Source organism: Anser anser (assembly GCF_964211835.1).
Source record: "Anser anser genome assembly, chromosome: 1".
Lineage (NCBI taxonomy): Eukaryota > Metazoa > Chordata > Aves > Anseriformes > Anatidae > Anser > Anser anser.
Window position 1 is genome coordinate 126,158,480 of NC_139720.1, and position 121,896 is coordinate 126,280,375.

A 121,896-nucleotide genomic window follows, 5' to 3' on the forward strand; every position below is an offset into this window, starting at 1 on the left:
ACACAGTTCACATAAAATTACCAGCCAGCTAGAATAAAAGAGAGAAGTATTAGAATAATGGACACTTTGCTATACTATTAGTAAATTAATACAACAACACAGAACACAATCTACAAAAAAATAAACGAAATAAGTGTCAGTTATATTTTGCTACTTTCAGTGAGTCATCAAAAGCAGGAATCCAAGCCTATGCCCTTCAAATCCGTTGTCTTTCTAGTCCTTGTTTCTTTAGCACAATCCACCACAACTCACTGGGCAATCTGTTTGTTTTCAAGCACTCTAACCTTGTTCTTTTGTTAATTGCCACAAGGTAGACTGAATTCTTGTCAGTCTGCCAAATGCAATAATTCCAGAATGGTACATTTCATACATGAAATCACTGTAAATGCCCATAATGCCAACTCCAAATTTTAACTACCACTCCCACCCTCCCTGGCCTTTTTTTTTTAAAAAAAATAAAAAAATAATGCAAGATGCCTTTACTTTTTCTCCACATGTATTTCAGTAAGATTTTCCTTTAGAATCTCTAACACCCAAGCATTGATAGAACACATTTCCATGGTAACAAATTCGTTAGCATAGTCTGAATATAAAAAAATAGAGGAAAATAATTATTAATCCTCAAGCTAATGATTTCTATAATGTATCTTTTCAAGAAGATAAATAGAATTTTATATTTCTTTCCAGGAAAGTACTAGAGTAGAGAAAAATCAGGGTTAATTAAAATAGGAATTACAGATATGACAGAGTAGCAGCTTGTTGTGACACCTTCACAGTTACTTTTGGTATTTCATAAGCCCTGACCTTATCCGTTGGCTTTATCATAACTATTTTCTCCACATCACGTTAGTGATCATGTCCTTTATTAGGCAGTTCTGCCACACTCCATACTCTGCATATTCTATCTAAATTTTAGATACAGTGTCCTCTCAAAGCTGACCTAAAAAAAGGCCCTCTTCTTTAGTAGCGGGAAGTTGGCCATTAATTTTGAATAACTAAAATAAGCTGCTGATCCCTACCATGCTGCTTGTTGATTTGTTATTTGGAATGACTCCACTTTGCAGCCAAAACACATTAAAAGCATTATCATTATTTTCATTCATTTTCTTCCTTCTCTTGCTAATTCATGCAAAACATATGTGCACGCAAAGTTATAAATTCTAACTGGGACTGGGATAATGCTTTAGCTTTGTGCAGATTGAAATTCAAAACTGTTTGTTTGTTCATAATTCACCGTGTGGGTAATGCCAGCTTGATTTGAAAATGAGTAGCCAAATAGAACAAAGGAAGGACAGCTGTCTTGCTTATCCTCATTGCCACATACATCAGCCTAAGAAATCCAGAAAGGAGAAAGACAGACTGCACTTTTCCTGAGAGCAATCAAGCAATCAGTTGTAAAACTCCTGTTACACAGTGCAGACAAGGAGTGTGGTACAGGAAGCAAAGTGCCTACAGCAGGACCATGAAAATGGATTAGAAGACCGAAAGAACAGGGCTTGCCTGCAGCAGAGAGCGTATTCTCAGTAGTGTCAGGTTGAGACTGCTTCCCGAGGGACCTGTAAGAGACTGAAATTCATGCAATCCCGAATGTTACTGACTGGCTGGATAGAAGATTGACAAGAAAGAATCCATGCTGTACAGTAGGTGGGGCTAATTTATTTTCTTACTCCATCAAACCTAAATTCCATCTATAGCCACCTTACGCTAGTTTAAAAGAATAATAAAACGTACTACAAGGATTAGGAGCCTTTTGAATTATTTGGCAGGCCGACGTTAAGGAATACACTGGAAACTTGCATTTTAAAGCTCCAGCTAATTTGGTGTCTTGTCATAAACACATTAAAACCATAAGGCTCTATTGTAATTGTGATTTATTTATACTACCACATTACATTGGTGACTGGAAAGAAAACTATCAGCCTACAGCTGAGATATTGCATATCACTGTCACGCAAAAGGTATGATTTAGACAAGTATATTACAGTCATATATTCCAAAAAGCTCCAGATTTATTTAATTAAGCCCTATCTACTTACAAGAAATCAGCAATTAAACAGATTACAGTGAATAATGTATTACAAAATGTATTTGCTTACTTGTGGCAAACATACCTTTTTTTTTGGCTTGCATATTAACAAACAGTCAAGCTTTCTAAACCTACGACATACTAAAAATAAAGGATTGTAAAATCTGATCTGAAGAAGTCTAAATACAAAATAAGTGCATCAAGAGGAGATTTCTCAATTTTAGAAGTTCACAAAGCAGCTGAACAGCTGAATTCATATTTTACATAAGATTCAGCGATCTCTCTCTAGGTGTGTCTAAGGCTTAGGTTAAAACGTATGTTTCAAAACTGCCTAATATTTTTGGTCACTCAAACCTAAGCTTAGTTTATTTATTTTTTAAGACCTAACTTATAGATTATATTTTGCCCAAGATTCCTAACTGGTATATTAACAGGCCTTTTAATCTACAGGTAAACATTAAAAAAATCTAAACTCCAAGCAGAAAAATAGGAAATAAACTCTTCAAAGTCCACATCTACAATCAGAAAAACAACATTCTACAATTACCTTAGTAATTCTGATATCAAATCCCTAATATACTCTCACATAATCCTAACGAAGATATTCCTTTCCACAAAAGCTGTTATTTAACTGAGGATCAAAATCAGAGGAACACACTGAGTCAGATATCTATTTGAAGCTGTTCATCACATTAACTCTACTGATTGTCTTTTGGCCCATTTAACAGAAAACTATCACTCTACAGCTGAGCTATTGTGCATCATTGTCACACAAAAGGTATGATTTAGACCATCATGTATTCCAAAGAGCTCCAGATTTAATTAAGCCCTACCTACTGTAGCCATAATCTTACCTGAAGTCCTCAAGGAACTAACCAAAAATTCTGAAGTGTTCACCCACTCTAAGCACCTATTCAATTTCTTTGCCAGACCTGCACGAGCAGGGTGGAAGCATATGCCATAGAACATATTTTTGGACTAGAAGAATTATACTCTATAGTCAAAGAAAAATTGTTTCCTTTTCTGTGTTCATCTGTCTGGATTCCACTAAGACAGCTTCACAAGTAATCTAGATCAGAAAAGCCTGAAAGGCCCAGATATTATCCATTCTGTTCTACTTAGTATAACAGCTTCTGGTAGTATCGAATAGATACAAACCTTCAGTCCCTGCAAGCTGTCACTTAGCCACAAAGTAATTGCTACTGTGGGGCTCCACAGCATTTACATTTATTTGAAGCACTTAATCGTTATGTTTGAAGTAGTCATCAAGACAGCTAATGTTACCTCTCGCAGACAAACACATTTAAATCAAATTATACAATAACACATATCCCACTTTACACTTCCTAAGTCTGAAGTTCGGTAAATATGAGACCAAGCCCAGCAGTCAATATACAGTCAATGCAGAGTTTCTTGGCTCAAGGGCTATGACTGAAACTCACAAAATCCAACATGAATTGCAACTCGTGTACCTAGTAGATAAGCTGCTATTCGCAAAGGGAAGTTTGTTGTATTTTTACAGTTATTTTTACAGAAATTCTTCAAGTATTTGTAGGGAAAGAAACAATCAATACCCTATGAACAACATTTTTTTAGCGCTTAATACATACAAGGCAGTAGTCTCCAAAATACACCGAATGTGCAAGTAGACTAGAAATGAATTACTGTGGAGAAGATGGCAGCATTTAGCATCAGTCCGGTTAAAAACTACTTAAGTATAATGCACAACTATTAATAAGAGAATGTTACTTATTGGATAACAACAGAATTTTATCCTGTTCCATAATTTCCACTGAACACCAGTTTTTATTGTTAAAAACTTATTAATGAGAAGAACATGCAAAGTTTAATTTTGTTTTCAGTATTTTCGACAAAAGAAAATTAACAGGAAAGAACAAGCTATTTTAAGTCTTGGGTGTAACACAGTAAGGAGCTTTTTAAAAGATAGCTTTTTAGAGTTATCAATTGATTCTAATTACCTGGGAGACAACTGTATGTTTTTATTCAAAATACTAACTTGCAAATTCTTATCTCCAAGACCCATACTAGAGTACTTAACATATGACAGAAGGAAAAAAATCACAAGTAAAGCACCACATATAGTATCAGTTTTACACTAATTTCTCAATCTACTTTAAAAAAAACAACTTACCAACTCTGCACTAGCCCAACTGAAGGCCTGTTAAGTAAGTTATCAGGCAACAAATTGACTTCTCTCATGGTGTTAGCTAGCCGCACAGGAAGTTCTTTCCGCAGAAACATGTATGAAGTCTTCTCACATGCATTGTCACGACCTGTTACAGGGAACAAAAAACAAACATACAGATGTCACAGCAAATTTTAGACTTGATAGTGCCAGAAGATTAAAAAGTCACTTGGTAAAAAAACGTTTAAAATCAACTTTTTTTTCAGTACCCACCTTCCCTTCCCCTCTCACTCCCAACATATATTTTTGTGTGCTTATTTCTTTGGTACAATGGAAGGCACTTTTACCTTCCTAGAGCTTACCCCCTTTTATCTGCCAAAGACATTCTTATTTTAAATGCTCAGTTTCTGACTGCCTCAATCTGATTTTTGTTCATTCATGTGCTTAGACTTCATCCTCACCAGCACCTCGCACACGTATCAAAGTACAGATAACTTTCTGAGAAAAATAGAAAGGTCTGTTACTGCCCCCGATTGAGTTTGATCCCCTTAGATTGCTTTTTATGTCCTCTCTGGTTCACATCTACAATATCAGCCACCTCCCAACACTCTCACATGAAAAACTTCAGATTTGAGTTTCTCCTTATTCTTTCAGAGGTCTGAGAAACGCATTGGTTTTGCAAGAAATGGTTTTATGGATGATTGGCATCAAGAGATTGCTCTTCATTCCATTTACTAGCTTTTTCTTTGTGTCTACTCTGAAGTTTAGAGAGACAGAAAATAACAGCAAGACAAAACTTGAGCAGCTGAAAGCATCCCAGTTAAAAATGACTTACAGATACTCATTTATTATTCTATACAGGACTCCTTGGACCTCAGAATTTTCATGTATACTGCTACAGCAAATTCCAGCATAACACAAACCTTTCTAATCCCTTTCACAGAAAAATTACAGTACTTCTACGTTTATTATTTTTTAAAAAAAAAGAAGCACTTGCCTTTTAGACTGCTTAAATATACTAACTTCTGCAGTTCTGAGCCCTGAAAGAGCATTAAATATCTAAGCTCTGAAAAAACATTAAATAATGATAAACATGAGTCAGCACACTGTGTTCTGGCAGCCAAAAGGGCCAACCATACCCCAGATGCATCAGGCACTGCATGGCTAGCTGGTCATGGGAAGTGATCATTTCTGCTCTGTGCTGGTGCGGCCTCACCTTGAGCACTGTGTGCAGTTTGGGGCACCACAGTATAAAAAGGACATAAAACTATCAGAGTGCCCAAAGGAAGGACACAAAGATGGTGAAGGGTCTGGAGGGGAAGCTGTATGAGGAGTGTCCTTGAGCTAGACGGAGCTCAAGGAGCGTTTGGACAACGCTCTCAAACATAGGGTTTAATTTTTGGGTGGTGTGGTGTGGAACCAGGAGTTGGGTTCCACGATCCTTGTGGGTCCATTTCTACTCAGGATATTCTGCGGCTCTATGATCTTAAGAGCATTAGATACAATAGTTACAGCATTAGAGCAACATTACTAAACTACGCACACTACAAGCTATATCAGACAGCAAAATGCTATACATTTTTATCAGTGCCTTACAGCATAAAGGGTAATAGCATCATCCTAGCTCTCGTCCTATAAATAAGGATCATCTAATACCGAATACGTGATATTAGTTGGAAATAAGACTGTAAAAATACTAGCTTTTATCAGTATGACCTCAGTAGAAAAGTGAGCTTTTAAGAAACACATGCATATATAATGGAGGGCAAGGAATAAAAACAAAGCACCAAAAGAGAATGGCAACAGCTGGCTGGTATTTCACATCACAAGCTTCTCAGACCTGCTAAGTACTTCAACATTTCAGCAGCACATGGGAAGACCAACAAAATGGTCATCCCTCCTAGGACTAGGCTACAAGGAGCTCACCAGACAGCTGCAAGTAAAGTGCCCTGCTCATAGTCTTGAAAAGCTGCAGCTGAGAATCTTTGACTTTCATTTTTAAGAGATTATTATCCAGCACAATGCATTGAAAATAAGAAAAAAACCCATCAGAAATCAAACAAAGGGGAACCAAAATATACTACAACTATGCTGTGGACCGACTTGGAACAATGGTAATTCTCTGGAGCTACCCTACAGAAACCAGAAGACTGACACGACTGACAGTATTCTTCTGCTAAATCAGTCACTGGAGGTAACTATAAACCTTTAACCACAAGTATTTGAAAACATGAGATGTTAAGGTTCTTGCCCAGATAGTTCAGATGGAAGATTAGGCCTGACTTGACACACTTCTTGTACCTTGTAGCTTTTCACAAGATAGGGAAAAGGTTTCTCACCAAAACCAATTTCCAAAGAGTCCAGGTAAATTAAAAAACAAGCAACAAAACAACAACAACAAGGAAGTTTTACTTGTAATGAACAGCCAATATTCTGCTTTCATCCACAAAGACAGTAAATGTCTTTTGTGATCATAACCAGTGCAACCACCTGCAAAATTTATGAGTGAAGACATAATACAAGAGCTATAAATTATGTTCAAGCAAACCAGAAAGTGTTAAAAGCACTGCAAGGCACATAATCACTAAGACTTGCAATTTGGAAGACTCGAGTACAATGAAACTGGCACAATCAATGCGATACTTTTTAAGACAGTCCCATTATAATCAGCTGAACAGCAGAGATTTCTTCGCATAGGTAACATGCATTGATGGATTAGTTCCCAATCAAACCACGTAACACAAGCTTGGGGGAAAAAGCAGGCAGGGTTAGGGTTTCCCTTTTTTCTTGCTCATCTACGTATCCCCGATCAGTGGATCATTACATTCTGTTGGTATCAGCAGTTCTGCTAACTGGTCTTCCAGCAAACATTTGCTCCTGGTTTACTTATTTTGTAACTGAAGAGGTGAAAATGCAAAACACATCCTAACAAAATTAGAAGAAATGCAACATCACATCGCTGCTTTCTTGAGGCACTGTAATGAATTCAGAGTTCACACCTTCACTGACATTTGACACTGCACCACCCACAACAGAGGAGGCAGCCACTTGTTTGTTCACAACTCGTCTGATGTTGCAAGTCTTCAGGAAGACTGGCCAGACAACAGGAGAGACATCTTTGACTAGCTCACCCTACACCTTCTGGGCTGCAAAAAAACTCGAACAAAGACAATGACTGTTCTGCTTCTTTCCAAGAGCGTCTGACAAGAAAGTTTGGTTGTTTTATAGGCAAGAAAAAGCAAAAGGAGTGAAATGCAGCCCTGAGAATGAGGAAAAAGTGAACAAGAACGCATAGCCTGTGGCAGCCTGCGAAAGGGCACGGAGGCCCTCCAAGGACACAGTCCCTGAGTTTGTGCAAGGAAGGCAACAAAAGCTGCTGGACTGGAAAGCAGGACAGGCAGAAAAGACCAATGTCCTGTTCTCCTATAAGCAAGGGCACATTTCTATTTCATCCGTCCCACCCCAGCAGTTCTAAACGGTCTCTTTGCAGAGAGTTGCCTTGCTGTGTTCAAGTGCAGAGCATTTTGGGGTCCCTCTGCATGGTCACTTCAGGTAAAGGAAAGGAAGTGCTATTTGCAGCCTAACTTGAAGCCTTGTTTCACCATAGCCTCAGTACATTGTTTTGTGATACGTGGTCAGAATAATGTCTGCTTAGCTGCACGTGCTTTATCTGATAGCCTCCATGGCATTGCTTCAGCTTCTAGCATAAGGTCAGTTATCTGCTTGCCAAACAGCACGTGCATGGCAGAGAGAATGACTATCTGCTCAGATCAGCAATAACTGGATACCCTTCAGCTTTTGAAACAGAAAACATACTGTGTCCTAATGGTTGCTCCTTGGCTGCTGTTCCTTACAGCAGTTCCTGTAATACTACGTTTTCCTGTAATAGTAGATGTGTCAAAAAGAGGGACAATCTATTAAGTGCAAAAAAAATAAATCTGAGTCTATATTATTTCCTTAATATAATTTATCATATGCAAGTTCTAAAGAGTTTTCCTAGAAACAGTGTTCAAGCAAGTTGTAAACCCATTTCTACAGGCTTTAACTACAATCATATATATATATATATATATTCATAAGCTGGCTTTACTTTTGCTTTGTTAGATCCTTTTTCAAAACATACAGTATTCTTTCTTGATTTTGTTATCATTCCAGCTAGGTCTGCACGTTGCCAGAAACAAGCTTTCAGCTTAAACGCCACAGCCTGCATCCAGTTTCAATCCATTAGTTTCAGTTCAACACAATTTGAAGCCACGCTCAAGGTTACGGGCAAAATAGAACTTGTGAATAACTTCACCTTGATTTATACACCACAGCCCCCAACAAGTTACTCAATGATAGACAGATATCACTAAGTCATGACCTGCTTACCTCTGTATGAATTCACACATAAGAAAGAATACAGTAATCCTATGCCCTAGTGCACTAGGGACTAGGCATCAAGGACTGCAATTAGCTTTATTTCCAAAACAAGGGGTGCTGTGGCAGAGAGCTGTTTAATTATGGTGCACTAAGGAGCAATGGTAGCAGCAGACTCCAAGACAGAATGTAATGATATGGAAGCACAGTGCTAGCGTGGCAGTATAATATGCTATGAATACAGCTTTCGTTATCACCTACTAATAGAAGGCCTGCTGCTTTTATTTTGTAAAGCAATATGGTGCAAATACAGCTTTTCGCTATCTTGTTAAATTATATGAAATTACCATTCATTTCTAACTCTGAGGAGTCATGGATTTTTGCCCATAGATCACCAAATCACTGAACTGTAGGAAATAAAAATGCAGAAGAGTAAGAACTGAGATGCTCTGTATTTAAGTCCTAGTGATTGAGGTTCTTTTTTGTCTTGCTCCCTTCATGTTTTTCACCCACATTTGTCTGAGTAAAATGAGTATGTTTAAATTAAAAACAGCTTACCTACCAAAGACTTGTTTAAAGTTTTAGACTGAACATTCTCTGAATGATAGATTGGCTTCCATTAAAATATTATACCTTAATTATGGATTTCTGTGCAACTTTTATGTTCACAGCAAGTTTGAGTAGTTTGAATTAAGGCCAGGTTAACATTTCATCCTTAAGAATGTTTCAATATCAACGCATATTAACCTTCTTTAAACGAAGATTCAGTAATGACAGTTCTATATGCTTCTGCTTGGTAGTCAAATAATTGAATTCTAGATTTCAAGCTCTAGTAGCAAAGGAGCACAACAAAAATTTGTTTGTTCAACTTGTAGTTTTAATGCCTAAAAGTAAAACATTGGAGAGGATTTGAAAGCACTTCCCCCCCCCCCTTTTTTTAAAGACTTTAAAGCAGAATTTTAAAGAAAACGTGTTGGAGTGGTATTTCAAGAAAATGAAAATTCTCTGCAAGTCAGGCATTATGGAAGATACTAATTTCAAGACTAAAAGCTAAGAAGTTATTTCCTTAAATTGAGAGCAGCATAAGTTTCCAATATTAGCACCTAATTTGTGGTTCAGCCCCCACACTGTGATACACCCGTGAATTAAAGCAAGAACTTGAATTTCCCAATGATACATATGGGATATTAGAAACACTGGAAAAGAGAGAAAACCCAAGATGTCACAGCACCTGGAAGTCTTGGATCCTCTACAGCTAAACAGAAAGTTTGAATCCAGTTTATTTAATCAACTTTTTCTAGCTACACTTATACTAGCAATGTTTCAGTAAAGCATTCGACCTATCACCCTCTGGTGTCTAGTTACTTGTGAGAATACAGAAGCCCAGACAAAGTCACCAGAACCTTTCTTTGAATATTTTTGATGGTCCTGAACATATTAATGGAAAAAATAAAAATGAAGGATAAAAACTTTTGCGAGTATAGAAATCCATCAGCAATAACTGTTTCTCCTCTCAAACTGTTGAGCAGGCAAAGATTATAATGCCACTTCTAACATACCTAAGCTGTCAGATAGCTAAGATTCTGCATTAGAAAAATAAAAATCTTTCAGAATAGTGCATCGGAATTGCAATTATTTCAGTTTTTACAAGTTCTACGTTGATTTTTGTGAAGACAAGAACTCTGCCAAGTTTCCACTGAAGAATTAAGCAATATTCTGCTTTGTTAAGGCTCTTGTGAACAATGAAGGACAGATATATTCGAAGTATTGCAAATTTGAATCATTCATTAGTAAGTATGCAAGTGATTTCTGGAATCCATTATACTTCATCAAAACTCCTTCTGACTTGAAGGAATTAGCTTGAACTTGATAATCGATGCTCAACACAAGCAAAACAGCAAAAAAGGACATTAAAGTGTACAGCATCAGTTTTATTTCATACATATACATTTATACACCCAGACACACAAAGCAAACTAGATTTCTCTACCTTCTTGATAATGCACACCACACATAAAACCGAAATTATTTACAAGTGTGCTTTTTGAAAAATAAAGATAGAAGTATTATAAGCCTCTAGTCAAAGTAAAACAGTTCTGCACAGAGGCATGATGAAAGGGCAAGATGACATCACTTGATATATGGGATTCACAATTTCATGCACGTGCTCAACGTTTATTTTCCACTGTTTGTGAATACAGCGATACTTCATTTCAATTGAATAATACTTCAGCCTCGGTGCTCTAATTGGGAAAAAATGTGCAGGTCAAGTTCTTAAAGCAGGCACTGAAAGAGGTTTCCTTCAATGAGAAGTATCTCAAGAACTTATATGTTTATTAACATAAAATATAACTCTACAGAATACCTCTTGCTATAGGTCTATGCTGCTGTAGGGAACATCGCAGCCCAGCTCAGCTCTTCATGGTAGAAAAACACTTACTAGGGATTATTTTCTAAGGGGCAGACTTTAGTTCAAATTCAGGAGTCTAGATTATCTCTAGATTTTTACTATTCTTCATGAAAGTTACACTTTCAATCTGATTAAGAAACTCCCAGATCATGCCTACGGTGCTTACAGCTTAGCTGAGAATTTGACCAAAGAGGGCGAAGGAAAAGCACACACAAAAATAACCCACTCTGTTCAACACTGGTAATACTAAACTGGAAGATTACACATAAAAAGAAGGTAGAAACAGGTAGAAAATGAGAACTCTGAAGCATGCCAGAGTTAGTAAAAATGAAGTAGAGACTGCGTAGATTAAGCTACATATTAGAAGTTACTCTGACAGAAAAGATAGCATTAAACATTTAGTTGTGGAAGAAGTTATCTTCAAAGGATTACTTTTACATGCACAGAGAGTGCAAAAAACTAAAAGCTATGCCAAGTGTCACCAAGGGAGGCCTTTAAAAAGATGTTTAATTAAAAAAAAAGGCTGTTTAATAAGGGCTGCATCATCCTGAATGTTCTGAACCTCTCACCTGTCTGGACTAGTCAGCCACACTATATACTAAAGCCATACAGGAAAGCATGCTCCCCTCTGACACCTTCAAATCTGCAATGAACTGATTGTGATGCGAGCCCTGAGGCTCTTGTACTAGTTGGTGTAACTGAAAACAGATACAGCCTTCAGCATAGGGCAAAAGAGAAGATACATCATCCGAACAGGGAGGTAAGCAGTGTCCAGATCTCCTGGACTTGACGTGAAACTACGGTCAGTGAACAACATTCAATGAACATCCTTCCACGGTAGAAGCAAGCCAGGCGTGCTTTATAACAATGCAGAGGGAATGGTACCTCCACAAGGCTGCATTTGGAGCAGTCAGCAACCACTACAGACAGAAAGAGATGGTAAAAATGATGGTACATTTGATTTTGCAATGAAGTATGACACATCTGAAGAACTGGTTTGATTACCCTTGCAACTTCAGATTCAGTTGAGAATACAGGTAAACTTGCCTAAATAAAACAGTAAGACATTAACATTTCATGAGGAGGTCACCCAAAAGGTGGCATCTAACATTAAAATCCTTTTTCTTATATGTGAAAAAGTGTTCCACCAAAACATTTCCACCAAAAACGAACCACACCATTAATGAATGAGATGGGTATCAGAGGGGGCAAAAAAAAAAAAGAAAAGAAAACATGAAGAAAACACACTATCAGCATCAGAGTTACACAGGCCATAACAGCAGGCTTGAATGCATTAAAGTCTTCCAAATGCAATACCATCAGATGGATAAAGATTTAAAGTGGAACATTTGAGGGGGTATATGTCAACATTATCACCAGGAAACCTTCAATCTGAGGGAAATTCAGGAAGCAGAGTTGTGTTTCCAGAGAGGTTTCTCTACTAATCTTTCTATTTAACCCTCACTGGGATTTAACTCTACTTTGAACATTCACTATTCTCTTTCCTGTCTTCTCCTCATCTTTTTTTCACCCGTAGTGCTAAGAAATGGGAACAAATACAGCATTGATAACAAGCACCACTCAGGCTCTAGGGATCGTATGTCTGTAGTGGGTAGGGAAGAAAATGTATACATCTTTTTCAATTGGAAGGAATGAACTTTCATGACAGTGCTCTCTCTGAAGCAGGGTCTTTTCAGTTCCTTCCATTGTACAGATGGAATTAGACAACTGTTGCAAAGCTGGATCTAGAAAAAAAAACAAACATTTGTTCCAGATCCTGCAACAGGAGGCACAAACAACACAGAGACTATTCACACACATGCAGCAGATGCAAATTCAATTCTGACAAATTCTACAAACTGCCAACAAAATACCGTGCTGACCAAGATTCAGATCACAAAAGGATTAGTTACATATAGAAAGCTACAGAAGAGGGTGCATACACATCTTGATTTCACCCCAGAAGAAGGCAGAAACTCAGCAAGAGACCATGAAGTCATGTCCCCCCAGAACATTACCAAATGCTCAGTTCAGCTGCCAGATTCCCCCATTCATGACACACCCACGTGAGAGCAAACTACAGGAGCACGGATGGTGATCAAAGTCACCTGCTTCATAAACCTAACATGGCTGCCACGTCCCTACCAGGTACTGGACTGCCCGGCTCATACCATAAAAGTAGCAGTAGTTTCTGAGTATTGGCACTTACCTGACACAGAGGAGACAGGAGCAGGATAAATAAAGTGCTTTTTCATCTTTTCACTGCACCTAGAGGTCTAGTTATCTCCGCTGGCTGTTTGACACTGAGCTGAAACATCAGACACCACACCACAGTAAGGCTCTAAAGCAGGAAAGTCCCACCCGCTGTATGTCAGGGAGGACAGGCTCCATTCAAAAGCCATAAAACAAGATCAGAAGCCTTTCACCTCCTATCCCTGTGAAACTACTTTTGGGTCTTTCCTAAGGCAAAACTAAAGGAAAACAGGAACGAAAGTGATCAACCACATCTATCCTCTTCTGTTAGGCTTTCAGAGTATTTTTAGCTCCTGTAATAGACAAACAAAACAAGTGAAAGGGAGGGACAGAGAAATCTTCAAAAGAAGATGCAGTAAGATCAAGGCATCAGAGCAGAATGAGCATAGGCTAAAATTAAGATCTTGCTGCTGAAACTAGTAAAATAGAGCTAAACAAGGATCTATGATTTCCACTGATTATACACCGTTTCAGAAGCATAGACTATATATTAAAGATAAATAAAGTATGCTTGCATAGCACTAACAGATGTGGCTAAAAAAATAAAAACACCACCACCCAGTACTTCAAAATCATTCCTATTCCCAAACAGGAATAGAGACTTTCAGCACCGTCTCTAGGGATTTATCTCACCAACCACTAAAAACATCAATCCCACAAAAAGCACACAGGGTTTGTTTGCTTGGGTTAAGAGAGGGCTTTGCAAGATGTAATAAGGATGATGAAGCAAGAGGAAAAGGCGCACACACCGTAATCGGAAATGCTGACTCTTGCTGACACTCACTCCCTACCACAGGCTGCCCCTAAGAAAGCTGTTTGTTTGAACTGGATTCCCTATTTCCTAAAATATTTACGTTCGCAGATGAGAGGTTAGCTGTTAACGCCGTATGACCACTGAATTGTGCCCTGTGGCATTTCAGTGCTAAGCACGCTCACTGCGCCCAACCTAACAAGCACACATGCCGGTTAGCTTTTGAGCTAAGCTTTCTAGCAGTCATGCGTCACATCATATGGACAATTTACCAGAGCTGGCGTACAGAAATAGCCGAGTTTAATAACGCATTTCTGATTTAGGCAATCTGACTAACAACAGATTCAAGCACTCTGACTGCCAGGCCAGCTGTAGCACTTTCCATTCCAAAGGAAGATTTCAGGGAGCTGCTCACTAATGAGAACACATTAGACTTTATTTCTCTATCTAGATGATCATCCCAAATCCTCTTCATGAGTCAGAGGTCTAGACTTCAACTTAAGGAGTTTAAAATTAAATATCATAACTACTGTTCAATTTGTACACAGAAAAAAATATACTCGTCTCCACTTACTTAAAAAAATCTCTGAAGCATCAGCTTGTTTACCCGTATGTGTATTGATTACTATGGTCATACAGATGAGTACCACGGGTGCTAAGTCAGTTCAGATTTTCACTTTAACACGAGTTAAGTACAAAATATTTAACCTCACATGGTTGTCATCAGTGTGTCTGAACAGCTCAACACAGAAGAAGCCACCGGATCCATTATGCCATTAGCTGCATGCTAGGACGTGCCCCTTGCTAACCCCAGCAAGCAGGCTGCAAGTGAACGGTCCTTCACGTGGAATTGGTTTTGTTGGAAAGAAGCTTAATTCGCTGCTGAGCAGGAACAGATGACAGAATGAAGGGTCAGGTGAACAATACATCGCCGATCTGTCAAAGTCTTCACCAAACTGCACTTAGAGCCACAGCCTTCACTTCACAGGAGGGATTTGAGGGAAGATGTTTGTCTCTCAGGAGGAAGAGATCATCAGGAAACCACTCATAACAGCTGTAAGCCAGCACCAGTTATTACATAAAACACCACAAATTAACAGAGATACATACATGTTTTAAAATAAACTTCCCTGATCTAAAAATATGTAGCTGCTCACCGTTCAGTTCTAATGAAATAAGTATTTTCAAGCACTTGCCAAGAGAGAAAAGAGTAGTCAAGCAATCCATAAGGTTTATTGCAAAGGTGCTCAAACAATTACCCACAGGCTGCTGGGGTTTTTTTGTGTGTGTTTTTTTTTTGTTTTTTTTTTTTTTTTTGTTTTGTTTTGTTTTTTTTTTAGAAGAATTCACATACACCCAAGGCTGTCTGTCCTCAGGGCAATTTGGGAGTAGGCTGGAAGTCAGGTGAACCATTTAACAGACACGCTCTCTTGCCTATTTCACAGGCACTACCCACAATATACGAGAGGCAAAGAACCAAAATGGTCTTAGGAGAAACCATGGTCCCTGCCTGATTCCTGAGCCTTGAGCTACCCACACAACCCGAAGACTCCCTAACCAGCAGCCTCCTAGAGAAAGTGCCTTTTCAGAGAGCATCCGCTCCTCTTCCAGTAACACCCCTAAGACACGAACAGAGAGTAGCCCCGGAGAAAGACAGAGGTGCAGCACAACTTGCGTCTACACTGGGAAGAGGCTCCACAGCTTTTAAATAGGAGACACTGGACAAGACAAACGCTGCATTGTGTTCCGGCGAGACCCACAATTTTCACAGAATCACTGGGGTTGGAAAAGACCTCTAAGATCACCTAGTCCAACCTTTAATGTAGCACTGCCAAGTCCACCATTAAACCACGTCACCGAGCTCTACATCTACATGTTTGAATACCTCCAGGGATGGTGACTCAACCACTTCCCTGGGCAGCCTGTTCCAATGACGCACAACCTTGTCAGTGAAGAAATGTCTCCTAATACCCAACCTAAACCTCCCCTGGAGCAGCTTGAGGCCATTTCCCCTCCTCTTATTACTTGGTGCTTGGGAGAAGAGCCCACTCCCCATCTCGCTAATGCTTCCTTTAAGGTAATTGGTTTTTTAAAGCTTTTAATGTAGAGGAGGCTTAAAACACCAAGCCAAAGATACTTTATTCTGTTTTTTGCTCTTCCATTATATTTGATTACAATAAACTGACTATGGAGAGGACTGATTTTGTACCATTGAGCTTATAATCACTTCTGCCTCCCACAGAAATGTATTTCACACTGTAGGCCATAGCTGGGTATTCCACAGTTTTAACAGCCTCCCTTCGCTCTCAGTTTTGAGAGCTTACTCCCAAACCCTTAGGGGAAATGTCCATAATTCCCATTAACTGTTTCAGAAAAATATTAAATGTTTCAGAAAAATACAAATCTCTGCATTATTCTTTAGTCCCAGTCAAGATGCCAAAGGGAAAGTTACTCTAAATCACCAGCATAAATAAAATTATAGTTTATGAGCAAAGACACACAGTTAACGCCAATTACATAAAAATACCACTGATAACACATGGTGTAATTTCCCTTCGGTCTCAGCGAGGTTAACAAAGCTGTTATCCACCTTGTTACAAAATGCTCTCAATGCTCTACAAAACATGTTACAAAAAGATTAGAAGACTCATCCTTGCCACCACTAGTTACCAAATCAATGTATTTACCCAGTCTACACTTTTTTTTTAAATGCTTGAGAAAGGAATAGAACAAAGTAGCAGCAGTTAGCAGGTAAAAGAAAAATAACAAAACATTATTCTATATTTTTTAACCTTTCCTCTTTCTCTATTTGCACAGTCTTACGCCTAATTTTGGAAAATAAAAACCACAAAAATTTGCACAAGTGTATGACATCAAAGAATTAAATCAGTGAAGGTATTTACAATACTGTGTTATTTATTTTACACTGACTGCAAACTAACATGCTAGAGTTATACGTGTACACGGTAAGCGTGGCCTCCACCCAGGGAAAAGAATAATTTAAACAGGTCAAAGCAACATGTTAGAGAATGTCACGTTTACATTCAGAAGTTCAGAGAACAGACGGATCAATATAATAGCTTCTTACAACACACAAAGAGCATTAGAAAAATATTTCAGAGTCACAGTTCAGCGCTTTAATAAAATAACCCTCCCTTTCAGCCTACTATTCCAACAAGAAAAATTAGACCCTTAAGTGACTCCAGGAACACGCACAAAAACATCAACATGCTGTAAGAAGGGTAGGTAGTAGTCTACAAAACACTTTTGCAATTTTGGGAAAATGGTAGCTTTAAAAAAAACATTAGTATATTAAGGATAACTGGCACCAAGAGAAGCTGCTTTAATGTGGCAGGTATTGAATTAGATAAAACGATTCTTAAATTCAAAGCCAAATCCTATAACTGATTACATTGTTTTGGACCACAGAAATACTGCTCTCTATCCACAGAAGAGTACTGTGAAAACTAGTTGCTGCTGGTGAAATGTTGACTATACGTGGAATATTTTGATAAAGATTTTGTACTGGTCTGACTGGGACGGAGTCAGCTTTCTTCACAACAGCCCATACGGTGCTGTGCTTCAGATTTGTGACCAAAGACCAAAACAAGAGATGATGACACAGCAGTGCTTTTGCTACTGCCCAGCAGCTTCGAGGCTCTCTCTTTCCCAGTGAGTGGGCTGGGGTGGGCAAGAAGCCAGGAGGGAACACAGCCAGGACTGGGTGGCTGACCCCAGCTGGCCAAAGGGATGTCCCATACTACAAAACGTCACCGTCAGCAAGAAAAAGCCTAGGGGGGCTGTCTTCCAAGACAACCACCACTTGGGGCATCAGCCTACTGGTGGGAGGAGATGAGTGCCTTAACACCACTTGTTTCTCTTCCTCTTTCCCTCTCTTACTAAACTGTCTCTCTTAGCTCATGAGTTTTCTCACATTTGCTCTTCCTATTTTCTCCCCCTGCCCCACTGGGGAAGAGGGAGGGGATGCAAGCGGCTGTGTGTGTGCTGAGCTCCTGGCTGGGCCAACGCAGCAGGACGCTGTACACCTGATGCACGTCTCGAAGTTACTCCACGCGCACTGACTGTTTACCGCCCCGCTATCTCCTGCTGTTCATCTGGGCATTACGTCACGACCACTTCGTTCAGTTTTTCAGCTATTTAAGTCAACATGACTCGACTAATTTTTGGCTTATCCTAACGTCCTTCTCCGCGAGAGGCAAGCACTGTGCTTGTCCAATCCCAGAGCCCTGGGACCATCACCACTGGTTACTGCCACGAGCCCCCCAAGCAACAGCTGGGCTGCACCAGGCCTCCCGCATTTACAAAAGAAAGCGGGCAGCTCCCCACAAACACTGCCTTTGCATGTTGCTGCTGCCATCCTCTGAGCCAAGAGGATCCAAGCAGACTTCAGCTTATCCAAAACTTGTATCGGCAGTGGGAGGGGTTGTGATTTCCTTCTTTTTCCTTAGCTGCCTGGATACTATTTTGTCTTTTCCTGAAGATCAAACCAAAGATGAACTCAGCAGTCTTTATCATTACGTACTTCACTGAGGTAAATGCTGTATTTCGATGTTCTCCTTAACTACTGCAAAATATCTTTTTCTCTGCTTTTCTCTCCCTTGCGTTTTCACCTTTACTGTTATTTGTACTGCAATCCATTATATATATATATATACACACACGAGAACTGGAAACAAGGACATAGATTTCTTAATGAATAGCATTTCAGTTCCTAACGCTGCTCTACTGTTCTCTTACCTTTTGTCTGCATCAGCATTTTGCTTTCAGAAATTGACACATCTGATATTCCTCACATCTTAGGAATTAGCTTTAAATATAACTGGATATGACAGCTCGGCTGTCCACAGCAATTTAAGGAATCTGTATTCCAAGTACACTAAAACATTGGATTCAGAATACATGGAGTTTAAATTACTGATTAAAAAAATGAAGTCATTTATTGCATAATCAAAATCATTAAAAATTTAAACCAACACTAGCATTTTTTGAGAACTCTGCAGAACTCAACTAGTGAAAAATGTAACTAGCAGCATAAGATTAATGAAAGCAAACCATTTCTGAAAAAAGTCACTATCAAACAAGCATACTTCACTCCCCAAACAGCCTCCAAAAGTGACTGATACAGACAGTTCTGTAATTGATCTAATTCTGCACCGTGAGCTAATACTACAGAGTACAACCCCAAAGGAAAAAGAAAAAAAAAAAAACCCAACCTTTCTCTCCCATACCACAGGTCAATAGTGACTGTTGAACCAAATTATTTAACTGGGACAACTCTTATGAACCTTCAGAACAATCGATACCAGGCCTTATAAAAAGCTTTGGTATTACAGACAGTGTGGGACTACCGCTGCATGCCAGAGAGGGGCAGAGCTGTAAATAGTAACAGGTTGTAAATAACAACAGTTGCATCACACAAAGGCTTCCAGCTACTTGCTGTGCTACAGCCCACTCAAAGACGACCCCTTTTTGTACTACGGGGTGCAGACGGAATCCATGCCCACAAAACCAAAAAGCAATACTCCCAAAACAATCCAAGCACAAGTGTACACAGACAATTCAGCATGCCCATCCAGCTTGCACTGGATCAAAAGGCTAGTCTGTCCATACAAAAACAAAGCCAAAGAAAGTTATTCTATTCCAACGCTAGGCAAAACTCAGAGCAGGATTCTATTTAAAGCTCTGACAAATATATCTAAAGAATAATACTGAAAACCCTGGAAAAGCCAAAGAAGTTAATGCCATGGTATTTTCGTGAGGCCAGAAAGATCTCATGTAAAGAATATATTTATCTTTACAAAAATGAGACACAATGTATAAATACCTCAGAGAAAAAAATCTGGGCATCAAAAGGATCCTAACCTACCAACGAAAGCTGTAACAAAATTGCTGGTCAGGAGTGAAGCCAGTAAGATTTAAAAAAAAGGCAATGTCTGACTAGCATTCATCTTTTGATCTGATTCAGCGGTTAGCATACCACTGGCTAGCGTTCAGGTTAAGACTTTTTTTTGGAAGATACACTTAAATCAAACAAGGCCTTAGAGTACACAGATAGCAGTAGAGCAATGCAGCTGTGTGCAATAAGCAGTAGGTAATTACTTTATAGCTCCTTTTAGCACTAAACTTTGTGAAAGTCTTAGCCAATCTCTCCACTAAAATTGCATTAAAAAAGCCTTTTGTGTGTAAAAGAATCTTATAATAGCCATCTTCTAAAAGAAGATCAATAATTAAGCTCAGAGACATAAGGCTGCTTTCGATCTCTACTTTCCAACCCCCATTATCTTGTTCAAATTTTGTCTGCTCGTTACCTTGTCAGTTTTTTGTTTTTAAGCATGTTTTCAGTTTCAGCGCTGATGCCTTCCCGCTGCCAACAGGGCAACATGAAGTGTAAACACTCCTGCAGGAATCTGAACTAGCACTGCACACACAAGTGACGACACCTGACAGCAACACCGGTACCTGGCCTGCTCTTCCTGCCAGGTTTGGAACAGGCCTACACGTTTCCTCAAGACAGGTAAGTTTAATGGGGACCACAAGCTAACCAATTTCATACCAGAGATTGCATTTAAAAATGAGGAGGATCCATTGCTCGTCTTTTCCTCCAGACAGGCTCCAGAACACGTCGGCACCCAAACGGCATGTACTCACTGTGATTATCTGCTGCACGCTCCAGTTGTTCACAGTACAGCACGACTGCAAAATTACTGCCTTTGTGATACTCCTCAATGCCAGGCTTTGCAGCAGTTGCCACAGACACTTTGTTTATAACCAATGAAATCAGGACTTCCTAAACCACGTTCCACAACAAGAGCTCATTCAGCCCGTGATTCGCTGTCTTCTTCCTTAAGTATATACTTGACATTTTTGTCCAAAGTCACGAGAACTATGCGGTCTGTGATCACTAACGTACGACAAACAGCCGGGAGTGCGTGCCACTCTGTTAAGCTTTACCTATACACATAAAGAGCTAACCAAAAGCACGTTTAACCTCAGCTACAAAATCCATCCAAAACGTTTGATCTGAGACTTCAAGCAAAAAAGGCTGCAGCTCCAACCGGCCAAGACAGCTATAGTACTAAACAAGCCCCAAAAGCACGGAGTACCTGATAAACCGCAGGTACTTCATCACCTGAGCAGCAGCAGTGAGGCTTTTGCGTTAGTATAGTTTACCAGTGTACATTCACAGAACAGCAATAGCAAACCAAAGTGAATCTTTCATGCATAATCAAAGGATTGCATGTAATTTACATCACTTCTCTTTACTCGTGCTCGATTATTTTGTAAATAACCTTTTCAGTACAAGTGCTCTGGTCAAGAAGCATTCATTAGTAGCCCTACTGCCAGTTGTTTACTGTCAACAGCGTGACCCAAACTACGCAGTCGCACAGAACTTGCTAGCTCGGGCACAGCCCCGTGACAGTTTGGCTGTAAGGCTCGTGGCTCGAAGCTAGCCCTTAGCAAGCCAGGTGGAGTGAGCGCAAGACTCTCCGGGTGCTTTTTCAGACGCTCGGGCACTGCTGAATACAGAAACTTCACTCTCTCCAGCAGAGACTCCCAACTGGTTATTTGCTTTCCCCAGACGTGCTTGACTGCCCGGTTACCCTCGTAAGTAGCTGCTGTGGCAGAACACTGGCTCTTCCAAATCAACCTGCAGTCCTATAAGGCTTGCTCTGCACAGATGGAGCGAATTTAAATTAGGATGTTCTATCAACGCTGACATAAAATACGGATCTCCAGTACTGGTATCCCACACCCCCAAACCAGTCCAACCCCAAAAGCATACAAAGCCTCACGCACCTGAATGTCTCTATTCAGAAGCTTGTTTCAGAAAAGCTATTTTAGCAATCGCAACTGTGCCATTTAGGAATGCCTGCACTTGGAAGCCTACCAAAATAACTTCCAGGGTAACTACCAAGTTTAGAAGTACACGTGTGAATCCAGGTTTTGGGGGGGCTGTTGGGGAGAGGGGGGGTTAGACCAGAATAATTATAGAGGCCTGTATAAACCGTGTGCTCAGTTTGTGACGCAGAGGTCCCAAGCCCATGACACTGCCACCCCTTACAAAGCTGTGGCCGCTACAAGGACAGTTGCACGCCTGACAGAAAGTAAATCACGTGGGGCAGAACATGGTATGGGGACACAAATAGGACTCGGCTAGAAAAAAGAACAGAAAGCCACTGCTTTAAGTATTGCTTTCTGTTTTGTTTCACTTTTTTTTTTTCATGTTAATGAGTTAGTTTAAGTAGCTAAACTGTTTTTTGTAGTAGTTGCACTGAGTTAAGCTTTTAAATGCAGTTAAGTTTAAGTTGCACTGCGTTAAGTTTTTAAATGCACGATGTAGTCAGTTTATGGTAGCTGCCTAAGACCAGAATTTCTTCTTCCCATCGAGCAGTCAGGCCACGTAAACATAGCTGAACTGCACCCTTAGTGTCACACTCTGGGAGCCTGGCCTATTTGCTCTCTTGAGAGCTTGTCCCCTGTGCCACCAATAAATTCTTTTTCAGGTAGCTCAGGCGGAAGTAATGTAGCTACCTGACATACTGAGTCTTGTCCAAGCTTTCCATGCCTACAGCACCAGAGTTCTTGCCCCAGCATCCACCACCTTGGCATTTTGTTGCCAATTTCTCCCAGAGGCCTCTGAAGTCTCCAGTCAAACTTGAAAACATCCAAAACCCTGAACAAGTTAAGTAACTGTGTGGTTTTTAACCTATTTGATTAAGCCACTGTAATCTTCCTACTCAGGTTTCCTCAGTAAACATGCACGCTAAAGAGAAAGTCGGTGGAGATGTAAGCAGCCCACACGGCTTGCTAAGTTTAAGCTGATAGTTTTAGCAAGACGCAGCGTAAGCTGCTAATCTTGTAAACTCCTGAAAACATCCCGTGGTGATCTCTGGAGCCTAAGCTGCAGGTATTTCTTTCTTTTCTGCAGAGGTTTTAAATGATAAAGATTACAGTTTTCTCTCAGTCTTCAGACATGACCGCACTAAACTATTTACCATAAGAACACACCAGATTTCACAACCACATCCAGTGACAGCAGCTGGGAGCGGACCCAGAGAACAGCACTGGCCAGGCTGTAACATACTTGCCTTACTCTGGTCATATCAACTAACTGAAATCAGGCTTAAAATGAAGAAATAGGACTACTTCCTCCTGGAGGAGATGGAGACATTTTTTAAACCATGAAGTAATACAAATACTATGAGGTTAAAAAAAACTAGCATTACTAAAAGGTTGCCACAGCAGAGATATCCAACAGCAAGTAGTACCGCAGGGACAACTTGGGATGGTGGAAATCCTCACCAAAACATTACGTTTTCCCAGAATACCAAAGACATTAAAATAAAAACTGAAGTCTTTACAGCCCTCTAGTCACAACTCAAGAGCCTCACAAATATCAGTGCTTTCCCAGCAACAACTCACAAACTGAACGTTCAATTAGACAATGGTGAAATGAATTATTTAGTGCCAGGACTAAAATAGAGATACTCTGGTTTTAGGCTGCTGCAGAGACATGGCACAAGCAGCATAAATGTTGGGTAGGGAAAACACAGCAGCAAAGGAATGCGTGGGGAAGGCCAAGACAGACTCGTGAACAGAGACGAGAGGAGGAAAGCACGGGTGCTAGTCATGTTCCCTTTTTGAAGTAACCCAGGACGAGGCGTGCTGTCGGTTTTTGTTTTGTTTTAATGATAAAAGCCCTGCGTCACTAAGACACCATAGCAAGAACACTCCCAGTGCAGGCTCTTTAAACTCGCAGCCTTCTTTTGCTAATGCCATTGCCATGAACATGCAACCGCTTCCACTTTTAATCGCTTTGTGGCTTAACACCACGGCCTCGTTTCTGTCTTCTCCTGCCTTCAACGTGCTACTGGAATGGAGGAGCACCATATTAAGCTTCACGGCGCTACGCGTGACCTTTATGTTTACTTCACAGGCAACATTCATGGGATAACAACATGTAGGCAGCCCTGGTGGCAGATGACGGCAGCCAAGCAACCTCTGACCCAGATATGAGAAACTTATTGTGAACTCGAGCAACACGCCAGCTCCCCAACAGCCACACCAGCCATTCCCAGACCTGGGTCCCGTGCTCCCGACGAGAAATACCTATTTATTCACCGGGAAAGCTGCCTAAAGCGCACAAAATCCCCACGAGCAGGTGGGGATTACACCCCAGCTGTAAGCACGGGCACGGGGGGGACAAACGTCTCCGGTCCCTCCTGCGGCCTCGGGGGAGGCCCGGCCTCGGGGGCAGCCCCCTGTGTCCCCCCGGGGAGGCGAGGCGCGGCCGGGCGGGGCCCCCAGCGGCCTCGCAGGGGAGGACGCGAGGCCTAAGGCGGCCTCGGAGGCCGGGGCCGGGGCCATCCCGGCGGGGGCCGCTCCCCCTCGGTCCCCCCCTGCCGTCACTCACCGAAGTCGAGGAACTGCTTGATGGAGAGCGGCGAGGGGGAGAAGCGCGAGTAGTACTCGATCTGCTTGGGGATCGGGCTCTTCAGCAGCGCCCCGCACAGCCGCATGGCGCCTCCCCGCCGCCGCCCCTAGCGCGCTGCGGCGCCGCGGCCACCCGCGCTCATGCCCGGGGGCAGCTCACGCCCGGCCCGGCCCGGCCCGGCCCCAGCGCACCGCCCGCTGCAGCCCGGCACCACACGGCCCGACCCTGCCCTGCCCTGCCCTGCCCGGCCCGGCACGGCACGGCCCGGCCCGGCACGGCACGGCGGGAGGGGCGAGCGCAGGAGGCCCGCCCCCCGCCCCCGCGCAGGCGCGTGCGGCGACGGTTGGAGCCCCCCTGCCGCCTTCGCCAACGGTTGGGACGCTGAGGCGGGGGCCCCGTACGTGTTTCCGAGACCCCCCTCGTAACGCAGCAGCTGCCGTGGTTGTGCGTGCTGCCCCACCGCATCTCCCACAGCCCTGTGTTCCTTGTGAAAACAACCCATACCCGGTGTCTGTCAGGCTTCAGCTCTCCGGTGCTGCTCACGATTTCCTGGAAAGTCAATTTTCTATCTGAGAAAGCGCCTCAATAAAGTTAAGATAATTCTGATCGCTAAAATCTAAAGTCTGGTGTTTGAGAGCAATGGTGTACCGCCAAATGAAATTACCATTTCTCCTGCTTTCACACAATCACAGAATCCTCTAGGTTGGAAGAGACCTCCAAGATCACCCAGTCCAACCTCTGACCTAACACTAACGAGTCCTCCACTAAACCATATCACTAAGGGCTACATCTAAACGTCTTTTAAAGACCTCCAGGGATGGCGACTCAACCACTTCCCCGGGCAGCCCATTCCAAAGCCTAACAACCCTTTCGGTAAAGAAGTTTTTCCTAATATCCAACCTAAACCTCCCCTGGCACAACTTCGCAGTCCTGTGTTTTAGATACATCTATAGCAAATGAACTTAATGACAAGCTGTCACAAATTCCTTTATCTTTTCTCCAATGAATTCAATACAAACTTCAGCACATTCAAGGTATTGCTATAATTTTGTAACCCAATCACAAGAGAAAGAGGTACTCTTCAGTTCCGAACGTCTCTCTCCATCCTTCCTAACGTGATTGCCCTTACAGAATTGGAGACTGAGAAATCCTGACCTAATGCACAAAATAACTTCTAATAGCTGGAAAATGTTTTAAAATCACTTCAATTGCAGGTTACAGAAATAACTGTCCTGAAGAGACATGTCATGTAATCAAGGCTGACAAAATGAAACATCTCCTGTAATTCTGAAGCTTTTTTGGCAGACGACGAAAAGTGTTTTTAAACTTTTGCTATACACTCTTCAGGGTTTGATTGCGGTTTATCTACAGCGTAACTTTGAAATGAGTTGGAGAATTATGTGGCAGCAAGTATTATCTTTTTCCATTACAGACAGAATTATCTTTTCCCATATTAACACGAACATTAGCAGGTACAAAGGATGATACATTGTCAAAATTTAAGCCACATGGTTATGTATGCCTTTTACATTTTCAACTAATCCTAATGTGATTTCACTTCTGCCTCGAACATAGCAAGACCACAATTACTTACAGAGATGCCTTTCTAAACACAAAATATTTTTTGCAATATAAACAATGTTATAGCATCACTTTGTTGGGATTTTTTTTTTTAAACCTACATTCACCAGACCAGGTAAAAATTGGAATTGCTTTTGTCTGTTCTGACACAGACTGAAAAACGTAATGAAGGTACAGGCAAAGTCACTGGAGAGCAGAGCTGTGCTGTTCTCATCAAATGGACGTTCAACAGCTCCTCTCTGCACTGGAGAATCCGGTCACATAACCAACAGATAGAGCCCTGAAAACTCTTCTTACACACGGTCAAGACAAATACAGATGACAAACTCACCCAACAACACTGCCTAACCTTGTACATATGAAGACTACAAGACTTGGATGAGTGAATATAAATTGCACATAGATAAATCTACAATTGTCTTACCAATTGAAGAGTAATCCTAGTTCTTAAATAATCTGCCTGAACAAAGAGAAATTAGTGACATAAACCCTGTTAAGTAGAAAATGTCACTGGGATCAATAGATGTAAACTATAAGCTCACGATTTTATCTCCTCAGGAAAATTTGCACATGTAATGAAATGGCTGAGAACTGTGTGGTGACCATGCAAGACACTGCAGTGAACTGGAAGGGGAGGAAAGAGATTTGGTTTGGCAACTGGATTGTTGTTTTGCTTCCCAGAATCACCAGCATCCATGCTCAAACTGAGATATCCCTCACAGAACATAACAGAGTAATCAGAAGTCTCTAGGATCATTTAAAAATTAACGATGTAACATAACAACTAGAAATTAAACTTTGATTTAATTGGCGTCATACTGTGTGGAAAGAAGTGGATTACCTAGAGGAAAATTCATACAGAACTGATAACAAACCATTCACACCACTGGCTTTCACCTATGCTTTGATTTTAAAAAATCAAGGAAGTAATGGAAGCCATGCAAATATGCTTTAAGCAGACAGGAGAAGCAAGAGCTCATCTTCAAGATGAGGATATTGCAGTTTATATTTCACCGTAGGTATTTATTAAAACATTCATATTGTGTTTGTCAAAGTAAACTCTTGGATTTCTCTTACTTGGAGCTTTGTTTCCTGAACAGTCGCTGAAGTCAGTATCTATGTTCACAAGGAGGGGTAGGATCTTGCTGTAAAAATCATGATGGGTCAAAAATCATTTTCAAGGTAGTATCTTCAAATATATCTTTATTCTTTGGTAATAAATAAATAAATAAATAAAGGCTTCTTTAACCATTTCTCTATTTTGCATTTTTGATAGTTCTTACTCCTAATTTTCTAGTTTATTTCCTAGCTCAAACTCACGTATGTATTTTCTGCATAGAAAAAAGTTCCTTGTCATAAACTGTGCTCAGAATGCGGCCTGGCAACACACCCAGACGTGGGAAGTGCCCCCAGGCCCAGCAGCACAGAGAAATCCTGAGAACCTGAGCACAACGGTCAGACGGACAGACATCCAGCAGAGCCAGCTTCACCACAGCTCCTTCCCTTAAACTCCTAGAGGCTGGTTTTCATTACTCCTCTATCACTTCCACACTGGTCCTGGAGGGGAAGAGGGCCAGAAATACTCTCTGATATTCTTTGCTCTGCTTCCCCCTGCCCCTGCCCGGCCTCCTGGAGGTTCCCACCGTCTCCGGTGAGCACACAGGCAGACCAGCCCATGTTTGGGGGTTCATTGCTTTTGGCTCCCTTCATGCAGAGCGTACGCTTTCCTCCTTAACACCTATGTGTGTGAGCAGTCTCGATATGGGAACTCAGTGGAGCCACAGGGATGAAGAAGGAACACTTGTAGTAGTCAGAAAAATTCGGTTACTAGAAATGAAAGGCCTTGACCAAATTAGTTTTCTTAGTGCTAGCTTACAGTTAGAAATTACTCCTATAGAAAATTACTCCCATAGAAATTTGTAGCAAAAGTTCATCTGGGAAGTTCAGAAGTCACATTTTTGTTAACTTTTCAGATCATCTTCTTCCAGGACCTGTATATTACAGGTGTTTCTGTTTTCAGGGAGCAACAAAAGCCTTTAAAGTTTAGTCCAATTAAGATTTATTCTCAATGAACATTTCAGATTGTTAAAACACCAGAGCCATAATCTCCTTAACAAAGCTTGTCTTTCTTCACTGCAGAATACTTGGTAACTGCAGGGGATTCAGCATAATGAACTTCTTTGTATATGTGTCAGAGGAGGGGAAAAGGAATGTTAAACTGTAAACCAAGAAAACATGGTTATTAGTGTTTTCTGGACACAATGCCTCTGTGGAATTCACAGTAATTTTTTAACAGCAACAAAAAAAAAGCTATATTGAAGTTATTGTACCCCTATATCTTAAAGTTCAGAAGCACTCATTGAGAATGGGTATAATACAATTGAAACACTAACAATAACAGTAACCAATAACAGTTATTTTGGGGAAATTCACACAGAGAATTAGAGTCCCAAAGTACATTTTACAAAGCGACAGAAAAAAAAAAAACAGCACAGAACAGGATAAACTGGTATAGTAGTGAGACGTTTCATACAAATTACTTCTGCTCATAGTACTAATTTTTCTCAGTAAGATTGCTGTATTTTCACACCTGCCATTATGTGCTTTCAAGGGGAAATTAAAGTAACGGATCATGCAAAGCCACATCGGGAATACACGGAGTTAGAAGGGAATAAGGGTTCTTGATGAAGCTTTCTTAAACTTCAAAAAAGACTTGTTTTCATTTTGAATACTTTATGTCTTCCTAACATTTATGCAAGCAGATGGGTAAGTTTGGATGGGCTACTACCCATAATGGTCAGAAGATAGGTAGCACTCAGGCATGACTTTAAAGTAAGCATAGTCACTAACTACATGTGGGATCACATGAGTAGTATTAGATTGTGTCACTGTCATAGTCTACCTTTTCAGTCATTCTTGTCTGTTACCCAAGAAAACAAAGTTTCTTTACTAAGTTTTTTTTTTTGCCAGCAAAAGCTGGTTTTCATTATATTTAGTATTCCTCATCCCAGTTATCTAACCAGCAAAGTTCAGAGATCTTACCAAAACAAACATCAGGGGCTATCAAAAATTATATTCAGTAAATCTAAGAGTTTGGAATTAAATATATATAAGTACATGGCTTTGTAAATAATAACAGTTACTATATAAAAATGCTTGTGAAAGCATTTGCAATTAGTTGGCTCAAAAGTACTAGTTTTTTTAGAGTATGAACTCCACATGTCTCCTAATTATGTAGCTATCCTCAGTAATTTGCTTTAGAAGAAGTAGAGCTGGCTGCCACTATGGTGGCACTGTCAGCTGTCTGTCAGATGACACCATCTGTTTGTCCAATATTAACAGACAGAGCTACATTATTCTTTAACAGCCCATAAAAATTTCATCTCTGGGGAAAAAACAAATATGTGATTTTCTTTTGCAATTGTTCGGGAGGTGCAGGAGAGAAAATACTTGCCACTAAATTACTAACAGTAAACACATATAAAAAGAGTGTAACTACTTCTCTCAGTCAGTGAGGAAAGCTCACTTTATGAGTTTACCTACTCTTACCTTACTCTTTTCCTAACACTACACAATTAGCCACACTTTTTCCTTTTGCTTCGTGGGTGTTTCTCTCTATTCCCTTCCCCGTCAGAGTTTACACCTGCCCTTTTCTCAAATGCATTTCGGGGGAAGAAGAGCAGGGAGACCAGCAGAAGCCAGGCATTGTGGTTGTCCAAGTGCCCTGCCAGTTCCACATGGTGTGATCAGAGCCCTGAACCCCACTGGGGGTACAGTCCTGTTGAAGGGGGTTTGCTCTTCCAGCCGGCAGGTAGAACATCAGTGGGATGGGAAGTCCCATTTTAACCAAACAGATGGTTGACAGAAAGGAACAGTGCTTTAATCCTGGAAACTGCCTAGGAGAAGGATTCTTGCTGCCACAGTATTTTGTTCTACCTGTACCATAAGAGCAACTGTTGGAACAAGTGAGTTAGAACTATGACCAGGTGGAAGAGAACCATACCAAAACAACCTCTTCCCCATAAGAGTATGTCTTGGCACTACTTTTACTATTCAAATGTTCAAAAATGACACAGCCAGATCCTAACTTGCATTTAAAACTTGTGCAAAACTGAACCTAACCAGCAAACTTGTGCCAAGGATTTATATTTAAACTTATCTTCCAGAAACAGCTTGTAAAAACACCAGCTGAGGAAGAGGCACTAGATACACATGAGAAATACACTTGTGGGTTTTGTACTAATATCCTAGATCCATTAAAATAGGATCACCAACCTTCTCCAAGGAGGAGGACAGCACCAGTTTGGCATTAAAAAAAGGGCAGAGTCCCTAAAAGAAATTCTTTTTTTTTTTTTTTTAATATTTTTTTTTCTTCCCTCACAGTCATTCACGACCTTGCCAGGGAATCTCCTAGAGGAAATTCAAATATTTATTTCAGTTTGAGCTGATGTAACCATACCCTGGCACACCTTACCTCAGTGCCTTTCTGTTTGCAGAAATTGAACCCTGTAGGAGTCTCAAGAGGAAAAAAATGAAAAGGAGCTAGATCTTGCTACATGGGATTTACCATGCTCAGCAACAGCAGAAGTTCTTGTATTCTCAGGTAGATGTAATAAAATCTGCAATTTAGGAGAGTAGATTTGAGTTGTCTTGGCTGTGAATGTTCTCAGCTGGAAAGCAATTCCTTTTCATTCATTTTCGTTAGAACATTTGTTTTCCACACACTCAGTTCTTCAAAAGAAAGTCAGTTTTGTCTGAAAATTGCCATAATCTCACAGGAAGTTGTTCCCATCTGTGCTGGTACTCCCACTGCTTGACACCCTATAAAGTGGGCTTCTGGAGCACTGGAGAAGCAAGTTTCCCAAGGTTTTTATGCCCCAGTCTCCACAGTGCTGCCATATGGACTGTCCTGAAACTGGGGCTTTTTGGTTTCTGTGCAGTCCATGAGTTGAGAATTAAAGATGCCAGGAAACAACATGTTTTTTGTAGAAATATCAAAACATTCTTGTTTGAGAAACCACCCATTTTATGGGATTCTTTAAACAAAATAGTGTGGAAGTTCAGCTCCAGAAACAACTGGGAAGAAGAGCTGCTCTGCTTGTCATAGCAGAACTTTCTGAATGTTAAAAAGTCTTCCAAAGTATAATTCCCGTTCCTGAGCTGCACTTTCCAGAGGTAGCTCTGTGCCAAGAGGCAAACAAATTAATATAAATTATAAATCTAAATACATTTGTAATGAATTGTCAGCCATTTTCCTCTAAAAGAAATAATAATTAAAAAAAAAAAAAAGTGACAGAAACAGAATTTTAGGGAAGGACAAATGCATTTTACGATTACCCTTTCTTCCAGATCTTGGCAGTAGAAAGTGGGATGAGAGAAGAGTCTCAGTTCCAGCAGCAGCTCTGCCCACTGAGGATGCAGTGATACAACACTTTGTTCCTCCGCATTGATCAGTCTCCTTTTCACCCCATTATGATATCTCCCTGTATTTCACACACCAAATGATAAAAGATTTATAATTCAGTATCGTATCAAGTGCTTTTCTGCAATCAATAAGCATTACTTCTACCAGAATGCCTCTGTATAACAAACATGCAATTACAGTGATTTTAAGTATCAGGTTTGTCTGACCTAATATGTTTTATTAACCTGTGGTTTTTAGTGTTCATCAGGCTTTTTCACTCTATATATTTACTCATTATTTTTATTTTTTTTTATCTTAACGTAAGCTCATGGAAAATTTAAACTAATGACTGTAGTTTCTTCAGTTTCTCTGGGAAAAGCACTTTTCAGCCTTTATTCAACCAATAAATTTTTATTGTTCCTGTTTTCATATATTTATTCTGTTTATTTATTACAGTGCAAGTGCACAGTAAAGAAGCTGAGCTGGCTTATGTAACACAAGTTAAATATTATCTTTGGCCTTTTTGTGACATCCTGAACTTCAAATATACTTTTGCACCTTTTGCTGATACTGCCTTTTGCCAGATTCTGGAGTTCCTCTTCACTGCAGAGTAAACAGCAAGATACGTTTTGTTTGTTTTTCTGTAGTGGTTTCCGAACTGTAGCTTGTAGATGAGTTTAGATGAGAAAACAGGCAAACACAATCGTTATGTCTGTTTACAGTGACTTTAGAAATTAGCCCTAAACATAACTTTCAGCAAATGAAGCTCTGCAAGGAGAAAGAAAAGAACCATTAAAGGAAGATTGCCTCCCCTCACTGACACAAGAAACTTCTGTCTGGTTTAGAACAGCACAGGAGTTTTTGTTAGAGAGAAGCTTTTCTTGTACACATTGTACAGCTGCTCCTGCACCATAACACCCGTTTCCCTTCTGACAGTGGGGAAAGTCTGACATCTGAAAGTCAGTGTGGCTGCTCAGATCAGCACCTGTAGTGGGACACAAGACCAATGCCAGGTAAGAATCCCACTACATTTTCAGTCAGCTTTGTGTTCCTAGTCCAAGAAAGAAGTAAACACATCCCGTTCTTCTGTCGTGTCCATGCACCTGATCTTGGTAAAAGGAGCAGGCCTCAATTCAGGCCCGAAGGCCCGCTGTCAACAGCTGATGGCTTTTCCATCAGTACCACTTGGCAAATTGCCTGGGTCTCTGTGCAGTTTCCTTGAAGAAGATGACTGAAAAATACTGTAATTTAACAAAAGAAACAAACATGTATGTATATATTTTAACTTCTACCTATGAAGCATATTATACAGCTTGTTTTGCAAACTATTCTGACGGTCAGCAGGGAAGCATAGCCTGAGAGTTTCATGGGTAGGGAGAAAACTTCTGTTTCAGTGCTTGCTGGTAGATGTTTGCTTTAAGATAACAGGAGTGATAAACTGCTGTCATTTAGGTGAGAAACGGATCCTGTGCAGAAATCCGACTACATGGAAGTCTTACTTTCTCCACATTGCACCATAACACAGGTCTCCACGTTTGTTGTAGAATGGATTAGCTTTGAAAGATTAGATAGGGATATGGATAAGAACAGAAACGCTGCTGGCCCAAGGTCATATTTACACTTCATTAAACAACCAAATAAAAAGCATGAGGTTCTCACACTCAAATCATTAGCAATGTTTTCACATCTATGTAATTTTAATGCTTTTCTGCTGTACTTCACGCACACTGAAAATCAAAATAAAGAACAGAGGCCATTTTCTCTTATTAAGGTTGCTGAATGCTTGCTTATTTTCAGTTCTGCTCGGTAGACCTTCAAAAGCCCCTAACCACTTCACCAGCATTGACTTCTGGTAGTTTGGTGTCACAAATGCCTAATGAGTGTGATACAAATGCAACGTGGCCTTTCTAAGTCAGTGAAAAGGGGAAGAAATGTTCATCAGGTGCACTTACGACAGTGAAACTGCAGCATTAGCAGGCCTAGATAACTGTAACCTGTAGCTCAAAATGCCTGTCTCGTATATATAACAGCTATTACTGTTGGATGACCACAACTAGTAAACCCCACGTTTCCAGATAAGATACCACATCAAACGTGAGCTGAACTTCTCAGCAGAAAGTGGGGATGAAGAAACACTTGAGAAAAAGCAGCACAGAACGAGTTGCTCTAAGAAATTTTCTTTTGCTCTATACTTTCAAAACACTCTCAGAAGAACACAGGGGGACTAGTGTCACTCCTCACTATCCTTTAATAATGTGTCAAAGGGAAAGTTGGATTCCAGTTCCACTAACAGGAAAATAACCTTTCTGAGCCAGGCTTAGTCAAGGAAACGGTAGTTTCAAGGTAGTTGCAAGGGTGCATTTTTAGGTGTTTTGCTTTTGTCTCCTGACTCATTGTTTATAATGGAATGATATTTACCATCTTGTTTGTCATATTTATCCCTGTTATATAATTTTTCACCCATTAAGATCAGACTTTGATTATTTTATTGTAGCTTGCATGTTTTACATGAAAAATATTCTCATTGCTATTCAGTGACAGCTGGAAAATTAATGTCATATGAATATTGAATATTGTTCCTCCCAAATAAAAGACCCTCTCCTTCTCACAGAAATGGTTCGAGTGACACAAACTGATTACATGACTACTGTGTGGTTGAAATGTTTTAGATGTGCTGCAGGGACGGTTACCAAGGTATTAGATTATGACTGTAGAAACATTATGCAATGCATACCATTTCTAGGGTACTTACCTGTCCTTCTTCATCCAGACTAGATCTCCCTTCAAAATCACTTCTTATTTATTCATGAGTGTCATAGCTGGCAATTCTGGTTTAATGCTTAAGTTCACAGAAAAAATAAATGTCAAATGCTTTTCATCCAAAAAATCATTTCATATCATCCTTCTAAATAACTTTATTTGTGAAAATAAATGAAGAATTTCAATTGTTACAATTATTACCAGCATTACCAGCAGGTGGAGGGAGGTGATCACCTCTACTCGGCACTGGAGTGCTGTGTCCAGTTCTGGGCTCCCCAGCACAGGAGAGACATGGACATACCAGGGAGAGTCCAATGAAGGGCCACGAAGGTGCTCAGGGGACTGGAGCACCTCTCCTGTGAGGAAAGGAGGAGAGGGCTGGGACTGTTCATCCTGAAGAAGAGGAGGCTCAGGGGGATCTCATCAGTGTCTGTAAATGCCTGAAGGGAGGGTGCAAAGAGGACGGAGCCAGGCTCTTCTCAGTGGTGCCCAGTGCCAGGACAAGAGGCACTGGGCACAAACTGGAGCCCAGGAGGCTCCCTCTGAGCACCAGGCAGCCCTTCTGTGCTGTGCGGGTGAGGAGCCCTGGCACAGGCTGCCCAGAGAGGTTGTGCAATCTCCTCCTTGGAGATCTTCAGAAGCCGCCTGGGCATGGCCCTGAGTAGCCTGCTCTGGGTGTCCCTGCTTGGGCAGGGCTTGGAGCAGGTGGCCTCCAGGGGTCCCTGCCAGCCTCAGCCATACTGTGATTACAGAACAGGAATTATGAAGTATATTTTCTTATTTATTGTTACTCATCATTAGCATTCAGAGAAAAGTTTGAAATGTTCCCATACTTATTTGTTGTCTCAACTCTTTCTCCCACCAAAGAATATGTTTAAAGTACATAAATTTCTTTCAATGTCTTGATTTTTGACAAACACATTGAAATGTTTTGACAAAAATTCTCCCAAGCATATATACTGATACACAGAGGCTTTTTAAAAATATATATATATATATACACACACACATTCTATTTCATCTTTATGATTTAATGTAGGCTCATGGAGAGACAAAGACAAATGTGAAGCACTTCAGTATAAGCATGTGTGATTGCAGGATGTGGGAGAATAGTGCATTAAAAATGGTCAGCTCAGTACAGCACACTATTCTGCCTTGCCACACTGAGCAGATCAAAAGGAGCTCCAAAGAACAACATTCATGATCCAGAAAAATTGCTTAAGGCATGTCTTGGTAAACAATTTCAGGGAAGGTAAGAAGCTGAGACAGCTCTGAGGAAGAATCTCCAGCCTGGCCCCAGCTGAAGTTGCCCAGTTGGCTTGCTAACGCTCCAGCTTCAGAATCAAAGGGCACTCCTTGGCTAACAGCTCTAGATAAGCCAGTGCTGAGTTGTCATGGAGTGCTGCTCACAAAAGGCTGGACTTTGCAATTCCATCCCATTTTGATCCTCTCGGTCTGAGCGTACAGCCGGCACCTGCGGCTGTATCAGGCTCGCGCCGTGCCACAAACATGCAGCACACAGCGGGTGGCTTTCCCACCCCCCCTCCTGTCCTTCCCCGGGGCTGCCTCTGTGCCCTGCTGTGGGCACGAGCCCAAACTCAGGGTGTGCTCGTGTAGGGAGCTCAACCCGCAGAAGCAGAGAACTGCTCCCACGTCCCCACTCCTCACCAGACCAGGGAAGAGAGGAGGTTACAGGTCCTCTCCAGGGCTGTGAGAGAACCAGAGTGACAGTAGAGCCTCTCCTTCCAGCACGGGGTTTGCTCAGCGGTAGTGCAGCGCCTCTTCTTTAAGCACAGCCTGACTCTAAGCGTGGCGGCAGCTTTCTGATTCTCTGATTCAGACATCAGGTGGGAGCTCATTTAAATCAAGCCATATGTAAAGCAGATGTAGGAATGCGACACCACTTCCTGCCTTCAGACAAAGGTCAAAGCGAATTGAACTGGAAAATGGCATGTTCTTTCCCACCAGTTACCACTTAAATTGCCTTCTCTTGAGAAGATTATAGATGTCTCATAATAAACCCTTTTGGGAGATGCTACGTCTCATTACAAAGAAGCAACTACAGCAGTCCTGTACCAATCAAGATTTTCACTGAACTGATTAGAGAACTTTTATCGCCCAGTAGGGCAATCAAGACAAGTACACATCTCATCCATTCAAAAAACATACAAAAACAAACAACATTTGTAATCTTATAACTGTAAACACTTGTTTTATTGAGTGACTTACATTTCCCGTTAGGAGCAAAGCAGCTATTCCATCAAGAAGTCAGTCATTTAGTCAGAAAGGCAAATATTGTCATTGCCAGGAGGAAGAAGAGCTTTATAACCTTTAAAGCAGCATAATCTAACTGTACCTCCTGCCATCTTTCCAAACGGCAGCGCAGCAGAAGTGGATTTTAGCCACTGAAGTTGGAGCATCCCATTGCTATGGAGCTCAAATCAGTTCTACATCATTAAAAGCGAAACCTACCATAATTACCCCCAACAAGTCAGAGGACTACGACTGAAAAATCTCTGTGTTACAAGCAAAATCTTGTTCCCAACACAACGTGAACGGACTTGCAGACCAAAGCGTCCCCAGCAGGGCCTGCAGTGCGTTCACAGGACTCAGCCCTGGAGCGGGGCCGTACTCTGTACGTCCCGGGTGGTGCTGGCAGCAGCAGTAGGAGTCGTGCCACCAGAGCAGGCTTACTGCAGGTTCTCCTCCCTGCTGAAGGAGGCACTTAAAAACAGCCACAATGGTTTTGTTTTAATCATTAATCAAAGGCAAATAAAATGCATTGAAGGAAAGCAAACACACACACCGTAGCACAAACGCAAACAGGCGTTTCAAATGCAGGGCAGGTTTCCATGGCTAATTCCAGGGATGGAGGTGAGGGAGAGGGAGAGGAGGAACTTGGAAGGAGAAAGCTTGCTTTCATTACAGTTACATCACATCAGAGATTCCTGACCTTTTACCTCACGTGAGCAAAGAAAGTCATAGTGTGTGCTGCGGGTGGCTTGACGTATTACAGTGTGTGACTAGGAGGTTCAACCTGTGTGTATTCAGACACACGGATACCTGCTTGTGCTGGAAACATTCCTGAAACTGTCTTCACAGGTCCTCTCCCTTCAGTAGGCACTAATTCTCCTGTGTCATTGCAATCTGGCTTATTCAGCAACGTGCTGCTGCCAGCTCCTTTTGTTCGTGAGGAATATATCCCCATCAAACGCAGCCTCTCTGGCGAGGCTGGCAGCACCGTCCTTTGAGAGGCTTTGACAAGAGGAGGGAAGGAGTCTAGGCTGGTCTCCCACTCAAATTCTTACTTTGTGTTTTTATAATTATCAGTCCTGGAAACGGAAACTGAGATCCAAAAGAAGTTAGGAAGGGGCAGAGAAAACAGGCTGTTTCACTGGTGGTTAGGTTTGTAGATTATTGCTATTAATTAAAATTACAGGACCAGTAGCCCAGTGGAATACAGGCTCAAAGGCTGTTACTGCACTACAAGTAACATGATTTAGGGGTATGAAAAGAGAAAAATCAGTGTGTCATTTAAATCCCAGTGTCTATTTTGAAAGCTGCCTTTACAAGAGGGAGAAGCCCCAAACTCCCCATTCACATGCTAATTCCCTTGTTTCAACAAAACGGTATTCTCCTTCACCTATTTACATTAGCATAAAATCAGGATCCTGAATCTGCATTTTCCATAGGTTTCAAAAGACAGCCAGCTTTCAAAATTTCCAAAATGCATCTACTCAGGGATAGTTCAGACATGCAAAATGCCAATGTATTGTAAATGCAATAGTCATTTACCTCCTGCATCCAGAATGTAATTTCCATTTTTATTTTAACCACTAGCGATCCATTGTTCCAAATTTCTTTCAATAAATGTCCCCCACTGCTGCCCATAGCTTCTGCAGAAACAATTTTGAATATTTTGCAGGCAAAAATAGCAGAAGTGCTGAAAATCATACCGTTCCTTTCCAGAGTAGATGATTGATGAAATGCACATTTCAAAGCCTGTGAAAATACGAGCCAGAAATAAGTAGCAAATGAGATTATCCTCGTATTGATTTCTCTGCAGTACATTCTGATTAACTGGCATATCAAAGCGGTTGTTTCCAGCTGCCCCACCAAGATCACATCCTTCATCCTCGGTATGTGTGGCTTCTGATAAGTAAGTGGTTCCTTTAGTTATCAGATACCTGGGGGCTTTTCTGCTCAGCTATCCAAAAACCTTGGTCTTTTTCCAATATGTCTGAACTGTAAAAAGGTAGATTCTAGTCTTCTATTTGTTCTCTACAAAAGAATCCACCACAAAATATCATGCTGAATTTTTTTACAGTCTATTTCAAAACCATCACATCTTGCTGAAAACATTCTGGTACACTTGGTCCTTTCCTGAGCTGTTAAAGCAACCCCTGGGACAATCTACCTAAGTCTCTGGGAAACTTCCGACCATTAGAAGATTTTTTTCAGAAATCAAAATCAGCGTGTTAATCTGAAAGTCTTTCTGCATTATAATCAATGGTTGGTTCAGAAACTCTGCTGCTGGTGTTCTTATGAGCTGTCTAGCCTGAACTTCTTCATGACAGTACCACAATACCTGAAGAGCTAGTAGTCTAACCGGCCCTAATCATAGCAAAAAAATGTTAATGATCAGTCTAGGTGTCATGACACAGGGTAATATTATGTCTTTAGCTTTATTCTGTTGGGAATATGCATCTAACTTTCAAACACCAAACTGCAGCCCGGATGTTCAGCTGTCCGTGACCCAAGGTTTGCTTTCGCTGTGGACAGTGATTAAAAACTGGCTGAACTTTGCTTACAGAGTTGTTGTCCAGCTGTAAGAAAGAGTGTAAATTAAAGCCATGTGAAATTAAGTATGCAGGCAGAAGTGAAATTATCAATACAGTAATAGCTAGCAGGTCAGGGATTCAAAAGGAAAAATACCATGGTAAATTATTATTATTAATAATAATAAATAAATAATAAAAATGCAACATAAAGAAAAAAGGCAGAGACTCAGCAGATAGCAATTCACTTAGCTGAGGGACCACAACATGGTCCAAAGAGCCAACTCAGCAAAAACGCATGAGGCTTCTTGCCAGGGTAGTGAGCATCATTGATACTTAGCTGAGCAGCCTGTAAGTCTATGTACTGTATGCATTAACCAACAAATAGTTGCCAATTTTTTAAAAGTTGCAACCTTTTGGCACAATACAAGGTGCCCAAGCAGAAAAAAATGACCCTCTGAGAAAAGGTTGCAGGTGTGAGTGCTAGTCCTGGGTCTCCTGTCCTTCTCCTTCTGCCGCTGTTTCATTTCTTCTTGCCATGCAGGAAGACTTCAAGGTCTAAATACCACCAACGAAAATGGGGATGCATAAAATGACTGCAGCACAAGGTAGTGCGGATGCTCTTTGCTCTCAGAAGGGGGTGCTGTGAAGTGGTGAAGCATTTTTTTTCCACTAGTAAGTGGTATCTACAGGCCCTCTCTAGCCTTCTTTCAAGGAAGGAAGAACAAACTAGGACACTAAATAATTTCTGACAGTGCCTCTTTAACCAAGCATTTGGGAAGGACGAGGCTCTCACTAGAGGGCACATGAGCCTGGATTTTTATACATCCTATCCCAAACATAAGTGATAAGGTGAAAAACAGCAAGGCTGAAAAGAGCCACAGTGTATGACTGAATCCTCTTAGATCCAGGCACAGTGACAGGCACTTAGGGGAGCAAAGAGAAGGAAGGGAAGAAAAATACTGCACAGTAGGCACGTTCTCGCTAATTGATGGCAAAATTCTCAAAAAGCTTTTATATGAAAGAAACAACATACAGTACAGAAATCAGTGAGGTATAGATTGAAGGACTGCTACTGGAAAAAAATAAAAGAAAAAAAAAAGACTGGGATAAATTTTACATTGAGCCCCAGTAACAGTGACTCTATGGACATTTGGCAAGCAGTGTGGCACAACAGGAGTAAATCTGTACAGTGCAGTATAGATTTACTGTACAGTAGATCTGTACAGATGCAGTATTTGAAGTCTTAATACCTCCTTTACTTACATATTGACCTAACTCTGGGCTGGTCCCGTGGGCTGAAAGCCTGCTAGGTGCCTAGGCTACCTATCTAGGGTGCCTAAGGCTACCTAAGGGCTAGGTGCCTAAGGGCATCTGCCTAAGGACGCCTAAGGGCATCCCACTGGAGAGCTCAGAGATGAGGCCCACGGTGCAGTCCAAAGCATCATTAGAAACAAGATCTGCTTCGCAAATGCCAATCCCATTTAAAACAGTAGTGTAGACACACACAGTCTGACCAGAAGTAAAAATGCATCCCAGAGGAGTTGCTTGCTTTGCGACAGGCTGGGGTGGGCTTCAGCCCAAGGTGAAGAACCCAGGCCAAGGTGGAAACCCCAGGCCAAGGTGGAGAACCAGCCAGCCCAAGGTTCAAGCACCAGTGCCTCTCCTGGAAGACCGGGTTGAAGAAGCATATGTATATATAGCTTCAGATCCCATAAGTGGTCTTGTGCTAGCAAGGCTGAAAGTCAGAGCCAAACTACAGCAGTAATTCACTGCCTTGGTGATTTTGGCGACACAAAGGCCTGCTGTACGATAGAGGAAGTTTGGTCCCCACCTGGCAGGGTTGACACGGTAGGATCTGAGCACAAACAACTGACGCTGCTGCCCTTTGCGTGCTTTTATTTACATTTTTCCTCTGAGGTAACTGCAGAAGCACTGAATGGCCAGCAGACAAGCAAGTGTTGATTCTTGCGGTTCGTGCTACCCGTTGCAGCGACGGGGACTCCTAGCAAATATCTGGGGGAGTGTAGACAAAGGGACGGCAGGGACTCTACAAAAACCCTCCTCCTTCAGCACAGCACCCGCGGGCAAACCCCCAGAGGGCCCAAAGCCCCCGGCCCCCCGACCCCCGGCGAGGGTGGCAGTGAGCAGTCGGCGCCTGCCATCTAGCGGCCCTCGGGCGCCCCGGGCCCCACCAGAGACCCCCGGCCCCTGGGGGCTTCTGCTGGGCCCCCCGGCCCGGCTGGGGAAGGGGAGGCAAGAGGAGGGGGTCTGGGGCAAGTATTTAGCCCTGTTTCGTTCCCTGGGGCGGTTGGGTTTGACTTCCTAGCCCGGCTGGTGCATTGTCTCGGGGGCGGTGATTTGGGCCTTGTGAGAAGGGCCAAAAATAGTTGAGGTTTGTTTGTAAGGTGCAGTGATAAAGCCACTGCAGAATATAAATAAGTTGAATGAGTTAAATCCCCAAACTGGACTGCCGAGGAACTGCTGCCGAGCCCCACCGCGATTGACCCTCCTTCACAGGGGGCTTGTTCGTGGTGCCCCTCTCTGCTCCAAGGCCACTTCTGCACACACAAACATGAAAGCCACACGTACTAGCTGCAGAAATAACTGAGTTAACTCGTCTCCTACTGACGTATGGAGATGCCGAAGGCTTGACCAAACAGCCTTGCTCACAGACATGCGCAACGAGAATAGTGTGGGTGCTGCGTATTGGGGAAAACATGAGGTGTTCTGGGCATTGAAAGAATCGTGGCAGGTGCTCTAAAATATTTCTCAGGGAAAAAAAGTGCCCTTTTCCAATAATTGCTTTCAAAATTTAGAGTTTTATGCTGCATCTGGCATAGCGTGTCCTTTAGCTATCCTAGAAAACTAAAAGGTTATCAGTTCTCTGCTAAAAAAAAAAATGAAGACGGAAAGCGTAGAACACAGAGCCTGTAACACAGGACAACTAGAAAGGATGCAAGAGGCAGGGAGAACACCTGCACATGCTTGCAGTTTCAACTATTGCCAATGGCTGGAAAAGACAGAAAATCCCTCATGGGCTCAGGGTTGGGAAGGGCTGTTGCTGTTGGGAAGGGCACATTGCTGAACGGTCAGCCTGCAGCTTTCCCTGAACACGGGAATTTGTACGGTGTGGGGGAAAAGGTGGTCAAGCTCTACTAAGTGTCTCTCACTGCAGATTTTGCACCCAGGTTCAAGTGGCAGAAAAGCACAGACAGAAGAAAATAGTAATAAAAACATGTAAGTAATATAGGTGACAATCCCTTCGCTTCTCCTTAAAGGAGGTTTCAACAGCCACTGCATAGCAGCAAGGAGGGAAAGCATCAGTAGCTAATCTGGTCTCAGGCAGCTACAACTGTTTACAGAGAGGAATTTGCTTAGTGTCAGGGAAATCTGTTGAGACTATCAGTGGAAGTCCAGTCTAAGGATGGGATAAGGTCAGTAATCTTAGCTAAATCCTATTAAACCAATAAAGGATTCAGACTGCTTCCTCAAACAGAGCCATTCAAAGGGTGGTTTTAAGATTAGAAAATTAAGGAAGATAAATCCAAATTAAATCCTTTTAATCTCCCTCCATTTATCAGCATTATTTTTTTGAGAGTGTGACAGGCTAAGGGTGTTGACAGGGCTATAGACACAATACTAGCATTGCCTTCGGTTTAAAATTACAGAAAGAATTCAAAATCCCGCTGAAATCATTACAAGAAAAAGAAGGGAGTTAATTCCTTGGCAGGGATCTGCTAAGGCAGTTTTACTCAAGAAGCCACAGTCGAGGGCAGCATAAGACAACCTGGGGTTGCTCCCTGGCCAGGCAGACAGGACGAGCTGCACTGTGTGCATGGGACCGAAGGAGCTGAGCAAAGCATCCGGGCCAAAGGGATGTGGCATGCTGGGCCAATGCTTAACAACAGGTCAGTTTGGACCACAAATAGAGAGTGGCTTGACAGCCCAGACAGCTGTTTGTAAATACTGTTGGGAAAAGTGTAGTCAGATAGCTTTTATGTTGGATTGTATATAAACAGCTCCCAAAAAATCATCCTTTGTCTCTCTCAGCCTAGCATACACAGGTTTTTCTTCATACAGCACTGATACTAGCTTTGCATGCCACTCAGTTAAATCTTTGCAAATGGCTGAAAATAAAGAATTTGTAGGACAGAAGTTGGTGCATTTGTGTGTGTGCATGCATTGGAAGAATCACCAAAAGCTGATCATTATTTATTTATTTATTTATTTTTACTTTGCTACCAAACAGTACTAAAAACCTTACAATTGGCATGCACAATTTTCTGGTAAGAGACCAACTAGCGTTTGACTCTTTATGATTTTTAAGAGACAAATCTTAGCTTCCAGAAGCTGGTAGATTTTCTGATGCAGAGCTGTATGGACAGCAAATACTGATCATAACCTCACAGTCAGCCACCTGAGGGCTCAGAGCTGCCTTAGGTCCTCAGCAGACAGCAAAGCACAAGCTAGGAAGGTATCAGCTCACCAGAGGATTTTGCCACGTAACTCTCACTGCAATGCTTGAGAACCCTATCCCCAGCCTATTTTTGGGTCAGCCCATGAGAAGTTCACTGCGAGCGTGCAGCTACGCCGGTGCTAGAGTCCGTGAAGGCCAGTGGAGCACCTCCCTTCAGGAGAGGCTGGTGAAAGCAGAAGCCCCAGCCAGGTGAGGAGAGGAAGAACCAGGCACATGAACAGGATTTAAACAGCAGATGTTGGCCTGTCACGTGTGTCTTGGAGGTGTCCAGGCTATTTTGAAACTCAAGTCTGAAGGATGTTGAAGACCTCCAGGCCTCAAAGAAGAGAATTTCAAAGGGAGGAAGGAGCATGAAAGATGAGGTTGCCTAGTAGCCAAAGGGTAAGAGAGGAAGAAAGAAACAAACAGAGGGAGCTGGTTGAGCTTTACCTCCTTAACATTATCCGCAGGCAGGCAACAGGCAGCACTGTGTCTGACAGATGACCTAGTGGCTTTGTTCTTCCTTGCTCCAGCAGTGTAGGTTCCTCACCAGCTCCCAAGGCAGCTGGCACTACAGAAAACATTTTCTCTGAGTTACCAGGTGTGTCATTTGTAACACAATAGCTGCTTAGGAAGAACCAGAGTGAAAAGAGCAGCGTTCTTTCCTTATAAAATACGAGTTACTTGACCAGAACTTGATCCTCCGTGGAAGTAAAAGATAGCGCACACAGGGATAATACATAGATTCAGAAAAATAAAGATGCATCTCCAATCAAAACCATGAATTTTAATGTATTAGCCCCTCAGGCTCACTTGCTCATGCTCTCTTTCACATTACATATGAGCAGCAGAGGGGGGGATGTTCCATACAAGAGAGAGAAGGCAAAATGCTCTGGGGATGTGACACACAAAACATTGCCTCTAACCAAAGCAACCAATTCATATGTGAACGGTTTCTATTGAAGCACAGAAATAGCAGCTGATGTCATTAACAAAAGTAGGCAGGTGAATAGAAACAGAGCAACAGGAAAAAAAAATGGAAATGAACTGGAGTCCACAATTGCAGAAGAGACAGTGATTCATAAGCAAAGAGCTATAAAAAGTAAAATTGACTGAGAAAGGGAATCATGGTCAGCTTGCATGAGAATGCAAATATGTACCACCTGCATGGAGCTTTTCCAGTAGCACGAATGCTGCTTGATAAACCTGCATGCAACACACAAATGCTGCTTCTGTGAAGGAAGAAACCCAAGCTCTGTTTACAGCCATCCAAAAATGCAGTAAGAAGAAAAAGCTCCAAACTATTAACATGCTGGAAGTGTTCAAAACAGGTTACCTAAGCCAGACAGATTAATCGAGCAACAGAATTCACATGTGCTGAGTCACGTACACCTGAAACACAACTGGTATCTTGGTGAGAACTGTTGCCATAGATATCTGTGGACACAAAAGGAGACAGGGCAATGCAGAAAGAGCTGTTCCCAGGCCACATTTCCCTCCCCATGCTTTGCAGGGCAGCATTTCTACTTTAAGGATGCTGGTTGACACCACAAAGCATCGGTAGATCAGATGCCACTTAAAACCACCCTACCCTGGTTTTCTTTTTTGCGAGAGATTTTGGGGGTTTAAAGGCAAGGAAAAGCACCATATGCTAACAGTGAGCAACCAGAGCTCATATACACGATCTGGGTGACTGCATCTGTAGCCCAAACTGGACTGCTCGTAGACTAGGCATTAGTAGGGGTAGCATGTCTGTGCTCTGCAGCAAGCTGCCTGCTCGCAGGGCATGGGCTCTTCATGTTTGCAGGTGGCAAGTCACACCCTTCTTGTCAACGGGCTGCAGTGTACTCACACCAGCAGGGCTGACAACACCCTCGGGTGGAGCTGACTTGGCCACCAGAGACCAAATCCTTCCTCTCCCTTGCAAGCTTGGTAGTGAGAGATGACTAATGCACCAAGCTGTACTGGTGCAGAGCTCTGAGGTGTAAGGGTAGCATCATTTGCCAGAAACGATCTCTGGTTATGCTAGCCAATATTGTCTGATAATGCATCAAGGTGGTGATGATGTGGTTTATATCAGCAGCTGAAACTTCAAGGTAGAAACTCAGTTTGTATTTTGCAACTGCATTTATTTCTCCCACCTACAAATCTGCTCTCCCAATTAATGGTCCCACCTGAACACCCTTTTCTAAATGCTGCAGTGCCTTCACATTCCAGGAACGCTTTTAAGGATCAGAACGTGGTTCTTCAGGGAACGTGCATTTAAACTTTGCAAAACTCAGACTAAAGTCACAGTCTGAAATGACAGTTTATGATCTCTTTCTAGAGATAATTGAAGCTAGTTATTCTGGAAAAATCTGTGTTGACAGGAGAAGGAGAAATAAAAATAGCTCCCTTCAAAATAAAGCAAACAAATAAAATACCCCAAGCCTTAAAAAAAAAAAAAGTTTGATTTTTCAAAATTAACACTAAAGTGTACAACTCTCTCGAGAATCAAGCTAAATAAATAACAGAACACCTTCTGTAATAGATACCTGTACTGAAAGGATAGTAATAGACCTCTGGGGAAACCAAGCACACCACTTTCATGCCAAGGAAATTAGTCCTTCTACCATTAGCCTTTACGTTGGTTTTGATGTTATACCATGTGTTAATTATTTCCAAATCACAAGTGCAAACACTCACCCTGATTGGAAAATTAGCATATTTCAAACTCAAGTAATTTTCCCCTAATGAGGAACTTGTTGAACTGAATTTAACAATTAGCTCACACCCTTTGCTGGCTGGGTATGGCTATGAGGAGGCACGGAAACACATCTTTTCCAGTAATTTGCTGTAAAGGAGGAATGTAAATTCAGAAGTTGTTTTTGTGCTGTTTCCAACTCTTCCTCTAGCCCTTAGAGCCACGACTCTCAAAGGGTGATGCAGGAGGAGGTGCTGCCCATACTGTACAGTTCTCCCTTATTTTGTAGTCTTCCCTCTGTGCGTCAGTTCGTTTTGATGGCTTTTGCCACATGCCAAGATTATGCAAGAAGGATCTCCTAGCTTAGAAGAGTAAGACTTGTGATTTATTGGTCAATATACAGCATCCATAGGTAGAACAAGCTACTGGGCTCACTGCCCCTGACAGAGCACCCAAGGAGCCGCTGCTGGCCAGGCAGCCCCCAGTCAAGTGGGGAAGGGTCTGATCATTGCCAAACTGACATCCTCAGGCTACCCGATGCTTTTCTGGAGGATTTTGTATGCTTTTCGTGTTGCTTTTTCTCCTCAGGAAGCCTTGGGCTGCTAATTATCTCTGTGTCAACACCCTCACCTTTGGCAGCAGGGTTACCTTTCTTGTCATGGCTGTACTCTGGAGAACGCCTTGCGGCGCTTCCTCACAGCTTGGCGTTCTTCTTAGATGTCTGAGCCCGGTGCAGCCTGTAAAAACTACGCCACAGACCCCAGGAGGTATCTGTGATCTGACGCCTGAATCTCTAGAGGGGAAACTGATGATTTTCAGCTGCTCAGTTGCATTAAACTAGACTGAAGTCCTTTTATCCTGCCATTAATTTTCTCCGTACAGCACGACCCTATCTGCATAACGCGTGCTGGGCAGTCAGGTCTTAAAGATGGTGGCCTCTCCGCAGTCACAAAGGGAGATTGCCTTGGACAATTTTCTCTCTCCGTGGAACTGACCAAGAATGTCCAAAATATTTCCATGATTTTAAGCCTAATTTCTACCATTAAAAAAAATGTAAAAATGTCTTAAATTCTTCAAAGCTTCTTCCTGTTTTTCAGTGCATATTCTTCAGTAGTTTTTTTTGTTTTTTTTTTTTTTCTAATTTGAAGAACAAGAATGAATTTTTGGAGAGTTCAAGCTGCTTTCGGTACGTCTCTAAGCATCTGTGCCATCAAGTGCTGTGCTGGCACACCTGCTGCTTTATTATGTGGCTGTGAGTGGCATCAGTGTAAGCCTCACAAGTCTTGTTGAACAGAGAGAATAGGTTACAATAATTGAGGGGGGAAAGAAAAGAATATTCTGGGAAAAAGAAAAAAAAAAAGAGTTCTGAGCTATTTAAATCTGCTGCCTTGACTGTGTTCATGTAAAGGCATTTTAACAGAAACTGGGATTTTGAGAAGTGAAGAATGCGATGAGTCTGTGGAAGGAGACACTACATCTACTACTGAGGCTGCTGTACAGCCCTTCAGCTGGATGCTAAGGCATGGCTTAGCAAGGAAAATAGCCTGAGACTGTTCTGCTTACTTTCTCTTGCAGCTCAGCAACATAAGAGCCTTTCTTCCCACCAGTTCCACAAGCTGCAAAGAGGTGCTCTCACCTGGAGCTCTTACTCAGATGAGGTTCTGAATGCTGAGAGCAACTCGTGTTGTTGGGGTGGCCGCAGCTAAACATCATCTGACCATTGTTTAACTCAGACACCCATAGCTTAATTTGTGATCTTACCATGTTTAAGAGGCAGTTATTCTGAGAGCAGGGAGGTGAGACTGATAACTTTCAGAGCCTGATCCTAGCTGATACAAAACTTTCCTGCGTTCCTTGCCTCTTTGGGCAAGTTCACTAGATTTTCCTGCCTTGATTCCTCTTGGCTAAAACAAAGATGATCAAGCTCTCAAGTTCACCTCTTTCCCCACAAATCGTCTTAGAAACAGCAGTCCGTTTTACCTGGGAGCTATGGAGGTGCAAGCAGATTAATCAATTGTCCTGAAGGATCGCCCTGACAGAATGGCTGTCAGTAAAAGGATTAGCATTCAAACAGTTAGCAGCTGTCAGACTTTGTTTAAAAGACTAAGGAAGCCAAATGTCAATGTATCCAATAGGTGCAGTTGTTAAAACAGACCTATTATTCTAGTGTTTTCATCAGCTGTGCAGCAAATGGCTACTGTCTTCCTTGCTCAGTTATCCATAGTCTTCTTTTGGGATTCCCTACTGCTTACTCTAAACCAACCTATCCCCCAACTTGTTCAATTTAACATTGTGTGCATCTTTGTCGTATTGTTTAAATTCTTTTTACCCTGCTCCAGCTCAGGGAACCATGAGATCACAATTCAGCTCTTGTATTGTTTTATTTTTATTTTTATTTTTATTTTTATTTTTATTTTTATTTTTATTTTTATTTTTATTTTTATTTTTATTTTTTCTTCCTTCGTCCCTCTTTACAAGCAAACTCTTCATAGAGGGCAGGCTTCATAGTCTGTCTGCCCCGGGAGCCTACACCCTGCCAGCCCCAGGAGCACTCCGTTTCTTTCTCTAGAGCAGCGAGAACAAGGCAGGGGCATGGGTGAGGGTCCAGGAACAGACAGAACAGTTTGCAGAGGGTTGGAGGGACAAAAAGGTCTATAATCAGCAGAGCAGCCTCTTAACACCTGAAACAACCCCCTTGGGCATTAAGTCATGTCGCCTTTGCTGCTGAGACCCTCAAAACACAAAGGAATGCCTTTAAATATACGTATAAAAAAATAAAAGTAGCTTGAGTGGTTGATGAAAAAGAAGAGCACTGAGCAGCTCTTGTTTGCCAAGCAACTCCTGCAAAATTACTGGTTGCTGGCATTAGTTGTGACCTTTTGTGCATGTGCTGCTCCCGTTGCATAACCATACGCCGTACCCAGGTAAGCTTCGTGTCAATGTTCACCTCCACACTTGTATTTTTAGTGCACGGCCACCCAAAACGTGCAACTCATCTTTTCCTCTGTGTCATCATAGATTGCTTTCCACTGCCTATACTCTCAACCTTTGATCACCTCTCTCTCTTCCTATTTAATAATGTTAGTGCCTTTTATCATCGCAAAAGACACCAATAAAATTACCTTTACCCTTCCTGACAAGATAATCTCAAGCGAAGTTAGCAGAAAGATAAGGTGCTCACCTTACACTTATTACATTACAGCAGCAGTATAAAATGAGTTGTGAAATCTGTTATCTTCTAACTTTTGTTAAATGTTTTCATGTGCTTTAATCACAACTCATAATTGAAAACCAATTTTTTCACTGACCTTAAAGAGGCCCTTATCAGAGCTGAGAATGGAGGAATTTCCTGCTTTCTACTTTGTTTTTTTCCATACTCGGACTGCCTGCGGTAAAACCTGAAGGTTGGTGATTTGTAATATTGTGATTTCAAGAGCACCTGAATGAATGTACTGCAGTGCAGGCCACCTGCTGCCCCGGATGCTTCCCTTGCTAGGTAGGGGCACCTACGTTACAGGGGTATTGGTCTGAGACAGAGGTGGGGCTCAGAAAAGGAAATAAATTTGTAACAATAAACCCCATACATTCTACTGCCTTTGCATAAGCTGTAAGTCAGGAAAGCTCTTAGGCACATCTTTAGGAATGCCCAGTTCTGCTCTGAAGAGGGTTCTATGTAAGCAAGTGATTTCTGGATTGAGACCTCCACAACTGTACACAGTAAAAAGGAAAGTCTTTGCTGCTAAATCTGATGTCTGCTTGACGATCACCACCTGACGGTACATTTTATCGCACAAATATCACAATAAATATTAAGTACCCGTCCAAAAGCATACCAGCTAGTGAAACTTGAAGCTAAATCAGGCCTACACTGATGTTTGCAAGATATATTTAGTAGACATTTCAGAGACATGGCAGACCCCAGACCAAGAGCGATGGCAGAAAAGGCCCCTGTCTGGTGAACAAGTGCTCCCAAGGAAGGGTGGATGAAGACTCTCGCTGCAGCCTGCCAGCTGGACATACAAAGACCACCATTTGTCCATCTGCTCCACCTGTTTTCAAATGTGTTGTCCATGCTTTTGGCACATGGATCTGCTCTTCGTGCGACAGATCTCACTCACCAAGACATCACCTTTACAGAGCCGCTACAGAAAACATTTTCCCGCAGGGTTCATTTGCTCTAGTAATTAAAATCTTTTCCACAGCAATTGACAAAGATACCTTACCAACTCAAAATATTTTATTTTCCAGTTTTGAAGCTTCTTCGACTCACAGCCAACCATTCCCAGTGCTGTTATGAAATTAAGTCTGTAAGAGCAACATTACAAACATATCTGCAGCCTAGAATACACTGATATAAGGCAAGATTAGGAATATGCTAATAGCCATAATGTTAAATTACATTAAGAAGATTTCTCATGTTAAGAAGATATTAGTTGATCCCAGTTAATTCTCCTGTCACACTCTAGAGCAGAGTGAAAAATTATCACCTAAATTATTTTTCAAAGAAAAATGCAGATTCACTCACATTAATGGAGTTCAGAAATCTGTATTAACTTCTCTGATTGTCTGCTTAGTAAAAAGCTAGGTATAAAAATTGTTACAACCACTTCAAACCAAAAATAATTCAATTTTTTATAGTACAATGGAATCCTATTGTTAAAGAAAATAATATTTTTTACCTCAATCAGTAAGAAAATATTTTGTTTAATTCAACCCCCTTTTCTCCTCCCAGCTTGTTGACTAGACGAGGTTTTCAGAATATTTCATTTTCCACAGCCAACTCCCAAACTGAAAGTATTTCTGGAATTCCTTATAAAATACAAATAAAGCCCCACTATCTGCCTAGCTTCGCTCTGATGTAATGTTGTATTTGATACCTTATAGGTAAAGGACGTTATTAACATCTTTTCCAACATGAAGCATTTTCCCAGTCTACCATTCTTGCTATACAGATGAAGCATTTACTTCTCGGGGTCAGATTAGATGAGGAGAGACAAGTGCTAGCATATGGTGCTGCACCTCCTTTCCCAATAAACAGCATATCCAAATGCTTACTAAACATGGTATCATATTATAAATTACAGTGAGCTAAACCAAAGCAATTGGGTTCATCCAAGAACATCAGGATCGTTTGGAAAAAATAAAACTAAAACCTGTTTTCAGCAGAATGGAGCAATGGGTGTGAATTCAAAAAATCTAGTAGTACTTTAAGTCTAACTGAACACCTGGGCAGGTCAGATTTAGGGTGAAGATGTTGGGGAAATAATGTTTTGAAAGAGAGTCCTGTCAACAGTGTTCATCCCCACAGGCACATTGAATGCAAGGATCCTGAGTATCATAGTTCCCATTTTCCACACAGAGAACCAAAGTACAACGTAACATCCCAGAGCAGTTGCAGAACGCATCTCAGACCGGCTCCTACTTTCTTTTTCCAGACCAGTGACAGAGATCTCCCTTCTCTAAGAGGAGCATCAGCTAATGACATATTTAAAAACAGCAACTGTGTATTTACCAAGTTAGGAGGTGAATTTACAGGGAATGTAAAAAGTCTTCCCATAAATAAAAATTTCCATTTATGTAGTGGAGAGCTCAGGGAGGTTTTGGGATTTAAGAACAAATTTGCAAATGTATTTACTGATCAGAATTAGCTACGGTGACCTTGTGACAGAGTGAGAGCTGATAAATTTTAATGGAGGAAGGATAGGAAAATGTGGTTTGGGACATATGACAGCAATCCAGGCTACCTGAAAGAGGATTAAAAGAATTCAAAATAGATGATACAAGAATGGCTCTGGGTTAACTCTAAATCACAGCAATTCTAATAGATAAAAAAAAAAATAAAAATCACATTATGAGACAGTTTGGCTACCATCCAGTACTCAATCACAGAATAAAAGAACATGGTGTGAAAACATTCACACCATGTATGTATCACTGGAGAATAAATAGGGTTATCATTCCACTCATTGGTCCTTTCAGTGTAGCACACATGCATTTATGTCAGAAGTTGTTCTGACATGGACAGTGGCTATTTGTTGTGAAAGAAGCTCCTGAAGCTGAGCTTCCAGCTCCTGCAGAACAGGAGCACTGGGGGCTTCTAAAAGCCTGGCAATCCATCTTCACTAACTGCACCATTCAGGATAATCTTAGGAGTCTGCTTGCTGTCCCCATCTTCTTCACAGGCACACTCTGGAGGCTCTAGTTCATCGTATCTTCTCCGATAGACCACCCTTGACATTAGGGTTATCAGAAACATTTCCATGACGAGGAGCTGGTGGGTTATATCTGAAGAAAAAAAGAAAAAAGACCATCGGACAAGAAATAAATACCTATCTTATTCACCACGGTCTGTGCAAAAGGAACAAATGTAACCATTCTGCCTCCATAACAGATTGTCTCTCACACTGGGCAATAAAATCAGTTACAGAGTTACAGTACTGCCCATCAATAAGCACGCAGCTAATTAGGCATCCAAAACCCAAGAGATTTAACAGTGATCATGCATGTTGATTTCTTTTTCTTCAATTTCTGATCCCAACTAATGTTTTTCTCTGCAACTACGATGGCTATAAAAGTTGTCATTGTTTTTTAAATAAAAGCTGAGATTCTCCAAAAGCTACGTAATCCCAGGAAACACATATTTTGGGAAAACATCAGATATTGCAGTTAGCAACACTGTACTGACACCTTTATAAGTCAATGAAGAGCGTCCTTCCTGACAGAACTTACATGCTCCTCTTGCTGAAGAGGAGAGTGGTGGAGCACAGGGGATAATTCTTTGCATGGCCAAGATGTTGATAATAGCTGCTTGCAGGTGGTTCAGAATCAGGACAAACTGTGCCAGAAAGAGAAAGCAGATGCCTTAGCTACCAGGAAAAGGATTATTGTTCACACAAAGATTTTGCTTTCATCATAGACCCTCTTTCACCTCATTCCTCCTTTCTTGCCCTCCCTCTCCTCCATCTACCACCAGGCCACTTGCCATTCTGCAAAATTCATCTGTAGGTCAGGAAGATATTGCTCTGAATGTGGGCATTAAATTAAACCTCTGTTCTAAAAGTGTTTTCTCAACCCTTTATTTGGGAGAGAGCTCCCAGCTGGGATTTTAAGCAATACTGAGCTCTGAGTAGTAAGCAACAATGTCTTAAAAGCTTCCTGTTAATCTAACTATGAGCTATGCTGTCCCTTAGTGGGAGGAAGCATTCAAAGAATGTTTTTTTGGGGTTGTCTCATCTTTTTGCTGCAACAGGGAGGTGCGGTGCTCCCCAAAACATACACAAGTGCCTTCTTTGCCAAAGGGGCTGGAGGATCCTGCAGCTTGGGTTCAGCAATAACCACACATCACAGTGCCTGCTATTCACTGAGCTAGGCCTTCGGTGTCTCAGAGATATCAGAGTGTCTCTCTGGTGCAACTGCCCGAGTATAAACCCTCACCTGCACAGAGTTTGCCACCTTAAACCCGGATTCACCTTGATGCAGCTTTGCATGTTCGACTATCCTGCTGATTGCTTTTATAAGGGTTTAATGATCTACTTATCAGAGCTCTTAGTGCAGCAGCTGTGCTCTGTGTCCTGTACTAGAAGACACTGTACTACCGTTCTATAGTACCCTCTTCTCTCTTCTGGGTGACGTGGGAGAGGGTGGCCTTGTCCCTGTCCCACAGCCTATCTGGGTCTGCTCCTTACTATGTAATGAGTCCCAGCCAGTATTTTCGTTATTATCTAACTCCGTAGTGAAGAATGGCCAAGAAAAATATTGTCAAAGCAGCACATTATGACATGCCGAAACAGTTCAAACAAAAGCCACCCACACAATGCTCCACATCCTCTCCTCGTTTCTAAAAGTACACACTAGCTTTTTAACATTGTGTTTCAGGATACGGCATCGAAAAAGCTTCCTTCAAGGTGCTGTTTTGATTTCAGCTGCCCAGAGATGAATGGATTTCACAAAGCTCTCATATCTCCAGCATTCCTGAAAGACTAGAGGTAAATTGGCTCAAACTGAAACTGAACAGCAGCCAAGGAAAGTGCTTCAAGGGGATGCAGCAGCATTTAATGGAAAAAAAAAAACTATAATCTTTAAGCAAAGGGTCAAGAAACAGAGAGATGGTGTTGCATCAACAGCAAGAGAAATTCTTACCAGAAATATTAAAATTCTCACCTGATAAAGAGCAAATTTAGGGATGATCTTCTTACAGTTAAGGAGAACCCTGACTTGTTGAAACATGATTCCAACTGGCCACAGAGCAATAATGGTAAGGACAGCAACGAAGCAGCTAATCCATATCGCAGCTCCTTTAGGAGACAACTGAGAAGAAAATCAAACAAATGTACCAATAAAACTTTACAGTGCAGATGTTACTATTTCCAGGCAGAAGCTGCAAACTGGATGATGCAGGCAATAAAATGTTTGTTTCTATCTCCATGAAAGCTGATGCCAACAGCGGTCGCTGGGGCTTGCATGGGGAAGCTGCACAGCCCTGACTGGAGTGCTACCACCGTGGAGCTGTAATGGATGACAAAGCCCCTCCATCTGACCCCAGCAGCTCTTGGGGATGCTCAGCAAGCTCGTGAAAGTGTACTCAGCATGACATCTCAGAGGGGTCACTTATTTTACTACCATGAAATAACAACTGCAAAAATACTACTGCTACTCTGAATTATCCAGGAGGTGCAAAATTATTAGCAGGTACAGACCTCTCCATCAGCTTGCAGCTTACACAGTACAAAGCAGAAGTACAGTACATGCTTCAGGGCCTCAAAAGAACATGGCAAGGACACACTTGGAAACGCTCCCAAATTCCAGACTTTCGTTGTAGGCTAAGATACTAAAATCAAACCAAAAGCTGTGGACTTTGTGGACCATCTCTGTTTAAAACATTTACTTACATTAGAAAGGCTGTAATTGCCATTGGTCCAAAGCACTATTGACAGAAACATGAACACGGGTCGAAAGAAAGCAAACTGGAGGGTGCCCAGCTTTAGCCAAAAGAGGGTTTGCCTGGTAAAAGATAAAAATAAAATAAAAATCACATAGGCCAAAATCTTATTAGCAACCTTAATAACATTTTTGGATGCTGTTAAGCAGTGAAACTTCTCCACTCCTACTGCACATGGCTAAAATCTGGGGAGAAACAGCTTCAAGATTAAAAACTTTCCAAGAATTACCCAGAACAACAACAACAACAACATTCTGAACAACGCCACTTGCTCTTGCCTTGTTGCCTTGTTATTTCAGTTCTCTGTCAAAATTGGGCAGAGCAACCTTCAGCTGAAAGGCAAAGTACTAGAGAGCTTCGATCCCTGACACAGCCAGCCTGCCTTCAGCAGTGATGCTGTCAGACTCTACCTTCCTGCTCAGACAGGCCCGGTCTGCCAGTCCTGTGGCAGATCAAGACAAGGAATCATGCAGACCTCGGTGGAAGGACTAGCAATCTTTCAGTGCATCATGAATACTGCCATGTAAGCACTTGTTTTTTCTCCTCTGTACAGAAAGAGGAGAAAGGGGCTAACGTTCACTTGGCAAGCTGGCAAAAAGCCAGCAGCACAGCTCATGATTTCCCTACTACTGTCTCTCGGTATACAGCCCCTACACAATGACCTGGCCTGCCAATGCTAAAGGTCACCAGAAAAGGGGCAGATGCCCTTGCAAACTGAGGACATGCAAGCTGACACAAACTCTCCCCCAGTCTTCACAGGACAAGCTGCGGCAGCTACTGCTGCTCATGTTTTAGTCCACCGCTATGTACTTCCCACACTGTTAATGCTGTCTTCACTGTAGCGCCTTGGTCCCTTGAGACTGCCATCAGATGTGCCTCAGCAGACAACAGGCTGCCAGTTAGTGTGCTACGGGAAACAGACACGAACCAGGAATTGCATGAATTGCTCAATTAATAGAGCTAATAACCACAGAATTATGAAGAGCACAAACACATGCGGAAGGGCCTACCACTGGCTGGCCATTTAGTGCCTGTGCCTTTTCAAAGACCCGTTATTCCCGAAGGGCTTTGAAGAATAACATGACAAACAGTGCAGTCCCTGCAATGCCAGGAGTTGTTTTCCTTGAAAGCGCAGGTCTGCCATTTCTTTTTTTTTTACCATCAGACCTCTTCTGCCACATCTCTCTGCTGGACGGCTTGTTGCTTTGCCTTATCTGTCCTCTGTACCTTGTTAGCTTTCCCAGGACTACTCAGTAGTATATGACACACGGTCTGATTTTTTGGGTGGTCTTTTGGGGACCCAGGAGTTGGACTCGATGATCCTTGTGGGTCCCTTCCAACTCAGATATTCTCTGATTCTATGATTTCTTTTAAAGTAACGAATCCCTCCCTTGGAGTAACTCTGTCTCCCCAGAAGGTATCTATGGGACGAATATAAGACTGATCTTTCTCTGGCATAACTTACCCATTTTACATCATTGTATCACATCTATTTCTGGAGGTACATTTTATGTGTTTTTTTTTACTACATGTTCTTCTTGGTGTCCCCTCCATGTAAATGAATACTGTTATCCCATTAAAATAAATTCATGGTAATAAGAGTTAAAATTATAATACCAAATTAGGTAGTTTAAGGAAAAATTATTACAATAAAAACGAAGATTTTTTCAAATGTATACTGTTAGTTAAATTCTTCACATATTTTTCACTGCAGCTTATGCTCCATCAGTAAACCTCCCCTTCAGTCCCTTTCCCTCAGCACTGTTTCCTGCTCGTTCCAGGATCCCTCACAAACCACCGCACTGCTTTCTGTTTGCCACTTCCTTTTAACCAGACCAAAAAGTCCCTAAGATCCCTTCTGACATGAACGTCCAGACTCTCACAGAAACGTCTCCGTGTTGCACATTCAGCCGTTGAGATTTTGCTGTTAATGGGAGAAACGTTCTCATGCTCTGCGCCAGTAGGAAAGCCCTGGAACATACGAGGCTTTCGGGCTGTGGAGCAGCATGTAAATAGCAGGGTCTGAGCTCCTGCCAGAAGAGGAGCCCCACCAGGCAGGCTTTATGTTACACTCGGTGATTCCCGGAGGTGCAGCTCTCCATCCTTACCGCGCTTCTCGAAGGTGCCTTGCTATTTAGTTTGGCAGAAGAAAATATTTGGTTTTCCCTCACCAGACAACGGCATTTCACTGAGATCAAAGCTCTCCAGGAATTACATCTATTTTTGTTTAAAAAAGTATTTTAATCTGAAGTAGTTTTAAAGACCAAATCAGAAAGAAACATTTCAATTTATCAAAGCAAAAGAATTTTTCTTTCAAGACAGACTCAATTTGATGATTTTGTTTGTGGAAAATACCCAGTCTGGAGACTTTTGTTCCCTCCTGGAATGAAAAGAAACCAAAATCCCAATTATCGGGTTTTCTAGAGTGGAAATTCCTCCTCCCACATACAACTGCTTACAGTACAAATGGTTTCTTGGAAAAGAACGGGATTAGCAGGGCAGATACCACAGTGCTCAACACGACTGCAGAGTGGGAACACCGCACTGGGTTAAAGTGAGTTATGTTGTGCTCTCGCCTCTCACGTGCAGCTCCGCGTTATAAAAATGAAACAAATTAGTGGCGGCGTACAGCCCCGAGTGACAGCGGCCGTTTAAGAGACAGCTTGAGAGTGGCTTTCGGGAAGCAGGGAGGCCCTTTGCTGTAAGCCTGGCTCGCCAAGCTGGCTGAATTCCAGCTGCGGTTTTCCAGCTGGGAAATCTTAAAGGGCAACTCACCTAGTGATGCGCACGCCGGGGAGGCAAAGGCAGCAGCAGCAGCAGGGCCCCGTGCTGACCTTGAAGCGACCATTTTCAAACCGCCTGAGGAACAGCTTTTGGCCCCCGCACTCTTTAATCATCATCATCAGGAACTTGTGGATAACTATGGCAAAAAATCTAGGAGAGGAAGAAAAAGCCAGCTTGAACGGACTTCCTGCTTGCCTCTCGCACATGCCTGCGCAGGCCAGTCCTGTCCGGGTTTTTTAAACTTTCTGTCCAGGTTGTTTAAAGTTCGTGATTTGCAATCAACAGAAAGTCTGGCGCTTGCTGTGAAAAACCTTCAGGTTTTCCCCAAGGCACGCTGGTGGCAGTCAGTATCACAGGCTTTTTAGCCCAAGTCATTGCAGCCGTATTTTTCTATCAGTTATCTAGTCCTGACTGGTGCAACCTTTTCAAAACAGGTCCTATTCCTCCTCTTAAAAAAACAATAACAATAAAACACACAAAAGAAAAAAAACAACAACACATGGCTAGGTTTATATATGCATTTAGCCAGCATCATGTGCTGCCCCAGTCAGGGTGCGGTTCCTCTGCAGCCGAAGCAGATCCACGCAGTGTCTGCTGCAGCCCCTCCTCTCCCTCCTTCACCAGCTGCACATTCTCAGCCCTTCCCAGGAACTACAGATTGTGCAGACACCCTGTCCTCCTGGCCCCACGCAGATTTAGGGAACCGATTCACTGAAATCCAGCCCCACCAAATAAGAGAGGTCCTCTCCAGCTGCACTGCCTCCTTGAAGGAGCTTGCTGACCAGCTGGAGAAGTGAGAGCAATGGAGCAAGGGAAGGGAGAGGAACCTGCAGCTTGGGCAAGGGAGGAGCGCGACTGAGATAGGCTCAACGTACCATAGGACTGGATCCTGAGAAGTTTCTTGTAGCCTGCACTACCTGCATAAACTGCAGCATGCTAGAAGTCCCACTGCTTTGCTTTCCATCTTTTTTACTGTGCTCTCTTAGCAGATGCACTGTGACACGGGGTGGGGCAATTCACAAGACTGTGATAGTGTCCCGCAGTGGGTTCCAAAACCATCCCGGCCCTCCTGGTGTGCCCGTGGCCACAGCGTGCCCCCACCAGGCTCTGCCTCGAGGGCTGCCCCATCACCTCCAGAAAGCAGGGACTGCGCTTCTTCACTCTTCTCTGTGCATGTCAGAGCTGCCATGTGTGCACAGAAAGTGCTTTTATCAGGACAAGTGCAGAACATTTTTACATTGATATACTCATTGGAGGTTCACTTGCCACCATTAATAATAGACCTATAGAGCTCATCATTAATGAAAGCACAGAGAAGGAGCCACAGGTCAGAATCTCATTCCACATGACACTCAGAGAGAGAAAAGAAAAGAGTGCTACTTCAAAGCTCCCGTCAGTCAAGGCGATCAATTACGTGCAAGTCACAGTTCTTTCATACTGACGTTCCCACACTAGGGGGCTGCAGCACTGGGAACTGCTTCAGCATTTTCCACCTCCCATGAAAGAGCTGCCAAGAGATTTCAACTCAAACCAAAAATTACTAAATTGTTAAATTTACAAAATGACTGTGTTTACCAAGCCTAGCAGATGTTTAAAGGGAAGAAATGCAGGGTTTGGGGCAACATCTAGAACAAGCAGAATACTCACACTGCTGCTGTGAAATCTGTAAACATTGTTGAGCGAGGAATCCACATGCCAATGCATGAGGTAGTAGCAATCACCTACAGAGAAAGGGAGGAGGGCTGTGTGAAGGGCAGAGATAAAGCAGGCTCATGCAGATTGTCAGGGAAATGCTAATTTCAACATTCAGGTTCATGTCTTTTCCATAATACTTACTGGAGCTGCAGCATTTATCCAAATTAAGATTGATCTTTTGGAGGAGGGGATTTTCCTGTAGATGTAGATCACTTCCTCTATAAATACCAGATCAGCAATTAGCGTCATCAGAGTCAAGATTGCAAAGAGAAATCTACCAGCTAGGTCAAGGCCTGCAGAAAGCGAAAAGAAAACAAACAAAAAATCTGATTCATGTCATCGGCACTCCAAACGTTTAATGTAAAAAGAGCATCTTGGAGAGAGGCATCTTAGTCCTGCTCCTGCAAAGCATTGCACTGAAGGGAGGGTGCAAAGAGGACGGAGCCAGGCTCTTCTCAGTGGTGCCCAGTGCCAGGACAAGAGGCAGCGGGCATGAACTGGAGCCCAGGAGGCTCCCTCTGAGCACCAGGCAGCACTTCTGTGCTGTGCGGGTGAGGAGCCCTGGCACAGGCTGCCCAGAGAGCTGTGGGGTCTCCTCCTTGGGGATCTTCAGAAGCCGCCTGGGCACGGCCCTGGGCAGCCTGCGCTGGGTGTCCCTGCTTGGGCAGGGCTTGGAGCAGGTGAGCCCAGAGGGCCCTGCCAGCCACAGCCACGCTGTGGTTCTGCGTGATTCATCCTTAGCTACACACAGGGACCACTGACTCCAGGGGGTGATTCAAGTACTTAAATTTAAGTTCATAAATAAATCTTCTCGGGATCCTCAGGCAGCATATGGGAGGAATATGCCTCCATGTTCCCGAAGCATTCCGCAAAAGTCCCCTTCAGAAAGGGAGGGATCTAGGACCAGCGAGCTCAGATGGCTATAAATAAACAGAAGACAGAAACCAGAGGATGTTCTGGGAGCTTTACCAAGCACACTACAAGCAACGGTGTATTTGCTTGGAGTTAGTTCTTTGCTGCCGTCGCAGGTTCAAAGACGTGCCTGTCCCTAACCCCCCAGGCGTGCAAACCTTCTCGGAGTCAGCGTGCGGGGCGTGCAAGCTCCTGATCTTTCACGCCTGATGCACACCGGGCGTGCAGGTCGGCATTCACCCCTGGCTGGGGTGAATTCTCTCCCCAGGAAGGCGCTTCCAGCGACGGAGGAAAGCACGGCGCTGAGGTCACGCTTCATTTCGGAACCGTTTGCGGCCGACCACCACCGGCAAGGCCCACGAAGAAACAAAGGCGTGCCGCCTTCCCGGCTCTTTGACCTCCCCAGCCCCACGGCCCGAAGTCAGGACCCCCCTTCCCTGCCTCTCCCCCTGCCCCCCATGCCCGAGGAGCCGCCGTGCTGGGCGCCCCGGCTCGGGGTGGGCGCCCCCCGGGGGTCGCCCCGCGCCCCCTGCCCGCCGCCGCCCCGCTCCCTCAGCCCCGGGGGCCCCGCGGCCCCTTCCCTGCCTCCCCGCCCGCCCCCTGCCTCCCTGCCCGGCACCCCCAGGCCACAAGGCGGCGGCGGGCAGCCCCCGGCACTCACTGCCCAGCAGCTCCCCGGCGAAGGGCGGCTCGCTGGCGCCGCAGGGCGGGGGGAGGGTCGCGTTCCCCTCGCCCTCCATGGCGCCGGGAGGGGGACGGGGACGGCGGGCGGGAGATGGCCGCGGGTGGGAGCCGGGCCCTGGCGAGCGGCGGCCGGGCAGGGCCGAGGGGCGGCTAATGATTAGCCCGGGCCGGCGGGCGGCCTCCGAGCCTGGCCCGGCCTCCGCGCTGCCTCACGGCGCCGGGCGGCCCCGGGCACGCGGTGCTTCCCCGCCGGGCACCCCTCCTTAGCGGGAAGGGCTTCCCCTGGAGGAGCCTCGGATCTTCTCCTCGATGAGCCCGGCTGCACGGAGATGAGGCCCGCACCACCTCGTGTGCCAGCAGACAAGAGGGCAGGGGTGCGCGGGGGGTTCTCTGCTCCCCGAGTTCGTTTCACCCGCTGGTAGGGTCCCTGTGGGATCTTCTCCGGGGTCGGTGCTGTGCGACGTCTTCAGGCTGTTCCCTGGGAAAAGGGAACGGGTGGTGGAGCCCGATGGCATTTGGTGACGCTGCCTCAAGGCCAGGCTGGATGGGGCTTTGGGCAACCTGGCCTGGTGCGGGTGTCCCTGCCCGTGGCAGGGGGATTGCAGCTCGCTGGTCTTTGAAGTCCGTGCCAGCCCAAAGCACCCCTGTCCTTCTGTGATACTACCGGGCTGGGGACGGTCAGAGGGAAAGGCGGCTGCAAGAAGCAGCGGGAGGGCTGGTGCAGCGCCGGGCGGCCAAGCAGCAGGTGACACTCAGTGCCAATAATAAATGCGAGGTGGTGTTCAGGGGAGGACGACAACTAGCTGCCTACACCGTGCTTAGCTATTGCCACTCAGGAGGAAGGTCTTGGAGCCGCTGTGGATAGTCCTCAGAAATGACAGCCGAGGAATCAGCGTGGTTGAAAACACAACGTTAGGAAGGAAACCCGGAGGTTTCACAGGAAGGACAGGTTGGACGCTGGGATGCAAGAAAAGGATCTGCTCAGTGGCTAAATGCCAGCAGGTACTAGATCCAGAAAAGGCAGAGCCCTTCCACTGTGGCAGACTGGGGAGCCAGACAGACGAGGCTACCGACAGCCTCTTCTGTTGCTGTCGGGGGGGTTGCCTTTAGGGCAGGACGATTTATTGCGAGTCCTCCCTACCATTGCTCTCATTTTCACTGCACTGAAACGTGCTTTGTAGTTTCACCAGGCGGGCTGCAGCAGCGGCTGACTGCTAGAGCGTGGTATCTGCGCAGCCTTCACAGGCTTTCCAGAGCGTCCCACACCACGAATATCTTCTGCCGTCCAGATGCTGAAAAGATGCAGGCAGCATTTGTGAAGCACAGTTCCAGCACATTCCCTGTTTAGAAGCCCGTTCACTCATCCTGAAGAGACAGTTGCTAGTGGAGGGAGAAATACCCATTAGTAACCCTTAATACGCCATACTTTTTCTCCCTAGTTTGCTTGATTTTTTTTTTTAATTTAAATGTTTGAAGCTGATCGCGTTCTGAAACGTGACTGGGAGCTCAAGTTAGCCTTTGCTGAGATGGGCTAGATGGCTGAAGGTCTTTGAAGGTTCTCCCTGAGCAGAGACAACAGGATTCCCATCTGCTGCTATTTTATTTGCCAGCTTCTCTCATTCCCTGAAAGCTAAAAATAACTATTCTTTTCCTGGGAATCCTTTTTTTGAGTGAGGCAGGTTTGTCAATGCTTTTGCTAAAGAAACTCGCACATGAAGTATGGGAGTGACAGAACTCATGGCTATTTTATCATATTTAGAAGAAACCCAGAGTCTGCTTTGACTTCACGGTTCCTTGAAGAATTCATATGGTAACAATTTTGGATTTGACTGTCATATTTTAGTCATTCAGCAACACCAGTTTGGATCAACTACTGCAGCGTACACTAAACGTGGCATTAGAGAATTTCCTCTCATGAACCTATAGGGATGTAACTGGTGTAAATATAAAGGTTAAGGATTAATTATCAACTGCTACTATAAGAGATCCAGCCTCCTCTCTTCTGCTGGAGTCTCTAACACAGGATAGAGTCTAAAAACCACATATCTTCTGTAATTTCTTCTTGTTAGAAACACCATTTGCCGTGTTTGGGTCAATCATCTCTTCTTCACATTCTGGGCTCTTTCTTAAGAGAAAGACTTGCCTGACAGACCTTAAATTTAATAAATCAGGCTGAAGAGCACACCATGATGCCTCAGCTCCCACAGCTGGAGGTCTGCTGCTCTGTGCATACTTCCTTAGCCCCAGCGCTTCATCAGTGCCCTCTCAGCACTGGCCTCTAAGACAAATGCTGGGCCTCGAGACCAATGCAAAACCCTTCAAATCCCCTCGAGCTGAGGTACATTTTGCTCCCGGCTCCACTATTCCCATTTTGTAGTTTAACCCTTTAGTTTAATACATGGCACTGGCCACCAAAAAAAAAAAAAAAGAAGAAAAAAACAAACAAAAAACGACTTTAATTTCAGCAGCAGAGGGGCATTTATAGATCAGTCACCTATCCGTTTAGATGCATCAAGAGATAAAAACCATCTGTGAATGCAGTTCCCCGTGTCTGTTTACTGGGGGCTTTCAAGTTCTCTGTGGCTCAGCGCCCTCCCAGGCACCATACTGCTCAGATTTCTTCCTTAAGGAACATGCCCCCTCGTTGCTACCAGCCTGCTCTTCTTTCAAAGGTCGGCCCAGATGTTTATCTTTCCTCCCTTTTGATGATGACTTTCGCTTTCACCTGCCTCACAGGAATAACAGCATTCTCTCCGCTCCCCTGAGCTGAGCACATCGTCGTGATCGCTGCCCTCCCAGTGCGCGGTCCCTATTGCCACCTGTGTTTCTCCCTGCCGGAGGCACGCTGGCCTGCAGAAGCTGACACGGCCCCTTTATTGCATGTTGGTGGGCCAAGCCCGTACACAGGTGTCCTGGCTCATGAATTGACCAGCAGGAGGTCCCGCATGCTCTCAAAGGGCAAGCTCCAGGCTCCGTCGCACAGGATGTGTAGGATAGGATAGGGGATTTTCGTAGTAATGAAATCTAGCAGATGTCATTGTCATCAGTGCAGTCAAAGACCTTTTCTGGGGGACAAATTATGTTCAGTTGAGTTCAAGCTAATAAGAAAAGTGTGCATTAGGAAAATAAATCATCAATTTTTAGTGCCATAGGACTGTGCATCAGATTTCTCCCAAGCTGGGATACCCAACCAGCCAAGAAAAGTCAGCTAAAATTTTCCAGCTTCCAAAAGCCTGGACAAAGTCTAGTAATGAAATTAAACCAAAAGTCTAGTAATGAAATTAAACCTGATTTCTCAGCTACAGCATGCTATGCAGTTGAACTTAAATGTAACTTACCCTTTTCCACTATAAAGCCATCGACTTTTCACCTCCTGCCAGTAATAAGTTGGCAATTTCAGAAGGGGTGGCTCATTAATGTGAGATAAGACCTACATCACCGTTAAATAAATTAATAACAGGATTTGCTTGTTATTTGGCTCCTGGCAGCAACTGTAAAAATCAAGAAGTACAGCGACTACAATGAAATAAATCGGGATAACAAAACAAAATTGTAATTTTCATGCCTATTCAGATGGACAGATTTCCACCAAAAAAAAAAAAAAGGTATCAGGCGTGCCAGAAGCTTTACATCTGTGCTTTTAATAGGAAAGCTTAGACAAAGACTTTTATTCTACGTCAGTACAGAAGTAGTGAAAGAGGAAAGAGAGGGGCTTTCATTAGACGTGAAGATAAACAAGAGTTTTATCTCACTTGCAAAATAGTAAATCGGTTTCTGGCAGTCAATGTAGGTGAGAAATATAAAGATGCGCAATCAAACCCTTATTTTTGTAATATGTTGCTACACTTTTTCCCAGATATAAGTAATTATTGCTGTGTCTTACCTTTTTAAAGTAACTTATGAGCCATTGGATGTGGTGGTAGAACAAGAGAAAGGAAATTCACAGCACTTCACAGTAGAACAAAGAGCTGAAAGAACCTTATAAAATTAGGACCCTAAATTGGTGGTGAGGGCGGGTAGCCAACAATCAGCATCCTGAGGTAGAATAGAGGCAGGAAGTGCATTTTCTCTGCCGTTGCTGTGATAAAGTACATATATTTGATTGCAGAGCTTTTCAGCACTGGGAGAAGTTTTTCTCCAAAGGAGTGTTGATGAGCAGTAAGACAAGTACGTCTTAAGGACCACGTAAGTGCCACTTTGTGAGCATCTCATATGTGTCCAAGGGCAGTGATGGGTAAAGACAAACCTCACGGACCTTCAGCATCAAAGAGAATAGACGAGGATTAAGAAGTCCTTTCACTAGGGTAAGTTTCTGTAGATTTTCTCCTTCCCAGTCTTGATTTATGATCCCCAAATTCTAGATGAGAGCTGACAAGAATTTTGACATTTTTTTTTTTATGTCAAAAATGTCAGATCGTCTGAACTGAAGCTTAGGAGGTGCAATTATTAAAAGATTTCTTGATGGGAAACTATTTTTTAACCTTGGATTATGTGGAAATATTTTGACTGGACGCTTCCTACATGAGCTGTTCTGTACCTGCTGTTCAAAAACAAATTTTGAAATCTCAAACATTTTGAAACCCCTTAAAATAAAAAAGTAAAAGTGATGGAAATCAAAGTGCAATGTTTCAAAATGCACACAAATTGGTTTATTTATTTCCTGTTTATTAAAGTTTCTGCTTTTCCACTTGATTTGGGACAGCAGACCTTAACAAAAGCTAAGGACCTCTTTATGGAACAGGTTGTGTAGCATCAACACAGCTAAGCTCAAGTTCATGTTTTACAGCTGCTTCCTGAAGGGGAAAGTAGGTGTCTTTTTGGAAGGCAGCAATGTTATTCCGACTGGAAGACGTCATCAGGCACGCTGCAGTTAATGACTAAGTCTGCTTTTACCGCAACAGTGAGGTGCTGGGCAAGATAGGTCATGCATTTCTTCCCACAGGTTGTAACATGACAGAAATGTTTTTTGCTCCTTCTGTATTGCTATTACTGGGAGGGAAAAAAAAAAAAAAGCAAAAAGCAAAAAAAAAAAAACAACAACCAGCAACCAAAGCATACACACACAACACCGAAACTGTAATATAATAATAAATGGAACAAGACAGAACAGCCTTTAAAACTACAGTTATGTTGAATTCTGTAACAAGCAGACCACACACCAGAAAACAAGGGGAGACAAATACACATGTATGAATGCAAAACGTTGTCAGCCGCTGCCAGTGAGACTGCCTGTGCCAATAGCCTAAACACAAGCAAGAGCCTGGACAGTGTACGTACAAAACCAATGCTACATCCTGAAGCTCTGGTTTTTACCTTTATATAAGCACAGCCTGTGAAATTCCGAAGCTCGGTTTGTAAGTAATGTTACAAGTAAATGTTAGGGAAATTATGTTGAGTGTTTATAGTGTCTGTTTATTCCTCCTCCAGAACGAAGAACCTTGTTGGTTTCCAAGTAGTGTTGGAGATGAGCTCATAAGTCAGAAGAAAAATGCTGTTTTCAGTTCGATGTTTTTGAAAGCTACCTCAATTTTACAACTGTCCCTACAAGCAAGGGAAGTCCGTGGTTTTAAAAGCGTTGGAAACACACGGGCAATGTCTGAGTTTGCACTGAACTGTGAAGGTAAAAGGAGAGCACAGACATGAAGTGTTTGGACCATGCTCTCAGACACATGGTCTGAGTTTTTGGGTGGTCCTTTGGGGACCCAGGAGTTGGGCTCGATGATGCTTGTGGGTCCCTTCCAACTCGGGATATTCTATGATACTGTGTTTCAAATGGCATTCAGTTCTGAATTTTTGTCTTGCAGTTCATACACAAACTGAGCCAACAGGAGCAGCAGGGGAGATTTTGGTAGAGATGCAAGACTGTCTGGAACATGGCTTGTCTGGAAAGGAAAAGTAAAACCAGTCAAATAAACATTAGGCACACATTTGTAATAGTTGAAAGATTTACTGTCTCCAGATGAGAACTGGAACTTAGGCTTCAGTTAAAAAACAAAACTCAACGGGAACAACTGGATGGCTTGAGAAATCATGAAATAATTCAGAGATCTTGGAAAACTAGAAAAAAACTATGAAATTGTTAGTAAGCATGGGGTGAGAGGCTGTGTAGATGTCTGTAGCACAGCCCTCTTTCTTCTGTGTGCAAACGGTGTCTGCACCTCTGGTCTCTGTGTGCTGGACAAATGCCCAGGGACATCTCCTGTCTTGAGGACAGACGGTCCATCCTCTCCAGGACCTTGCCAATTCTTTGTGTTTCTACAGAACAGAAAACACACCCAAAACACCAACTTGGAAAAGACCCTGTAGCTTTCTCCAGTGTACCACTACAAATTTTTACAATGTGCAATGAGTTGTTGCAGCACGTGAGGGGTTTCAGCGTCTGGACTCGGTGCATAGGAGAAAGCTGCAAGGCCCTTCACAAGGGGATGGCCAATTTTTGTGTTTTCCAGTGTATGACAGGAAAATATTCACATCTTATTGGTATTGCCTTGATAATGAATAACCTGTACTGTTCTTGTTTGTCGGTTGGTTTGTTTAATGATGTTTTTCTCTTAAACATCCTTTGCATTAATGGGCTTGCACGCATACACACACACACACACACACAAAGAGCTGTAAATAAAAACCTCAGCTGAGATCTCCCCTACATACAAAACAGGAGAGCTGCCACTGTGTTGAGCACTACAAGTTGTCCTTAGGAACAACAGGTTAGACTGTAAATCCTTGCAGGCAGGAAATAAGTCCAAGTGTTTTGTTGCCATTGCATCTGCATTTAGACATAAATATGGGTCTCGTGAATACAGTGAAGGAGATTCTGCGGTAACTGTGGTGTCTTTTTGGTTTTGGCAAGGACTTCTTCCACCCTATTGTAGAAGTCAAACAACCAGTCTAAGTCTCAGTCTGTGTGGTGGCAAAACTGTGCCTACCTAAAGAGCAGAGCAGTGAGATGAGGAAACCTCTCAGCTGATGTTTGCAGTGCTTTGCAAAAGGACAGGAAACATTAAAATACTTCGTGATCGCCAAACTAGCGGGCAGGTGAATTCCTTTGACACTGTTGATACTTGTAAATTTGCTGTCTTTCAATAATTCTTTAAAAAGCAGTCACCAAATTCAAATATTTAGATTTGTTAGGCAGATTGTTATGATTTATTCCAAAGTACAGGGTTAAAGGCCTCACTTACAGAGGGAGGGAGACACTGCATATGTGCATTATCTGGTATTTATAGTAGACAAAAATGGGTTCAGATCAGCTCATTTCTTTAACATAATGAACCTCAGTGACTGTGTATCGTAGCGGCTGTCAGGGGTTACAGCAAGAAACCTGTGACTGTCCAAAGAGCAAAATGGAGTCTGAAGTAATACAAAAAGTCATCATCAAATAACTGAAAGAACAGATTGATTCATGCCAGCCTTAAAAGAAATTGCACAGTTGTAGTGGGCATATATAAATATGTAGAGAGAGAAGTTTCAGTTTCTGTGTGCTTCTGTCCTCTCAAACCTTTACCTGAAATCTAATAACCATCTTTTCATTCCTGATGCTTTAAACAAATATGCTACAAAAATGCCACCTTCTAATGCAGTTCTGCCTAAGCAGCACTGACTTCTCCTGACTTAACTCATGATTCACGGGTACAGAAGATGATGCATTAAGGAAATTAGAGAAGACTGCTAGAAATGAAAAACTATTTGAAGTAGAATATCTGTAATGATTATTGTCCTCTAATATCTACATATCTGGATTTTGTCTGAAGGCAGGTTTCTTCCACTCCTTGTACACTTTCATGCCACTTAGTTCAAAATGTCCATTTTTCATCCCCTTTCATTCTGAATACATGCAGACACACACCGTAGTCATCCCGACTTGAGACTAAGGCTCCTGAGTGATTGTGAATAAAGGCTCCAATTTGCAGAGCCGAGTGGGACTTTCAGGACACCATAACTCGCTTAATGCAGAAGGGCTTCCAACACCTGTCCAGCTACGCGAAACTTGGGGAGTCTTTCCATAAGGAAGGAGAAGCAGTATCTGCCAGTAGGCAGCTTGGGAGTTCATGGTTAAATCTTTCCAGTTATGACAGAAATTCACGCTCTAAATGTCAGAGTTTTGGTACTCCTGCGTTTCCAGAAGTTCCGCATCTGACCTGGTGGGGAAAAAAAATAACAATAAATGGCAGATGTCTCATTGAAGTGGCATCAGCTGGCCGAGGGCAAGCTCCTAACCTGCGAGGAGGACATCACCCCCACATGGCGCAGCACCCCCCGAGATGGTTACTCACCTCGGTACGGGTGGGACAGGAAGGCTGAAGCCAAGGAGCAGGAGGAGAGATGCCTGCCGTGCTCCCAGCAAGGGCTGGGACCTCGGGGCTGCAGGACTTGCATGGGGCTCGGGGCCAGCAGCCAGCAGCTGAGGGGCGGTGGAAGACCGGTCACATCCCTCCAAAGTCTCCCTGCTTTCAGGCTACTCTGCAGTTAGCAAGCTGATTTCCGTGGCATTCTGCTTGACTGAGGATAGCTGCTGCAGCAGATCCCAGATGCCCAGCTTGTTTTCATATCGGCAAAGCCATTTTTAATGCCTTTCCCAAGGCGTTATTCTCTGTTTCTCCCAGACAAACCTGTCGATGTAAATGCACACACCCTAGCAAGGTGAATTTCATCAACATCTGTTTCAGGAAGGAGGGCGATGCTCTAGAGCATCTAGAAATAGCACTGCTTAATGCTTCGATTTTGTTTCTTGAACCATTTTCAAGACAGCTGTTACATATCCCTCTTGCCTTTCATCATCTCACTTCAGGACATGCAATAAATATATTCCAACGTTGCTACCAGAATTCCTGAGGGGGAAAAATCATTATGAAAAGATCACTAAAAAAAATGATACAAAGGAAAGAGGAAGAAAGCCAGATGTTTTGCATGCTAGTGAGGCAAGGTTTGTAGGGAAAGATAATGGGTGTTATTCGCCCAACTGAGGAAGCTAGGAAAAAATACAGGAAAGCTTTCAAATGTGAGAAACCTTCAGATCAGCGACAGCAGTGTGCTGGTGACATTTTAATAGATATATTTGCTTCCACAGGAAAATTTATGGCTCAAACACAGCAACCTTAGGCAGCTGTTTAACTGCAGGTAGGCTTAAAAGGCAGAAGTATTTATAACACTCTACGAGCTGGCCACTAGAGAAACCTTTTCTTACGTCTTTCTCTTGAGTTTGATGAATTCTAAATATTTTCAGACACTGCTTACATTCCCAGTGGCCTCCTTCTGTCATACCTCCACTTGCCTCTTGTATTATCTCCTCCTGCCACCCATTTCCTCTTTCCTAGCATTTGACTAGCTGACTAGCACCTTCACAGAGCAACTATCGCAGCTCCCCCAGCATCTCTGTCAACCTTGCTGACAGCCGAATAATGTGGTATCTGTCCTGTTTCAGAAACATCATTCCCACATAATAATTTTCAGAGAATAATTTATCTCATGCCCTTTGTTTCTTTCCTCTGTCCCCCCATTCTACATCATCAGCTTCCAGATCCTCCAGTCTTTACTCCCCAGCAGTTCATTCTGACTTTGTAAGCAGAAGCTGAATGAGTTCCACCCGAATGCTGAGCTGTGTATTTTGGAGGGGGGAGATGTTCAAGTCCCCCAACAGAAAATGGTTATCTTGTCTGACTGACAGGTAATACTTAGGGTCGGATTTCTGCAGGGCAGACATAATTGCATGGTCTGAAAATAATTTATATAAACATTTGACAACATTTGCATGGTATTTACTATGGCTGAGAACATTAGTGTCAATAAAACTAATTCAGTGACATTGTTCTCTCTCTCAGGAAAGTATGGAAACTTCATAACACTTGGTTTTGATTTTTTTTTGTCTAATTTTCTGCAAGAATCTCAGATTTTCCTCAAAATAAATTTCCACTTTAAAAACATTTTTATGAGTTAAAAATATTGCAAATGTAATCTATACACTAAAGACCAAAAAAAAAAAAAGAATAAAATAAAACACATATATGTCTTTTAAACTCATAATTCTGTGAACCAGTCTTGTAACAGCTTAACATTGAATACTGAAGAAAATATATTCAAATCAAAACTATGCTTTTAATGATTCTTGGGAAAATTTTTCCGACATTTGACAAACCTGTTCCCTTTTTAAAAGTCAGGTATAATACCTCTGGTGTTTAAAAATAGACATAAAGCACGGCATTGTTACATACTCAGTACAGTTCCCAAACGCATTAATGTGCTTCTGGTTCCTGCAGCGCTGGAAGAAGGGGTGTCTCCTCGCTGTTATTTGCTTGCTGCCTGCAGTTCCTGCTGCCTGCAGCAGCCTTTGTGGAAGCTGTTTCTATCCCACTGGAAAGTTACTGACCGATATGCAACAGTGTGGAGCCAGCTGAAGGCCGTCTCTGGTAAGCCACGACACAGCAAAGGCAATACCCATTTCAGGAGCTTAAAGGTGTGCCTGTGCATGGGCAACTCACTGCCTTTGCTTGCCCATGGAGGACATCTATATCTCAGCTGTGTTCCAGTGCCTGTTCTCCATCCTCTCCTTTCACCCACGTGTAGGACACCCAGAAACCAGCAAGAGACGTTTTAGGGAAACACCAAGTTGTCAGCGTGGGTCAGACAGAGCTGCAGGATGGCAGAGGTGGGAGGGCTCCTCTGGTGATGGCCCAGTCCAACCCCTGCTCAGAGCAAGGTCAGCAAGAGCAGGTTGCTCAGGGCTGTGTCCAGATGGGTTTTGAAGATCTCCACAGATGGACACTCCACAGCCTTGCTGGGCAACCTGCTCCAGTGTCTGACCACCCTCACAGCAAAAAAATAAATAAAAAATAAAAAAATCTCCCTATTTTTAAATGAAATTTCCTGTGTTTAATTTTGTGCCCATTGCCTCTCATCCTGTCACAGGGCACCACTGGGAAGGGGCTGGCTCCATCCTCTTTACTCCTCTTTAGCCATCAGGTATTTATATACATGGAGAAGATTCTCCCCGAGCCTTCCCTTCTCCAGGCTGAACAGCCCCCGCTCTCAGCCTCTCCTTGTACACGTGCTGCAATGCATACCCGCCAACCATTCTACATGCTCAGATCATCCCTGGAATATTCTGGTTTCTAGTTCCCTTTTTATAGAACATGGGTACTTCTCTGATTCATGAGTGCATCTCTGTATGTTTTTTATGCTCAAATAATTTTAAAATGCCACTGTAGTCTTAGCTTTACAGCTACATCAGACACATACTGGTGAACAAGAAGTAGGCTACAGCAGCGGAGTCTTCCTGTATGCCTGAGAAAGGAAAGAAAAAGGGCTCATGTTGTATTTTATGCATTTGATACAACATCGGTGGCAGAGGTCTAAAGCAAGAGTGAACCCTTCCTTACTCCACTCAGTTCCCCGAAAGGCTTTCAGAGGGGAAGGGAAACCTAAAAAAGAGGGAGACCCAACTGATGTGCCGTGGAGAAGAGAGGAGACAGAAGGGAAAGACGAGGCAGGCCTAAAATGTGTCAGCAGTGCTGATGCTGCTTCATGAGGCCTGAGAGGTTTCTGTTAGGAGTTGTTCCTTAGGGTGAAGCAAAGCTTTTAAGGGTGACAGGGCCAGGAGCCAGGCCAGCTGGCGGCCTGCACGCCTGGCAGGGAGGGGAGAGCCCCAGCACTAGGGCATGGCAGCCACAACCAAGGAAGGAAGGAAGGAAGGAAGGGCTGAGGAAGGCTGGGGGTGCCCCTGCCAGCTGTGAGGAAATGGGTGGTTAAGCTGCTTATGTGATCTGAAAGATGAGAGAGGAGCTGAGGGAAGGGCCCTTTGCACGGCTGGGGCCAGCACAGTGAGAGCCAGCAGTCCCAAACACCCAGGCTAGCGTTGCTCCGGAGGGCACAGGGACAGCTGCCCCGCCAGAGGGGCAAAAAAAAAGTGTAAAATAGCTATAGATATGCTTAGGAATAAGGAATTGAATGCTATCCTTTCCATCTACCTTGCAAATGTCTTCTTTTTGGTCGTCAGCTGAAATAATGTTGTTAAGGCAACTGATTTATGTTTGAGAATGAGTTGGGAAAATGAATTCGCTGAGCTGTAGGACGTTTCCTCATGGAGGGTGAGAAGAGGAGGAAGGGAGCTGAATGACGCCGTTTTAATGTGGCCCTTCTTCCTCCCAGCCAGGTCCTGGTGGAGGGCTGGGCGGGAAAAGGAGGCACCTTTAGCTTGCATATCCTCGTTTAACTTTGGCAGGTCCCTTGGGTATTACAGGATGGAACCACTCCCTGCAGTCAGGGCTGCTCTGACAAAATCATCATAAAGCCATTAATTGTACAATCGAGCCTATCTACTTCTTTGGGAGCATTGTTTCCCTGCGTTAAGGACGCGTGAACAAATATTGCCTATAGGTTGCACAACCTGGGTAAAGTCTCAAAACGAAAGACATCCTGTAAGGAGCGGCGAGGCTCAAAACCGGGGCTAGCGCCGTGCCAGTTCCGCATGGGGCTGTGCCTGCCCCAGTGGGAATTAAACCTTGGCTGAGGAGAAATGTGTCCTGATGCACCGGGTAGATCAGGGATGGAGTAACTCGTGCACATGCCTGGGCTGTTGGGCTTTGAGGATGACATGGGCAGTGTGAAGTGGGCCAACCACGGCCCCTCAGCTGAAGGAAATACTGTGCCACGAGGACAAGGCAGAACAAAGGGGACATTTCTCTCCCAGAGGTGGGCCGCTGGCCCTGAGGCTGCACAAAGGCCCCGCCGCGCCCAGGCCCTACGACATGGCGGCCACCGAACGCATGCAGGCAGAGCCAGGCTGCCTCCCACAAGGGGTGGCCATCACCCTCGTCACGGTGATTACAGCTTGTCACGGTGATCCATCATCATCATCGCGGTGGATGGTGCTCATCGTCCATGACCACAGCGGGCATGGGGTGGGGACGGATGGAGACAGGGAATTCGGCATCCCGCCATCCCCGGCTTGCTCACGCGCACACACACACACACAAGGCACCCAGCTCCGAGGGCCCAGCACCAGGGCCCTCTCCTACTTCTTGCTGATGGAGAGGCCCTGGGGCTCTTCTGAGAACACAGAGAGGGGAGGCTCTCGCTCCACCTAACCACAGTGAAGCCCAAGAAACAGGCACAGAAGAGTTGTCACTAGCAAGCTAGTGCCACACTGAAGATCTCCCTGGGAAACCCAGGCCCAGTTCTTGTTTGCTAACAACAGGAGTACCCTTCAGCCCGCACAGGGCCTCGATGAAGCCATGTTCACCAGCAAAGGGGAAATGCCTCACGCTATGTAGGTGTTGCCAAAGGCAGTGCTCTGCATTGCCATACACTGTTATCACTCTTTGCCTCCTGGTTTCAGTCCTATGTGCACATTTACAGAATGACAAGAGTAGCTTTTTTTTTTTTTTCACATTTCTCTCATTTTCCTTCCCCTAGTTAAGCATGTTGGCATTTCATGCACCCATGCCCGTACTGCATATACTGTATGTCCTTGAAGAGTACTTCTGTCTAATCACATTTCCAAGATCTCTTTCTTCTCTAATCCAAAATTAAACCTGGACAGTAAATGTTTCTCTCTGTCTCATAAAAACGTTTTGTTATTAAAAAAAAAAAAAAAACTTGTTTTTTTTTTTCAAGCTTTAGAAAATGAATGTCTTTGAAAGCAAAGCTGAGGACAGAAAAATTAGGTAGAAGACAAGTGGGGAGAGGCTGCACGCAGGCTTTGCACAAAGTGAAAGCTACACTGAAGCTGAAAAACTGGCTTGTTCCCATGAGAAGTTTTCATTTTAACAAATGTGCAGCTTTTGTGATGACAAAATTGTTAAGTAAAATGTCCTAACCACGTGTGCCCTGGATTCCCTTGTTCTATAACTATGCTGTACCTTTATTTCATTTGTCCTCAGAATACCAGTATATTTGTCTACTTGTTCTCCCTTTCTTAAAAAAGAAATGAAGCAAAATAATATTCACAGCTCTGTAAAGAATATTACTTTTGATCCTATTCCCTTGCATATCATTTTTGTAAGGGTCAGCCATAAATCAATCTCTAGTGCTGCACTTTTTCTTTGCAGCAAAGTGGTAGGATGTGGAGTGCTTTGTAGTTAGAAAAGTAATTGTGTAGACCTGAAAATCATATCCACAACCATCATCAGGTGCTTATCTCAAGATGTGTCTCTGTGTCCTTCAGAGCAACAGCTGTAGCAACTAAGAATGGGACAGAGAGGGCTTAAATGTTATGAGTCAGTTATTTCTAGCACGTCTAACACACTTCAGAGAAACCACAGTGGTCATAACATAAGGTACACTCCGATGTATTGGAGAAGCTCTAAAACCTTTAAAATAAAACCCAAACCATTAGAGCTGTTCAAATATTCTTCAACTTCTCATTTAAGGCACAGACACCAAAGATTGCAGTTGTGTTACTCTGTCTGAAGTCTAGTAATTGTTTTAAAATAAAAAGGCCATGCTGTCAGGTTGCCCCTAACACAGGAGTAAGAAAAAATCAACTAAGTTGAGCAACATATTTTTGCGATGAGATTTAAAATATTCATACTAGTTAGTTCATTTATGATGTTAAGCCCTTTTTAAACATGAAATAGAAGTAAGTTCTTTCCTCTTGAAGCCAAAGGATTTTATTCGACTCCAAAAGATAAGAAGCATAACGTGCGTGGTGGAGTTGAAGATCAGGAAGAGGTGTTTGCTGAAGGAGTGCCAGCCTGTGCCCAGCACAGGAGGAAAGGACCAGAGGTACAGGAAGACGATTTTGAGACTGGACAGGTGGGAAAGGAGAAGATGACTGGCCAGCCTGGTACAGGCACTAACTACAGCTGCTGCACAGAGCTTACAAGGAGTGTTTTTGTTGTTGCTGTTGTTTTTAAGTAGTTTAGGAACTGGATGTAATTTTCATGTGTGGTCTACAACATGGATGGAGTCTCTTCTCCTGCAAAATACTTTATAAAGGATTTAAAATATGTATATAAACAGAATGTGAGACACATGAAGTGCACCATACACAGCACATTTCTGAAAGGTAGCCTGTATAGCTGTAGACAAAGATCTGTATGAACACCCAATAAAGTGGACAGTTCTTACAAGCTGTCTTGAGGTGGGCAAATCAGAGTCCTTCAGGAACGGGATGAATGTCTTTTCATGGGTATATGCTGAGAAACGATGGCTTCTGCTTATGCAACACTGCCCATTTTTATGGTGGAGATAAGAGGTTTTCAAAGATGGATGGACTCCTCTGGCAGATCATTCCTTTAAGTCTCTTAATACGACAATGAAAATTGTCACACGGCATGGAAAAAAGATCCCTGAATCAGGTATTATTTTTCACTGGAAAGCTATACTGTAGTTAAAATTAGCAAGGTGTTTCTGAACCCTTATTTAAAATGTGTTTGCACTGACATCCCAAGAAAAGAGTTTCTTTATTTAATTGCACTGTCAGTGCCGATGCTTTCAGCTAAAACCATTTGGAATTAGACCTTTTAATAGAAAGTGACAATTTAAATTGCCACGATAGCAGCATAAATGGTGCTTGAAGTCATTACCGACCTGATGCTGCAGTTGGCTCCAGACCAGTTTATTAAAGCAAAAGCAAGCTGAAAAGAGTAGGAGAAGAGGAAATTAAGTGGTGAATCATTAATTCCTTTAGTACTCGCTGTAACAACATTAGCTGCGATGAACACATTTGTCTGTATGATGGAGACAATGTATAATCTCACCCTTGCTTTGCATTAACCAACATCCCTTGATAGTGAATCGGTGATCACAGAATCGTCTGGGTTGGAAAAGCCCTCCAAGCTCACCTGCTCCAACCATCCCCCTACCACCAATGTCGCCCACTGAACCGTGTCCCTAAGCACCACGTCCAACCTCTCCTTGAACACCCCCAGGGACAGTGACTCCACCACCTCCCTGGACAACCCGTCCCAACACCTGACTGCTCTTTCTGAGAAGAAATGTCTCCTCATTTCCAACCTGAACCTCCCCTGGCACAACTTGAGGCCGAGCTGCCACCTCCCCTCCCTCCTGCAGGCCGGGGGCACCGTGTGAGGGGCCCGAGGCCCCGGGAGGCCGCCTGCCGTCCCCGGCCCTGCCCGGCATTGCCACCTAGCGATGAGGCCTCCCCGGGCCGGCTGGGGGCCGGGGGGACCGCTGGGGGTCCGGGTCCTGGTCCGGAGCCAGAAGTGCCCGGGGGTGGGCAGGCACCGGGCTGGAGGCAGGGCGGGGCGGGGGGACACAGCCCAGCCGGGAGACCCCCGAGCCGCAGCCCCCGCCCCAGCGAGACCACCGCCGCCCCTGCGGGTGCTCGCCGTGCCCTTCGGCGGTGACTGCGGGGCTTGTGCGGCCGGAGAGCAAGGGGGGGCTGCCGGGGCTCCGGGAGCAGCAGGAGCAGGAGCAGGAGGAGCTGCTCCTGCGAGCTCTGCGGGCAGGGGGCCCCCCAGCGCCGCTGAAGCGGTGCCCGCGTCCCTGGATCCCACAGCCCTGCCTCCGCCGGGGGGACAGGGCCCGAGCCCAGCCTGGACGAGGTGGGCGATGATTTCTTCAGGCGATTCCTCGCTTTCAGTAAAGGTGTGTTGTTTTTTTCCCCTGAGAGCAGCCCCTGGGTGTGATCTGGGGGCAGGGTGCCTCAGGCAGGGCTGGGTGAGGAGGCGCTTCCCACAGCAAGAGCCTGGTGGGTCAGGAGCACCACCAGCTTCTGGGTGCATGTCTGCTAGGAGTGCTTGTTTGGGGTTGCTCCTCAACACTTTTCCCCAGAGACTTCAAAGTATCGGGGTGAGGAGAGGGGGTTTGGTTGGTTGGTTTGGTGTTCAGACCTCGTCCCTGCAGCCAGAAACTTCACACACCTGTGGCAAGGGAAGAAGAGTTGTGCACTCCTCAGAAAGCTCAGTTGTGTCATCATTTGGTCAGTCACCAGGGTTTAGCTTGACTTTTGCCAGGCAAACTGAAAAATCAAAAGAAAACAGCCCCTAGTGATCTCTGTCTGTCCCTTGAACCAAGCAGCGCTAACAGACAACAGGGCTCCTGAGGCTCAAGGAAGCTGCAAGACCCCCCCCAAAAAAACACAAAGCGGTTCAGCCTCCCCTCAGAGCTGCTTTCCAAAGCCAGCAGGGCTCCTGCAGCAGGGGTGTCCCCTCTGGGGAGACCCCACCTCAGTGGCACAGCCTCCCTTACCCCAAGGCCACAGCTCTGCCACACGTTCAGCTCTTCCTAAGGCCGTGTTTCCCTGAGCCAGCTCCCTCAGGGCCACGCTGCAAGCAATCACACCAGTCACGGCTGCAGGGACAAGGCTACAGGACACCAGCTCTTTTCCTACAAGGAACATCCTCTCCCAGACACAGTCACTAAGCACTTGCCACTGCTGGTCCCACTAAAGGGATCACCAATTAAGGGCTCTCAAGCCTCTTAGTGCTAACGAGCTAAGCATGGTTAGGTCTGATGAGGATTTGGATACAGGAATTTACTTAAGCCTGCGATGGGGAAGAAAAGCCTAATGTGTGTGCCTAGGGATTGCTGGCACAGCATACAGCATGTGGCACTGGATTCCCCTCTTCGTGAGGTTTCAGGGGCAGAAGAGGTGTCCCCAGCTCTGCAGGCTGGGCAGGGGCTTTTGCAGTGAGTCCCCCACACCCCCAGCACCTCGCCCAGCTCCTGCAGCTGCTTTCGCAGCACCAGAGCCGAGGCCTGCCAGGGAAAAGCGAACCTGGAAGGCGCAGACTAGGGGTGACCCTGACGGGCATCCAGGCTGAAAAGTACAAAACCCATTAAACTGAGTACAGGGTGGACACTGCACCCTCACCACTGACCTTTTGCCTTTGCAGGTCCACTTGTAGCAACCCAGCCTGCTGGTTAAGGTAGGTAGAGCCTTTAGGACTAGTTACATGGTACCTGCCATATGCATTACTGTAGCTCATTGTAGGGTCTTCAAAAAATTAAAATAAAAAGGAAAAGAAATGCTATTTTTAGGCACTTGAATTTCAAATCTAAGAAGCTCCTGTCTAAGCCAAAATTGTTTTCATGTTTCAGAGTCTAGATCAAGTTAGTTTAATTTTCTTTCAAGTAAACTCTGTGACACACTGAACAGACCCGACTTGCTAATTTTTTATTTTTTTAACCTCAAACACTGATGTGTTTCATGGGATTGTGTGTGCTCTAAGGGACATCTCTTTTGCCTCTTGTGTGAATTTATAGAGGCAGAGAGTCAAGCCCTTCCCCTCTCCGGAGAGCTGAGGGAGGTTTCTCTGTGCTGGGAATGCACCTTCTGTGCCGGGAAATGCAGTGCAGCTGGTGCCTAATTGCTGATTTCCCCTCCCAAGCCACTGTCTCCTTGTTTGCCTACAGCAGGAAGGAAATCTCCCTTATCCCTGTGGGTGCCCAAGTAGATCCTTACATTGCATTAATTTGCCTGCAGGTCATTTCAGAAGCTCTCAATGGCAAAAGGGACATATAGTGAAACAAGGGATTGCCCTTCAGCTTTCTAATTCTTCCTGTCTTCGTGCCAGCCCTGTAGCTGTCCTTCCAGGCCAGAGCAGGGGATCAGGCTAGTTCTTTCCCCACAAGCGGCCATCAGGAGGGCCCACCACCTGGCACAGCCATTGCGACAGGTGGGACCGTGGCCAAGCGGGGATCCTGCTTGCTGGCTGCACCGCAGCAGGCGTTTCACACCCACGTTATGGGGCAGGTTTGGGTCCGCCTCCGTGGATGAGACTGCACCAGATTGCCGGTGCCTATTTACAAGGTATACATTGGATGATGCAAAGGTCTGTTGAATGGCCACGTAGATGTATATGTTTCCCACGTACGTGTCAGCTTTATTGTGATACTGTTGAAGTGCCCAGTGAGGTGCCAGCTTTGGGTGCTGCTGAAAGGGGGCTCAGTGGGACTGGTCAAGTATCAGCATTGCTCCCAGTGGCCACAAAGAATTCGAACCTTGTCAGAGGCTGGCTAACAGCTAAGGAAAAATACTCTGTTAGTAGGTCCATGATAGATATGCAAAATGGTATTCATAATACCATAATTATGGTTTAAAGTATGGTAAAAATATATTGTACACATAAATTTCCTCAGGTTCAAGTATTTCTTTCCTCTTCAGTCTCTCTGCCTCTGCCAATCATTTGACCTGCTGTAATACCCCAGCTCCCATACCTGTGAGTACTTGTTGAGAATGATTCATCATTTCTGACGGATATAATCCTCACATTCCTTGCTTTCCTGGGCTATGTCAGACATAACTTGTCCCAGTTTTCTTAAAGCTACCTTGACAGTATCAGCTTTAACAAAGTTCTTGATTCATGCCAGTGCAAGAGAAAAATGAGGTCTGTTATCTTGTCTTTGGCATGCCATCTAAGTGTCACTTCATCCATACGTTTTTCAAAGGACTCATCTTGCCATCAGATGTGAGTCGGAAACATCACTGGAATGTGTGGCTACACTGCCATAAGCTCCACATGCGGTGGGAGGAGGTCTGGCTCCCGGCCACCATGCCGCCTGGGTGCTGGTCTCCCCTGGGTCCTGCACAGCACCCAGCCGCCCCGTGTCACCATACATGTAGCGTGTTCCCTGAGTTTCCAACCAGCGTGGTAGACTTTGGTTGAAAAATCTGAAAACGAGCACTTTGTGTGGCTTTACATTTCCTAATACATGAAGAAGCCCGTGGTCCCTGCAGGCAATGCCCTCATCAGTGCCGGTGCTCTCAGGTGACTTCTTTTGGTGTTTGGTCCATTTTCAATCTCCTTATAGTGTTCTTAATTACTGATGCTAAGTTTTTCAGTCAAAAACCTAATTTCAAGCACTTGCCTTCTCAAACTAGATTCCAGGATGCCTAGTCAGGCACCAGCATGGGGGCATTTGGCACCTCAGGGCAGTGGGCCAGACAGGCCAGCCCCCGAGCACGGGGCAAGCAGAGGAAAACACCGCCCTGGGAGGCTGGTTGGAGAAGCTGCCTGTCCTGAAGCTCACAACGTCCCACTCTTAGCTCCATGGTGCTGGCTTAAATCAGCCTAAATCGACAGTTGAACCACAGCTGAAGCTTAATTTCCGTCTTCAAAGCATTTTGGGAGAGGTTCATAACCTCCAGACCCTGCCTGAGGGCTTCCAGCTCTCAGCCTGGGGCCAGGCCTCGCTTCTGGGCTGCATGGGGTGGAGAAGGGGCTTCTGCTCACACGGCTGCCCTGCAGAGGGCACGGACAGAGTTGCCTTCCATACCATGGCAGTATTTTTCCAGACTTGTGGAGCTTCTCTGGAATTCCAGTAAATATTACAAATATTACAGACACCTACATGCTACACGGCCCCTGAACTGGTTTGTGCACAAGGCGTCTGTGCTTGCTGTTGGAGCTGGGCTCGATGCTCCTTGTGGGTCCCTTCCAACCCGGGCTGTTCTATGATTATATGATTTTGTGACTATAAAATGCTTGTTGCCTACAGAAATGAATTGCATTCTTGATTGCCACAGGTCTGGAGAAGACATCCCCTGCTTCTTTTGATACACAACACTTCTGCTACGTTTAGAAAACAAAAAAATACCGAAACTCTTTCTGCATCGGCATTTAAAAGAAACCAAAAAAAAAAACCAACAACAACAACAAAAACTACCTCTATGCTTTTCCATTTAGTGCAAAACTTTTAGTGTGTATATTGGTGTGTGTGTATTGTACATTTAATGTATACTGGTGGCTGATTCCTTGCTCCGAACCACTCTGTTGACTTATTGCTTATTGGCGTCCAGACATCCACACCTTGATCAGTCCTCTCCCTGTCCTAATTGTTAACATATTGTTTCTTGGTAATTATATGTAATTTAATTTTAATTACTACCTTTAATAAGGCAGTGAACCACAGTGACCTGTTAGCTGGCTTATTTTCCTAATGAGAGTGAGGCAGCCTTTTGGCTCGCAAATAAGGCTTTCAAAGAACTCTTCAGTCGCCACCCAGGCTCTTCTGTGCCCTGACACCCACCGGGTGCCTGCCTTTGCCTAGCGAGGGAGAGGTCACCCATGCGAGTAGTGGACACCTAACCAAGCTGGGAAGTCTTCGGCAGAGTCTGGCAGCAGAGCAGCGAGGCTTTCACAGCTAGGTAAATCGGAGATGAGGGTAGGGTTTGGTAGTCTGCAGGAGCAAGAGGAAGCGGTGACCGCTCCTGCCTCTTCCTCACAGCGGCCAGAAAGAGATGCGTTTATTCTCCCGTGCCCTGAATATCTCTGGTACTCGGCACGTGGCTTCACGACAAGCCGCTGAGGAACACCAGGTCGACGGAGAACACAGAACAAAAAGCAGACTGTGGGCAGCTCAGCGACAGCTTCTTATTAGGAAGGGTTGCCCAACGCAAGTCTCGCTGCCTAATACGCCGAGGTTAGGAGTGGATGAGCAAGCGTTTCCCAAAGTCCCTGGAGATACCTGGCCGGCAGCCGCCACCTCCATGCCCCAGCTCCTCCCGTCTCAGCCGGGCGGGGAGGGCAGGGACACCCCGCGCAGCTCTGCCATCAGGGCTGGGGGGTGACGGGCAACACCAGGTTACACCTGCCGGTAGAGCAGGCTGACCTTCGCTGCGGGAGCTGTTGCCAAAATAGTTCCCACGCGCGCAGGTTAATTTAGCTGGGTTTAGGCGGAAAGGGAGCAGTGGGAAAACACGTTTTGGCAGCCACGAGCCCTCTCCATCCCCAGCGCCGGTCAGCGCCTGCCCTGCAAGGAGCAGCGGGCCGAGGAGCCGGGCACAGCCGTGAGGAGATGTGGAGGATGGAGGGAGAAGGTGGCTCCAGGCAGAGCCACCAGGCTCCGGCCGGGCCCTGTCCCAGCCCCGAGTGTGAGGGAGGCAGAAGGAAGAGATGCTGGGAAATAGCTTATTAACGTAAGCGACAGTGGTACACCTCCTCTGGCCCGAGGTTTGTGGTTTTGTTTGTTTGTTTTTTGGACAGTGTAGTAGCACTTAGTAGGCAGCCACCTTGCTGAAAAAGATTAAGGCGTTACAAGAAGTTTATCAGACATTAAACCTTCAGTATAAGAACAAGCACGAAGATGGACTTCAAAGACCTACGCCTTTCGCTTCCGTAGACTTGCTCGTAAGCGCGCGTTTCACCAAACGAGGGTTTAATCGCCTGTACCCCGGTACTACACAAAATGAGCTGAAAAAGTGGGGGAGTTGAAAAATAAGCTAAAGTGCAGCAGATTTCAGGACGAACGTGTCCCTCAGAACAACACTTAGTCTCAGTACTGGCACCAAATAGACTGAACGTTAACAGGAAAATACTTTGAATTTTATTTTTTCACGTTATTATCAAGTACACAATTACAATAATGTCACACATCCCTATATGATTCTATGTATTTTGTTTTTTTCTTTTGTCTTTTTTACAAAGTGTACAGAGGGAAGGACGTATACAATATTTAACAGGGTATTTTCTACAGAACAATAATTTATATTATGTCCTTGTAAAAATCTGTACCTTTTTTAAACATTAAACTGAAACATCCATTTCATAGCATTTGCTAAGCAAATTTAAGAATTAAAACTAACCTGTAACTAATGTCAGTACATTAACAATAACTATATTTTCATTTTCTCTTTATACAGACAAATACATTTTACAAAATCCACTTGACCAAACCCTTAGTAATTAAAAAAAAAAAAGTTTCAACATTGTGCTTTAAAAAAAAAAAAAAAGCGTGGGTATGATTCCAAGCTACGTAAGAGAAAGAAAACGTGTAAAATTGTGTTCTTTGTCTTTCAGCTTATTTAAAAAAATAAAGTTAAAAATGGCTAAAGTCCTCAGCAACGCTATGGGAATTAATGCAGATCTTGTATACATTTCAGGTTTCCAGTTAGAAAATGCTTGAAACGTAAGGGGGAAAAGAAGTCGAACGAGGGTACTCGGTGAGACGTGCGTGGAGAACCTCTACCGCGTTTGAACACATCAGATTTGGCAATCAGTAGGCAGCGGCCAGCCAGCTACGGCCGCGTAGAAAATCCACTGGCTCCACCGTGGGTTTCAGCGAAGGCAGGGAGCAGCGCATCTCCACGGTACGGACTAAAGGAGGGTCACTAGCAGGGCTGCGCGAGCAAGCAGGCATCGGAAGAAAAAAAACATTGCAGGGCAGCGCAGGGTAGTGGCATGGCATCGGGCTCTCCTGAACTGGTGAAAGCGAACTAAACACAACCATTTAAGCTTACAGTGAAACGGAAGGGCTGAGCAAACCGGTGCAGGGCTCAGTAACAAAACCAAATACAGAATGTTTGGATGATGCACATCTGAGAGGAAACCTTTGTCCCTTTATGGCCCCAAACCTGCAATCATTACTGCAATTCCTGTTGGACAGGACAGGACGGACGGTCACCTGCCTAGACAGGAGAGAAAGCACCGGGACAGGCTCTGAGCCTTTTCCATTAGGGAGCTGCTGGTTACAAACCTATCCTCATCTGACCGTCAGTCGGGTGGGTCCGAAAGCTGCAATCCACAGCCAACTAGTGGCTTCGGGGGGAACTTGAGACAGGGGAGCGGGGCCAGGTCCTACGAGCTGGCATGTAGTCGTATGAGGTTCTTTGCCCAACAGTTGCTGTTAACGTACATGACTTCATGTGTCGTACATTTATTCTGCAATTAGCAAATGATACAGCACTACTTTATAATAGACTTCAGGTGGCAAAATTGCATATAATAATTGTAATGTTCTCCCAGCTGTTTATAAACAGATTAAAAGAACTGGGTTAATTCTGGATACTGTACTAATTAATAAACAGCAGCTTAACACAGCTGCTAATGGCTCAGGAAAAACATTCAATTTAGAAACAGTTCTGTTACTATCATAAGGGTATGCTACTATCGTTAGGGGTATCTACATTAAAACATCTCTACTCCTCATGAACGCAGCTGCTCCATTCCACCCCCTCCGAAGCTCTCAGCGTAAATATCTAGTTTCCAAAATCGAGGCACCTCTTGGTCTCAAATTTTATTCTAAATCAACTCAGAATAAAAATGTGACTTGAACCACAAACTGTTCTTTCAAAGAAATACTAATATACATAAAACCATTACATCTGAGGTACGTTTACCGGCACGTACAGACAGCTGTGATCTATTAACTCTGCAAATGGAACGACAGTATTTTATGTTTCCAACATCAAGTAAATTGAAAAGAAAAACCAACTCATTTGTAACACACGAAACCTTTCAAAGACAAAGAAGCACAGAACAATAAACATATCTGAGCATACTTTTAAATTTGTCAAAGATAAAAAATGCCCCAAACCATTTTTTTTTAATTTTATCTTTGAAACCTGAATTAAAACGCAGAATAGTTTTCCGCAATAAAGTTAGACGTGTAACTCCTTAAACGTAAAATAGTTAACTTGCCACAGTCTGTATAGTCAAAACAAGACAATTAGGTGGGCCCTAGTGACTTTATCTTCAGCATCACAATTCCCCATTTTATACACACCTCTGACAATTTTAGCAAGAGAAATTTAATATTTTTAAAATTCACGACAAAGCTGCATTAACATGGACACTGTGAGTATCAACGAGGTCAGTAAGATAAATATACTTAAATAAACCATTACGGTTGAAAAATTCATTAAGAGACGGGGTTTACTTTATTAAATGCAACTTTATTGTTGCCATCTTTTCTTCATTTATTAAACAAACTGAATAGAATTCAGAACACGCTATTGAACAAAAGGTATAAAAGTCAACTAGAAGCAATAATCCTATTTTTATACAGCAACAAATCAAATGCACAGTATGTTTTTTTTTTTGTTATTTTTTTTGTTTGTTTTTGTGGGTGGGTGGGTGGGTGGGTGATCGCAGGTGATTGGCTTTAAAATAAGCTAACTGCCTGAAAGGCAAAATTCCTTTACAATTCCAGCCGTAAGTCTGTGAAAGAGACTTTAAGGCAGCCCAACATCTTTATGATGCCGCATAATGTGCTGGTTCTTCTCTGAAGGCCTTCGGAAACCTTTCTTGCAATACTCACAACGGTGAGGGTAGTCTTTTGTATGAATGGAAATAACATGCCGTTTGAAGCCTGAGGCGTCTGTAGTGCTATACTCACAGTACTCACATTGATAAACTTTCCTGCCACTGTGTGTTTTCATGTGTTTTTTCAGCTCGTTTTGTTGCCTAAAGCCCTTTCTACATCTCTTGCACCTGAATGGAAGATCCTTTGTGTGAACTGAGAGTATGTGGCGACTCAGAATAAACGGATCTGCAATCTTAAAGTCACAATGTCTGCATTGGTGCAATTTTTTACCCTTGTGAGCTGCCACGTGTTTTTTCAGTTCCGAAGGCCTATGAAAGCCTTTATCGCACATATCACACTTATGAGGATAGTCTTTTGTGTGGACTGAAATTATGTGTCGTTTCAGATCACTCGAGTTTGAGCTCTTATGGTCACAATGCAAACACTGATGTGTTTTACTTTCTTGATGCATAAGTGTATGCTGCTGTAGCTCTTTGGTATCTGTAAAAGTCTGGAAACAAATATCGCACTTGGACGACGTTTCCTTACTGTGTTTAGTCTTTACGTGAGTTTTCAAGTTAGAAGAGTCGGCAGATCGGTATTCACAATATTGGCACTGGTAGGGTTTTTCACCAGTGTGGATTCGCATGTGCTTCTTGAGCTCCGACGGATGACGAAATCCCTTGCCACACTCTACGCAAATGTGAGGAAAGTTCTTGCTGTGGACAGCTAGAAGGTGATGATTCAGTAATCCTTGTTCTGCGGTCTCATAGTCGCAGAATTTGCACTTGTGCATTTTATTGACTCCTTTGTCCCTGTGCACCATCTTGTGTGTAAATAAAGCTCCTGCGTGAGAGAAGCTTTTCCCACACTCATCACGCTCAATAAGCTTTTCTGTTTTGTTGGTCAGCTTATGACTCTCCAAGTGGTTATGTAAACTTATTTTCTTATTCGTAGTGTAATCACAGTCTGTGCATCTGTATTTTTTCTTAGTAAGAAGGTGCTCCGGGTGGTTTTTCATGTGCCTTTTCAAGAAACCTCTAGACTTGAATTTCTTTCCACAAATCATGCAGGGGTAGACTGTCAATGGATGACCATCGGGGCCAATGATTATTGCTGGAAAACAAACAAAAAAACCCCACTTTCATCAATATTATACTTCAGTGAATTTTTTATTTCAACCTTAACTCTAAGCTGAATTGCTACATGAGATCAAGTCAGACATGAACACTATACTATGTAATAACCAAGCTTGTCACTGGGCTAGGTAGAAAAAATGAAGAGAATTAGTATTTTAATTTATCATCATCATCAGGAGAAAGAAAATACTGATTTTAGATGGAGACAACCAAAGCATCACCCAACTGTTCTTCACCTCAAGTAATTCTACTTTAAAGAATTCTGAGTTCACACAAGGAATTCATGCAGAAACCTATGCTAGCACAAAGAATGCTTGTTGAGTATTATATAGTAAGCATACCACATCATCATCTCTGCCTTCCCATGCATCTGCAGATCAAGTTTGATTTGGCAGTTTAACCACCTATCCCTGACTACAATTCACATGTCCCCAAACTAACACCTCCTTCTTGTGCCATCTGTCACAGTTACAATCTGAAGAGGTATCAAGCAGGCATCAATGAGAACACATTTCACACACACAGACACCTCAAAGCCTTGGAACTTGTTTGTACTGATCCATCAGCCTGTTTTGTTTATCCTGAATTTGTCTAGGCATGCTAAAAAGCTCTCTTATCCAAAAATGTTTTAGGAGAACTGAGTAGGTAGCTGGAAATAGAAAAAGCAAACTTTAAAATTAAAATTTGCCAACTTTAAAATTAAAATTTGCCAGGTTTACTAGTTCAGAGCTAGACAAAACAGAACTCCTACGGTTAAGTCATGATTTGGAAATAAACTTTTAGTATAATTTAAAACAGGGCTATTAAAAAAAAATCATGTGTTTTTTCAACTTTATCAGACCAAATAAATCCTTCAGACCGTAACACAGTAACAGCAGAAACCAAATAATGCCAAAACAGCGTATCTGCTCCTGTGGATGCAAGCAAGAACACTGGAGTGAACATCAAGACAATTTGTTTCACAATTAAAACACGAAAGGGCATAGAATTTACATTGGCTCATGTAAACATCTAACATTCAGATTTTCCAGTCACTAGTTGAGCTGGTATAATGAAATATATTGTTCTGTGTAATTCAATAAAGACAAAAAGTTTTTTTTAAAGTACTATTACAGAGTGCTGTTAATCTGTCTAACCTTACCTTTAAAAAAGTTACATTAAACAAACATTAAAATTAGTGTAGCAAGTCAAGTTTAACAGTTTTTAACCTTTTGCTGTGACACTGGGGTTTTTCTTGTCCCTTGACACAGTTTCCCTAAGAAGCAAACAGCAAAAACAACCCTACACCCACAATCCACACCAACTATATTTAAATTTTTTTGAATTTTTACACACATTTATGATGTAAAAGTGTTGCCAACAAAGTAATCTGCAAAATATTTTTTAAAATAAACTGCACACCCTCTCAGCAAACCACATTTGTTTATGGGTAAGTGCCTACATGAATGAGAACGCAGACAGCTACTACTCACCTGTTTGATACTGCCTAGACTCAGGCCTCCTTTTCTTCTTTGGTTTTTGCTTAGCCAGTCTCCCAAGTCCAGCTGACTCATCTATGTGCAAAAGAGCACTTGCAGTGCCATTCCGACTTTCAATGCCATCACTATTATTACCTAACAAGATAAGTTAAAAAGTTACCCCCTGTCATCACAATGGAGATTATTTGAGCAACAAACTCTGCAATGATAATTAAAAAACTGGTAAACAATTGCCCTGACATTTAATCAAACCATAACAACATACAGGATGAGTCAAAAAACTGCTCTGTATGGAACTTATGATTTTGTTATAATTCCAAATAATTGGTATTACGAACCCTGAAGCCTTGGCTTTGTAAAAATAATTTACAGGAGTACCCAATTTATAGGAGTAAATGGGTTTTCTATTTCACAAAGAGTTTAAGTGCAGCACTTTTTGCATTCCTTTGATTGATAATTGTGCCCAAAGTGTCTAACATCAATAAACAAAAATGTCATGGTATTTCTGGTGCCTGATGGTCTTCTCAGTCCTGAAATACATTCCTGTGTGCTCTCAGTCGCTTCTGGGCATCTGAATCCCCCTTACCAAAGCTCCTCACACACCAAATTTCAAATCAGGAACCGTGATCAATGAGTTCTTCTCAACAGCCCATAAACTTGCACACAAATACTATACACTACATACTATTTGCACACCTAAAATTTTAACACAAATTATTTCCTCTGGTAACAAAGAACATGCTTGGTATTGTCTAACACAAAGAAGGAAACAATCTTTACCCCACAGAGCTTTGTGTTTAATACACAAATGGTATCACAGGACATAAAACAAACACAACAATTCCAAGTAAATATATGCATATACTTGGGAAGGTACTTACTGGCAATTAGTTTAACATTAGTGGTTTAAGAGCCTAAGTAAATTTTAACACCAAATGTTGTGGACAAGTATTTACTTGAATCAATAGAAGACAACAGCTCCTAGTCAAAGAAGGGCACACAAACGAGACAGAAGACTCAAGTGGAAGACAGCGCAAGAAGCTCAATAGCTGTTCCCTTTGTAGAGCGCTGTGAATGAATATTCATGCTTGAATATAAGAAGAGTCAGAGCCAGGAACAGACATGTGCAGAGCCTGGAGATTCTGATCTACGTGCTAGCTCAAGTGTTGAACAGTAAACATGGTGAGTGACATAAATGTTGAAAACAAAAAGAAATTTCACGTCTTACACAGAGCAGTTACAATTTGCAACAGATGCATGAAGAGTCCTTCTAAGTGCAACACAGAACAGGCCTGAAACATTTTCTAATACTGGAATAAAATGGCAGAACTTGCTGGAATATAAAGCACAGTGGAATGGGGCTTTGCTACAATATAGCAACAAAACACATTCAACATTTAAGATCCCATTTGTTATCAGACTTTAATACCTCTTGAAGTGCAGGAGAGTTCTGACAAGTGCAAATAACAAACCTCTGTCAAACTTCTGCCATTATCATGCCTTCATTGCTTCATTATTTCTTCCCTTCCCCACCATCTCTCATGCTGCACGGTAGGTTGCTTACTTCTGATAACACGATCACTCTACTGTTTCCCACATTCTTAAATTCCACTTGCAATTCCACCTCTTTGTTCTTAGTAGTCTGCTCCATTTTATCCTCCTTCTCCATAGTCACCGAACGCTCTGTCTACAACCGTTCTCTTAATTTTGTGTTCCTACTCAACCTGGCTTCTGTCCTTTCCTCTACACTGAAGCTATGCTCACCAGTATATGGCCAAAGGCAAGGCTCTGGCTGTTAATATCCATCCCCTAAGCAACTTTCAACACACACTGCTCCTTGAGATCTTGCCCTCCCTTGACTTATGCCTATGATTTGAGACCCATGATGCATTCTCAGCACTTCCCTGTCATTTGTTCACTGGCACCGTTACCAAAATTCACATCATACAGACACACAACCTGAGTTCTGTCCCCCACTCCAGTATTTCTTCTGCTTTACTTACTCAAAGTACGCTTTGGAGGATGGGGGCAATACAGAAACATTTTCTAAGATGAGATTTTGCTCTACCATCTTATGTAAGTTTTTAAGCTTACGTAAGTTTTGGAAATCAGTTTGTGCACCAGTTGGTGCCCAGATACTAATGCTCACGAAAAACAGTTCTGCATACTAGAAATATTCTCAAGGTTCTTCTATAATTTTGAGATCTATCCCTCCAGCTTATTTTTCATTAATTAGTTATTTCCATCAGTGAAAACTCATATGTATATGTTCCTCCTAGAAAACACTTAAATCAAGCTAGAGGCCAGTGTTGCTTTTCACTGTTACACTGAATCCTACATATTCCCATCTGCTTTTTCCTTTCCAAATAAAAATATTCAGCTCTATTCCCTAGCCAACTCTTTCTGTGTCCTGAAACTGTGAAGGACAAATGTACTTGAGATGCAATTTTTCAGCTGAATTCTTGTGTACCTCCCCTTCCACATCTTGACACTATGAAGGAAAATGCCTATTAAAATAGCAATAAAAAGAAGCCTGCTTTACAGCTTCTCACCTCTTCTCTTTTCAATTTTAAGGCTCATTATGCCAAGAAACCATTCTTAAACAAGAAGCACAAGCACAAAAAGCACAGATACTCCTCTACCCTCCAAAACCAAAACCCAACACTCTGCTGTAGTGTTGCCAGGAAGAATTCTTTGAATGTTACTTACCATAAGCTGCTGCCCATGCTATGGGCATGAAAGTTTTAATTTCGTTGTCATCAATTTGCTGTTCATGGGCCACTGCTGCATCCTCCTCTCCTACAATCACTTCCATATAAACCTCATCAGCTATTTCCGCAACATCTAAGAAAAAAAGAAATCAAGAAAAAATTAGTAAGAACACTGCACTGTTGAAAGTGAAAATCCCCGTTCCCAAATGAAAGCCACCTACTTACTTAAATCTTCGTCTTCGTGCTGAGAATCATTTACAGTCATGTAAACCATTTTCTCCCTCGGAATACGAATACTGCTATTTTGATCAAGTAAGCCAACTGCGTGATCATTCTCTGGCTCACTCTCGACAACATCTACTGTGCCCCCTAATTAGGAAAACCAGAACAGAGTATTTTAATACATTTTGTTCAAATTCTATTCTAAATTGCAAAAACCAAAAGGTTGCAAATCTTGAACGTTTAGACCCACAGCTCCTTACAGATGACTTGAGAGAAACCACTATCTCTACTTATGCAAGATTTCAAGTATCAGGTTGGAGTATTCTAAAATGAGCACGTCTTACCTAAATCATCTTCTCCAGGATCTGCTTTGAATATGTAGACCTTGATGACTTCTGGACAAATGCCATCCACTTTACAAGAGCCGCTTTCTGACTCTGCCTCCATGGTAATTTCGGCAGAACCTTCGTGTTCTATCTTACTGGCATCATCCACTACAAAAACAAGTTATTACAATTACCCAGTCGTATACAGACAGACTCATGAAAGACTTTATTACTTTATTACTCAAAGTTGGAAGCAGTTTGAAGTTACATTGTGATAAAGAACCTACCCATAAATACTTTTTTCGTATCACTGACATCAACAATAAACACATAAAACTCAAGCCGTATCTTCTAGTTAAGGGGGAAGTGCAGGAGTGCTGCAGTGATGTGACTAGAAGCACGAGCACCACACCAGGCAACACTAATAGGGAAACAGTGATCTGCAGCAAGACGGTGGTAGCAAGAAACAGCACGTTAGTACTTACTCTGTGGCATAATTTTACTTGTTCTCAGTTTTAGGTGCTTTCTCCTTCACATCTAACAAGACGTTATCTGCTTCTTTTCAAAAGCATTATCTGTTGTTGAACCCTGTCTCTAATGCAAGTGGCACTATTTCCGCCAGGCCAACCTGGTTCCTTGCAAGGTGATGTTATTAGTGCTTTTTTCTACCAACTAGAGGGGAAACCCAGATGAAAAACCTCCACCTCTTCTCATCCACTCAGTTTCAAAGCACTGCCATGACGTTGCAGCACTGGTGAACCTAATTAATTGCTCACAGCACCCTTACCAACAGGGACTTGCACTACATTTTATAGTGTAGCCATATACATTCTCCTGACTATCATCTCCAATTTTGTTCTCTTCCTCTCAGCAGTGCTCTGACACCCAACTTCAGTTTGAATTGCCGTAACTTGCCTGGGCCTCCCACGTAAGCGTGGCTAACAGCCAGTTTTCTAAGGAACGCATTTCTGATTTATAAGACACATTCTACATAGGCACGTGCACATACACACACACCATCTTATTTTACCAAGCCTGGGTTTTCAAGAAAAAATACTAAATATGCACTGACAAAATCAATTCCAGTATTTCAAAACCTTTACAGAATCTTCCAACTCCAAAAGCTCCAGAATTTTCTCACAGTGTTGAGATTATTTAAGAATTCGTAATGTGACAACACACTTTTGAAATCTGTCACTTTATTGTTCTTTCTTTAAGTTACTTTTGGAGGCTGGTATGGCTCCATCAGAGCCACGTTTAACTTTGATTCATAATAACAACGTGTCCAATTTATTCTAAAGAGAAGTGTAAGAACCACTGTCCAATAAATGCTGCGGCATTTTTGACTACCATGCCTAGCACATACAAAATCAACAACGCAGCATGCTCACTGTACTGGCACTCACAAAACTACCCTCATAACTACATCACAGCTTGTATAACTCAGTACCTCGGCAACTCCTCTATTTACTTGAGGATCTACCTAAAAATAAAATAAAATATGCAAGCTCAGAACATTATTACAATTGCTTTCCTGCCAGGAAGTCAATAAACTAGCCTTTAAATTAGATAAGCTAGCATGTGCTCTGTCTCGTGGCTGAAACGCAACTGTACTTAAGTATCATTTCCCAATGAGGCATCATTATTCATGAAGAAATATGAACAACATTAAACGAATTCATGAACACTAAAATAAATTAGTCTCCCTCTCCTCACAAAAACGGCAGCAGAAAAACCTTCAATGTTCTTATTCCAAGTTCACGATCAATGGCCACTGTACAGAATGTATGAAGTAGTACAATGTTTAAAGAAGGATTTTGTGGCAAGGGACACCATAACATCCTGTAGCTGAACCCCAAAGTATTTCAAAAGTAAAACCCTTAAGATGTTATTCTGAATCACATTAACATTGCTCTACAGTACACATATTCAGTTATTGAGCAGACTTTTATAAATTCTTTGGCACAGGCATGAAACGCCAAACGTCACTGGAACTCTGACAAAAAGAAAACTTGCTCTGGTTCCTGCACTAGGTGTATGTAGTTGTTCTCCTTCGACTTGGCTGTTCCCAGTGTCACGCACGTGTACTTGGAAGGCTTTCAAATCAGCGTAGACTGATTTTACACTGCTGAAGCCAAAGGAGAAGTCTGCCGCCAAGTTCAACTGATGCTGGAACAGGCTCAAGGAAGGAAAATTACGGCTGAAGCAATTAAAGACAAAACAAACCTACACGCACCATATGAAACGGGCTGGTTTCTTTCAACAAAAACAGAGTATGTATGGAAGTATCCATTGATAACATTCACACAACAGAAGAATTCTAGATCTTAAAAATATGCTCCAGCCTTTGAAATAAGTTCTCCAAGATTCAAAGTCACCTTTTAAACATGATTAAAAAAAAATCCTTATACAATTTCTAGTTTGTTTATCCCTGAGTTCCCTCTATATCCAACTGTACTTTCAAAACTAGTTTAAATACTCTTTAATGGCACCATTAAATTATGATGGAATTGATTTGTACAAGCACTAGGCCAACTTTCCTCATACAAAAGGGAAAAAAAAATAAAGTCCTTGAAGGACTCAAAAAGGTAGTAGTATTTGCACAGTATAGTAGCAAATAGGTAGCAGGAAGAAAAATGGGGTGGAAAGAAAAAGGAAGAACAGAGATAAGAAGAGATAGATGAGGTAAAAGAAAAGGGGTATCTATCACACAAAGCACTACTTCCATAGTATTTTATCCTATGGATATATGAGCATTTATCTCTATTGATTCATTTATGCTCTGGCAGCATTTATGAAACCTGATTTCTGTTTAACACTTTCCCTATGTTTCTGCGTTCTCCACATATCTCATTCTCACAACCAGAGAAAATGATTCACAAATAACTGACTGATCAGTGTTTGAAACTGAAACTCTGGTGATGTTCAGATTTTTCATTCAAATTCACAGCCCATCAAGGGTCCCCACAGAAACCCATCTCACCCATGCACAACTGGTATTTTCTTAAATTCTTAGTCTTGGAAACTACAAAACACACAAAAAAAACCCAACCTGACCAACCTTAAAAGTATTAGTTTAGCTTATAAGAGGCCATTACTTTTCAAGTACTAGAAAAAAAAAATCCGACTAGCATTATTCCAATATACTTGTCTGCACAGAAAAGAAACAACCCTATTTAGCCATTCTTAATGAGAAAGGACACCGCTTAGTATCCTGTTTTTGCCAAAATAGATTAAAAGCATGCTGTATTCCCCAGACAAACTGCTCAGTTATCTGTGATGCAAACATTTTACTTGTACTTCACTTGATTGCAAAGAATTCCTAGTACACTAAAGAAGTTATTTTTACTGACCAGTTATTTCTTTAATGGCCAAGCAGGTTTCCTAACCTGTGGGAAAACAGAAATCTGTTCTATTTTGATTTTAATGCCATTCCCATTACAGAGGGAATGCCCCTCAGGGTAGCAATCAGTGGAGCATTTCCTTAGTGTTTAACACCCATCCTTCTCATTCTGCTCTCCCCAGACCACACAAGGGACCAAGCTCTGAGAGCAGCTCATTCCCAGACCAAGGGAACTCTCCTCTCCCTCGCCTCTCATGGTGACTGCCTGAGCAGTTTTGGCTGCACTAACTGTTGGTGCCCTTCTGATGGTTGAGCAGAAGGCACAGCAACAAGTTCTGCCTCACATAAAGAAAAATGTGATTTCCTGCATCTTTAAGAACCTCCAGGGAAAAAGAGTGAGGTATTTACTTACGCTAAAAGAGCAAACAAAAACATTTTCTTTTCCTGACTAAAAGTCTACTGTATAGCAGTAACACAGGCATGAACATTATGGCTTTGCTGGTCAGATCCGATGCTTTCAACTTAATCAAGTTATCCAAGGACGAGGACAGATATGTTTCATCTAGACCTATGAAAAGACTATTATAATTATACCTCTTTGAGTAGCCCAGGTTTTGACTCCTGTAATGGAAAGTGTCAGTTCAGGTCCAACAAGGACAGACATGTTTAACTCAGTCAAAGTAAGGCTATGGACATGGCATATCCCCTGTGTCTGGAAACCGCATAACTTCCTAAAACTTCAGCTTGAACTTTGCCAGGCTACCCTTCCCTCTCTCCAGGCTCCACTTATCAAACCTCCTTTGTGCCGCACTGTTTTTACTTCAATTAATACAAGTACACCAGAGTACAACTTCTTTGTCTTATGGAACTAGTTCATGCCAGAGGATACATCTCATTTTGCCAAACTGAAAAAAATCAGACAAGCAAAAATCTTAGTTTCCATCATATGGCACTACTCTCCTTCATTAGTGAGTTCTGTTTTTTCCTGGTTTTGCTAAACATTAGCTAATCTCACCGTTACCGTTTCACTTAGGAAGAGATGATTTTACAAACCTTAAGATTTGCTACCCAGCATTTGGGAACAGTATGAGCCAGAACACAATTCATCATTTCCTGACCAAACGTTACGGGCAATCCCCATGAACTGGCTTGTTATGCCTTACGTGAAAGAAGAACCAATTTATCAAACCTCCTTCAAACCTTTTCAAGCTACTAATTAGTAGCAGTTTGCATTCTCTGTTGAATGAACAAATACCCGCCTCAGCCCTGCTCTAAGTGTCCCAAATCCACCACAGACCACAAAAAGAAGCTTGAGGGCAAAGACAAAGTATGCATGAAAAAAGGTGTTTCAAATGACAAGTGATAATATAAGCTGTGCCAAGAAACAGTATCTTGAGAATGAAAAGAAAAAAAAGAAACAAAGATACAGAAATGTAGAAACTAAATTAAATCTGAACAGGAAAAGGAACATCAAACTACCGAGTTTCTTGAAGGAAAGTCCCAGCATGGAACTCAAAGGGACGGTACTCACTGAAGAGACCAAACAGTGTGAAACCAAGAAAGGAGGCAGAAAGACAACATTTAAGAAAGCAGATATATATTAGTCATTTCAAAACAGGTATTTGCAGGATAAAAATACAGAAATGATCCTATTTGAAAAAAAAATCTGTGTAGGCTCCACACATCAGGAACAGAAATGCAAACTTTTAAATAAAGCCAAAAGATAGGAAGAAGAAAGCAAAAAGGTTTTGCCTAACTTCCACAGGAGAATACAGGCTGAGAAACCTATGGCCACAGAAAGAATGTGAAGTGTCATCGCCTGCTTTCCAAGTGACAAGATAAAAGAAGACAGGCAAAAACATCCTGAAGAGCAGAGTCTAAGTCCCGGATCTGGGAAGCAGCTACATGTGGGTGCTGTAATGGCAGACAGAAGTACACTCCAACATCTGCCCCAGCAGTCACAGGAGCTCTGCCAGAACCGAGCATGAGCGTACAGGTTAAGATGGAAAAATCAAAACCAGTGTTGATTTTACTTCCTTTTAAAAACCACCTACTACTGAGGGCAACTGAAGAACCGAGACAGTCAACAGAAAAGATCAATAAACACACATACTGCTGATGCAAAAAAAATGGAAATGAATTCAGATGATATTTTCCACACAACGAAGGGACTATTTGGAAAGACTGTCTCTGCTTGACAGGAAGGCACTAGCCTCTGACTTCGCAACTAGAAGAACTCGTTATGCAGGCTTTAAACACAGTAGGTGGTAATAGGGAACTTCCCTTTCAAATGAACTGTAGCACATATTTAACATTTTAAACACAAATAACGAAGATGCATGTTTGGTAATAAAATGAACGTTTTAAATGCTGGCTTGCTTAAGGTCCTGAATCTAGAGAAAGTACTTTGCAAGACTATCAGGAGGAGTTTAATGCTAAGTAAGGTATCAAACTGCAGAAATCCATATGCAGGAACACGTGACTGAAAACGGAGACTCTCCCAGCACAACTGAACAATCACTTTCTCGTGTTTTCTGTCAGTTACCACCTGTTGGCAGCAGGTACGACGTCTAAGAAGACTCCCTAGCTGGCTGGGCCTTTTAGGGATCATGCAACATGGCGTCTACCACAGCTTCAGTCCTCATCCCTCTGCAAGAGGCTGCGCTGGCAACGGCTGAAGGGGCCGCGCATCTACCCAGCTCTCTCCCTTAAATTTATGCAGACCACAGTTTGCGAAGGGATCCTGCGACAGCGGCTCGCTGCTGTCGGGCTGCAGGATGCTAACCTGCAGGGGGAGGGTGAGCAGAGAAGCAGGAGCAACAGCATTTTAAAGAGCTACAGTCAAGGATAAGAAACAGGTTAAGGATCACCAGCAGAGCCCTTACACAGTCAGGTCTCAATTCCATGGGTGGATTATCCACTTTGTTGCCTAACTATGCTGCAGGTGCTTGCAGGTATTTGAGCTGCTTTCATCTGACCTAAGTGGGGACCAGAATTAAAAAGTTACAGATGTACCAAACTGCACAGAGAGCATTTATTAGTTTGAATAAATATCACTTCAGGGAGCAGCATCCCTGATCCCTCCTCGGTCTATTTCATCTCAGTATGTTCCTACAGCTTAGTTTTACAATATTTTGTGTTATCCATATTTCGCATTATCCCATTTCATTGTTTTCCCAGATAATAGAGAATTAACTGTACCTCATATAAACTCAAAACATGGCTGCACAAGGTTACGCAAGGAACTCAAGAGATGATAAATTAAGAAATGCAGTGATCCTAGGTAAGGAGAAGCAACATTAAAATCCATAAGCACAGATTATAAAATTAAAACAAATTAAACAAATTATCATACATTTCAAAAGAAGTGTCCAAAGCAAAACATGGGGGGGAAAAAAAAAACAGGTAACTGAAGCAGAGCATAAAGTATGCCTCATCAATGGAGTCATTTAATGCTAGACAAAACTGAAGTGCCTGAAATGGCAATTAAACAAATCAGCCTAACAAAGCTTTTCTATTTCTATGACAAACAAATGTTCAGCAGTGACACTCTGATGTTCCCAAGTGCTGCACCAAGTAAACATTACAATAGGTAACATGCTTCAAATATGTAACACACTTAGAATAAGCTCCACTTCACACTAATGGATATCCTCAGTAGAAAAAGGATTGATAATAAATATGCCGTGTTTTTTCCCCACGCTCTACTTTAAGCCTTCTGAAATAGGATTCAAACGAATTGTGCCAGTGTTTCTAGGGAAGACTAAGATATTCACAATTGCTTCTCAGCTACAAGCAGCAATGGCTACTCTTTTTATTAGCAGCATACCTCTGTCCTTTACTTAATCAAGAAAAGAAGAGAAAACATCTTAAAAAGCAAAGAAAAATATACTGTTGTCTGTATCTATGAGGGGGGCGAAATAACAAGACAAAGACAACCAATTGTCGTTTAGGCTTCCAAAAAACAATTTTCTGACTCCTTTTTCCATGAAGTAAGCATTTGGTTTTCTTAATGGCTTGGCAGTAATTTTAGTAACCTGCATAAAAATGCATTTTCATACAATGTCACATTTATTTTCTTTCACTTCTTAGTAAGTATATGGCATTTACTTTACTGGAATTCTTACTCTGTTATTTATACGCCACAAAATGCTACAGAAATAGCTTATAATCAGACGTGCATTTGCCAGTAGTTCTCTCCATTAGCTTCACCAGGATTTTTAGCTGGTACACATTCCTAAAGATACCCCCATTTGAGTACATTTGTGAGACCGGCACTTCACTAAATATAGAAACCTGGTTTTTGTTCTGTTGTAAGCCTTTGCTCAGGTATTTCAAGCATCACCCAAACCCGTATTGTAAGGATTTCGATGGCTTTACCCAGACACTTACAAGAAATCATCAGGTAATCTTCACAGTTGCCCTTCTCGTCTTGATGTTCCACAGGGATTCCATTGGCATCAATCACTGCTTCTGATGCACAGTCTGCCACCAAGACTTCTTCAGAAACAACATCTGTTCCCAGAGTATCAGTGACAATATCTGTTTCTTCAACATTATCATGAACTACATGTTCTACATGTCCAACTTCAGGTACATGCATTGACTCGCTTGTCAGTACATGTTCTGGTATTGACATTGCTTCTGCTGTTATGTCAGAAGCTAGAACATCATCTGGGACAGTGCAATGAGCCAAAGAAACCTCTTCAGCTACGTCTGTGTCCAGCACTTGTTCAGGAATAATGACAGTTTCAGATACGTCTGGCTCCTCCATAATATCTGGGCACTGAACATCCTCGATAACAACATCCTCAATGACATCTTGGATTACTACAGAATCTGGATCATCAGGAACAAAATTATGTACGGTTATATCTGAGTCGACTACATCTGAAACAAATACTGTTTCCTGTACTTCCACAACAATCTGATCTCCATCCATATGTGCTGCATCAGCTCCTGAAAAACATAATTAAAACAATGCTTAAACTGTAAAACTAACTCACGTGAAGTGGTTAATATTGAAATTACATCTATTTTACTTCAACTTTTACACTATGCAGCCATTTAGCAAAACCACCGTAATAGCCTATAAGCAATTAAGACAGGCAGATAAACAGGAGCTGATAAAGCACGTTGTCAGTAGATACTAACAAGATGAACAACGTAATGAACAAAAGGCTACCAGTTTTTAGGATCTCCCCCAGTATTCAAATAACTATTACTTCACAGAATAGTAGCTCATTTATATTGCTCTGAGTAATGAAAACAGCCGAAAATCTCAAGTGACTACTCTATACAAAAAGCATTGATACATAAGCATAGCACCTTTAAACAAAGACGACATAAACTACAGTCAACAGCATCTCATGTGTACAGTCTTATCTACATATTATCTCCTGACAGACCTGTTGGATCAAAAAACGCATTTGGCTCATGTGGCTGCAATTCAAGCCCATCTTCATCCATGGCCTTTAACTCTCATCAGTCACAGTGTCTGTAGAAGGTAAAGAAGAAAGGTTATTTAGCTCACAAGTATTATGCTAAGAAGGTTGCCTCTGCCCGTACAATACTCATTGTAGGAAAAGCTGGAACTCAGGGCATATGGAAGTGAACAGAGGACACCTCTTGACTTGAAGATGGCCCAGATATCACTCAGAGTAAACCCACTTGGGATTCAAGAAATACTACTCTAAACCACCAAACACCCATGGCAAAGTATGAGGAGTATAACCTCTGACTATCCCAGGCCACTTGTCAAAACACCAGAAATACAGAAAACACAGAAAAAGCTGATAAAGGAAAATGTGATTGGAAATGGAAATGTGATTTCCTTACAAAGAAAAAAAATATATGACAACGTCTAGGCAAGTTCACACTCAAGTCTTTTGGGATGGCAGGGGATACAGCGTTCTCAAAACAACAAAGCTTGAGAAGGTTAAGTTAAAGGCAGGCAGCTAGCACTCTGAAACGCACACCACTTTTGATGCCCCTGTGTTCATAAACTCGGACAGCCAGGAGGAAGTTACTCCTATGCCACTTGAGGGATTGAAATCATTAATGCAAACTGGTTCCAGAATATAACACCATGGGTTTTCAAATCTCATGCGCGTGAATATTTAAAAAACCATCAACCTCAAGACAAAGTACCTATTTGTTTTTATATTTAAAATATCACCGGTTCTCAAAAATTACCAAATTCTCAAATTACCAAATCATCAAATTCTACCAAGTTTCTATGGACAGAATGTCAACTTTTCTTCAAAGCATCAAGGCTTTCAATCTTCTTAACAAAAGAACCAAACGATACTACAAAGTCAAAATACCAAGTAGATCTGAAACCCCAATCTAGATTTTGCTGTTTATATAAAAGTATTATCATTAGGATAAGGCAAACCTACTTTGGTAAAATGTGAGCTAAGGTGAACTTGGACTAGTCCCCTGCACTAAAGACAACTAGCTATTAAGTGCTGAACCAGCAAGAGGCAACAACAGCTTGCTGCTCTATGCTTCTGCCCAAGTTTCTGTACAAGCGGACGATACAGACTTCAGCAATTCTCCTTCCTCTAACCATTTTTCAGTGACAGAAATCTCCCCATGTCTGTGATACCTTCATAAAAGGCCTAGAAAAAAAGATTAAGATTCTGGCCAAGGTTTTCACAAGAATCATACCCTTTTCAAAATTGTGTCAACTGACATTTGCATTATTTTTTATGGGGATAATTGCTATATACAAAAGAAATAAAAAAACCCTACTCCAAAATGCAAAGCTACAACTGTAATCTGTAGCAAATATTTTCTAGACTTCATCGTTCTTCTAGCTCAACTTCTCAACTCTTCACAGTTAACCACCTAATTTAGGTGTGAGAAGGTGAATTTTCAAAAAGTGATCATGAAATATAGCCAGATATTGAACTACAGGAAAAACAGCCACAGTATAACAATTTTCCAAGGATTTCTGTATTTGTGTGACGTTCACTTGGAAGGCCCCTGTACTCTAAAGACAGTGGTGCTAACAGGTCGCTGTGGTGTCCAGCTGGACATAAATCACCTTGCGATTATTCTGGATGTCAACCTTTTCTGTCAGAGACACTCACTATTATGAACAGGAATATCTATTCATGCAGATGCCTTTTTTTTTTTTTTTTTAAGGATTAAGAGCAGAAAGTAAGTGTTTCTTAGCCTGAGACATAAGATATAGCTTGACTGATGGCGATCAACTTCTGCCAGGCCAAAGGAAAAAGAACAGAGTAAGAAGGATTCATACAGTCATTTAAGCAAGAATTATTCATGCCCAAATTTGTTTACTTCTATCTACTCAGTACACGCCTTGTCAACCATTACAAATTTCTTTTCTAATCATGTTGTCTTTTGAGTTGTTTTCAGTGTTTAGCTTTTCTGTTACTCCTTCTCCAACTTCTTGCATCTCTGTACCTGTACGACATTCATTACCTTCTCACCCACTCATTTAATCTTTCCAGTTACAACTACAAAACACTCTCATCATTTACACAAGACCGTGCTACTCCAAAATTTGTAGCTAAGATTATAGCAGCGTTTCGCAGATTTTTTGGGAGAGACTGGGGGGACTGACTAAGGGTTGGTGGAAACACACCGCCCCTCTCCTCAGGCCCACATCAGAAGCTAGCACTCGCTGTCCAGGTTCCTGGGAAAAGTCAGGACGCTCTTTCTGACTGCTTTTGAGGACTGTATTATCATACATGTTGGCCTCTGATCAGCTGGAACCCAACCAGCCTGAAGTGTCAGTTCACCACGAGCCACTGGAGGAACTGGCATTCGTTTTCTGTGTTTCCTGCTTTCATCACCCACCTGACCAGCACGCCACCACAAATTCCTACTTCTTATGATTCATGCATGCACTTTCTCTACCCTAACCTCTCCCCAAATTCCTCACTCTCCCTATTACTGAGGCTCTCCCTCGTCTTCCTTTTGTCTCTCTCTTCCTCCGTGAGACCCAGAGGCTGCCACCACTACGTCCCAGCTTCCAGAAGGAGCCCACTGACACCATTTCTTCGCTGCTGCCCAGATTCCAGGCGCCAGCTGCTAACACCAGCAAGTCTCTGTGGTGCTCGTGGTGGTGCAACTTCATAAAGAGGCTGCCACCAGCAGAGACAGCCCAGCAGAGCTTCAACTGCATATTCTGCATACCAGCATGGTCTCTTCTGTATTAGCCAGCTCTTTTCACCTACAGGGGCATAATGTTATGCAAAACGAAGGCTCATGTTCTCCAAAAATTACTGGAGAAGCTTCCCAGGCAAGTGAGTTTTCAAGAGTGAGTCTTTAAAAGGCCACAGATTTATGCTTTGGTAGTTGTTCAAAAGAAGGAAAAGAAAAAAAATCTGAATGAGTTTCTTCCTAAACAAGGTTTCTCATAACAAACTTTGGTACCCAGTTCCAGCCAAAAAAAATCACGTACACAAAGCTCTACACATGTGCAGAGCCGTAAAACTGCTCCACTAGGGCACAGACCCTCTCCCTCATACAGAAATGTAATTTGGGAAGAAGACCAAAAGAGGCAGGCACTTAAAGAACAATTTAAGTAAACTGTTTAAATTGATAAAGGTGCCTAAATCAAAATCCGCAGTCTAAGAATGCATTAGGGCATTTGTCTGTGGATGGAAAAAAATAATCTCTAAACATTTCCTGAAAGCATTTCAGGGTTTGAACTTTCTAAGCAGCAAATGAGAAAACACTGTATCTCTTCCTGCTTGCTCTTCTGATCAGTGGACCAGCACAGCGGCCCCAGATTCAGCCACACAAAGGAAGTTATCCCCAGTGGCTCTGCACCAGCCAGCAGCTCTGCGATGAAGCCACTCTTCTGCAACTCAAGAAACACCAAAGCTTCTCACTTCTCACAAAACGTCTTCAAATTCCTTGGCAAGCGCCCTAGGCTCTGTAATATCATGAGGTTAAGAAGCAATAGCAGCAGTTTGTTTTCCTGCAAGATTTCAAGAAGGGCAGAAACTCCTCTCGGTTCTTCCAAAATATTCCAGTGGACACTTACCTCAGGAGCAGGTTCTGGCAATGAAGCAGACAGAAGCAATTTCCAGTTCTCGTTTGGGAACTGAACCTCTTGAAGAGAAGCAGGTGCCCAGAAGGACTACGCTTAGTCCTTTCTCAATGGCCAAATCTACATGGCTCTTTGTTCAAATTGCTGTAACTCGGGAACTGCTCTTCTAACTGCCACTAGAATGGGAAAAGCCAAGGCACCTGTCCCCTGAGTTTCTTATCTCTGCAAAGAACTAAGCACCTACATCTTTTACTTGGCTTGGGTCTGTCAGCTTCACGTGGATTTAAAATTAATACAACCCTGAAATATACCCAATTCAATTTGTAAAGGTAGCTCTTACAAATTGATTTTTATGTATTTATTCAGGGACTTGGCTGGTTTTGATTTCACGAACGTCAAGGCAATATTTTTAAGTGGAAGGACAAATATATACATACATATATATATACATATATATATATGTACGTATTTGTGGAAGAAATAGCATGAAGCCATTAGCAATAGAGCAACCTCCCAAAATAAAATAGGGTATTTTCCATAAATTTGATCTTGAGTACAATCAGTCAAGAAAAGCAATGCAGACATTGGAAACAGTCTTGCCACACAAATATACTTGACTTAACAGGCCTAGCAAGGTAATCAAGATGAAATAAGAAGAAACGGATGAGCTGTTACATTTTAAAGAGAGAGCAACTTTAAAAATAGTTACTTAAGAGAAAGATCTTTAATATGCCACAGAAATTATCACTTTTTCTGCTTTCTCACAAAAAATGGGGGGAAAAAAGGAATGAAAAAAAGGGGAAACCTCAGAAAAGCCATCCTTTTGATAAAGAAATATAATCCCCCTGCCTAAAGAAAGAACAGTGTATGTGTTCATTTGCAATCAGAGGCAAAAAACAACTACCCGCACAGCAAACTCTCACCCATCCCAGAAAAAGGCAAAGAACAGCGAAATTTCCCGTTTTCGCCCAGCAGCCCCAGCCCCTACCTCCACTAAAAACACCGACGAGCACAGCTACAGCCAGGCCCCCCATCGTGCTTTGCCACACCACATTAAGGATTGCAGCACGCCTCGTATGTCCCAACTGGGCTGGAGCCTCGAGCTACCCGAAGCTTTGTGGTGGTTTAGGAGCGAGGCTGCTGTGGGTTCAGCCTCCATCACTGCTGCAGTGTCATAACTCTCCCTACATGACCCACTTCTGGAGAATGCAGTGTACACACACGCTCTCAATCACACACACGTGAAAGGTTAAAAATTATCCTCCTGCAGCGCCTGGCCCTCATCTTGGAAATGACCCCCACCATTATCCGGTGAACAAATGGAAGAATAAAAACAATGTTACAAATGCGACGGTGTAATCAGTTAGCCGTTTATTTCTTTACGCGTCTCCCTCCGTTTTGGCAGGAGGATCAGCACTGCTGGTTTCACTGCGATTTGGGAAAAGTGATAAAAAAAAAAAATCAAGTCTTTTTTTTCTCTTTGTTGTAGTTCAGTGGCGCGGGTATTCGCAGAAACTGGTTAGAAAAAAAGAAAAGAGGCCTTCTCCGGATTTCATAGAGATGTCGGGCACCAGGTGACGCCTAAGCTACAGCTCGACAAAACCTAAATTAGGGAATAACCGGCCCCGGGAGCCCCTCAGAAACTCCTTCCCGCCCTGCAGCTGAGGGACAGCCGGCACTGAGGAGGCCAGGCGGGCACCCGGGGGTGCTCCGGCGGCGCCTTCTCGCGGGGCGAGGGGCACCGAGGGCTGCCGCCCGCCCGCCCTCCCTCCCTCCCTCCCTCCGTCGCGGTCCCGCTGCGGCCGGCTCCCGGAGGAGCAGGCGGCCGCGGAGCGAGCTCGGCGGGCGCCGTCCCGGCCGGGAGCCCCGGCGCTGCAGCAGCGCAGGCAGCCGCCGCGGGCCGGAAAGCGCCGAGCTCCGCCGCGAGGAGGCAGAGGCGGAGGAGCGGGGGGGGCGGCGGGGGTGGGCAGCCCGGCGGCTGTCCCTCGGCGGAGCCCGCGGCCCGGCGCCGCGACGAGCGGGGCCAGGGGCTCCCCCCTCCGGCCCGGCCCGGCCTGCGCCAGGCGCGGGCTGTGGCGAGCGATTAATTCAAGATGGCGCCCGGCGCCCTCCGCCTCCCCCCCCCCGCGCGGCCGCCATTTTGTCTCCTCCTCCAGCCGCTCTCCGAGCCCCCCTCGGCCGGGCCCGGGGCCCGGCGCCCACCTCGCCCGCCTCCCCCCGGGCCCGCGGCCGCCCCCCGCCGCTTCCGCCGCCCTCGCGCCGCCGCCCCCCGCTCCCGGGGCCGCGCCGGGCGCCCGGAGCCCGGCGGCCGGGGCCCTGCGGCCCGCTCGGTTGCCGGAGCCCTGTCGCGGCCTACCTGCGGCCTCCTCGGGGCCTGCGCCGCGGCCTGCTGCGGGCAGGGGAAGGCCCGGGCCGGGCCGGGCGGCGGGGCCGGGCCGCGGGCTGCTTACCGTGCGGGTGGCGGGCGGCGGCGCTGGGCGCGGCGCGGCCTCTCTCGGCGCGACTGGGCCGAGCGCGGCGGCGGCAGCAGCGGCAGCGGCGGCGGCGGCGGCTGCGGCGGGGCGGGCGGGCGGGAGGGGAGGGAGGGGCCGAGCTCGGAGCTGAGTGGAAGCGGCCAAGCTCCCCGGGCCGGGCCGGGCCCGCCGTCAGCACGTCACGTCACTGCCCGAGAGAGACCCAGGAAAAGGCGGAAGGCAGCGCGACGCCGCCGCCCGCCGCCGCCCCGCCGCCTCGGGACGGCCGCCCGCCGGGGACGGGGCCGCCGGGCGGGCCGGGGGCCTCCGCCGGGCGAGGCGGGGGGGGAGGCGAGGCGAGGCGGCGCGGCCGCGCTCCGCTCCCCGCGGCTCCTCCTGCCGCCGCCTCCGCCGCCGGGCCGAGCCCCGCGCCCCCCGAGCGGAGCGGCGGCCCCGGGGACCCCGCTGCCTGCCCCCCGGCCCGGCACGGCCCGGCCCGGCCCGGCCCCTCCATGCCGAGCCTCCCCGCCCGCGGCCTCCCGCGGCCGACAGGCCCCGGCCCGGCCTCGGGGTGCGGGCCCGGGGGCTGCGGGCTCCGCGCTGCGGGCTCGGGGGGCGCCCGGCGAGAAGCCTTTGGGGGGGACGGGGCCTCGGGCGTGGGGGGCGCGGGGCCCGGGGTCGCCCCAGCGCGGGGTGCGGCTGCAGGCCGCCGTTATCACTGACAGCAACAACAACAGCAGTAATAACTACAGCAGTAATAATAGCGATAACAAAGCAGCGGGGCCGGGTGGGCGCAGCCCGAGCCCCAGATTTTCGGCGAGGAAAAGTGGCTCCCGCACACGTGATGGGAACGGCGCTTCCCCCAGGGCTGCTGCCGCTTATGTAAGAGGCCGCCATGGCGCCCCGGCCCGCCCGGCGCGGCTCCTGCCGAGGAAACAAAAAAAGCGAAAAAAATAAGGGGGGGGGGGGAGGTCTCCTTTCATAGACTGTACAGAATTGGAAAGGAGGTACTGTCACATCCAGCGCGCTTGGCTGGCAGCGTCTTCTAGTCCTTACCCAAAAACTTAACCCCATTTTATTATTTTTTTTTTTAAAGAAAATAATCACCGTTGACCCATGAGACATGCAACCTAAAGCGTTGAAGGCACCAGAATTTACGTACCATGAGCAACCTCATGGCGATGAGTAGGTACATTCAGTTTGGTTGGAGCTCTCACGTAATTGTGGGGTCAGTGCTCGAGGGGGCTACTTCTTGTGCTGTTTTAGCCATTTAAGTAAACTGGAAGTAAACGGACTGTTGCACTTATCAACTCAGGCAAATGTGACTTATCTGGCCCTGAACAGCACCCATGCAGTGTTTATGCTGAGAATGAGCCTTGGGGATCACTTTTGACTCAGCTGCAATTTTACACACTAGTTTCCCATCTTAGCACACAAGCTTAAAAAGTAGTTTGGTTGATGCTTGTGAAACGCTTATAGTTTATTTTGGTGTAGTATATGGTAAACATGTATCCTGAACAGTGCAAATTTTGACCACAATACTTCAAAAGTTAATTTATTTCATTTTATGAAGGTCATAGTTTAACTACTGTAGAATCAGCCCAATCTGTATCGCAGGAGAGGTTCCTAAAATATTTACCTTAAAAACGGTTGTTAATCTTGACCATAAGTATGAGATTACTATAAAATAAGTTAATATTCTTGTTAGAATGGAAGAAGCCAAAGGAACAAGAGCAGAAAAATATCTTAATTAATTCATAATCAACAGCAAGGTAGATCTCATAGAAAAGTGAAAAAAATATGTTCAAAGTGTTGTTTTTACTTATGCATTGGTAAGTTCCTTGGTTGGAACATGCCTCTGATAGTTTATATTATGTAATACTTTCATAGAAGCTAGGCCACTGAAACGGTTACGGGACTGGAGCATCTGATACATGAGGAAAGACGAAGAGCTGGGACTGCTCAGAAAGAATGGCTGGAGAACGAGATTCAGGGGGATGTTACGCTTATAATAAATACCTGATGAGGTGGGTAAAGATGAGGGAGCCAGTCGCTACTCAGTAGCATTCAGTGACACGATGAGAGTCAATGGCACAAATTGAAATACTGGAAATTCGATTTAAACGTGAAAAGAAAATGGCTGTGAGGTTGGTCAAACAGTGGAACGCGTTGTTCAGAGAGATTGTGAGTTCTCCATCTTTGGAGATACTCAGAACCCACCTAGACAAAGCCCTGAGCAACCCGCTGTAGCTGACCCTGCTCTGAGTAGGAGTTGGACCAGATGATCTGCAGAATACCTTCCAACTTCAGTGACTGTGTTTTTAAGGAGTTTTTCCAACAAATTTAAAGTGTTTATAATGAACAGCACGGTACACTGTAAGCTTTTTGGTTCCAAGGATGGACATTAAATCAGTCATTCACATGTCGAATGGAAGTCCTGAATACATGGAACATTATCCTTGAAAATTCAGCGTATCCATGTGTTAGGTCATTGCAAGGAGAGACATCAGAAAAGCTGTGATGTCGTTGAAAGGTATATGCCCAGATGTTTTGTGAAAGCCTGAAGCTTAACTTCTTGTCTGGTCGTTGTTGGTCATTCACCCTGTCTGCATATAACCACTGCACCTTTATCCCCTTGTTCCCTGCTACTCAAGAGTCAGATACCAACAGCTTTTGAGTTATTAAGGAGAAACAATTTGTCCCGATACAGCCATGATCTAAGTTTATCCCCAACCACTAACGTTTTTGACGCCGACCAATAGGCCACAAACACCCTGGTATGGTCAGGAAGAAGGGAACTCCCATCTGTTGAGCTGCCAGAAAGGAAGCCATGTTTACAACTGATATTCACAGCCATTTCTGCTCTCGCATCTAACAGAGGAGTCCAAGGGCAGAACACGCTTGAAAACTGCAGATAAAATAAATGTACTTGCACCACCTTGTAGAAACGTGGGTTAACGTGTTTGCAGAAATGTTTTTGTGACTTGCGCTTTTTGGAGTAGAGTACACAAATGGTAAAAGAAAAAATACATTGTAAGCAATAGGATTTCAGACCTTAATTAGAGATTAGTCTTGGTCAGATTTAATGCAGAGATGGAATATAGCTTGCATGTAAAATTTTGTAGCTCAATTGTTCCACAGTCCTGTGAACAGAGCCCTTCTGATACTAATTTTACCTGTGGTCCAGCGTTTTTTGGTTTTTTTTTCTGTGTTTTTCCCTAGAGCTTGTTCTAGTGTCTGTCCCTCAGCAGTAGGTAACCTTGCTGTATCCGACTTTGCCCTCACAAAAGCAAATTAAGCCCATGGCTTTTGCTGAAATATCCTCCTAAATTCTACTCAAACCTAGCCGTCACTTGGTTAGTTCCAAAGATACATGCTACTAATTTCTTACTTGGCATTGGTTATCAAGGTTCCATCTAGGTTTTCTTAAAAAGAGTCCATCTGTATAATACCAGCTGTGTGTGTCCCTCAAGTCAGGAAGGCCTGGTGTGGCTGTAGGTCAGAATGGCTAATAATGTTTGCATCTATCTTTCTGATAATTTACATGCAAACAAATTCTAAAAATTAATAACGAGACATTTTCAGTCTCAGTTCCTTCCTATTTAATGTCTTATTTAGAACCCTTCCTGCTTATCGGCAACATGCTCAGCAAACACAAGTGTGCCAAGTAACACTGCCAAATTTCTGAAGCTCTAGCTCCTCCATTGCTAACTGCTCTAAGTTGTAGAAATGGGATGCTAAGTTGAGAGTCATCAGCTCTGCGTTGGCTGTTTTGTAGGCCTTTCCACATAGATATGTTTGCTTCTCGATCTACAGCCATACTGAGTAATTTTACTGGGCAGTTATCATGTTTCCTTTAACAGTAGCGGTTTTTCAACCTGGACAAACCCGTCAACTGGTGACAAGTGGTCACTGAGTTAAATCAAGCCCTGTACAGTAAACATTCTCAGTGTTTTGACGTGATATGTTCAAGTTTTTCCTATGCAGCCACGGTGAGAGAGGGAAATTAGAGGCTGGGTAGGAAGGGAAGGGGTGGGGGCAGTTCTAATTTCTCCCAGAATAGTTAATATATATTCACAAAAAAATTACAAATAAGTTTTCTGTTGTCCTGTTTCCATTTGAAACTGTTTCATAAAAAGGAAGTACAGTTGTCTTATCCAAGGGTCCAAACTCTGTCACACTTTTTTCTATTTTAGTTACTAATAGTATTGCTTATGCTTCATTACTTACCTGCAATCATTTGATTAAAAAGAAGCGACTAAGGAGGATTAAGGAGATTGCTCACAGCAGTAGTAAAAAGGTTTACTTCACAATTATGGTAGTTGCTAACGTACTGAAAGAAAGAATTGGAAAAAAGAACAAAAACATCTTTTCATTTTAGCTGGCTGTGGTCCACCTTTGAAACTAAGTGCATACCTATTAGAATCATAGAACGGCTTGGGTTGGAAGGGACCGTAAAGATCACCTGGCTCCAACCCCCTGCCACGGGCAGGGATGGCACCCACTAGATCAGGTTGCCCAAAGCCCCATCCAGCCTGGCCTTGAACAATGATGGGGCATCCACAGCTTCTCTGGGCAGCCTGTGCCAGTGCCTCACCACCCTCAGAGTGAAGAGTTTCCTTCTAACATCTAACCTAAATTTCTCCTCTTTTAGTTTTAAACCATTCCGCCTTGTCCTGTGCTATCTGCCTGAGTAAAAAGTTGCTCTCTTTTAAGACCCCTCTAAGTGCTGCCATTGACCACTACTCTCTCAGTGCAGCCTTCCTTCAAACTGATTCCTTACCACTCAATGGTCCACCCATCAAATCCATCTCTCTGCAATTTGGAGATCAGGATGTCATGTGGGACCATGTGAAAGACCTTACGGAAGGCCAGGTGGATGACTTCAGTCAGTCTTCCTTTTTCGACTGATGCAGTCACAGAAGGCCACCAGATTGGTCAGGCACGATTTGCCCTTGGTGAAGCCATGCTGGCTGTCCCGGATCACCTCCTTGTCCTACATGTGCCTTGACATTGCTTCCAGGAGGATCTGTTCTATGATCTTCCCAGGCACAGAGGTGAGGCTCACCAGTCTGTAGTTCCCCATATCCTCCTTTCAACCGTTTTTTAAAATGGGAGTGGTGTTTCCCTTTTTCCAGTCACCAGGGACTTCACCTGACTGCCAGGACTTTTGAAATACGATCGAGAGAGGGTTGGCAACTCTGTCAGCCAGTTCCCTCAGGACCCTGGGATGCATGGCGTCAGGCCCCATGGGCTTGTACCTGTTCACCTTCATCAGATGGTCTCAAACCTGCTCTTCGTTTATAGTGGGAGGGACTTTGCTCCCCCAGCCCTCACTTACAGGTGCAGGGAAACGAGAGACGTGGGCAGCCTGACTGCCAGCGAAGGCTGAGGGAAAGAAGTAGCAGAGCACCTCAGCCTTTCCAGTCTGTCGCTACCAGTTCTTCTTTCTCATTTATCAGAGGGGGAACACTCTCTTTGGCCTTTCTTTTCAGGGCAATGTACCTCTAGAATCCCTTCTTGTTATTCTTTGCATCCCATGGCAAGCTCAGTTCCATCTGGGCCTTGGCTTTCCTGATCCCATCCCTGCACATCCGGACAGGATCCCTGCACTCTTCCCAGGCCACATGTCCCTGCTTCCACTGCCTGTGCATTTCCTTCACGTGCCTCAGTTTGACCAGCAGGTCCTTGCTCAGCCATCCCAGTTTCCTGCCGTCCCTGCCCGCTTTCTTGCACAGGGGGATGGAGAGTTCCTGTGCTCTAAGGAAAACATCCTTAAAGAGTTGCCAGATCTGCTCAGCTCCTTTGTCTCAAATGATGGTGTTCCAGGGGATGTTATCCACTAGGTCTTTAGATAGCTCGAAGTTCACTCTTCTGAAGTTCAGGGCCCTGACTTTGCTCTTCACCAGGCCCATATTCCTCGAGATCACAAACTCAACCTTGGTGTGATCACTGCAGCCCAGACTGCCTCTGATCTTAACCTCTTTAGTGAGCTCATCTGTACTGGTGAGCACCAGGTCCAGTCACACTTCTCTGGTTGGTTTGTCTAATACCTGGACCAGGAAGTTGTCCTCAAGGCACTCGTGGAGTCTCGTCGATTGCTTACAGCCTGCTGTTTTGCTTTCCCAGCAGACATCCAGGTGGTTGAAGTCCCCCATCAGGATGAGAGCGTGTGAGTGTGATGCATCTTGTAGTTGAAGTAAGAAGGCCCCATCAGCAGGCTCCCCTTGATCAGTTGGTCTGTAGTAGACCCCAACCACAAGGTGGCCTTTATTGGTTTGGTCCTTAACTTTTTCCCACAAGAGGTTTGATGTAATTAAATACAAAAACTTGCACATGTGATTCTGAGGCTGAAAACCAGAGTACCTGTGATACTACTATCTGCTAAACCTTTAGAGATCTGCAGGAAAAATGAATTAACCTTTATTAGTAGTATCTCAGCTATTCACCCAAGCAACCCATGATACGCAGCGAAGACTACATCCATTTTAAACAAAAGAGGATTTCAAAAAATCCAAACAGCTGAGTATTTAGTATTCTTGTTTTTAAACTGCTTGTTACCACCACTAAAACTGGCCCTGACAAGGAAAGTAGAGGACAAAGAGCTTTGTAGTATGTTAGGAACAATAGGTTTTAGCAAAGGTATGTTTCTTTCAGTAGATGAAACGGGTGTTTTTTTCAATTTAATAAGAGTTTCCATTTTTCAAGTAGGAAAAATAGCCAAATGCATTTGTAGTTCATGTAGATTAAATCAATTTTCAGTGTAAAAGCAACCATGCAAGATTTAAATTGTGAACTTTTGCTGGGATAGGTTTGCCAGCAAGGCTAGTTCCTTTATTAGAATTATTTTACTCAGGAAGAAAGAAGTGGGGCATAAATCATGTCAACCAAAGTGGTGGTTTACAGTAAAAGCTACAACTCTACTAGGAGCTTTTTTCATGCATAGTGTATTTGGGATAGTAATCCTGAAAAGTATTCCTTGTAAAAGTATGTCCGAAAATGAAGGAAGTATGAGGGATAATCAGTCGTTCTACTGGTATTATTTAATCAGCAGGTCCACATAACCCTGAAATCTTAAAAGTGAATGTAACAAAGGAAAGGTCTGACCAAAAGTCTGTTAGACCTCATGAGATGTTTCTGGACAGTAATCAGTAGAAATGTCTAGTGAGAAGTACAAGAGTAGGGCAAGCGTAGAGTGGTACATTCTTCAAAACACACTCCTGCCTTCCTTTGTCAGCAGAGGAGATAGCTGATCCATTTACAATAATAAATGCAAATCTCAAAAGATTTGAGCAATTTCAGGAAGAGTGATATCAGGGCCAGTTCCCATTTGGCTGAGTCAGGTACTAATAAACCAGCCCATCATGTTAAAATCAGTCCTCATTAAAATAATGGAACAGATAACACAGGATTTCTTTGATAAAGAATGAAAGGATAAGAATATAACTAACACCATTACGTGTGGTTTAAGGGAAAAAAAAAAGATCTTGGCAAACATACCGAGTTTCATTACTTGCATAGGTGAGGAGCTTGAGCACAAAACTGTGTAGATAGAGTAGACTTTGGTAAAGTGCTTCACACTGTACACCAGTGAGTCTCACTTAGCGTAATATATTAAATGGTTTAAAAGCTGATGGACTGACAGATCTGAAGAAGTAATGAAACAGTTGGATCGTTCATGGAGGTGGGGCCTTAGTTATGGTATCTGGCCCAACAGCTCCATCCATGGTCTAGAAGTAATCATGGTAGTGCTACCTGTGACAAAGATGGTGGAGTGGGTTAATAATGAGGAGGAAAAGACAATAATGCAGAACAGTCACGTAGGCTGGATTACTCTATAAATGGGACATTGAGTAATTTATGTCTTAACATGTCCAAACGCAAAATTACCTATCTACGATTAATGAATACAAGTCACGTACCTAGAAGATATTACTGAATCCTGAAAAGCAGAGAGTTCTGAAAAGATTAAAGGAACACAATTACAAGACACCTCAAGAAGAGTCTCTGGTGTACAGCTGGGACTTTAAAAAAAAAAAAAGGGTCATTGATATTTGGAGATGCTAACAGTGGAGAAGACAGATTGTAGAAATAAGGTGAGTTTATACCTGCTTAAAGTCTAAATAGACTAAAAACCAGAGAGAGCACAAAGAATCAGAAGAGTGATTTAAAAGCTTAAAAAATATTTTGCTGTTTAATAACAGCAGAAGCAGACAAACATAAAAAATAACAACAAAACAGAGATACATGAATTAGGTAGTGCTTTTCTGGTAAGAGGTCATTTTAGTCTAGACAAAGACATAACCAAAATTGATAGCTGGAAGTTTAAACAAGATGGATTCATTTTAAAAATTAGACTTGACTTTCTAAACAATAAAATGTGAGCAGCCACGAGCAAAACAAAAGGGACGGCATGGGTTCTCTACCTTGGCTTCTTCAGCTCAAGATAGGATGGCATTCTGGTATTTTTCCCTGAATCCAAGTCCTTCAGTTCGCAAGGGAGTGAGTGAAATTTTGTGGCTTATGCCATAGAGAAATTTAAGTGACCTCATCATTTCAAAAGTGGAAGGAATTAAAGGTACCCAAAAGAATATAATTTATTGAAGTCGTATTTTTTAGTAGTCAGATTTTTTCTATTTAAGAATAGTTCAAAAAAATTAAAAATAGTATTTCAAGTCATGCCCAGTAGTAGTTGTCACTGTATGGTAGACAGTAAAATCTGCATAGAGCTGTTCAAAATTTCTAAAGAATTGTCCAGAAATAATTTACATTTAGAAATTAAACTAATGTAATTACCTAATGAAAGCCTGTGGAGAGATCTGAGTAGAGTCCTCTAGTGTCTGTGCTCTGCTGCTTGCACACAGGCAGTAGTGCCTATTTCTTCCCACTCTGGCATTTCTCTGTATTGCCAGTCCTTTCATTAGCAAACTGAGACGCTATTGCTGTTTTTCTTTGCTGACTGCTTTAGGAAAAGGTCTTTCTGTGTCCACCACAAGAGAATGTTGCCACCAGGGTGCCGTCACCAGCCCACCGTTATCTCTTGGCAATCACTTGGTCCTTCACCAAAAAGATCCCAGGTTAGATGGTCTCAAGGGTTTCCTTGCAGGACCCGGAAACATCCAGTAAAGAACAGACTGAGGCCTGCAGGAGGAGATGCATTAGAGATGATTTGATCCCAGGCACCATGCCCCAAAATGTGTCTGTAACTCTTCTCAATTTGAGCAAAAATTTTACCAAGAAAACTTGCTGGAGCCTCCCGGAGCAGTGCTGGTTATTGCTGTGTGCTGTGATGAAGGCTTATGGCCGCACACAAGTCTGAATGTGTGAAACAAAGTGCCTTGAAACTACCTACAGAACAGTGAAGACAGCTGAAGTCATCTGTAAGTCACAGGGTGTTTTATCCACAGTATGAGGTGTTGAATAATTTTATGTCTGAGAAACCAACATCATCAAATTCAGAGAACTCACAGCATGGGACAGATGCAGTGAGACAAAAGGATGCAAGATACTCCAAGGTGTGAAAGGTTGTTAAGAAGAGCCAGGGCTTGGAAATCCTGCTGGGTAGAGGAAGGAGAGGTTTATACGATTTATCTTTCTTGCAGGTAAGGAATCACAAGCCTATAAATCTGTCCAGGGCTCGGTATGCATTATGTGATCCACAGGCAACAAAAGGTGAGTGCTTTTTAACCTCACGGCCCTCTCCTAAATCACAGCTCAGTTTGATATTTTTTTGGCACTAAAACGGGCACAGGCTGCTCACAAGTAGAGGTTTCCTGTTCTCCAGGTAGCTCTGCTCATTATCTGCCTCATTAAAAACAGGACAAAATCAGTGCAGAACTCCAGGACAGTCACCTGCCCTGTCCCCTGACGTTGGCACCTAGCAGTCCTCCTGGATTTGCTGCGTGCTCCCGCCAGGCGATACGCTCACCACAGGGCTGGAGCGCTGCCTGAATGCCACAGCTTGGTGTGCTGCCCATCACCGTCCTCCCAGAAGGCTGTGAAATGGCTCTGACCGGCCCATCGGCTCTTCTGCCATCACCGCTGGTCTTCAGAGCGTGGTGAGACCCAAAGGGAGAACTGGCTTGACGTTGGTGGGAAGCTTCACATGGCTCCTGGGAAACAAGGCTTGGAAAGCACAACACGAGCTGGAGAAGTGCCCAGGCTGTCAAAACGCCCAGGCTTCAGGTAGCATCTGGCCTGATGTTTGCCAGAACAAATGGCTGGGCCACCAAGACACGCACGCCACAGCCCATACATCAACACCCACAGCACAGAGCCACTGACTGAGTTCAACCCGTGGAGCTTAGGGACAAAAGTGCCAATTGAGTTTGGGCATACAGAGCCACCCCATGGTGTAATTTAATAATTACCTCTAGGACCAGAAACGATTTTTTTTTTTTTTCTAGCCAGCTTGGTTGAATTTGACCGTGTGTATCAGTCTCCACATTTAGGACAAATGTAGATAGCCAAATAAGAGGTGCTCACTGGACTGCCCATGTGTACAGGCAGTCAAAAAATGCCCTGGAGCCAAAGGCTTGGGTACAAAGGAAGATGGATGAAGAAGATGTAAGAGAGAAATATTTTCTTTTGATGAGAAAACTAGTTGCAATGAATGATGTAAAAAAAATAAAAATCAACCTGATCAATCATCTATTAGTACACAAAACTCCTTTGAAGAAATTGCCGCTAAAAATGCTCATCTCGGATAACCTTTCTAGTTAAAAGCATTAGAAGCAGACAGCATAGTGTCATTTATTTTGAAGCTCTCTGACGTTTTGCATTATACAGGTTTTTAGTTGCTCATAAAACCTTGCCAGTTTCACAAGTCTGAAATTTTCCATTAGGGGTGTTGGCCTCAAACTGAATTTTTGGGAAGATTCCAGACACAGTTTTTTCAGCTGCCTAAGATCAAACCTGCAGATTTTTTTTCCCTTGTTAGAAAAAAAATAATAATAAATTAAAAATAATAGTTACAGAAAGAAAAAAAGTTTTGAAAAAAGATCTTACATTTAACAGCAGGGTGGTCCTTGTGTTGTGTAGGGACCTCTGGCATACTCTGGGGAACTGACAAGTGGTTTGGCTGCATTAAAAGCTTTGAAATACGTTGGTTTACAAATATTCAGTAGACTTCTCAATATTTAGCTGCTAAAGGTAGGGTCTCCACAGGCAATTTTAGTTCTAACTCTTCCTTATCAAGTGCTGTGCATGCTTAAAGGAATTTTTAATTAGGTAGGGAGGTTAATTATTTATTCTGCAATTTCAAATAACATCTCCTTGGTTCAAACTCTCATTGTTTTAGGGGGGAAAAATGAAAAAAATATTCAAGGCTTGCCCTATAATTCTGTAAGCTCATATTTCATTTGCCTTATTTCTCCGTGAGTCAACCCTACCAGTTCCAGAGCTGTTGGTGAGTACATGCAATAAGGGCGAAAGGACCGGTAAACATTCAACTCAATACGTTGCTGGAAGACAGCCTGATAGGTTATGAAAAAGAAAGGCTAGAGAAAATTCATACAGTTAAAAGGTATTTCCATTTTCTCTCCTTAGCTAAAAAAGTTGCAAATGGCCCTGAGGGCTATCTGCTTCAGTGACTACACAAGCATTGTATTTTGAAATAGGACTGTGCCAGCCCCTCCCTGTTTCTTTAATAAATAGTTTAGCAAGACAGCAGGGCATTACAAAACAAAGCATTGCATTAAGGGACAAACTCTGTTTTCAGTGTGACTTGAATAGGAAATAGGAACAAAATTTGCTGCTATAATAGCATGAACTGATTTTTAGGGTTGGATTTGTCATTTCAAAACTGTGTTATTTGCTCTCTTTTAAGCAAAACTCTGTTGTAGCTACAGCAGCTGTGCTCTGCGTGAGCTGCAACAGTACTTTGAAACACTGAGATGACAAATATCCTATAAAAATGAAAAGTGGGTTTCTCCAGCACAGACATGAGCAATCTCTTCCCTAAACTTACATAAAAATGCATGTCGTGACGTGAAACTTTCATATAGGACTGGACTGATGGGACTCAAGAATGGAGCAAAAGTGAAAAGCAAAAACACAAATGAAATTCAAACTCCTGGAAGTAAAGCTTAAACTCCTGAAGAAGCTCCTTGTTTCTCCCTGTCCTTACCTGACTTGGGATGTGGAGTCTGTGGTCTACTTAAATTGATAGGAGTTTGTGATCTGCTTAGTACGTGTAGAAGCTTGTCAATAGTCCATAAACTTACCAAGTTGCACCACTAAGTACAGAGAGCCCACTCTTCTGTGGTATTAAGTGTCTAAACAGACACTTCAACGTAAAGTTAAAAACCCTTTCCAAATCAAACGTGAGGTTTTAGCTGCAAAAATAAATTGCCATCAGGAGGATACACATTGGTGGAACAGTGACAGCGTGAACCAAGTCATGTGAAGAAAGAACTATACCTTCAGGAAAATTGAAGTAATTTGAGATCAAAGTTTCCATAACGCTTAAAACACAAGCTTACCTTTAAGCAGATAATAGTCCCACCAGTATTAACAGGACAATTCGTGTGTCTGAGGCGTACACATACATCGCTTGCACGGCCGCACCAGCATGTGCAGGCTCAGCATGTTTAACACACGTGTTATCAGACAGCCAGAGAAGAGGCAAGAAGCCAAAACCATATGGAGAATATGTGAATGCTTAAAATTGTTATGGAAGAAATAATTACGCTCTCATACCTTTGTTGGTGAAAAGTATGACTCCATTTTAGATTTATAAAGGATTAAGTTGTATACAGTTACTGCCAAAGGAACAAACGGGAAATGCTTTATGCTAAACTTCATCAGCAGCATTTTGGCTGTAGGCAGGAAAAGTACAAAAGAAAAAATATTCTACTTCTCTATGTACTGTACTAGTTACATCAGATAAAAAAAAAAAAAAAGCTTATTGAATAAAAACTGCCAAAAGCCGAGACTTAATTCTGAATGCATGTAGTATTTAGGACTATGTTGCAAATAAAACGTTTTGAGATTCGTAATAGATTACATAGTCTAATAGATGATTAAGCAAAACCAGGAACAAAAAAGATCAGAGAACCTTACATTTGCAGAAGAAAACACTTTTCCGGTCTTCATCGTTAAATAAACTGAAACAGTACCTAAATATAATGTTGTGCACTATTTTGCAGGGGATGAGGCTGAGGATGTCTTTCTATTTCAAATGACTCCTGTCTGGTATATTAGATTTCTTTACAAATGTCAACCAATAGACGATAAAGGAGAGCTGGTGCTCTGATTAACTTGAATGCTTCAAAAGTCCCTCAGAAAAGTCCTACATAAAAAGCCCCCTAAATCACTAGGTGGTGATAAAGTCATGCAACGCGGGCTGGTGGGCCTTGTTCCTGTGGTGAAGGTGAGAACTGAAATGACTGACAGGCACCTTCTTGCCTACCCTATACTTTTTTCTTTTGATATTCATTGTTCTTGGTATTATGGAACATGAGGCTTAAATTTGTGGGTTTTTTTTTGGTAGATGTACTGAAATATTTAAAAAAAAAAAAAAACATACATACTGGGCTTTAGAAGCAACTTCTTGATCTGAAAAGTTGGTGTTTTCAAAATGCAGGCCCTGTAATTCTTTAATGAAGCCTTCCTCAACACAAGTAAAAATCACCTATGAACATTATTTCAACTATTTGGACAATTTTCATCCATGCTTGAGCTGGGTGTTCTAGTTCCTTGCATCTTATAGAAGACATAGAAGAATATAGAATCAGAATCATTAAGGTGGGAAAAGACCTCCAAGATCATCTGGTCCCACTGTCCCCCTACCACCACCTACCACTAAACCTAAGCACCACGTCCAACCTTTCCTTGAACACCCCCAGGGACGGTGACTCCACCACCTCCCTGGGCAACCCATCCCAGTGCCTGACCGCTCTTCCTGAGAAGAAATGTCTCCTCATTTCCAACCTGAACCTCCCCTGGCACAACTTGAGGCCACTCCCTCTAGTCCTGTCACTAGTTACCTGTGAGAAGAGGCTGACCCCCAGCTCCCCACACCTTCCTTTCAGGCAGTTGCAGAGAGCAATGAGGTCTCCCCTGAGCCTCCTCTTCCCCAGACTAAACACCCCCAGCTCCCTCAGCCGCTCCTCACATGTATTTATTTAAATGCTTGAAGTAATTCCTTTGACAAGATTCCTATTCCTTGCCACCAAAATTCTCCTAGCTCCTCCTCCTTTGTTATACATTTTCCATGTTAGGGTTTAGGGTCTTTTGTTTCTTTGTTGTTTAATCCTTTCAAGGTAAAAAAGGAGAAATTATTTACGTGCTTGTGCCCCTTACATAAGTTTTTGACTGTTACAGCTGAAATGTTATTCACCACAAACAAAAAGCTCTCTAAAAACGTTTATTTTGCCTGGGCTTAGTCCAGAAAGATGTGGAACGAGCACGCCTCCTGTGCCAGTAAGACGGACTGGAGACATAGGGGAAATTACATGTGCACAGACAGATACAGATTTACAGAGACAAGAACAGCAAAGCCGGGACACATTCATAATTTTAGCATCACGGTACGTGACCATCAGCTTTTAAGCCAGCTGTGCCAGAATAGCGGTGGTAATGGAAGAAGTGATGCGCGACAGGCCGAACGTCGAAGTCTGGCGGTTTCGGTGTAGACCACGGAACATAATCACGCATACACAAGCGCCATCGCATGGTCAGGACGAGACAAGCTCTGGAAAGCAGGACTTTGTGCAACGTTTAAATATTACCAGTATAAAGAGGGAGGCAGCTGTTTGAAAACACGTAGGGGTTTTTGGCCTTGCCCGTGCAGCAAGGCGTGACGCAGAAGGGCAGCGGCGTGCAGCCGGGGCCTCTCGCTGGTGGGGAGCCGATGGGATGCCAGCACAGCAACAGGAGGGGGGCAGAAGCTGCAAGGAAAAACAGTGGAAGCTCCTTTTCCAGGAGTGAGCTAGAGGGAACTTGAGAAGGTAAAGAAGTAACACAATAGAAGTATCATTTTTAAATGCTTGTGGATTTATTTATTTATTTATTTATTTGTAGTAGAACAAAATCAGCAAAGATATTAACTGAAAATTCAGGCTTCGCCCTTTCAGAACATGACCTGAGATTTGGCTGAGAAATGACATTTCCCAAGTACCTGCTAAAAATTCAGAAGTAATTAGTCTGACACGGCCCATTAACTTTGTACCACTGCACAAGATACCTC

General features: G+C 43.3%; 3 protein-coding genes and 2 long non-coding RNA genes across 8 annotated transcripts in view; 1 reads left to right on the forward strand and 4 right to left on the reverse strand.

The window, feature by feature from the left end:
- The window catches only part of PDK3 (pyruvate dehydrogenase kinase 3), a 54,724-nt gene extending 30,082 nt beyond the window's left edge, over positions 1-24,642 (reverse strand). The window contains exons 1-2 of the mRNA XM_083836901.1: positions 24,381-24,642; positions 4,179-4,320 (exon numbers count right to left, since the gene is read on the reverse strand). Of these exons, the coding sequence (XP_083693027.1) occupies positions 4,179-4,320; positions 24,381-24,486 (248 nt within the window). The 5' untranslated portion in view covers positions 24,487-24,642. The remainder of the gene's footprint in view (positions 1-4,178; positions 4,321-24,380) is intronic.
- Positions 24,643-50,284: 25,642 nt separating this feature from the next.
- Positions 50,285-61,287, reverse strand: LOC310893929 (organic solute transporter subunit alpha-like). Of its 3 annotated transcripts, none has more exons than XM_083823473.1 (8): positions 61,057-61,287; positions 59,625-59,776; positions 59,436-59,509; positions 57,780-57,938; positions 54,955-55,066; positions 54,227-54,373; positions 52,796-52,901; positions 50,285-52,351 (listed from the first exon to the last, which is right to left on the reverse strand). In XM_083823473.1, exons 1-8 carry the CDS (start codon positions 61,133-61,135, stop codon positions 52,164-52,166), a joined length of 1,017 nt encoding a protein of 338 aa, XP_083679599.1. In that variant the 5' UTR covers positions 61,136-61,287; the 3' UTR covers positions 50,285-52,163. The 3 variants fall into 3 exon arrangements, with proteins under 3 accessions (XP_083679599.1, XP_083679600.1, XP_083679601.1); XM_083823474.1 differs by lacking the exon at positions 61,057-61,287 and adding an exon at positions 60,554-60,906; XM_083823475.1 differs by lacking the exon at positions 61,057-61,287 and adding an exon at positions 60,453-60,906.
- A 13,950-nt stretch (positions 61,288-75,237) lies between these two features.
- Positions 75,238-81,471, forward strand: LOC310903476. The gene is made up of 3 exons (XR_014587583.1): positions 75,238-77,624; positions 78,875-78,907; positions 80,146-81,471. It is a non-coding gene; the product is annotated as an uncharacterized lncRNA (long non-coding RNA).
- LOC310903475 lies at positions 77,716-78,841 on the reverse strand. The gene is made up of 2 exons (XR_014587582.1): positions 78,228-78,841; positions 77,716-77,997 (listed from the first exon to the last, which is right to left on the reverse strand). It is a non-coding gene; the product is annotated as an uncharacterized lncRNA (long non-coding RNA).
- Positions 81,472-85,635: 4,164 nt separating the features above from the next.
- Positions 85,636-106,843, reverse strand: ZFX (zinc finger protein X-linked). 2 transcript variants are annotated; one of them, XM_083846780.1, is made up of 8 exons: positions 106,704-106,843; positions 100,631-100,719; positions 99,615-100,181; positions 91,898-92,047; positions 91,557-91,700; positions 91,330-91,464; positions 88,615-88,755; positions 85,636-87,119 (listed from the first exon to the last, which is right to left on the reverse strand). In XM_083846780.1, the coding sequence occupies exons 2-8, from the start codon at positions 100,689-100,691 to the stop codon at positions 85,933-85,935; spliced, it is 2,385 nt and encodes a 794-aa protein (XP_083702906.1). In that variant the 5' UTR covers positions 100,692-100,719; positions 106,704-106,843; the 3' UTR covers positions 85,636-85,932. The 2 variants fall into 2 exon arrangements, with proteins under 2 accessions (XP_083702906.1, XP_083702907.1); XM_083846781.1 differs by having other exon boundaries at positions 100,631-105,768; positions 106,704-106,722.
- Positions 106,844-121,896: the final 15,053 nt, after the last annotated feature.

Excerpts from the sequence above, each read along its gene's own strand:
- LOC310893929 (XM_083823473.1), bottom strand. The coding sequence starts at position 61,135 with ATGGAGGGCGAGGGGAACGCGACCCTCCCCCCGCCCTGCGGCGCCAGC. Across the intron at positions 59,510-59,624 it reads GGATAAATGCTGCAGCTCCA|GTGATTGCTACTACCTCATG; the intron begins GTAAGTATTATG and ends CTTTCTCTGTAG. Across the intron at positions 54,374-54,954 it reads GCAATTACAGCCTTTCTAAT|TTGTCTCCTAAAGGAGCTGC; the intron begins GTAAGTAAATGT and ends TTTTCTTCTCAG.
- ZFX (XM_083846780.1), bottom strand. The coding sequence starts at position 100,691 with ATGGATGAAGATGGGCTTGAATTGCAGCCACATGAGCCAAATGCGTTT. Across the intron at positions 88,756-91,329 it reads AGCATGGGCAGCAGCTTATG|GTAATAATAGTGATGGCATT; the intron begins GTAAGTAACATT and ends TTATCTTGTTAG. Across the intron at positions 87,120-88,614 it reads GTCTAGGCAGTATCAAACAG|CAATAATCATTGGCCCCGAT; the intron begins GTGAGTAGTAGC and ends TTTGTTTTCCAG.